We start from the raw sequence: 144,179 nt of genomic DNA, 5'->3' as shown, positions 1-144,179 counted from the left end.
CAAGAGACAAGAGAGCGGGTGAGTGTTAGTCTCGCGATACGGTGTGTGCGCTAGGACCGCGTTGTCGGCTAGAAGGATGGATGATGGTGGCCGATGATGGGCGATGGTGGATGATGGGCGATGGTGGATGATGGATGGTGGTGGCCACAGGATGGATGATGGTGGGCAATGATGGGCGATGGTGGATGATGGGCGATGATGGATGATGGATGGTGGTGGCCACAGGATGGATGATGGTGGCACGATGATGGGCGAGATTTGATGACGGAATGCGAGCCAAAGGAGGGAATCGCGCCCGTGGGCCAGTGACCGCCGCGTGCGGAGACGTCGTAGCGATGAGATCCCCGCGTTCACATTGAGTGAGTGCCACCGACTGTGGCATCGCGGAGCGGCGGAGCGACTGCGACGGTCCAGCGGTGGATAGGCGACGATGACGTTGACATGACGGGAACGCGACACCAAGCGGAAAACAAAACGTGCAAGAAATCTTAAGTGCTCTACCACTCTTTATTAACAATTTTCATAAAACCCACACACATAATATACGATTATACACACACATATATACATATAAAAATCAATGCATTGCATTTACGAGAGTTTTCTTTGTTGTAAAGAATTCTGTTTAAGCTAAAACCATTAAATATTGGTCTATACAATAGACAAACATATTCATTTCAGTGTTGGCATCAGGATTGGAAGCATGGAGTGGTACGTGTAATCCATGCACGACTCGTGAAATAATGCATTTACAAATCGAGGATGTTACATGCATTGTCATAGGACCCCAAATTTGCGTACAATGAAATAGTTACAATAATATCATTCGAAACATTCATTAGCATCTATACACTCACTACACAAAAAAAAAACTGCTTGTCACAAATGAACCCCAATACGTCGCTGGTCTCGTCAAGGAGCATGAAATCCGCCACGTGACACTCTGGTCACCCTCGCAAGAAGAGTGGCGTTTGGATCGCCGTCGAACAAAGGTGGCGATCACCGCGTCGCTGCCTCTGCGGCCGTCTGGAACGCTCTTCCATCCGATATTAGGAAGCCACTGGACCTTTGCACTTTTAAATCATCTCGATTGAAAACACATTTCGTTAGAACTGCTTTTTGCGTTTAGTTTGTTGTCCTTCCCCCGCACCTCTAATGATCGCGATTGGCTACGTACGGTGCGAAAGAAATGAAACACTACAGTATATACATTTTGGAAGAATATGAATAACAGAATAAGTAAGCAGACAATCTGTCTCCTGCGTCGAACCGGGAACTCCAACGTCGCCTGTAAGATCGGCGGTTCACCAGCATCGATTCAAGTTTCGCCCGACTCTGCTGATGAGTACACTGTGTGTTGAAACCGGTCCAGAGTCGTTTGCTTATCTTGAATCGATGCTGCTGAAGTTATTCACTCGCAGATTAGGTTGCGTAAGAAATACATTTTTACATTTTGTTTACGTGGTGGACACGAGCGATCTGTGAAGGAGACATATTGCACGCGTTGTTTATTTTTGGCGGCCACATTATACGTTGACCGTGCAAATAAGATAAAGGTGCAGCCCTGCAATTGCGTGCTTACACTACCGCTGGTGGAAGGGGCCTGCACTCGAATGAGCTTCAGAGAGCCCCTTCAAAGGACAATTCAGATCGACTGTGGTGGTACCCCGTGCATTCTCATGTGTGGACAGAGTTGGTGGTGGCAGGGGTGGGGGTGGGTATGTAATGGGGGGGTGGGTATGTAATGGAACCGGCGACACCTGGATTGCAAGTCCGGTGTGCCTCGCACAGCCTTAAATACAGAGCCGTGTGTCCATAGGGTACGGCGAATCGGGGCGACTGCCCCGGGCCCCGTGCTTTAGGGGGAGGGGGCCCAGCGCTTCAGATGTCATTCTTCCCGTTTAGTTTGAAGGCGATGGGCTGTCGGCACAGCGTGAGTTGTCCCGAGCCCCACACCCCCTATGGACGGCCCTGCTTATATATAGATATATATCACAACACAACTATAATGCAAACATAACACGAATTCGTTTCTTTTTCCCCAGACCTATGCACGAGTGCTGCCGTGGTGGTGAACAGCTTAGCCACGCAGCGCAGGTTTGGGATTCGTTGTTGATGTCAGCCCCAATAGCGAACTCAGATATAAATATATACTGCATATATACACACCAACAGGATACAAAACGGCACTGACGAACCGCTTACGATTTAAAACGCGCGCCGTCGGTGTTTGTTCCGAAGTAAAAGCTATGAAAAATAATCATTAAACAAGAGCACACATTGATCATTGATGAGTCCATTTTGGAATCGTTGCGTAATATTACAATCGGAAAGTGCAACTCGAAACAAACGCTCCTCCCTGATAACTGTCGGCCAGTTATCCACATTGACTTTCATATGCCGAATAGGTGATAACATAGTACTGGCAGGAACCTCCTGGTTACACCAGCCCACAGGGGATTATTGTGTCCGTCCGTCCATCGTGCATCCAAAAATGGGAGGGGTGGGGCTGGGTGGAGAGGGGAGGGTGGGGAGGGGAGGGTGGGGAGGGGCTGGGTGGGGAGGGTGGGGCTGGGTTTGGGGTGGGAGGGGTAGGGCTGGGTGGGGAGGGGCTGGTCAGCCCGTGGTGCCCTTATAAAACTCAACGTTTAACCTACTCACGCCGGCTTGTGCCCGCCCTCACAGTCGGACATATTTGCGGAATACACCACGCCGACGTTGACCCTGGCCATTGACTGAGCAACCCAACGTTCCTACCAGCTCCCTCCGCAGGAGGAATGTGTTTCCAATTTCATTCACTTATCTCCGGAGGGGCATGCGAATCTCATTTTTGAGGAACATTTCCTACCCGGGGGTCTAATAAAACTTTAAAAACATCTCGGGCCACACATTCACCCACGCGTCAGCGACTTCTGACACGGCCAGAGACCCTCAGTGTGACAGAAGTGACTGAGCGTGCCCACATTTACAAACAAAACCACAGGGCTGACAGGTTAAACAAACAAATATCCCCTCTCGTACCCGATCAGTGCTGCTAAAATGCTTGAAAGTGACCGATAAACATCGTCAAATCGCGTTCGGTATGTGACACCGGGTATAGGCCCCATATGGCCAGCCCGTAGGCCTCATGTTACCTGTGGACTGTAGGTCTTGCTTCCCGTCTTATAGACAGGTCCTGTTTTCAGTTGTCACGTTTCGAAACTGTGATTGGATGCAAATTTTTGTTTTTAGCGCAGACTCGAACAAAAAAAAACCGGAAAGCGAATGCTCTAAGTTCAGAGTGCCGGAGATCTGTTCACGTCCCTGCCGCCCTCTCAAATCCACTATCACCGGCCATGAACCAAAAACCACAGCTGGGCTATCGGATTCGCGAAGCAATCGATTGCTCTACCGATAATCCCATTCGATTGCTCGGCTCATCGTATAACACGAGAGATCGTGGGGGATGGATGGGGGGGGGGTGTACTGGGGGAAGATGTAATTTCTGTCAAAAGGTATTCAACCAGAACCGATATCATGATTCACGATTGTTTTTTTGTGGGGGGTTATATCGGCGTGTGGCTTACAATGCCGACTTGCGCTACGCACCATCCGAGATCACCGGTTGGCTGACAAAACGAAATTTGGAAACCATAAGAATCGTTTTTAACCCTTCTCTGGCAATAATAAAACACGAGTTGTGTTAAGATGCGTTGAGATGTTCAAACAACAAACAGATACCTTTGAGCGAGGCATCAAGTCTGCACGGACTGGTTTCGGCACTCAGTGTACTCATATTATAATTGCAATATATACCACACACCCCAATATATTGCAATTTTTGCTACAAGTACATGAAAGGTACCTGGTTGGTGTTTGAACACCTTGACACAACTGTTGTATTATTGCCAGAGCAGGGGGAAAAAAACCCGCTTCTTACTTTTTCATCATTCTGATACTGGCCAAAAAAAAGTGTCCCATAGCTAAAACTGAAAATCGAATTGGCGCATCTGCCCACGTGACGACTCCATTCGCTGCGGCCCGCGAACCTTTGTCGAGATGCTGCGTAGCGCCAATCGGTGTTTGGGGGGGGGGGTAGCCAGCCGGCGCGACGATTCAACCCCCCCGAAGCCAAGTGCGGCGATCGTGTTCGAGCCGACTTGACAGACCGGTGAGAGATCCCGGGGGCCACGCGAAGTCGCTGGCTCGACAGCGAGCGGGGGGTCAATCACCGCCATCCACGCACAGCATCTCGATCAGCTCCATGTCTCTGAAGGCACGGCGCAGGAGGACCTCGGGCTCCTGAGAGGAAAGGAAAACCAACAGTGAGGTGGGCCCCCCAGGTACGTTTGGACCTGGTGGAGAAATAAAACAAAGGCTTTGCCCTTTCACTGATGCTCACTCGATTACGATGATCACTCGACTCACGCATCTTTGCCAAGCTCATCCAACGACCCATTAATCATTCCCTCCCCTCATAAACCACCACCGTTCCTAAATGTTGACTTAAAACTTTCGTAACTGCAGGAATTCATATTCTTTGGTTATTTCCGTAAAGTCACGTAGATAGTAAAAATGATAATAAAGTTAATAAAATAAAATTATAAGAAAACTAAAATAAAAAACCACGACGTTTAGATCACAATACAAGCGCTCGTCTGAAGACGTTTCGATCACATCTAAACGTCGTGGTTTTTTATTTTATTTTTATTTGATCAACTTTATTATGATTCTTTTTTCTATCTACGTGACTTTACCGAAAGAACCAAAGAATATGAACACCACCGTTCTTGTTCCCTTTTCATATTTTCACTATATGTGGCTTTCACTAATTAACCCCTCCATTATATTCAATCCATTCAATCATCATTTTACTGTCATCGAGTTCGCTTTCACTGAATTTACGTATCACGGATTCGCCCCCATTGCCTCCTCTCATCTATTGTAGTCACCTCATCTCCACCCTTACATTCACATGCTGTGCCATTCTTAATTCTCCGTAAAGCGCCTTGATTAAGGGGCTTTGTAAATTACGGTAATGTAAGGTAAAGAGGAGCTAAGATATTCAAACCCCAAATCGCCTTTTTGTTTACTTTCACCAGGTAAGGCCCCACTGAGCTACGTAGCTCTTTTTCAGAAGCGACCTGGCCACAAATGATAGCTCAACGAAGTGGCTTATCATGTGGAAATGTACAGCAGCCAAATATTGCAAAGGCATGCTTCTAAATGTGGAGGGGAAAAACTGGACGAACGGGAGAAAAATCCATGCGACCACATAGAGATAGAGACACGCAGACTCCAAATATACAGCAGCAGCAGCAGAAGGCGTCAGGGTCGGGATCGAACCCCCGACCTCCTGTATACCGGGCGAGGCAGATAACATCTCGCCACCGCGGCGCACCTATCACTACAAGCCGTCGAGTCGGCATTAACCGCACACACTTTGTGGTAAAACGTGCAAATATATATGCTTTGATAATGTATGTATTGTCCTTTAAACTGAACGCCTGCACACCAGAGACAGCCTTTTTATGGGTTTGTCTCGCACGTGCTATATAGACCAAAGGACGCCACAAAAGTCAACAGTGCAAGCCAGGATGATGCAAGCGCTAGAGCATCACCTACATACGTACTGCACTGGCAAACAGGGTCCCGTCATATATGTTTGGACTTGAAACTCAACACATTCTTTATAGAGCAGCAGCTAAAGTTAACAACTTGAGAACACGAGTCAGAGCAGTGACAGCTGTACCTGGGAAACGCGGGGGGCGAGTCCATCGATAAATTTCAGCCGGGTTTCTTCACGTGGGCAGATAACCTGCACACCACATCCAGTATATGTGTAAGTATGTGTATCTCACTATGGATATCAGTCACACGTCAATCCCAGTCTTCCAACGAGAAATATTAATTGGGATAATGAGCACTGCACCGATAATAATTATCACTAACACCACTTTCCCCCACGTCCACACTCGCCTATTATTGGTTTTCCATCGCGGCGAATGTAGTGGCCTCTAGCGGCTTCGTTGGTAACGTCAATCTATTTACGTGCAACAACGAATTGAGAAATTGTGTAATCTCGAATGCCGCTGCTATTCCATGCACGTCACACAAGGTTAGAGGACCCACGGCTAATTATGCCTCTATAGGCAGTGCCGGATTATCCTTGTAGCACAAGTAGCTACACACGCTACGGGCCCCGCACTAAATGCTTTCAAGCTATCAATTCCGGTTCGCTGATTCTGCACTTGCTCTATTACTATAGTACTATACTGCCTTCCACTTCTATGAACGACTGGGTGTTTAAGGTTAGCGATTTGTCGTATTTTCTGGTTGTATAGCGAATGAAAGAATACAATTACTACTATGCAAGTAAAAAAAGTAGTGTTTTAATATTAATGTTTAAAAAAAAAGTTGGGTCCCTTTAGAACATATGCTACAGGCCTCGCACTAGCTTCATCCGCTGCTGTCTATAGAACTAGGACCCGTAACTGATGACCCTTGCCTGTGAACAACTGACAGTTCACCAGCACTTTATTCAATAACTCCGCCTCTGCTGATGAGACACTGCATGTCAAACCCAGTCCAGAGTAAGCTTGTACAACGCTGCTGAAATTATCCGCTCCCTAAAGAGGTCGTGGGGACCTATGGGCTCCGTACAAGAATAGCATCCAATTATATTTGCTTGTATGCGGAGGGACAGATAGAGACAAACGTACGTGAAGGAGACATCGTCTTCTTATCGAGATCGTTCTGCTTAAATATTCGCTCTTTCACGCGGTGGGAACCCAATGATCCCTGCCTGATGGAAGGCAGCCACTGCCGCTGTGTTGAGAAGCTACGGCTGAGACCTGTCGGGCTGACGGAAGTGGCACCTCCGAGCTGGTTAAACAAGTGGGACTGCTTCGCCTTCTTTATCCGAGCCTTGACCCGGTGTAGGGGTGCAGTCAAGGCTGTCCATAGAGAGGCGGGGCCCCGGGGCAAACCACACCACGTGGGCAACCCCCTCCCCCCACCCCCTCGCAGTATGACACCGTAACGTCAACGCGCGGGATGTCCCCCCCCCCCTTGCGGGTCCCCGGGCGGTCTCCCCGATTCGCCCGCACGCCCAAGGGACACCTCGGGGTTGCACTCCTGCGAGCGCGCCTACGTTGCCGCCTCCGCCAATGGGAGCTCGAGGGGGGCCCTCCACCTTAATGCGGAAGCTCATGTAGAGGGCCCCCCTATCGATGGGGTCTCTAGAGCAGCGGTTCCCAACACTACGGAACCCCCATCCCTCCCTCCCTGGTGGTCAGCAAGGCTGCACCTTACAGGTGGGTCCGCGGAATAAGAAGAAGATAAAACAAATAATAGCATCATCCTCACCAAGGAAATGTACAATCTTCTTGTTTCTTTCGGTAAAGTCACGTAGAAAGGAAATAATAAAAAAATAAAAATAAAACATAATAAAATACAATTCTACAATTCTCACGACGTTTCAGCCACAACGCAAGCAGCCGTCCTCAGGTGAAGAACAGGTCTGTCATACGCTGTCTTTCCGACAGACCTGTTCTTCACCTGAGGACGGCTGCTTGCGTTGTGGCCGAAACGTGGTGAGAATTGTATTTTATAATGTAAAATTTTTATTATTTAATTATTTCCCTTCTACGTGACTTTACCGAAAGAACCAAGAATATAAATCCCTGCAGTCACGAAAGCTTTAAATCGAAATGTACAATATCAAGTCACTACTTGGCAGCGTTTGGTGGTGGTGGTGGTGGTGGCCTGTGAAATGTTTGGTGGTTGAAGGAGTGGTTTCCACACACTCTTAAAGGTTGGTGACCACTGCCCAAGACCGGAGGATATTATTTGGCTTCTATCACGAGACCCTTTTTGCCAGTAATCAAAGTAAGGAAAAAATAAAAATAGGTTTTACCCTTTCTGGCAATAAAACAGGAGGTGTTAGGATGTTCAATCACCGAATGGATACCTTTTGAAGGAATCAAGTAATGCATTAGCCACACTAAGTACTTGTGGTGAACATGCAAACACATGCCCTAATAAATATAAGATGTCTCTGGTGTAGTCCAATCAGTTTAAAGACAATGCATACATTTTCAGAGCATGTTTTGTTTGCATGTTTTGCTGCAAGTAATTAAAGCAGTACTTGATTCTCTCAAAAGGTAGCTATTTGATGTTTGAACATCTTTCCACCACCTGTTTTATTGGAAGAAAAAGGTGAAACTTATTCCTATTTTTAAATCCTTTATATTAAGTTCGCGTGCTTGCGTGCTTGCGTGCTTGCTTGCTTGCTTAGGACCGTGCAAATCTTTCGGCCGTTTTTTAACCCACTTCCCGTGATCCAATCGAGCTGACATTTTCCACACAGACTCGTTGTGCCAGACAATTATTGTTCGTGAAAAAAAATTCCCAAAAATGTTAACTTTTTAGGCAAAATTTTTTTATTTTACATATATTCAAATAGAACGCATTCATGGCTTTGGCTGAACGTCAGAGTGTAAGAGCCCAGAGCGTAACCCCTCCACAGGCCGTGGCGGAGTAGCGCAGTTGGTAGCGCCCTCGCTTCCCATGCCAAAGGTCGCGGGATCGATCCCCGCGTCCTCCACAGGCGAATATATTTTTAAATCCTTTATATTAAGTTCGCCGCCACGCATATAAAGGATTTATAGTGAAAAACTTAGTTTTTACGGGTTTACTTGTTAAAGCCTTTATATTAAGTTCACTTTCTTGCTTGCGCGCTTACGACCGTGCAAATCTTTCGGTCGTTTTTTAACCCACTTCCCGTGATCCAATCGAGCTGACATTTTGCACACAGACTCGTTGTGCGTGACAATTTATTTTCGTGAAATTTTTTTTCCAAAATTTTCAACATTTTAGGAATTTTATTTTATATTTAATTACCAATTGCTTAATGATGGCAGGCAAAAATCTGACCCATAGGTGGCAGCCATCTCAAGCCAGAGGACGAGAGGACTCTAGCCGCCCGTTTCAAAGACCAATGTGGGCTGGGTTGTGGCCCATTGAACACGTACTGTAATTTATTTGCCACGCATATAAAGGATTTATAGTGAAAAACTTTGTTTTTACGGGTTAATTTTTTCACATTTGGCTTCAGTGTTTTTGGTGTACGTCTCGGGAGAGGCGCACGCACGCAGACTGGGAAGACCCGTGGTGACAGTGCGCTTTAGATTTTTCTACCTTCTTTGCATGTCGCATGTTGTTGAGTATTTCCTTGGATTTCTGCGAGAATTGCTTCTTCTTGAACACGCGGGCCTGTGCGTAAAAAGGTAAACAAACGCCAATAAAAAAAGATTAGTCTTTACCCTTTCCGGCAATGACAACATAAGGCGGCGTCGAGATGTTCACACACCAAATAGACCCCCCCCACCCCACTGCAAGGCAAAGCATCATCAGGTCTGCATTCACCAAACACACGATTGTGTGGCAAAACGTATATGCAGACAAACGCGCTTTGGTAACGTACGCGTTGTTCTTGAAACTGATTGACCTACAGCAGAGACGCAGCCTTCTTCAACGGCCTTGTCTCTTGCGAACACCCTGAGATCACCACCGAACGCCAAAAGGGCGAACAGCACGAAGTCAATGCAAATAGCAAACGCATGAAAAGCTCAAGTCTGAGCAGTCATATCTCTCAATCAGCTGATCCCCCTTGACAGGCTGCGATGTCACCGTGGATATCATGTTGATCAAGGACCACTGGCAAAAAAAAACCCTCCTGGGTGCAATATATTAGCCACTCGTCCTCACTATACATCTTGATTTATTGATTGCAGCGTTAATCTAGAAATGTGTCAGCCCTCTTTGGCAGGTGACTCCACGAGCCCATCGTGGCGTGATTGCATCGTGTTAAGACGGTCAACCGCATTGGTTTGCGCCACAAAGTTCGTTTGCTTTGTGTGGTTTTAACATCTTAACGCCTGTGTTTCCGTCACAAAGTCTAATACAGACGTATCATTGATTGCCTTGATGCTGGCGACAGAGTCGTCCCATGGATAGTGATGACCGCTGAAGCCCGGTAAGGGGCCGTCCATAAATGACGTCACGCGATTTTGGACGATTTTTTTACTCCCCCCCCCCAGGTGCGTGACGTCATTTATGGACGGCCCCTAAGGTGAACAAGCCCTGGGTTCGATTCACTGCCATGGTCGAGCGTCAGTAGCGAGCGATTTGTAAAACTGGTGCCATGGTCATCTCCTTCATCGATCCGCACTGACCAGTGTGGTGAAGTATGGCCAAACATTCCCCCATGAGTAGTGGGGGGGGGGGGGAAGATCCGGTACAGACATCATCACTCGCCACTGATGTTAGCCGTGGTTTGGGAATCGGACTCGATTCCCTAATGCAATGCAATGTTAAAGACGATATACCTGCGTTCCCATCCGACAGTTTATATAGTAACCCTTTAAAAACAAAAACAAAGATAAAGATCCCCCGTATAGCCTTTACAGACTTTTGCGGCAAGTGCCGTTATCGAGCACCCATGAAGGCAGGCACGGCACACGAGCGGGTGGGGTGGCCAGCACCACGCCCGGCCGCCTTTGTCTCCCCAGTGGCGATGTTTACTACACACCGCACCGGGTACTCGTTTGAGGCTGAGTCGACCTAGAGGAGGCCCAGCACCGACTCAGATACTCGTCACTGGCGTTGGTGGCCGTGAGCGGGAATCGAACTCGGAGCGCCGGGATTCGTTACGCAGCGCGAACCGCTCGCACCGCCGCGGACACTCGCACACACGGAGAGAGACAGAGACACACGGAGAGAGAGAGAGACACGGAGAGAGAGAGACACACACACACACGGAGAGAGAGAGACAGGGAGAGAGACACATACACACACACGGAGAGACACACACACACAGAGAGAGACACACACACACGGAGAGACACACACACACAGAGACACACACACACCGAGAGAGACACACACACACGGAGAGAGAGACACACACGGAGAGAGAGACACACACACGGAGAGAGACACACATAGAGAGAGAGACACACACACACACGGAGAGAGAGACACACACACGGAGAGAGAGAGACACACACACACGGAGAGAGAGACACACATAGAGAGAGAGACACACACACACACGGAGAGAGACACACACGGAGAGAGAGAACCGGAGAGAGACACACACACGGAGAGAGAGACACACACACGGAGAGAGAGACACACACACACACGGAGAGAGAGACACACACACACGGAGAGAGACACACACACACGGAGAGAGACACACACACACATAGAGAGAGAGACACACACACGGAGAGAGACAACACACACGGAGAGAGAGACACACACACACACAAAGATCAACCGCACGCTCCGCCTCCCCCTCCTCTAGCGACTGACTCAACACGCAAAGTGGATTTACGAGTTCACGCGCGGGTTGTGCGTGGGGCAGAACGTGTGGGGGGCGGGGGGTGCTGGTGGGGGGGGTGGTGGTGGAGGTGGGGGTGGAGGTGGCGGCGAGTCGAAACTTACGCAGGTGAGACGCTGCTTGGCGGGCAGCATGTAGTTGCCTATCAGACTGCGCTGAGTCGGAGTGACGAGGCGCTTCGCTTCTTTGTGCTTGAACGCGACGTTCAGGTAGAAGGTGAGGATCATCTTGCTCAGTGCGCAGCGTTCGTCGCTCTGCGAGACCGCCACAAAGATAAAGATGACGCGCGTGGTGAGGCTTTCACGGGGTGAGCAAGACGCGCACGCCACCGCGGTAGGTTCCGTCCTCGAAAATCCCCGGGGTTCGTGTCCCGATGGACACAAAAACCGGAGGCGCCCCAATTCCTGCTCGCTCGACTTTTCGCGAAATGCTGCTCGGCGGGCCCGCTTGGGGTTGTTTTTTTTTTGGGGGGGGGTGTAGATCATCGGCGTAAGGCACTACCACTAGAGTACAGTGCAAAAGATGCGGCTATCGATCTGCAAGTGATGTCTTGAACCGACGCAGCCCTGCCCGAGGCCGATTCGGCAGTAAATGAGGAGCTCCGGGGGGAGACAAAGGCGGACGGGGCGGGCATTGATCCGGCAACGCCACAATCTCGTACGTCGCCACGTCATTGGCGAGCGCTGACGACACTCGCACCAACACTCATTGCAGGCGACACGGCGGAGAGTTCGATTGAAGTGACCGAGTTGTATCGGAATTCCTTGTCCATGTGCCTCCGCCTACCTGTGCAGTGTCAGTCGATTGGCACTGGGGGGCCTGGTTCTGACCACCACCAAAAACCCCTCCGTTAACATCTCGCCGGGGTGGCTAGGAGATGTTAACTACCTCGCTTGGTATACAGGAGGTCGTGGGTTCGATCCCGACCCTGACGCCTGCTATATATTTGGAGTTTGCGGCGTCTCTCTCTCTCATCATCATCACGGTGGCTATGAGATGTTAACTACCTCGCTTGGTATACAGGAGGTCGTGGGTTCGATCCCGACACTGACGACGCCTGCTGTATATTTGGTGTTTGCGTGTCTCTCTCTCTCATCATCATCAGCGTGGCTAGGAGATGTTAACTACCTCGCCTGGTACACAGGAGGTCGTGGGTTCGATGCCGACGCTGACGCCTGCTGCTGCTGTATATTTGGGGTTTGCGTGTCTCTCTCTCGGGGTCCTGTGAATTCCCACACGATGCTAATTCACTTCGCTGAGCTGTCATTTGTGGCCAGCTTGCTTCTGAAAAAACAGCTACAATAGCTCTCAGTGAGCATTACCTGGTAAAATCAAAACAAATAGCGCCCAAGCGTTTAATAGTGTTTGCTTAGTGCAGACTCTAATCTATTCGCCGTAGAGCATGCCCCGGTAGGCTATAAATAAGTGTGACAAACGAAGGATGTTTTTTTTCGCAGAGGCGAGCAAGTTGTCCGCTTGCCGCGGCCTTTGTGACTTGGTCAACAACTCCACGTGCAGCCGTTGCGAGTGCAAAACGAGCACAGACAGACTCACAGACAGACACAGGCAGACAGACACAGGCAGACAGACACACAGACAGACACACAGACTCACAGACACACATACACACAGACACAGGCAGACAGACACACAGACAGACACACAGACAGACAAACAGACAGACACACAGACTCACAGATAGACACACAGACACGGGCAGACAGACACACAGATACAGACAGACAGACACACAGACAGACACACAGACAGACAGACACAGGCAGACAGACACAACAGACACACAGACATACACACAGACATACACACAGACAGACACACAGACAGACTCACAGACAGACACACAGACACAGGCAGACGGACAGAGAGGCACAATCCGGAGTACAATCGGCCGGCCCTTTGCATCGAAGCGTTGGAGCGAGGCCTATTGATGGCGATGTTGATGATCGTTGGGCTCTGCGTTTTATGTGTGTGCTGTCGAAACACGACCGAGCCGGGCCGCAGTGTTTATCGTCAGGCGACGCGTCCACTGGCGATTAGAAGAAAGAACAAACAGAAACGTGCTGCCTATCAGTTTGAGATGTGATCACGATGGCCGAGGCACCCATCCATGAACTTCTATCGCGAGCGACGGCGTCCAACGGGGGACGCGTTTTGACTCCAATAATCGATTATTGATTTTAAACGTGTTTTCTTGATTTTTTTTAAACGTGTTTTCTTCGAAAACTTTATTTATTTATTTTAAACGTGTTTTTATTTATTTATTTTTATTTAAATCTAGAGTCGAACCGTGGATTTCTACGTGCAAGGTACGACAGCAAGCAAGCTCGTAGGTAGACTCACCGACATTTTAAGGACATCATTCGTTGTCAGGTTGATAAAGCTGATGCTGTCTTCATCCGTGAGCTGCGGAGAGAAGAGCCGTTGTTGATTATGATGATGATGATCATCATCCGGAGTACAATCATCATCATCATGGCAGTGTCGTGATGGTGCTCGGATGATTTTAACGATATGACGACGACCATGTCCATGATGTTTGCACTCAGTTTGCACTCAGTCACATATTCACTTTAAGATGTTTTTTTGTTCATGTTTTTGTTTTTTGTTTGTTGCGGTTGCACCCGATTCAAGAGCCGAATGGCTCACAGGGCTATACCTAATAAATTAACTTGAACTTGATGTGATACGCATGTACGGGCGTCATCTCTTACCATCCTGTTATGCAACGGATGCACATATGAGAGTGTATGATTTGGATGATTATAAGAGTACTGTATGATGGACTGTTCGTGGCTAACGATAATGATGATGCACGTGCAGGACTGTAACAAAGATGATGTTTATAGTGGAGTTTCGCCACTGGATAATGATTCAGTTTAGTGAATGCATAACACGGACGGTGATTACATCATGATGATGGTTATATGATGATGGTTATCATCATCAAAATCTAAAAGTGACTTAAATCGGAATAACAAATATCGTCTGAGTATGTAACATCGCTTATTATGAATTAATGAGTGCATTCGCTGGTTAACGATGTCACCTGAATGATAATTAGACAGTAATGAGCATCATCATGCATCGCCTATGTGAGCGGTGTAATATTATTGATACAATTACAGTATTAATCAAGGTCTTCACGTTTCTTAGACGCGTGCGGTAACGCAGTGCTTCGCCTGGAGCGCGATTATGAAAAACTCTGCTGACGAATGTCAACACTCGGCCACGTGCGCTATTTTTACAACCGCGGGTACACACCTACAAAGACAAAGATCCCCCGTATAGCCTTAACAGACTGTTGGGGCAAGTGCCGTTAGCGAGCACCTTTGCAGGCCGGCACGGTGCACGAGGGGGTTAGGTGGCCAACACCACGCCCGGACCGCCTTTGTCTCCCCAGCGTTAAAGTTTGCACACCGCACCGGGTTACCCATTTGAGGCTGAGTTGACCCAGTGGAGGCCCAGGACTGGTTCAGATAATCGCCACCGCTGTCGGTGGCCGTGAACGGGAGTCTCTAATCGCTACACAACCGCTCCCCACTCGCACACTTACAAAGGTCGCCCGCCATATAGCCTTTTGGCAGCCTGTTATGGCAAAGTGATGTAAGCGAGCAAGCCACCCAATGAAGGCAGGCACGACCCACGAAGTGGGGTGGGTGAGTAGCCAACACGGACGCAGCAAAGCGCACGCGCGTTCAAAAAAAAAGGGAACGGTACGTACGTTTTCGCGGATCGCGATGAAAGTATCCCTCAACAGTTCCAGCTGCTGGCACATTTGTCTCGATCCTCCGCCCACCGATCTGGCGAATAGCGGCGACAGGTGAAGCAGGCAGAGCGACGAAAGCAGCGCCGTGCAAGGAGCGCGCATCTTTCCGGCGAGCTCGACAAATTGTCCGGCGTGGCCAACAGCTTGAAGGGTCGTTCCGGCCAACTCGGGCAAGCTTCAGGCGCGCGCTAGTTTTTTAACGTGACCTCCTCCAGCGAGCCCACGTGAGAAGGTTTTTTTTAAAAATATGTGTGCACATACACACGCGGTGTTTACTTTTTTTGCGTGTGTGTGTGTTAAAAACAAAAGCCAAAAAATCGCTGGTCAACAACAACAAAACAAAATAGACGCCGCACGGCTGAAGAAGCGATCGCGTCTTGGACGAAGGACGCGTCTTTGAGAGTTTCTTGAAAAGTGCGCCTACGTTTGGTTTCTCGTCTCTGGCGATGCGGCGTCCCCCAGTAATAACTTCATATATATAGAGAGGGCCGCTTCTGAAACCGAGAGTGACGTCACGGGTACCACGCTGGATTTCCCACACAGCGCTCGCCAGATGAAGACGGACTAGTCGGGCAGAGGAGGGGGTGGGGTGGGGGGTGACCCAGCCGCGGAGGCGTTGGCGATGTTTGTAAACAAAACATCGCGTCTTAAGGTAAAGATCACCCCCCCCCCCTGCCCGTCCGCGCCTGCCCCCGCTCGCATCGCCTCGTCACAGCTGTGGGGCGAAGTGCGCTGAGGCTGAACAGCAGCAGCAGCAGGACGGCATCGATGAAGGGGACAGGCGGCAAGGGTACAAGATGGGGAGAGCCAGCAACCACGCAAGCCCCCCCCCCCATCTCACCCCCCCCAATATGACCCCCCCCATCTCACCCCCCCATCGCACACCCCCCCATCTCACCCCCCCATCTCACCCCCCCCGTCTCACCCCCCCCATCTCACCCCCCATATGACCCCCCCCCATCCCAACCCCCCATCTCACCCCCCCCATCTCACCCCCCCCCCTATCTCACTCCCCTCCGTCTCACCCCCCCCCATCTCACCCCCCCATCTCACCCCCCCCCATCTCACCCCCTTTCCCATATCACCCCCCCCCCCCAAACTCACCCCCCCCCATTTCACCCCCCCATATCTCACCCCCCATATCACCCCTCCCCCCATCTCACCCCCGTGGCGATGTTTCTAGACCCTGCACCAGGTACTCGCTTGAGGCTGAGTCGACCTAGGGGAGGATTCCCAGGAAACCGGTTCAAGACGGTCGTCATTGGTAGCCTTCACAGACTGTAGGGGCAAGTGCTGTGAGCGAGCACCTATGAAGGCCGGCACGGCACATCAGGGGGTGGGTAGCCAGCACCACGCCCGGCCGCCTTTGTCTCCCCAGTGGCGATGTTTAAACACCGCATCAGGTACTCATTTGAGGCAGATTCGACCTAGGGGAGGCCCAGGACCGGTTTAGATAACACACACACAGCTACACACACAGGTACACACACAGGTACACACACACACAGGTACACACAGCTACACACACAGCTACACACACACAGCTACACACACAGGTACACACACAGGTACACACACACACACAGCCACACACAGAGCTACACACACAGGTAACACACACAGGTACACACACACAGTTACACACAGCTACACACAGCTACACACACAGGTACACACACACAGCTACACACACAGCCACATACGCACATAGCTACACACACAGCTACAAACACACACACAGCTACAAACACAGGTACACACACAGGTACACACACAGCTACACACACACAGTTACACACACACAGCTACACACACAGGTACACACACACAGCTACACACACACAGTTACACACACACACACACAGGTACACACAGCTACACACACAGCTACACACACACAGCTACACACACAGCTACACACACACAGCTACACACACAGGTACACACACAGGTACACACACACAGGCACGCTGTTTTCACACAGCGTGCCCGCATAGGAACACACACGCACACCGTTCACAACACGCGCACGCGTTCACGCGGATACAAACTCCCACAACAACAACACGCGCGTACAGACAAAGACAAAGACCCCCCGTATAGCCTTAACAGACTGTAGGAACAAGTGCTGTTAGCGAGCACCTATGAAGGCCGGAACGGTACACGAGGGGGTGGGTGGCCAGCACCACGCCCGGCCGCCTTTGTCTCCCCAGCGGCGATGTTTTACGCATCGCACCTGGTACTCATTTGAGGCTGAGTCGACCTCGGGGAGGCCCGGGGACCGGTGCACTTAATCGTCACTGGCGTTGGCCGTGAGCGAGAATCGAACTCGGGTTCACCGGGTTCATAGCGCAGCAGCGCGGCGCTAACCGCTGCGCCACCGCTCCCACGGCACTGCACACACTCGCTTGTATTCCCAGACGTAGGGGCTGACACGTTCGTTTGCTCAGTCCAATGTTGTTTGTTAGAGTTACGGCCGCAGTAAATCCACCGAGAGGTTAATTCACAGATAGTCAAATAGTTTTTGCATCGTATTTCATACGTATTGACCGCACAGCGTGGTGAAGTATGCTCAATCAACCTCCTCCACGACCCAGACTTACATCGTCCTATCCAGAGTTTCGTGTTTCTCTCCGCCGTGCTCGCGTGGATTTTGTCTCCGGGCGCTCCGGTGTCCCCCACCCCCCCCGCCCCCCCCACATTTAGAAAGATGCGTTTACATTGCTTTGCCTGCGCTAAATAACCGCCTGATGGTAAGCCGCTGCGTCGAGCTCTCTCTCGTGTGATCGCCAGCTCGCTGCTCGACATAATGGATAGTTTACAAACAGTTTAGTTTGAACAAAAACAATAACACTGCGTTGGGAGCGGTGACGCAGCGCTTAGGATCGGTCCTCTGCAGCGCTACAAACGAGCTGGGTTCGAGTCCACGCCACGGAGAATTTCACAACAGTGGCGAGCGATGTGCAAGCATCTGAACCGGTGTTGGATTCCCCCCCGCCCTCGAACCCATTCGCACGAACCAGCTCAGTGAAGAATGGCCAAAACAACCCCATTAACCCACCCGGCATTATTGTAGGTCCAACGTGGTTACGAAGTAAAGGGCTGAAATGTTCGTCCTGTCAACGTTGACACCGCTTAACTCAGTTGATTATACCCGGCTGTACGTACGCATATGTTGTAACAGAGACGTGATATTGTTATTATTATACATTAACACGTTATTTATTGTCCTTTTTTTATAATAGAATCCGCGCAATGGGCACAGACGGCCACACGATGCATCGACGTTGAGCTTCTTTCGCACCTAGCGTAGCCAACCGTGCGAATCGAGATTGCGGGGGGGGGGGGGGGACAACACACTGGACACAAAGAGCAGCTCTAAAGAAATGAGTTTTCTATCAAGACGATTTAATTGTGCGTAGCCTCGTCGACTTCCTAATGTCGGAAGGAGGAGCGTTCCAGACGGCCGCATGAGCGCGATGCGGCGACCGCCTCCGTTCGCTGACCAGCAAAAATCCGCCGCCGCTGTGATGGTGACCGGAGCTCGCGTGATGATGGCTCATGCTCCTTGACGAGATCGGCAAAGGTGGTCGCTGTGGTGCAATTGTGGCGAGCACTTTGCGTGTAACGAGTACGACCTCTCAACGCGTTCGTTATTCGGCGGCGGCGGCGGCATAACTTTATCGTATGCACACAAACCACACCGGCCGTTAAGGTAGATATAGAACTGATATCGGCTGCTAATCCCTTAGCCAATAGCATGATAAAGCCGCTCGGGTCACTGTAGTCTAGACTGTAGAAATGTGGATAAACTCGCCTCGCGTTGCGCAATCGTTCTTGTTTGGGTGCTCGCGATGGCTGTGCCTGCGAGAAATGCCGATACTTTGGGAAGCCTTCGTGGTCACTCCGGAGCTGGATCAAAGTTCACTTCACGACATCTCGGTTGCGGGGGTAAAACTCAAATAAATATATTTTATTTGAACAGGTAAGGCTCACACTCAGCTGTATAGCTCGTTTGCAGAAGCGACCTGGCCACAAATAATAGCCCACGAAGTGGCTTATCACTGTGGACATTTATCGCAGCCAAATATTCTAAACGAGTGTTTCTAAATGTGGAGGGGAAAACCGAAAGACCCGGAGAAAAATCTACGCGACCACGGAGAGAGAGAGACACACACAAATACTTCAAATACACAGGCGTCAGAGTCAGGATCGAATCCAAGACCTCCTGAATACCAGGCGAGGTAGTCAACATCTCGTCACCGCGGCGCACCTATCACTACAAGCCATCGAGTCTGCATTAACCGCACACACTTTGTGGTAAAACGTGCAAATATATATGCTTTGATAATGTATGTCTTGTCCTTTAAACTGAATGCCTGCACACCAGAGACAGCCTTTTTATGGATTTGTCTCACACGTGCTACAGTATATAGACCAAAGGACGCCACATCTCGCCACACTTAACCATATTTCACCGTGCCAGTCAGTGGTGCTGGGTGAAGCGGTCGAGGGTGGGATATGCGTGGAAATGGGCGTAGTTCAGTGATCGCTTGCCACTGACGTTAGCCGTGGCTGTGATTTGAACTCTGGAGGTCGCCTCTGTCCATCGTACGCCGATCACTGCACCACCGCTCCTCCCCGTGGTAAATGTGTCCGGGCCAATGCGCGGCGTGGGCTTTTTTGGGGGGATCAGCGCGGCAAACATCCATGGTTGTACTGCACTTCTATGCTCCTGCGTCTTCGTTCCCTGCCTTCACCAACCCGCGTTGATGAACGTGGTGAAGTAGGGTCAATTAACCCCCCCCCACGCCCCGCAAAGGTGGGCGGGGGCAGCCCTCATCCAACAGTGGATTGAGAGATGAGCCGTACTTTGTGCCGTGCTGTGCGTGTACATGCATATGCAGTGCTGTGTGTATGCGTGCTGCATGTTTTCGTGGTTGTTGTTCGAAGGTAATGGCCCCCTTTATAAGAATGCTGAATCTCCACCGCGAGCTCGAGGTCCGGCCACATCAGTAAGCTTTGCTCTACGACCTCCCCATCAACGGCCCTATACTGCGTTGTGTTCGTTGTGTTCATTTAATATCATTTCGGTTTTCAAATCTCCTTCCTTGCCGAGGAGTCATTATCTCAAATACCCATTTATTCTGGCACCTCGATGTCCACTGAGGCACGGAACAGGTAATACGCGATTATAGAATCGTACGATTTCCTGTCAAAGATGGAAGATGTCAATTATAGCGGCGGTGGCGAGATGTTGACTACCTCGCCTGGTAGACAGGAGGGCGTGGGTTCGATCCCGTTCCTGACGCCTGCTCTATATTTGGAGTCTGCGTGTCTCTCTCCCCATGGTCGCGTGGATTTTTGCTCCGTGTCCTCTGGGTTTGCCCTACACATTTAGAAACGTGCGTTTAGAGTATTTGGCTGCTATAAATTTTTACGCGATCAGCCACTTCGTTGAGCTATCATTTGTGGCCAAGTCGCTTCTAAAAAAGAGCTATATAGTTCAGTGGGCATTACCTGGTAAAATAAAACAAATAGTGTAGTTTTAGTTTTGGAAGAGTTTGGACCTGTCATAACCTTTGCTTTCAATCTCAGACGTGATTAATTGTTTTTATTGTCTACATTCGTGTTTTCCATGCACGGGACAATGATCTCATTGTAGACGGAATCAATAAGCGATACGAAACTAGAAGGGGGTAGTGGATGGCCAGTGGCCAAGGTTAGTGGTGGAGTGGCAGCCAAGGAATGGATCGCGTCGAAAGGGGAACCGTCAACCTTGGGAGATGGAGCGATGACGTCGGCTTTTGTGCACGTGGTTTGTCACATCGGAATGATCGCGAGAGATAGCGGCTACTTTGGGGAAAGCCTATCCTTCCAACAGTGGGTCGAATGTTGTTATTTATTTGCCCAGGAAAGCCTCGCTTGATTTCAATACTTTCATCTAGGGGGGTCATGTTGCTATGGTTTTTATCTCCTCCCCCCCACCCCAATTTAGTAAGTCGTGGGCAATTTTTGTCTTAACCTTTTTTATTTGGCCAAATGTGTGGACAGTGACGCTGGCCACACATGGCACTACTTTCTTTTTAAATAGTGCCATGTGTGACCTCTGGTGCTGACTCCCGCCGTGTCAGCCGGGACAGTCGACAACGCGAAGCTGTCGTAAAACTGGTGAACAAAACTGAACTTTGGTGCCTGAGATTACCGCAACGCGAACAGATCCTCACGCAACGCAGTTCCGACTGTGACGTGCCGCCGCCGTGTGGCACGTGGGGTCGCGCTACGCAACGTGCCAGGTCGAGACCCACCACCCACGTGCTTCTACAGCGGCCACAATAAACACTCCGAGCATGAAGAAAAAAAAACACGCATACGCATGGATTCTGTAAACGCTTTCCATCTACGCATCCTACGAAGTGTGTGTGTGTGTGTGTTTTACGGAAAGTTTTATCCTACCCACCGGCTGCGGACACACGGACCAGAATCGTGGACGTTGCACGAATGACGTGGAAGGTGTGCAAAGACAAACTCAAGCTAGACACATCGCGTTGCGTGTTAATACAATTAACACGGGTCAGGGAGGTCTTCATCCAGCAGCGGAGAGAGCATGACTCGTTGATGTGTAAGCGGTGCTCGGCGCAGCACGCATTGCATGATGAGAGTGGCTCGGGGCAGCGGGCTGGAGATTCTAAACGCACGCAGCTCATAGCTCAAGGCATTTACAGGAACTGATCCGTGTTTACTCTCCAACGAGGTCCCTGACATATTCGAATCGCCTCCTGCTCAGCACTCCGAGGTCACAAGGCTCCGTTCCTGGGGTGATCCAGCTGTTGCCAGAGCAGCTCCCAGACTGTGGAACGCTGTGCCTTTGCTAATAAGACAGTCAGAGTCGTTCGGTATATTTAAGTCCCGTCTTGAAATCTCGCCTCTCTTTAAAGTGCCATTTACCCCGCCGCCGCCGACGCCGTGTGCCTGCCGTGTGCCCTGCAGGTTCCGTTTATTTATTGGCTTTCCACGCACGGTGGTGGCGCATTAGTGGGACCTACGGATGAAATGTGGCACTTTACAAATCGTCAATTGTTTATTATTGTGATCATCAACGAGGGCCAACTCGCATGTTCACGATTGGTCAGGGTGGCGTTTGCATTGTAAAATGTTCGAAACCAGAAGTGATTGCGGAAGCGTTTGAACTGGTTTTGAAAACAAACGCCCCCCCCCACCTGACCCCCACCACCCCTCCCCACCTCACCCACCTCCCCCACCCCTCCTCACCTGACCCACCAGCCCCTCCCCCACCCCTCCTCACCTGAGCCACCAGCCCCTCCCCCACCCCTCCCCACCTTACCCACCACCTCCCTCCCACCCTCCCTACCCCTCCCCACCTCACTGAGAGCAGTGGCGGTTTGTGGCTCTGGGTCGAGGAGGACAAAAAAGTCCACCTCGGGTTTCCCAGTCTCGGGGGCGGGCGGGGGGTCACCACCACCACCACGTGCGCATTAATTGAGAAACTGGAATTTACTGGCGGTGGGTTCATCATCGGCGCTATCGCACAACGAGCTATAAACTCGCACAGAAACCAACGTAGTCATACAGAGTACCCGAGGACTTACATGTGAGACCCATACGACTCGCAAATATAATTATTGAGAAACTGAAATGCGCTGGTGGTAGCATCACCACCACCACCACCGCCGCCGCCACCACCACCACCACCACGTAGCCGTGAGGTCAATTCCCGCTCACGGTCAACACCAGTGACGATTTTATGAACCAGCCCCGGATCTCCCCTATGCCGACTCGGCCTCAAACAAGTTCCTGGTGCGGTGTGTAAACATCGCCACGAGGGAGACAAAGGCGGTCGGGCGTGGTGCTGGGCACCCACCCCCCTTCGTGTGCCGTGCAGGCCTTCATAGGTGGCTCGCTAACAGCGCTTGCTCCCAGTGCCGGATGAAGCTCGTGCGGGGCTTGTAGCATGAAGTTATAAAGGGGCCCTAAATAAAATTAAAAACACATAAATATTAAACGACAAATGTTTTACTTGCATAGTAAAGCAATTGTATTTTTTCATTTGCTATACAGCCAGATAATACGACAAATCGCTAACCTTAAACGTCCAGTCGTTCATAAAAGTTAAAGGCGGTATAGTACTATAGTAATAGAGCAAGTGCAGGATCACCGAACCGGACCGGAATTGATAGCTTGAAAGCATTTAGCGCAGGGGACCTTGAAAGTGCGGGGCCCGTAGCGTGTGTCGCTACTTGCGCTACGAGGATAATCCGGCACTGCTCGCTTTTGCAGCCTGCTCAGGCTACACGTGGGAATCTTTGTTATTGCCGCGCGTGTGAGCGCGCCTGCAGTGTTTCCGCAGTTGTGCAGCGGTCGTTTCACTTTGGCTGTAACGTCAACGTGTGCGTGGGGGAGGGGAATGACGAATTATTATTGCTTTGGTGACAGTTACCGCGTTGATTTGATGTCGTTTAGTCGTCGGGAACTCCCATCCGCGTGTCTGGTGAGAACTCCCAAGATCCGGCAGCCTGATCTTCTCACACTCGTGCATATTCTTTGGGTCTTTGGGTAAAGTCACGTAGATAGGTTCAAAGACTTTACCGAAAGACCCAACGAATATGGATTCCTGCAGTCACGAAAGTTTTAAGTCAACTCTTCGTGCATTTAGATCATTTAGGATGATTTTGCTGCGACGCATTTGCACATGATGGGGAACTTTGTTGAGCTGTCATTTGTGGCCAGGTCGCTTCTGAACAACAAGTTAATAACTCAGTGGGATTTGCCTGGTAAGATAAAAAAAAATAATTGTTTAGTTTCATTTGAATTTTTTTTAAAGCGATTTGTTTACATTTCCTATACTTTACACTCCACTCGTGTTTTGTGTTGTTTGTTGTTGTGACCTTATGATCCGGCCCGACTGGACATCTGTGAAAAAGAGCTTTATAGCTCATCGGATTCCTCCTGCATGAATACATATTCTCATCGACTTTGATTAATCATTAAACGATAATTAATAAATCAAACCACGCGTTCTCATTCGTGGTAAATATACTACAATTGTACAGCTTTTGTGTCAATTCACTGCTGGACAAAGGCCTCCCCACGCTGCGTTGGTCATAGGGGGGGGGGGTTGTTTGACCATACTTCACCACGCTAGTCAGCGTGGGTTGGCTGTAAACGGATGATCCAATGCGAGGATCAGATTCATCCCTCCTCGCCAAGGGGTGACAGGGAATCAGACTCGGTGCACCGGGTTCGGATCGCAACTCGATTGCCGCTCAAGACCAATGACTGACACATTATGTCAACCGGTTTTGGGCTTCCACCTAGGTTGACTCAGCCTCAAACGATTCCTGTACCTGCTGCGGTGTGGTAAAAGCACGACTGGGGAGACAAAGGCGGCCGGGTGTGGTGTTGGCTACCCACCCTAACGTGTGCCGTTCCGGCCTTAATAGGTGCTCACTAAAAGCACTTCCCCCAATGGTTATAGGCTATACGGGAGATCTTTGTCTTTATATGTGTATGCATGCAGCGTTATTTTTTGGTTAATTAATACCTCACTACATGTCTACGCGTACAACTGAGCATGGGTCTAAAATCCCAACATGCCAAGCGGCCCGCAGCGATCAGCACTACGTGTATGTACGTATGTTGAACTTCTTTCGCACCGTACGTAGCATTCCGTGCCAATCGGAGGTGCGTTGTGATAGGTAAGCGTTTCAACGTGTCTGGAATTGAGCAAAGTTGTGATCGCAATTATTGTGAGAATTTGGGAAAATAAACGATGGGATGAAATTCCAAAGGGGAGAAGCAGTGCAAGGGATAAAGTAGAAAGTGGAATCTCTTTTATTTAAAGTGTGCGAGCTGAATACGAGTTCAACCCCGATGAAGCTTGGATAGATGAATGGAGTTCAAACGAACTCGCAAAACAAACCACCTTGTTGTGAAAGACCCAACGCAGAAGAATCTCGGGTTTGATCTTCCACGAAGCTCATGGTCCAGCCTACATCACACACGCACTGCACAAACCATGGAAGATGTGGATATCTGATCTGATGCACGAATGAAAATAAAAAACACCTCTCCAGGAGCAGCGTGTGACGGTGGTCATCCAGAACAGAGCGTACAACGTAAAACGACGCAATTCCCGATGCACAAATACGAAGGGGACATCAACAGCGATGCACTCCACTGCTCCTGACGCGGTTGTCTGGCGTGACCACGTGGTTGTGAAATTGTCGTTGTTGTTCTGCATCCTCTACATCAGCCGTACGAAAGTCGACGAAGAAGAAGAAGACGACCTGATGTGTGGTGGATTAGAGGTTGGGTGAGTGTCTGGCAGACCGAGTCCTCAAGACGGCTGGAGGAATCGGCGAGTGAAGTTCATTGGAACGGTGACCGCGGTCGTAGCGATGGAAGAGTGATAAGAAAGGCGACTGGAAGCCGGCGAGCGAGTGGGCTGGAGAGCGTTGATAAGTGACGGGATCGAGACGAGAGTAAAGCACAAAACGCAGGCCTTTTAAAATTCCCACTCACTGCTTCCGTGTATTTATTTTTGCCCGGTCTTCGTCCGAAACCCTACCCGTGAAAACCCCAAGAGGGCCACGTCTATCACAATATCAACAACAACAACGACGAAAGGCAACAATAACTATCTCCCAACACAATCTCGGTCGGTTAAAAATGAAATAAAATAAAAACCAAACCTGCGGGTTTTTTCGTGACGGCTGTTTAGCGGTTGATAGCGCTTGCCAGCAGGGTAATATGACACGTGAAAGCACATTTTTTAAAAAAATAAAAATAATAATACTGGGATGTATGTTCCAATTGGCTTAAGGTCTGGGGGAGGGGAGGGGGTGCCTTTTCCCCGATGCCAGGTAAAAAAATCACGATTACGTACACTGTTTACATAAAAACAAGTGAAAAGTTTTCGTGGTATTTCTGCCTTAAGGTATCACGTTGCGTCTCCCTCTCCACGTGTGATGAGCGTCACGGCTCTGAGAGGCCCAGCAGTCCGCCCACTACGGAGGAGGCGTCAGCGAGTGGTCCACCTGAAGCTTTTGCAGTCCCTGCATCTCACCTGCGTCTGTGTCTGTCCCACCCAAAAGAGCAATTTTTGTTTGCGCGATTTTGTGATGAATGCTCATCTGATGATCGATCACTCAATGATTGGATGCAGGGGCGTTACGGTGGCGAGATGTTAACTACCTCGCCTGGTGTGCTGGAGAACGTGGGTTTGATGCCGACCCTGACGCCTGTTGTATATTTGGAGTTTGCGTGTCTCTCTACCCGGGTCCTCCGGTTTTTCCCTCCACAATTAGAATCAACGTCACGCGTTTAGAGTATTTGGCTGCTATACATTACCACGTGCTAGATTTGAAGCTTTCGTGACTGCAAGGATTCACACTCTTAGGTTTTTTCAGTGAAGTCAAATGATCGAGTTCAAATCGGAGTAACCTTATTCTCTCCGAGATTAGTGATAGGCAAGCTTTAAATAAAATCTGTTTAGAATTCGGTGAGGACACAGCAGCAGATGTGAGTGTGAAAGCGATGGGTATTACCTTGTTATCGCGGCATCTCTTGAGGAAGGCCAGCGTCTCGAGAAGCTGTGACTTCGAAAAAACCTAAGAGTACATTACCACGTGATAAGCCACTTCGTTGAGCTATCATTTGTGGCCAGGTCGCTTCTGAAAACGAGCTGTATAGCTCAGTGGGCCTGACGTGGTAAAATACAAAGTTTAGTTTAGTTTAACTATGAAAGAGATACGAACATACTTCATTAATATCGCCCTATATTAGAAAAAAAAAAAAACAGGTTCTGCGTTGGCCTATTGCGAGCGCATGAGATTATCAAACAGGGAGGAAATAACGGTGCAACGCATCTCATCTGTTAAATATCTGCAGGTTATAGGATTGTCATCGATCGATCTTGGCTGCAGACATTGGTAGGTCACAAATAATAATAAAGATAAGAGAGTAGTTTCACTGTGTTATTATGCATACTGTGACGACAAATAAATAACTTAAGTCGTGTAGGCAGTTTGAGCAGCTTTGGATAAGACTCATGATCCTGCCCATACCCGAGCGTGGAGTGCAGCATTCGCTTGTTCAGCTCTTGTGAGCATTCGTCCTCGCCGCTGCGCGTGGGTACGACGTGACCACAGAATGATCCGAGCCAGGCGGGTCGCGGAGTTTAGGTGCGCGGTGGGACGGAGTCGCCAGAAATAAATTCGTTAATTACGATTTTGACTTCCGTTTATGCGGGACCCCGGGGTCCCGCCATCAGGTTAATAAAGGATTTAACAGACTGTTGGGTCAAGTGCGGTTAGCGAGCACCTATGAAGGCCGACACGGCACACAAGGTGGTGGGTGGCCAGCACCTTACCCGGCTGCCTTTGTCTCCCGAGTAGCGATGTTTACACATTGCACGAGGTTACTCATTTGATGCTGAGTAGACCCAGGACCGATTTTATACACACACACTCACTCCACAGAAAGGTGCGGAAGAACACACAAACTCCACTCACTCACACACAGTGGTGAGAACACACAAACTCCACTGACTCACACACAGTGGTGAGAACACACAAACTCCACTCACTCACACACAGTGGTGAGAACACACAAACTACACTCACTCACACACAGTGGTGAGAACACACAAACTACACTCACACACAGTGGTGAGAACACACAAACTCCACTCACTCACACACAGTGGTGAGAACACACAAACTCCACTCACTCACACACAGTGGTGAGAACACACAAACTCCACTCACTCACACACAGTGGTGAGAACACACAAACTCCACTCACTCACACACAGTGGTGAGAACACACAAACTACACTCACTCACACACAGTGGTGAGAACACACAAACTCCACTCACTCACACACAGTGGTGAGAACACACAAACTCCACTCACTCACACACAGTGGTGAGAACACACAAACTCCACTCACTCACACACAGTGGTGAGAACACACAAACTCCACTCACTCACTCACACACAGTGGTTAGAACACACAAACTACACTCACTCACACCCAGTGGTGAGTACACACAAACTCCACTCACACACACACAGTGGTGAGAACACACAAACTCTAGCCATGCTTCGCTTCTTTGGGGCAGGTGTGCTACCAACCCCGCGCCCACCACCACCCTCCTGCCCTTTGCTGATTTGTTTTCTCACTTCTGCTGCTGCTGCTGCCTCTGTCAGCTGAAAGTAAATCCTGCGCGCTCAGGTGCTGGACCGCACGGACGGTGCTCGCGTGCGCGTGTCGAGTCTTCTCAATCTTTGCGCGCCGAGGGCGAGTGGGAAGGGTGCAACGTGCGTGTGTCGTGGGGGGGGGGTGTTTGTGGCTGTTGTTAAAGAGCAAACACAAAGAAGTTAAATCGTGCCGTGGGTTTCACCTTCCGAAAGTGAGGGTTCCCTCTCCCCCTCCCGCCCAAAACGCAGGTAAACCCAACTATCATCTACAGGGCGCTTGAAAAAGATGTTTGCAACAATGGCACAATCAATGTGCTGCTTTCGGGCTCTTGGAGACCACCTGGAGAAGATTCCAGGCACGCGTTGACGATGATGGCGAACGAGTGGAGACTCTTTGACCTTTTGAAGCTATTAACGTTCAAGTTCAAGTTCATTTGTTATGTGTAGCCCTGTGAGCCATTCGGCTCTTGAATCGGGTGCAACCGCAATAAAAAAAACATAAACAAGAAAACAACTTAAAGTGAATATGTGACTAAGTGCAAACAGAAAATCCAAGAAAAGACAGCAAAATTTTGCAGAAAAAGCACCGTACACCAACACTGTGTGCAAAAATCCCAGTGGGATGCAAGTCAAACAACAACAACCACAAGACAACTTAGATTAAGGCCATCGTACATTTGTTATCACGTTATAGTGCATTATTATTATTATGCGTTATTTTCTCTATTAAAACGATCGTCCCACGTAAGTGTTAACATTGTTTTGAAGCACCCCGTACGACGATGATGTGAAACTGACACGATTTGCGAACTCTTTGCAAGATGCGCCACCTGCAACGCGCCTAAAACAAAGCGGGTGACGAGCGCGTCCCGTCGGCACGTGGGCGAAACGTCGTCTTGTCGTTCTGCGAAAATAAAACAAAACCACGACGTTGGGACCCAATGGAGCTCTGCTCCGTACGATTGAATCGAAACCTCCTCGAGGTGGTGGCGTTGCTGCCCATCGCCAGGTCACTGCTGACCAGCTGACGATCGTAACATCACCCCCCACAATGACCTCGAGCCATCTAAGGGAACATCTTCGCCGGTTGGAAATATTTAGGCTGGCCTGCCTACGAGCCATCCTGGGTTTAACCAGGCTGGATTGTGTGAGGAGCTCACAAATCCTTGAAAGATCTGGACAAAGTCCCATCGGTGAGCTCCTCCGGCAGGCGAGGCTGCGTTGGCTGGGTCATGTAGTCCGCATGCCCAGCCACCGCATGCATAAACAGCTTTTGTTCGGCCGGATAGAGGGTGCTAAACGGGCTTAACAGTCAATACCATGTCTCTAACGTACCCATGTTCTGTAATCTCGACTTGATGCGTTCCATCTTAGCTGTCAAAAAACTAAGCAAAGATGCGGCCCCGAAATTGCTTGCTCACGGCACTGCTGGTGATTTGTACGTTTTGATCCTGACCCATGGATCGATAGTTCAATTTAAATGTGCAATTTAAATGTGCAATTTGTGTTGAGGGACCGCGTGTTGTCTTGGCGTGGTCTGCGACTGTTTTGTTGTTGTTCTTGTTGTTGTTTTGCTGCCTTGCCCAAGCTTGCATTTCGTGTTAAAAAATCCTTATGAATGTATGCACGTATGTAAATGTATTCATATACTTTATTTATTTTAAATGTTTCGATTTAAAGCTTTCGTGACTGCAGGGATTCATCTTCTTGGTTCTTTCGGTAAAGTCACGTAGAATGGAAATAATAAAATAATAAAAATAAAACATAATAAAATCATTCTCACGACGTTTCGGCCACAACGCAAGCAGCCGTCCCTCAGGTGGAGAACAGGTCTGTCGAGGAGACAGAGTCTGAATGACAAGCCCCAGGCTTGGAGCGACTATTTAAGCTGGGATGGAGGGGGCGAAGAGCGCCTTGACTTTCTTACCTTTTCTCTACGTTGCACTCTTATAGGTTTTGTTGTTGTAGTTGTTGTTGTAGTTGTTGTTGTGGTTGTAACTTGCTAACGCGCCCCGACCCGGGCATCTGTGAATAAAGAGCTTCATAGCTTATCAGGATTCTCCCTCCGATTCTGATTCTGGATTCCAGGAGCTTCCTTCACACGTGGCACCGGAGAAGAATCCACGTGCGGCCCTTTAAGTGACTGGCTTCGTCGCGTCATTTATTGAGGACCATCACCATCTCGTGAAAAGTCACGGCTCGTGACAGTTCTACGAGTCAGGGCTGTTGTGAGTGAACTCTGTAAATGTGGTGTTCTAATGAAGAAATAGCTCGTCACGACGTTATTGGCCTTGCCGTGACAGTGATACAACTGCCGTATCTACCAACGGTAGGCATTCAGAAACAATACTAAACAAAACAATAAAGCACTCAAATGCTGTCCCCATGACCCTCAAGTCCACACTACACAAGCCCGTTCACACTGCCAAAAGCCTAGAGCGTGTACAGGCCGTGAGCTGCTGTATTTGCACGGTGCCACCTCGCGTCGTGACCTCGTCTCTTTACAGCCACGGGCGACTTTTCCCCCGCCCTGAATGGGTCTCAAACGGCGCGGCTACATTGCCAGAAGCTCATCGCAACGAACGAAGGGAAATCTCTCACTCGGAGGACGCCTTCACAGCAGCCCCGAGACCTCCCCGAGGCACAAATCAGACTGCGGTGTTGCAGCCGTTCTAATACGAACCAAGGCCGTAATTATAATATATATTGGGAGGGGCACATCCCCCCTCCCAATATTAAAATATGATGTAAATAAAAACAACAATTTGATAAACCTTGGTCACAATATCTGGACTTGTCTTCATATAAATCAATGCATAGATTTATGTTTATATGATTGTGGTTATGGTTGTACTTTATGAATCCCTAATCTCAAACATTACATACAATGAAACAAGAAATGGTAAAAAAGTAAAGAGAACAATGTAATATAATACCCTATTAGACATTATTGAAAAAACTAATGAAACACAACAAAACAATTCGTAGAAAATTATTTTCATTTGAAAAATAATTTCTCATCTCCAGCTGCTCGGTGGGGCGGCGCCCCAACCGCGCCTGGTCTCGTATTCACCACGTGGTGATCTTTTTAAATGTATTTTATTCACCACGTGGTGATCTTTAAATATTGAGAGGGTTCTGGTTTTTTTTCAACCGAATTCCAAAAAAATGGCTTTTTGATTTGAAGTTTTCGTGACTGCAGGAATCCATACTCTTTGGTTCTTTCGGTAAAGTCACGTAGGTATAATTTATTTTATAAAAAATATTTATTTTATAAAATACATTTTTATTTTATTTTATAAAAATATTTTTTATTTTATTTTCTACCTACGTGACTTTACTGAAAGAACCAAAGAGTATGGCTCTGTTTGTCATTTCGGTTGCCCACCCCCCTGGGCAAGAGGGAGCCCCGAGAGAGAGAGAGAGACAGACAGAGACCCTGGGGATGGCCGTGGAACCGATTGTGCAATGTCTCCTCCTCGACTTGGGGGAACAGCTTAACGGAGTTCACGGGCAAGGTCCGCCAGCCAGCGCGAGTCGCCATGTCTACCGGTGCATTGGCACGACACTGAGTGTGTAGAGAGAGAGAGAGCGGTGGGGTGGGGGAGTGAAAGCCGCACCAACTCATTGTTGCTATCAAGGAGTTTGCTGACTCGATCTCACGCCTTCCACCGCGTTCAACTACAAACGAACCCCGCCACCTCGTGGCCACTGAGTCGCGGTGCAGTGGAATGTTCTGCCTCCTGCCACAAGGTTACCTCCGATGGGATTTTATTTTTAATTTACGGTTGCTGGGAAAAAGATTGCCACCCCCCCCCCCCCCGTATAGCCTTAGCAAACTGTTGGGGCAAGTGGTGTTAGCGAGTAGCACATATGAAGGCCAGCACGGCACACGAGGAGGCGGGGTGGACAGCATCCACGCCCGACCGCCTTTGTCTCCCTTGAGGAAAAATGAACGAGTGGAGCAGTGCGTTGGGAAGAAGCGGGATGAGAAGCGTTGTGACCTAAGGTGTAGTGAGTGGGTGAATGGTGAGTGAGTAGGTTGGGTGAGTGGGTGAGTAGGTTGGATGAGTGAGTGAGTGAGTGGGTGAGTGAGTGAGTGAGTGGGCGAGTGTGTTGTTGTGACCTGCGGTGTGGTGAGTGGGTGAATGGTGAGTGAGTAGGTTGGGTGAGTGAGTGAGTGAGTAGGTTGGGTGAATGGTGAGTGAGTAGGTTGGGTGAGTGAGTGAGTGGGTCAGTGAGTGAGTGGGCGAGTGTGTTGTTGTGACCTGCGGTGTAGTGAGTGGGTGAATGGTGAGTGAGTAGGTTGGGTGAATGGTGAGTGAGTAGGTTGGGTGAGTGCGTGAGTGGGTCAGTGAGTCAGTGAGCGAGTGTGTTGTTGTGACCTGCGGCGTGGTGGATGAGACGAAGCCGGTCAGTGTCTGGTGAACCGAGTGCTCATGGGAGGTTCATAAAAATAATAATTGATGTTCACGGATAAAAGTAACCAATGGGATGTAGCGATAGAAGACTGAGTGATAAGGAGATGACTGACAGCATCGACCAATCCATATTCATCATTTTTACGATAAATACGTCGAATCGAACACGAGCCCTTTCGTCAACCCACTGTTGGAACGAGGGGCTTCCCACACCCGTGCTGTGCGTGGAGATGTTTGTTGTTGACCATACTTCACCGCGCTGGTCGGAGCGGGATTTTGCTCTGTACGCGGCTGCGCTCCGTTGACAGCGTCGACTGTGACCAAAATACCACGCGAAATGCGCCACCCCCCCTCCCCCCCATCTCGTCAGGTCTCGAAAGAAGCTAAGCAGAGTTGAGGCGGGATAGTCCATGGATGGGTGACCACCATGCATTCCACGGCAGGCGTCATGCGTTAGCTGCGAAGCGAACTTTTGTAGATGATCCGAAACAAATGTTCTTGGAACACACATAGCAATCACAATAATATATCTACACACACACATATTTCTGTGCCAGTTGAGAATTTCCCGGGCTGTCAACGCTATGTTGTGTTATCTACAAGATGGGGTTTTCACTTTCAACGGCATCTGTCGACTCATCACAACGCACACGTGTGTGATTTTAGTCAACAACGTCTGCTGCATCTGCCGGTCATCTCAGTCGGTCAACCCGTGGCACCTGGGGTCTGTCCCGTGCCATCCTGGACGGGTTGTGCTTTTTCTGTAGGATTTTATTGTTTACGTATGTGATGTTCAGATTTGTGTACAATGAATTTTAGGTGTATCTAGTAATTTAATTGTTTGTTGCGGTTGAACCCAAATCACGAGCCGAATGGCTCACAGGGTAAATCCTAATAAATTAAACTGAAACTGATCCTACCAGCAACGAGCCTTCGACAATTCACGTCGTCTCAAAGTGCACCGAGCCTGGCACAAGAGATGTGGGGACGTCACCGTCATTTGCGAATGGCAGCTACACGGCCAGGCATTGTTGTTGTAGCCTACATGCGAGCCGGGGTGCTAGGGACAAGCAAACCCAGCAAAAGCTTAAAGTCTCAAGCAACCGAAAGAGCCCAGAATGAACGATAAGCTGCCATTAAAAGCCAATTAATGTTTTCTCTCATAGCACTGCATCCATATTTTTGCGTACATTTTATCTGTATCTCTCCGCATCTGTATCTCTTCTGTCATCCACCGAGGCTATTTATAAATTAAAAGAGGGGGGGGGGCAGAAAATAACATCTGCTTAGTGCCTCCAATGGACTAGCACACCACACCAGGTAACCAGTTGAGGCTTAGTCGACCTAGGGGAGGCCCAGGACCGGTTCAGATAATCGTCACCGGCTTTGGCCGCGAGCGGGAATCGAACTTGGGTCGCCGCTCCCTCGGCACCAACATACACACACCATAATCGAGGTTTTTTTCGGATTAGATCGTGTAAATATATAAATGTGTCGTTTAACCCGCCACCCCCCGCCACATCCAACTAGTAATGGTTGTCACGTAAACAGAACGTGCCAATTCGTCACTAGTACAGCACTAACCGGTGTGTTGGAGAGTAAACCCACGTTTTGTTTACGTGACAACCCAGACTAAGTGGTTGTGTCGGGTGGTGGCGGGTTTAACGACACATTTATATTTACACAATCTAACCCGAAAACAACCTCTATCATGGATAATACTGGTCGCGATAGCCTACAACTACTAGGATGACGACGTGTTAAACTAACACACACACATACAAACACCGGCGTGTTCCTGGTTTCGTACAAATCTCGCAAAGCCGAACAAAACAAACCAAACCCACCGAATCTTCTGCTGCACTCCACCCGAGCCTCGTGTCGAGAAGGGATCTACGTTCGCACTTCGTAACACAGTCACGCAGCAACAACGGAGCTTTCACGATAGGTGAAAGCGAACCCACGATAGAAATCACTGCTTCGTGTAACCTTTACTTCGCTCTAGAGCAGAGTTTCCCCCAGCCCCAGTCCTTGTCACCCACCCCCCCCCACCACCACCATCACCACCTTACGTGTTTCTACATCTCCTAGCCACCGTGTGTGCCACGGTGGCTAGGAGATGTTGACTACCTCGCCTGGTAGACAAGGAGGTCGTGGTTTCGATCCCGACCCTGACGCCTCTATATTTGTAGTTTGCGTGTCTTTCTCTCTCTCTCCACGTGGCCGCGTGGTTTTATTTCTCTGGGTCCTCTGGTTTTTTCCCCTCCGCATTTATAATGAACGTGCGTTTAGAGTATTTGGCTGCTGCTATAAATTTCCACGTGATAAGCCACTTCGTTGGGCTATCATTTGTGGCCAAGTCGCTTCTGAAAAATAGCTATGGAGATCAATGGGCCTTAGGGGCTGTCCATAAATGACGTCACGCGATTTTGGACGATTTTTGACCCTCCCCCCCTTCGTCACACGGCGTCACAAAGAGTCAAACTCCCCTCAAATATGACGTCACAAAGCTCTGCCCCCCCCCCCCCCAAAATAAAGCATGCTTCAAATCGCTTTAAACTATTGTCATTGTAGGGCGTATTTAATGTGGCGCTGCACTCTGATGTTGTAGGAGAAAACATTTATTCAAAAGTCTATTTAATTAAGTAGAACGTGTTGTCCATATTGCGCATTTTGATGTGACGTCACATTTCTCAAACCCCCCCCTTGTCACACATCGTCACAAATGTCTGACCCCCTCCCCCCCCCCCAGGTGCGTGACGTCATTTATGGATGGCCCCTTACCTGGTAAAATAAAAAAACGTTTAATTCAGTTGAACTCATTGACGACTCCCCATTCAAATACAAATTAACTCGTTCCACGCTGCACGCCGCCCGGTGATTGTTAACGCGTCCCACGTGACGCACTGTGCAATTATTAACTCATTCTGCACTCTTTGGTTCTTTCGGTAAAGTCACGTAGGTAGAGAAATAATAGATCACGACGTTTCGATCGCAACACAAGCAATCGTCATCAGGTGGGACAACCACAGCAAGAAAAAAACTGCTGTGGTTGTCCCACATGATGACGATTGTTTGTGTTGCGATCGAAACCTCGTGATCTATTATTTTTCTACCTCTACGTGACTTTACCGAAAAAAACAAAGAGTATGGATTCCCGCAGTCACGAAAGCTTCAAATGAAGATGGAACTCTTTCTGCGTTAATAGAGTCCATTCCAATTAAGATTCAGCTTTCAGCGTGCGCGCGTGTGTGTGTGCACGTGATGCCTTGCAATAGGTGTCTATTTAGTGTTTTAACATCTATTCTTTGTTCATCAAATGTCCCACGTGTTTCTGCGATCGAAACTTCGTGATCTATTCTTTTTCTACCTCTACGTGACTTTACCGAAAGAACCAAAGAGTATGGATTCCTGCAGTCACGAAATCTTCAAATGAAGATGAAACTTTTTCTGCGTTAATAGATTCCATTCCAATTAAGATTCAGCTTTCAGTGTGCGCGCGTGTGTGTGTGTGTGCACGTGATGCCTTGCAATAGGTGTCTATTTGGTGTTTTAACATCTATTCTTTGTTCATCAAATGTCCCACGTGTTTCTGTGGAGCGGCAGCGAAGTATGCCGTGCAAGAAGTTTTCTTAGCATTGAGATCAACCTGAAATATTTAGTACTCATAGCAGAGATTTTTCTTAATCAAGCAAGATAAAATGCACGTGATTATTGGTGCAGTGATCAGCGACTGAGACAGTCAATTAGTTACAATTGAGAACAAGTAAAGCATTAATCATGATTATTATATCATTATTATTAAATAAGTAGACGATAAGCCGGGATCTCAGTGCTCCGAGATCGAGAATTGGAAGATGTCGAATGAGGGCTGCTGCTGAGTAAACCCTCCGCAAGCTTGTCCTTCCACCACTCCGATTAGGAATCTAACTCGGTTGATGTGTACTCAGGAGGCAGCCGCAATCGCTCCGATACAAAACACGCGGCATTGGAATTGATGAAACATCACAATGCAGAGCCCTCCTGGAAGATTATTGAGCCTCGGTGATGCTTGTCTGAATGTATGTTGTTGGGTTAGATATTTAGATTGCGTAACACACCGGTGTGCTGACGTAGTAACGAACTGGGACGTTTTGTTCACAGTGACACACCTTACTGATTGACTGTGTTGGGTCGTGGCGGGTTTAAGCGACGCACATATTTTCGCGATATAACCCCCAAAAATACCACTTTATTACGGATAATATTGGTCGCGAAAGCCTACGCGTTAAACTAATCGTTGGCATTATTATTATTATTGGTGAACAGCCTCGATGGCCGGCCGGCGTGGTGAAGTATGGTTAGTTGACCCCACGTCCCGTCAATGACAAAATGGCTAAACATTATTCCATTTAAAATCTGGGTAGTGAACAAGATATATAATTTTTAAAGATGTGTACACGTGTATCAGACTCTATATATTCTCAAAGATTAAGACATATATAAAGAAATGATATTTAAATGGTAGCCAAACAACTAATAAAAACGATAGGATAGTTCTGGACACAATATTAGTGGGGTTACACAATCAATACGGCATGCAAGGAAGGCAAGTGACAGAATGGCAGCCAGAGGGAGACATATTTTTTTATAACGGCAGCCTCCAAACGCCAATAAGTGGCGGTGGCGTCACCAGGGCGTTTGTGCCAGGCTAGATGCACTCCCAAGGCCACGTGAATAATGTGGAAGGCTCACTGGCAGGAGGTCACGTGACAGACCCAGGTACCATGGGTTGACTGCTGTGCCAGGCTAAGTGCAGCAGGAGATCTCGGGACAGACCCAGGTGCCATGGGTTGACTGCTGTGCCAGGCTAGGTGCAGCAGGAGGTCACGGGACAGACCCAGGTACCATGGGTTGACTGCTGTGCCAGGCTAAGTGCAGCAGGAGGTCACGGGACAGACCCAGGTGCCATGGGTTTATTGCTGTGCCTGGTCAGGTGCAGGAGGAGGTCACGGGACAGACCCAGCAGGTGCCATGGGTTGACTGCTGTGCTAGGCTAGGTGCAGCAGGAGGTCACGGGACAGACCCAGGTGCCATGGGTTTATTGCTGTGCCAGGTCAGGTGCAGAAGGAGGTCACGGGACAGACTCAGGTGCCATGAGTTTACTGCTGTGCCAGGTCAGGTCCAGGAGGAGGTCACGGGACAGACCCAGGTGCCATGGGTTGACTGCTGTGCTAGGCTAGGTGCAGCAGGAGGTCACGGGACAGATTCAGCAGGTGCCATGGGTTGACTGCTGTGCCAAGCTATGTGCAGGAGGAGGTCACGGGACAGACCCAGGTGCCATGGGTTTATTGCTGTGCCAGGTCATGTGCAGGAGGAGGTCACGTGACAGACGCAGGTGCCATGGGTTGACCAACTGCGATGACGAGAAGATGCACCACCTGTGCCCTTTACTGTGCTGAAGGAGAGAATGCGATCACGACTCCCACCACTTGGATGTGGAGCGATACAATCAGCTCGTGTGCAGGAGTGAGATGGATAGCAGCAGCACTGGACAGAGTGAGAAATAGCGACGACTTTGGGCGACGTTCATCCATCAGTGGGCAGATCACGGCTGATTCACGATTCGAACGAACAGTTAAATGGTGACTCGATACATCCGGTACAGTATGTGACACGATAAATAAGCAATGTCTCATTCATGTGTCAGAATCAGAATATTTATTTAGACTGGAGGAATCCGATGAACTATGAAACTTTTTTTTATTTTACAGATGTCCCCTCTCTCCACGTGAGAGACATCGTATAGACTGTTCAGACAAATAAAACAAATACGTAGGTGACCCGTCTCTCCACTTAAAAAAACCTACATATTCCACAACCCCCATCAGCCGCATGGCCCTCTGAGAGTGCGGAATTTCAGCAGCATTGATTCAAGACAAGCAAACTCTGAGCCGGTTTCGACACACAGTGTCTCATCAGCAGTGCCAAGCGCGTCCTTTGAAATCAACAACGTTGGTGAAATGCCGATCTTAGAGGCAAGGAGTGGGACCCGGTATTTATGCCACGCGTTCCGAATATATGAAGCCCTTTCTGCACCCAGCATTACTACCCCAAAAACAAAGATCCCCCGTATAGCCTTGTAACAGACTGTTGGGGCAAGTGCTGTTAGCCATATAAAGACAAAGATCCCCCTATAGCCTGTAACGGACTGTTGGGGTAAGTGCTGTTAGCCATACAAAGACAAAAACATTCACACACTGCACCAGGTACTCATTTGAGGCTGAGTCGATCTAGGGGAGGCCCAAGACCGGTTCAAATAATCGCCACTGGTGTTGGCCGTGAGTGGGAATCGAACTCGATTCGCCGGGTCCACAGCGCGACGCGCTAACCGCTACACTACCGCTCCCCCAGCATTAACCCCCAGAGTACGATGGCAACAGCAGCAGCATCATCATCAGCATCATCATCGATTTAAAGCTTTCGTGACTGCAGGGATTCATCTTCTTGGTTCTTTCGGTAAAGTCACGTAGAAGGGAAGTAATAAAATAATATGTTTTATTTTTATTATTTTATTACTTCCCTTCTACGTGACTTTACCGAAAGAACCAAGAAGAAGCATCATCATCATCATCAGCAGCATCATCATCAGCATCATCATCAGCAGCAGAGGAAGAAGCCTCGAGCAAAGAATCAGCCCGGAGCGGTATCCGTGCCGCTCGCTCTCATCCTTTTGATCTCGTGCTCCGCGCTGAGAATGCGGCTCAGTTGACGATACGACTCAATTGATGATGTGACTCAGTTGAAGATGCGACTCAATTGATGATGCGACTTGGGGGGGGGGTAATGGGGAGGGGGTAATGGGGAGGGGTTAATGGGGGAGGGGGTAATGGGGGAGGGGGTAATGGGGGAGGGGGTAATGGGGGAGGGGTAATGGGGGAGGGGGTAATGGGGGAGGGGGTAATGGGGGAGGGGGTAATGGGGGGAGTCTGAACACCGCCCCCCACCCACTCGTCGCTCACCAGGCTTCTGTCACGATCACGTGGGTGGGAGGGTCGCGTCCATTGTTTATTTGGCCAAGAGAGAGAGAGAGAGCGGAGAGCAGAGCGAGCGGAGAGAGTGGGAGGGCACGCACAGAGACACAGAGAGAGAGAGAGAGGAGGAGCGGAGCGGAAAGGACGACGGAGGCGCGAGAGAAGAGAGAGAGATTAAAAATCAAATAAATAACCAGCGCGACCGTTGCCCGTACCGATCATCCATCCATCCCGTCCGCCTGCCCGCCAGACGCCGCTCTACGGCCATGCTCGGCATCATCAACAAGCTGCTGGACTGGTTCAAGTCGCTCTTCTGGAAGGAAGAGATGGAGCTCACGCTCGTGGGCCTCCAATATTCGGGCAAAACGACGTTCGTGAACGTGATCGCGGTGAGTAGCGTCGCCGTCCGCGCCGCGCTGGGTGATAACCCCCGAGGGCTTTTCGGAATATTTCGGCCGAAGGAGGAGGACGAGATGGGGCTTTTAGGATGGGGTGGGGTGGATGGATGGATGGTTTGAGACGGGGTTTGTGTGTGGTTCACGGCGCGCTGTTGATGGTGCTGGGCTGCTGCTGGTGGTAGTGGTGGTGGTGCGCCTCCCCGTAGGGTCGACTCGTTCTCAAAATCGGGTAGCCGGTGTGTGAACATCCCCACTCGGGGAGACAAAGGCGGCCGGGCGTGGTTGCTGGCCACCCACCCCACCCACAGTGGCGGCCTTCGCAGCTGCTCGCTAACGCCACTTGCCCCTTCACAGCCTGTCGGAGGCGATACGGGTGGTGGATCCTTGTCTTTTGGTGAGGGTACCAGGAGATGGTGGTGGGAGACGTGGGCTGTGGGTGTTGTGAGGTCGGGCGGGCAGGGAGGGAGGGAGCGAGCGAGTGACGACGCCGCCCGCTATTCGCGCTCGCGGCCGGCAGGGCGACGCAGGCGACACGGGGGGGTCGGAGCGGGCGTGGAGGGCGGCGCGATGAGATCGTAACAACAACAACAGCAGCAGCACCAACAAAAGGGCCATCTCTAAATCCCCTTATTACGATGCTAATTCGCATCTCGTCCGCCCTTTAACCACCACGAGAGTAACAGTCGGCGACTCGTCAGAGATATCGTGGCCAAGTCCACCCACGATGGGAGGGGTTGGGGGTTTAACAACCATCGCGATTTTCGGTGCCCGTCGTGCCGTTGCCGAGGCTCCGTTATTAAAGCGACGACGAGGCCTGCGATGATCACGAACCAAACGATGGATGAGAGAGTGTGTTTGCGCGCCAAGTTCCTGCTTTGTTTTTCTGAGCTCTGCGAACGAAATTCCGAATGAACGGGTCGCTGTCCGCGGTGCTGAATCCAAATGTCGATTCAATGCCTCGTGAGCGGCCAGCTATCCGTGCTGTGTCCATCGTACAGAGCTCTACGATTATTTATTCAATTCAAGGCCTGACAAACGTGTCCCCGCTGTCAGCGGGGCTGAATCCCAATGTCGATTCAATGCCTCGTGAGCGGCCAGCTATCCGTGCTGTGTCCATCGTACAGAGCTCTACGATTATTTATTCAATACAGGGCCTGACAAACGTGTCCCCGCTGTCAGCGGGGCTGAATCCCAATGTCGATTCAATGCCCGGTGAGCAGAGGTCGCTGTCCTTGGCTGCGAGTGAATTGTAAATGTAATGCCAGACACACGGGTCGCTGTTCCTCGTGTTTTGTATACGATGTTGATGCAATGCCTGATGAGAACTCATCGCTCTTACTGAAATACATTAATTCAGTATCCGATGGACGGGTCCCTCCCTGTTGCTGGTGTTGAACTCCGCGTTAATTGAATACTCCCATGAACTGGTCGCTGTCTATTGAATCACGTGTTAATTAAATACGAGCTGAACGAGTCACTTCCCACGGTACCAAAATCCATGTTAATTCAATACCTGAATAATTGGTCTCTCTTCGTGGTTATAAATTAAATTCTAGGTTATATACATTTAATCCAATGCGATTTTGCACGTGGTGCTACATTTTGTACTCGTCATTAACCTCACTTCTTACATTTTTGGTCGCAGAGTGCTGCTCAAATCTCCATCCAGCTCAAATATCTGACCCACTTCGGCAATTTGTTTTCAATCACGGATTTGAGCTATGGCTATGCTTGGCCTTGCATTACTGTCACCCATTTTGGCGAGCCTACGCAGGGCCTCGAGCAGTTGTTGAGGCTGAGTGATTGGTGAGTTGAACAAAGAGAATATTTAAGGAGTGAACTTAAGCTAAGGGCTTAAATTTGGCATATTAGCCAGGCGTGGCTTTCATGCTGATCCACGCCTGCATGGCAGCGACGTGGTGTGATGGCTGAAAAGAGAACGGCACTTGAGAACGAGTTGATGTTACGTGTATTTTGTTTTGTTTATATTTCAGTCCGGCCAGTACAGCGAAGACATGATTCCCACGGTTGGCTTCAACATGCGGAAAATTACCAAGGGCAATGTGACCATTAAGGTAATTCATGCTCTCCGAATAGACGTGCGTAAAACACTCATGCAAACGTGAGAGAATTTACGAAGTTATTGACCTTGATGATTTTTGTGTAAACTAGATAAGGGGCCATTGACACCGAGATTCTCTTTCGATGAAGACCTATGATACGAAAGAAATACAGTGAACATTTATTAAACACGCAGTCAACATATCTGACGCCATAAACCCGAGTTCATTATGGCCATTAAATAATTAATCTTTAAACCCAAATATGGATAATAAAAATTAACAATGCATTTGCAACTAAATAAAACTACAGTAATTGCCAATGATCGATATTGTGGGGGGAAATATAAAAATATAACAATTTCCAAGAAGCAACATTTTAACTGTGAAACTGGGTATAGCTTAAAAGTAGCATTCGTAGTATCCTTTATTAACAAGGAGGTTACATTAACCCATTGAAATGCATGAAACATTGCTGCCTTTTTTGCAAGGGTGAGCCGGGTTTACATCAAGTCATTTTTGTCCACTATAAAAAAAAATTCATTAAATTCAACGCATCTAAACTAAACGGCGCAATCATTTGGTAGAAATTCGAATGAGGCAAGGTAATGACATTGAATGGCATTTTAATTATTAAAAAATGATACATGCAATACAATGCAATTCGTCGACAGGAAAATGACGCAATTAGAAGCAACATATTCAAAATGTTATTCCGTGTTCATTCCCTAACGGAAGACTGACTCAGAAGGAGTCATTTTTGAAGACTCACTGTGAAGACATTTTCTTTACACATTAGAACGACGCAGTGCCAGTTTGGGTGCAGAGAACATCACAGGATAAACACATCCCATTGTAGTGTTCACTCTTGACACGTCACGCGGTAGTGTTTTAGGGATATCCTAAAATCCAGGGGATTAACTGTGTAGTTTTAAATCCAGATTGACTGACAATTCCAATACAGCGTCAATCATTGATCTTTACCAGCCAGGTATACTCTATAACACAGTTAGTTTTTTGGGTTACATCGCATAAATATATAAATGTGTCGTTAAACCCGCCACCACCCGACACAGACAATCAGTAAGGTTGCACTCTCTAGGTATACTCTATTCTCCAGATTATACAATGCACTTTTTCTCCCTGTATCTGAAAGCAAAAGTTTGCGGGTGACTCAAATGGTCCACATGGATGGGTTCACAAACCCACATTTTATATTGACGTGTCCCAGTCATCTCGCTAGTCCCAAGGGTGCAGGAGTCTCGTGTTTTAGGTCCAATTCTCTGAACCGATTCTGGTCCTTTTTTTTGCTGCAGAAAATCAGGCTGATCCGATTCCTAACCGAACTGAAATGTGACCACATCCGTATAACTGTATTGACATTTGAAAACTCAGTTCAACACGTAGGCTTTCGCGACCAATATAATCCACAATACAGGTTTTTTTTGGGTTAGATCACGTAAATATATATATGTGTCGTTAAACCCGCCACTACCCGACACAGCCGTCTAGTAAGGTTTGTCACGTAAACAGAACGTGGTCAATTCTATACTAATATAGCACACCGGTGTGTTGGAGGGCCAAGCCGCCAACATTTACAATCCGAGTACGACGTTTCTCCAGTAATTACAACTAGCTTCATCAGGCGACAGCCAGATTTGTGGAGAAGTCCACCTGTTTTATTCCTTACAACTAATTTCTTTACAAATGCTTCTTGTGTTTTAGTTTGTGGTCCTTTCCCCCGCACCTCCAATTAGCACAGTCGGCTACGTGCGGTGCGAAAGAAGTTCAATGTACGTACATTGGCACGAATTTGGAGCATCTTATAATCCCAAGAATACGGTAACATCATGGGATCTCCTTTGCCAGTACCAAAATATACTAATAGGGGTTTACCCCTTTTTTCTGGCAACAAAACTGACACCTTTTGCAAGGAATCATAATTACATTAAACACAATACTTGCAGTCAAATGCAAACAAAAAACAATACTCTGATAATTTATGCATTGTCTTTGAAACTGATTGGTCCACACCAGAGACAGCTTTCTTTAGAGCCTAGTCTCATATGGTGTTCAACCAGCTTTCTTTAGAGCCTAGTCTCATATGGTGTTCGACCAGATGACGCCATATGAGACTAGGCTCTAAAGAAAGCTCTCTCTGGTGTGGACCAATCAGTTTCAAAGACAATGCATAAATTATCAGAGTATTTTTTTTGTTTGCATTTGACTGCAAGTATTGTGTTTAATGTAAGTATGATTCCTTGCAAAAGGTGTCAGTTTTGTTGCTAGAAAAAAGGGGAAAACCCCTATTAGTATAATACGGTAACAATTGCGCGTGCAGCCTGGGTAGGGTAGGCGTGAGTGTTCTTCTCTCACAGACTTCCTGCAAGTAGACTTCACGCCAGCAGGGAGAGCTGCTGTAGAGTGGTTGGGAGTTTTGCCGGCTTCAGCGGGGGCACGCCAGTGGCACCATAGAAAGAACACGGTTTTTGCGACAGCACACTCAACACGATCATGACGGCTGATACGGTGCACATTTTTTAGGAAGATTTCAGATAAAATGAGCAGATAATTTTTGGTTTTAGCACACCTGTTTCACGATGTACATTTACATCCATTTTTGTCAATCCACTGTTGGATTAGGGCCTTCTCGTGCTGTATAGGTAGTTGGGTTTGTTGATCATACTTCACAATGCTGGTTAGTACAGGTGGGTGACGTTGGGGAGCGTAGCTATAGCAGCATAGACGTATGCTGCTATAGTACAACAATACATTTTTTGCTGCACTTTTTTGCTGATGCCCAATGCGTAGGCCCACAGCATGGTGGTCACCCATCCAAACGTTATGCAGGCTCAACCCTGCTTAGCCTCCGATATCTGACGAGATCGCACGCAATCCCGGTGATCGAACCGAATGGCCTCTCTCCGTAGCATTGACGCCACAGACCGCCGCTGCAACCTGACTCTGCACGCAGCTTGGCGCATCAACGTTTGTGCACAATTTTTGTCTGTTCATTTCCAATGTGCACGCATCGCAGCATAAAGGTGGATCGCCGGTAAATCTGCGTCAGGGTTGCGTCTGGTTTTATTTTTTCCGCCCGTTGAGCGCTCGTTGCCCGCGCTCCATGTCTGGTTTCTCGCCCCCCCCCCACCTCCCCTCCCCCGTCCGTGTTCGCCGCCGCCGCCGCCGGCCTCCAGCTGTGGGACATTGGAGGGCAGCCGCGCTTCCGCAGCATGTGGGAGCGCTACTGCCGCGGCGTGAATGCCATCGTGTGAGTACGGCGTGGCGCGGCTTTCGGGGCTGTGCGGTGATGACAATCGTTACTCGCGCGTGCGCGGAGCGGTGATCGCTTGGCAGAAAACTGCTCGACTATGACCAGGGCCTCCCAGCGCCTTCCTTCCAGGGCCTCCTAGGGCCTCCCAGAGTGTTCCCGGAGGCCCCGGGGCAAATTGGGGAGGGGGGTCCCCTTCTTTCCCCATGCACAGGCCCATTGTGGGGCGACCTCTGTTGTGTGAAGCCCACCCCCCTGGGCAAATTGCCCCTCTACCCATCCTACCCCACCCCCCACCCCCCTACCCACCCCCCTACCCACCCACTCTGGGCAGCCCTGATTGTGATTATTGCAAAGATGCTTCCATCATGCCCTGCTCATCACGCGACATCGCCACGCTGCATGCGCACGACCTTGTGGTAGACCACCGGACCCAAAGGTCATGACTGTGGCAGGTCGAGACGCGTGCACACACCGGTTGTTACGATTCATCAGTGGAGGGAATGCCATCGTAGCGTTAGGCGCTGGCTTTGGCCTCGGGGGCTATATTTGGACAATAATACCATGATAACGGTAGGGACAAATTGGCGCTGCCTATAGGTGACAAGATAACAGTTCCAACACTTGCACTGTGGCAGAGGCTGCTGCAACAGAGGCTGTGGGTCCCTGCAGAGCTCGGTTTTGGCCGCGTTGGCTCAACGTGGTGGGTTCTGACCCACACGGTTGTTAGTTGAGGGAGCACGGTTGGGTCTAATTGAGCCCGGTTACGTGGTATGGATTAAGACCACGGTCCAGACCTAAACCGTTCTGATCAGATCCGTGTTGCGGTGGACGCAATCCTGATGGGTGCTTTGATCCAAACCTGATCGATTGGGATTGGATTCTACTTATTGCATGTTAAATGTCTTACGGGAAGATGATTTCATTAATTGCAGTCGTGAGCGTTTTGGCTTGTGGGTAGGAAAGCAGTGCACCCAGGGAGATCCCATTAATATGTTGGTTTGACTTAAATGGTCCACACAGAGAGGTTCACAAACCCACCTTTTATATCGACGAGTGCTGTGCACCTCGCTAGCCCCAAGGGTTTGGGGGTCTCGTGTTTTAGATCCACTTCTCTAAACCGATTCTGGTCTTTTTTTTGCTGCAGAAAAGCAGATCCGATATCCTAACCGAACTGAAGTGTTACCCCCTGGTAATTGGGCGTGCGACAACGCGTCGATTGAAACTACGTTCTTATTCTCGTGACGACTGCGTTGAATCGCACGCGTTTGGAAATGCTCATTTTCCCCGGTGTGCAGATTACATGCTGATGTCACGTTGGGGCGAGTGGAAGGGACGAGAGGGTAGTGTGAACCACCCCTGACAAAATGGGGCAGGCGAGACGGCCGTGGGAGACCAACAAATATAATAATTGATGACTTAATCAAATCGTGATCGTGAATCGGGACACTTTATTGAATTGCGTTGAACGAGTGGGTGACATGTGGCGACACGCCTCGTACACTGACCTTTAGCCTGGGCTCTGCGAGCAGTTGCAGCGGGGATTAGGTGTCAGGAAGTGAGGTTCCGTGGCCTGTTGCTGCCTTCGCAGGCTGCTGGTCTCAGTGGCACAACCGGCTATGTCACTGGAAAACAGTGCAGGCTCGTGGAAACAAAAGGACGTTTTAAAACACCGCACTCACCGATGCCACAATTGGGGTCACAATTTGTATTTTTGTTACTATGTCACTTGTGTTGCTTACAGGTTTTCTCACTCCATGCGAACTTCACGTCAAATTGGAACGCCGCATGCGTGGGTCCACGCTTGCATGCTTTTTGGCGTGAACATCGTTTTTAGAGTTTGGCCTGGTCGATTCATATCGCGGCCGTCAGGTTTAGTCTCAAATAGTGCTGATGTGGAAGAACACCCATCTTAATCGTCACCAGGCATGATCCATCCACTGCTGGATGAAGGCCTTTCCAAGCCGTCGCCATCTCTCGCTGCCTCTTGGTGGCAACATACGATGCAGCTCACGGCCACGATCCGGTGTTGTCGTGCCGTGTCCACCCTAGACGCCCCCCTCTGGCGCGTTCGCTCATTTGGCTGGTCCCGACCACCGGCCACCGTCATCCCTCCTGCCCGAGCCCACTTACAAGCCCAGCCGTTTGGCAAGCCATACTCGCTCTTCTCATAACCGTTCCGTGGTGGAACAGTTAGAAAGCGGTCCGGAGGTTCGACGGGTCAGTTCCATCTCCCGGCGCGGACGTTGAAACAACAACAACAACGACAACAACGGTGCAAGTTTCTCAAAGCTGCGCCTGCCGCTGACCTCTGTCCACCCAGCAGTATCGCTGGGTGGCGACCACGTTCAGCCGACGGATCAGGTCGTGTGCGGCGGGGTAAATCTTGGCTACTCCCGCCTCTTCGAAGAAGTCCGACCACCACTCTCTAGTTGGTTCCAGTTGATGACCCTCCTGCCAGGCAGTGGCGTGAGCAGGCAATCGCAGGGCCGCACCTTTGCCTTTACACTCGCGCGCATCAACAGGGCGCGGAAGTAACAGTCAAGGCACCGGGAGATTGTGCGTCTCACCGATTTGTGAAGTGGCTACGACGCACTCGTTTGGGGGGTTGTCGCTCGCTATCGCTTCGGCGAGGCCCCCGAGGTTGATCGTTGCACCCGAGCGGATCTGTCCACCTGCGCCCACGGTTATTTAATGTGCCGCGAAATCATTGACGCGGGGAGAAGAGAAAAAAAGACGCGCGCAGCCACCCGACCGACCTTTGGATTTCTCTTTTGTTTGCTCGGCAAACGCCGTGGGTATTTCCAGCCTTGGCCTATGGACCGGTAGGTAGATAGATCGTAGCGAAACTCCCTCGCTTCTGTTGCATCGGTGGCAAGTTGATAGGTGAACCGGTGGTTTTGGGCAACTCCCTTCACCGAACCCGGTACGGTGAAGTATGTTCAAACAGCTCCCACGACCAACGAGGGTTTGTGCAGGCCTTAATCCAGCAGTAGATTAAGGAAGGTACGCTATTAGAACATAACTCGTATCGTATCTGAAAGTTGGAAAAGGCAAATGTCACCAGAACTCCTGAGTCTCCACGTAACATATCCTTCAGTCCATCGGCCCGTTGGCTTTCCAGACCAATGTTATTTTATGCAAGCGAACGCTGGACTCTTTTCGACCTTGTGGGTCTCATCAGCGTGGTCAGGTTTGACAAATGAATGCTGCTGTCGTACCAGATGTCATTGGCAATGGCAGATGGTATTGACGCACAAAGCAACACTGTACGAGTACTGGGAAAAAACATGATGATATGATGCCATAGAGCATCATGGGTAGAGTGAGTGGCCCGCAATTGCATGGTTGTGTCAGTTGGGGGCATGATACAACCCATCATCCCTCCTTGGTCCAACCGCACCTGGCCAAACGTGCGGTTGGACTCTATCTGTGTATGCGTATCATGTGGAGACAGAGTCGAGAGTCCAACCCGCATGCAACACTTGCTCCCCCCCCCCCCACTCCTCCCGACCTCGAGATTAATAAAGTCCGGCCGCAGGGATACGGACACAGTGGTGGGGTAGCGTGCAGCCCGAGGTCGCCCCCGTTAATCATTCACGTCGTGGCTTGGCGATTGCGCGTGGCGGGCGGCGATCTGCCCGACCAAACCGTCCGCGCTGCGGCTCTCTCCGTGACGCTTCGCTCCGACGCTGCCCACATCTCACCCGTGTTTCTCTCGCCCACTGATTTGTGATTTACTGAAAGTTTTTACTTTTTTTTCGCTCCCCAGGGCACACGCGGGCAGCGATTTAAACAATGGGATAGTTGTCTTTAAATTGACCCCCCCCCCCCCCAGTGTGTTAACCATTACACCGTGGATTCTGCCACAGTGGTGTAATGGCTGGCACACCACAGTTGCAATCCAGAGGTCACCGGTTCAATCCCATGTCCTGGCTTGGCAGTTGAATAAAAAAAAAAAGGTGGCGCAAATTTCTCAAAATCCGACCCCACCCCCACCGCACCCCCTGCCTGCCGCCTCAATATTTATAGCAAAAGATGTTTGTCGGTTATCTAGATGTGTAGTCATCCACACATATAAACACTCATCCAGTGGCTGATAACATCTTTGCGCGCAGAGGCCGCCTGGCTGTCTTCCTCGCTCGCCCTGTGGCTCCTCGCCTCCCAGAGTCGTTCGCTCTCTCGCTCCGAGAACGTGCGGCAAACCGCGTGGCGCAAGTTTGAAGTTGGTGTAATTATTTGATCGCCATGACCATCGTCAACTATTCCTGAGGGTCCTGCGTTTGAATGTTGGGCCATTTCCACGACGGGGTGTTTGGCCTAGGAGAAGAAGGCAGAGCACCCGCGGGGAACACTTGAAGGTCCGCACAGATGCTTCCATGAATCCACTCGCTGCACTGCCATCCCCGGGTCACCTCGTAGCCCAAGCCCTCATCATCGGCTGCCTCCAGTATTACCCGTGTCACGATTCATCGAGCCATTGATGTCGAAGGTGCTTCGTACGGTCGCGAAACAAGCGTAGAAGCGCGCGTGTAAAGTGTCGCTCGCTTTTAATTCGTCCGTGTCGAATGCAGTTGAGTCATGTGGCCACTGCAGCCACCAGAGCGGCTTCGTCCACCGCAGTGGTGATGAAGTTGATTCGTTAACAAGAGTCGAGACATCTACTCAATCACGAGGGGGTGGGGAGGGCGGGCGAGGAAAAAGGGACGGATTCGGTGTGTACCTTCCAGCCAGGCTCCGCCTGCTTGGCTTTCAGGGTCCGACGGGTGGTACCTGCGTGATGGCGCTTATCGCGTGAATTATTCAAACTTGGTAACTCTGTACAGTGATGCCACAGTCACGGTGCCCGCGCTCGCGTCTGCGTGCGTGGCACTGCACGCTGGACGGACGGGCGTGTGGGGATAATGACCCTGGTGGAGCGATGATGGTGATGGAGTGACGACGATGTTGGTGGTGGTAGTGATTGAGCGATGGTGGTGATGGAGTGATGGTTGTGATGATGGTGGTGGAATGATGGTGGTGACGACGACGACGATGACGTTGGTGGAGGTGATGGAGTGGTGACGATGATGACGACGATGGTGGAGGCGGTGACGGGGACTGTGTCTCTCGTTCCCGTAGGTACATGGTGGACGCTGCTGACCACGACAAGCTGGAAGCGTCGCGGAACGAGCTGCACAACCTCCTGGAGAAGCCCCAGCTCCAGGGAATCCCGGTAAGCGTCTCCGTCACGCTGCGATCACACTCGGTCACACCACGGTGACATCACACCGCTGTCACACGGCCGTCACGTGCCACCAACACCTTTTGGTGACGTCACACGGGTGGTGACGTCACACGGGTGGTGACGTCACACGGGTGGTGACGTCACACGGGTGGTGACGTCACACGGGTGGTGACGTCACACGGGTGGTGACGTCACACCGCTGTCACACGGCCGTCAGACCGCGGTCACGTCAAGCCGTGGCGATGCTACGCCGCTGTGACATCACCGTCGCATCACTATGATGTCAGATGCCGTCACACTGCAGTGACATCACATCCTGTCACACCTCGATGACGTCACATCTCCGTCACATCACGATGATGTCGGACGCAGTCACACGGCCGTCACACCACCGTCACGGTGCAATGATAGATTTTTTCTTTCTGCCCTGCCCTCTCCTGCTGTACTAAATAAATCAAATTTAGTTTGGTGTAACCTTTAAATATTCCATATATATTAAAAAAATCACCATCAGTCATGCTCAATCCACTGCTCAATGAAGACCCTGCCATGCCACCGTCACCTGCCACTATCTTGTGATGTAATCATCCACCGAGCACCTCATCTAATTTATATTTATAGAGCGCCTTCACTCAAGCGCCTGACACCGCTTACAAGAGGGTGACAGAATGGAACGGTGTGGATGGCAGGTTGCATACAGCGACAGAGGGTGAATTAATCGCTCCGTCTCCCTGGTGGATGCGCGTTCGGACGTGTTCCATTCCATGGCTGCCACTCCGTCCTTATTTTGGTTGTCGACCATTAGCCATCGTCCCTCCTTTACAGGGACTGGCCCGTCTTTACGCACAAAGGAAATCCCTGAGATCTTCGGCTCGCCTTCTTCTCAGTACTCTGAGGTCAAGGCTCTGTTTCTGGCGTGATCCGGCTTTTGCAAGTGTGGCTCCCAAGCTTAGGGAATGCTTTGCCTTGCCCAAGAAGGCAATCACAGTCAATAGATATATTTAAGTTGGTCTTGAAAACTCACCTTTAAATTGATCTTTATCCCCCGTATTGTTCTGGCCGTTTATCCTGCAGGTTCTGTTTATTTCTTGGCTTTCAATATACGGTGGTGGTGCATTGCTGGGATCTAGGGGTGAAATGAGCCATTTTACAAATGTAAATTATTATTATTAGCGATGCGCCCTGGTCAAACCCACATTCTTGTCTCAACAGTTTGAATTATGTCATAAACCCGCGAATGCATCTCTCTCAACGTAACAGTCGTAATGATATTCTTGGTTCTTTCGGTAAAGTCACGTAGAAGGGAAATAATAGAATAAAAAAAATAAAACATAATAAAATACAATTCTCATGACGTTTCGGCCACAACACAAGCAGCAGTCCTCAGGTGAAGAACAAAGCTGCCGGAAAGACAGCGTCCCAATGAACACCGCTAAGCTTGGCAGCGTATTTTTAAGCTGGGTGGGAGGAGCAGAGTGCCTTGACAAAGGAGTTTACTCATTATTTTATTTTATTATGTTTTATTTTTATTATTTTATTATTTCCCTTCACGAAAGCTTTAAATCGAAGTCGTAATGATGACCACGTAATGATTAATACTTAGCAACGAACGAAATATATGCGTAGATTTCAATTTTCACATCCTCTACGTACGTGCGAAGAGCAATGTTGCGTACGTTTGGATTGCAGAGGCTAGGGGAGGAGGAGTGCGAGGGACGGTGAGCACAATTTCGATTTAAAGCTTTCGTGACTGCAGGGATTCATCTTCTTGGTTCTTTCGGTAAAGTCACGTAGAAGGGAAGTAATAAAATAATAAAAATAAAACATAATAAAACAATTCTCACGACGTTTCGGCCACAACGCAAGCAGCCGTCCTCAGGTGAAAACCAGGTCCGTCGAGGCGACAGAGTCTGAATGAAACATCACACGAGCTTGGAGCATATATATAAGCTGGGCGCATTGACAAAGGAATTTGCATATCAAATATCAAAAGGAATTTATTTCCCATAAATATGCTAAATTCCTTTTGATATGCAAATTCCTTTGTCAATGCGCCCAGCTTATATATATGCTCCAAGCTCGTGTGATGTTTCATTCAGACTCTGTCGCCTCGACGGACCTGGTTTTCACCTGAGGACGGCTGCTTGCGTTGTGGCCGAAACGTCGTGAGAATTGTTTTATTATGTTTTATTTTTATTATTTTATTACTTCCCTTCTACGTGACTTTACCGAAAGAACCAAGAAGGTGAGCACAATGTTCAGATGGCGGAGGGAGAAATTGCAGCTCGCTCGCTCGCTCGCTCATTCGCTCGCGCATCCTTGCTCTTGGCTTCCCAGAACCCTGGGCAAGCGTCTAAAAATACCAGCTCTTACAAAATGGCTTTTCCCTTGATGTGCGCTGTTAGTCCTTGGAATATAAAAAAACAACCCTCCATGCCGCAACCGCACACTTTCCCCGAGCTACTTGCTAGGAGCGCGGTGGCTCGCACAAGCCTCCAATCTCGTGGTTCTGGCCCAAAGATCTTACCGTTGGAGAAATGAATTAATTGATTTGGTAGTTTCCGTTGATGTTAGACGTAGGGACTACTCCCCCCGCCCCCTTACCGTATCCACTCGGCCTGCACTCGCCGGCGTGGTGACCTGTCGGCAAACATTTTCCGTGAGCGACACGCACGGGGCAGGCGTTCATCCAGCAGTGGGATTGTTAAAGGGCTGGCTGTAAATGATGTAAAAATTATATATTATTTCTCAATGGGAGTAGTAAAAAAAAAACCCATTCATATTTTTTTCCAGGTTTTAGGCAGGTAAGGAGGCATCGGATTAAAATAAATTCTAATTGCTAAATTATACTTGCATCCAATCGTGGTCCGAACGATGGATGCTTTACGATTCACGATGCAAAGTTCCCACAGTTTCACCCCCCCCTCCTCCACCTTTAGGCTAACGGTGAGAATGATGAGAGAGATTAAGACAGACGGCACAGATGCGACAGCACAGCCGGTACAAAAAGTGACAAAACGCCACAAAGGGCAGATGAGACACGAGAGCAATGCATGTATCATTGTGCAGCAGTGGGGCGCCGCGGTGGCTATGAGATGTTAACTACCTCGCCTGGTACGCAGGAAGTCGTGGGTTTGATCTCGACCTTGAGTCTGCGTGTCTCTCCCCGTGGTCGTGTGGACTTTTTCCGGGTCCTCCGCTTTATCCGAGGGAATATGGCCGCTATACATTTCCACGCGATAAGCCACTTCGTTGAGCTATCATTTGTGGCCAGGTCGCTTCTTAAAAGGAGCTACGTAGCTCAGTGGGGCCTTGCCTGGTAAAAAATAATAATAGTTTTTTTGTTTTAATTCATCAAATGAGACCACAAAGCCGGTGGTCACAACGTTTGTATCATCCTAATAATAATAATAATACACATGGAGTGCCATTGTGAGGGTCACTGTTTACAAACGAGGCCCACGAACAGGCAGCAAAAAACAAATGCAAACGGCTCGAGCAATGCACCGCTTTTCCAGCGCATGTGTTTTGCCCTCGGGAGGTATTCAATCGGCGCACAATTAAATAGTTTCCGAAGGAAGCGCGACAGGGTCAGGAAGCAGCGTGTCCGCAGGTCGCGATGGGACAGCGGGGCTTGGCCAGTGGCTCTGCGTGGCGGGGCCGGAATGCCGAGAAGGGACCTCTCAAGCCCCCGGTGTTTTGCCTCCAAATTTTGGGCAATGTATTCTGTACGTGTGCATGTTGGACTTCTTTCGTGTCCGCACGTAGCCAGCCGTGCTAATCGGAGGTGCGTTGATAGATGAGTCTCGTTTTCTCTAGGGTGGGTGCCTAATCCTTACCCTTCCCTCATTAAGAGACGGAGCTAGTGCATAAAAACCCTGTCCACCATAGTTGTAAAGCATTGAAAAAATTCCATTCTTAAAAAATATTTAAGAATAGGATTTTTTCGAATCCTATTTAAGTTGAAATTCTTTCGCAACTTACGTAGCCAACCGTACTAACCGTTAGGTGTCGGCTATCCTACAAATCTCGTCGATACCGACATCAACACCGCACACTCGGCGTCGTCGGCTCCCGTAGCTTCCAGCGCCGGTGAGCGTCACCCCGGGCCGACGTTCGACGCGATGGGGGAGAGAGACAAACTCCAAATATACAGCAGCAGCAGGCGTCAGGGTTGGGATTGAACCCACGACCTCCTGTACACCAGGTGAGGTCGTTAACATCTCGCCACCTCGCTACACCGCGCTCGAATGCCACGTTGGGAGATGCTCGCCGCACCTTCCACAAACGCCAGATGAAAGAATTGCCGAACTGCCACGGTGGTGAAGTCAAAACCATGAAACGCATCGGCGACGAAGACACCGTCTGTGCAAAGCATCCCGGGCGCGGCGCCTGCTGCTGCCTCCTCCCCGGATCGGTTGAACAAAAACTAGGCGGCTTTCTCCCTCCTGCCGTACGAAAGAAGAAGAAGGAGATCGTGACAAAATCATCGACTTCATCGTAGGGACGCGAGAGGACGGGGGGTGGGGGGGGTTGGTGAATCGATTGGAGGGAGCCTGCGAGGTATGGATTTTTGACAGCTCTCCTCGTTCTTAAAATGCACTCTGAAGGCTCGGACGAATCTTTGCCGTTGCGCATTTGCATTCCTTGACGTGCGCGCGAGCTCGGCGCTAAATCCGATGCCGCTAAGTAGCTGCCTGGCTGCGCGCCACTAACGGGTGCATTATTTATTTCCCCGAAGGTGGGGTTGGGCCGGCGGGCAACATCTGTGTGTTGTCGGTACAGTAATGCGCGATGGGGGCCCAAGGCCCTTGCACAACTCCTCGAGGAAAAAAGTAAAACTTATTACGTATTCGTGAAGATTCGTACGTAACAATAATAATAATGGCGCCATCTGTTCAGCCCAGCCCACGCGGTTATTGCTAGACTCTCTCTTTTTTTAGGAGAGTCCGGCTCGATTGTGATTATCGGGACCGGTGCCACGAAGAACCCCGGAGAAAGCCCACGACGCATACGAGGAGGTTGCCACTCAGCACCGCCATCTCCTGGCCCACACCTCGCTGCCCCCACGCCTACAACACCTGACGAGCCCATCCAAGTAGCAACCAGGCTCAATCCCAGCTTAGCTCTTCCGAGATCCTATGCGATCGGGCGGATGGAGGGTGATTTTGGCCCGTTCCTGCCCTCGCATCCACCAACGTAGGACGGGGAGGAGGAAGGATCGGTGATGGGTGCGGGGGCGGTTGTCTTGAAGAGAAACCCGCAGCTAACATTTCACTGCTGCGTGTGTTCCTGATGGCTTATCGCAGCAGTGTTCATTCACGCCCCGTGTGGGGGCTCTGCTGTTAAACAGGGAACCCCCCCTCCCCCCGTCTCCCCCAGCGGGTGTCTCACGCGCACCCGGCGAGCCCCTTGTGTGGTTTGTCCATCACCTGGAGAAATTAATCGGGCCGGGTCACATCGATTCCTCGGCTCGCGACATGCACGTCGAATTGCAAGTGTGAGAATCGATGTTTTTGTTGTTGTATAAACGTGCATCCATGTTGTTTGAAATAATAACACTTTCATTGTATGTAATGTCATTCGTGAGAGTAGAATTCCATAATGGCTGTACATGAATTATATACGAGGATCAAATCTCGTATAAAGCCTCTTCCAAGTAATTGAAAACCCTACGACCAAGCAAAATCTAAAATGAATAAACCGACAGTGAAATGGCACCAAAACAAAAAGCACGAACAAACGAAGCGATCGCACCCTCCGGTTAGCACGGTTGGCTACGTACGGTGCGAACGACGTTCACCATACTTGCCTTTGAGCCTTCGTCAACGGTGAATTCCATAACGCCTCCCCGACCACAATCCCACCAACTTCCCAACCGAGCCAGGCAACCGTCACGTGAAGGGGCCGTGGTGGAGGGCCAACAAGCGACGACTAATTTGTATCCATCTGTCCAGTCGATATATATATATATATAAATTGGGTTCTTGGCATCCTTGCGGCCACGAGAGGCGCCATGTCCCCATCCGCTTTCAATGTTTGGCAGAAGAAATTGATTCTTCAACCGGGACATTTATTCCAGTTGCTAGGGTGGGGAAGGGGTCGTTAAGAATTCTTAATCCGTTTTAGTTTAAGCCGGAGAGCCTCCCTGTCATCTCCCGATCACTTGTTTTTGTTACCGCTGCCAGCACTACTCACTCTTGCTGTTCCCCTGAACTCGTCGATAATGAGTCCTCGACGCGCGTTGATGTTGCGTTCAAGCAAACGGAGCGGTTCATCTCGATCTCCCTGCGTTTCAACCAGCACCACACTACAGGTCACAACACCAACACCACACTCGCCCTAAGCGTTTAGCAGTGCGGCTATTTTGTTTTGTTTTGAGCGCCATCATCTGTTTTGGCTGCAATCGTATCGCTGCTTTGCCCCCCCCCCCCCCCGCGCACCTCCCGGCACCGCATCCACTTACTTCTAGCCCCGCCCACTTCCCCCCCCCCCCTGCCCAGTCTCACGTCCCAGTCCCGAGTGCACACGCGCAACGCTCCCCCTCCCCTTATCCCCCCCCACCGCCCTCTCTGACTTATATAAACTCCTTAACTCCGGCAACTTTGCCACTTGAGTAAACACAATTCTTGCTGTGGTTGTCACACTTGATGCAATCGAAACGTCGTGATTTAATTGATTTATTTATATTTTTTCACCTACGTGACTTTACCGAAAGAACCAAAGAGTATAATTCCCATCCAACGCGCGCATTTGGTTCGTGTGGGAGGAAAACCGTCATGCCTGTACGTAGCCCGCCGTGCGGGGCTCGGTGGTAACGCTCCAAGCGCCGCACAAAGACGATTGACGAATCTACTGGTGCCGTGTCTCCCAGCCATCACGCGGCCGAGTGTTCCCAGGCAATCTTCTTCCCGACCGAGCGTTGACCGCCGAGCGGGTGATGATGCGCTTGTGCCGTGCCGTGCCCTGCCCTGCAGGTATTGGTGCTGGGTAACAAGAGAGACCTCGCCAATGCCCTGGACGAGAAGGAGCTCATTGAGAAAATGTGAGTGGGCAGCATGACCTCTGACCCCCCCCCACCCCCCCGCGCACACACACACACACCACTTGGCACCGCTTGGTGAGCGAATCGCTGCGCTCGTACGGTGGGAGTGGGGGGGGGGGGCGCGGCGAGTGGGTGTAACTGGTAAACGTGCAATGTCGGGCCAACGTTCGACCGATGGTTCCAACCGCGTGCCGCCGGTTTTGGACAACAACAAAATCGAGAATTTCCCTGCCACGACGCTCACCCCCCCCCCCCCCCCCCTGCCCCGTCTCTCACCGTCCCCTTCCGTGTCCGCCTCAGGAATCTGTCGGCCATTCAGGACCGGGAAATCTGCTGCTACTCCATCTCCTGCAAAGAGAAGGACAACATCGGTGAGTCGTGTCGCCGGGAAGGTTTGACGTGGGCCGACGGACGAGGTCCCTCCTCGGCCGATTTGCGTCGCTGCCCAGGGACCGAGGTCCCTTGTCACGAGAGCAATGAAGCGTTCGTCTTTGCAAGGCCCACGGGCCCCTGGCAGCCCCTGGTGGCCTTTAGTGCGCCCCGCCCCCCCCCCACCCCCGACAATACACAAAGAGTGAAAACGCTACCCCGTCATCGTGCTGTTAAACCCACAATTGTTTCAAATTTGTGGTGGCCCTCGCACTGGTGATGTCTTATCGGCGAAAGTGCCCCACCCCCCCCCCCCCCCCCCTGAAAACTGCGTGAAGAAAACGGCTCTAAAAGGACGCGGTGGCCGGGTGGTTCAGAAGTCGCAAGGCCACCGCCTGGCATCGAACTCGGCGGTGCCGGCTCAGCGATTTGACCTCTGGCATCTGAGTGACTCGGCCACCCCTTGTGGGAGGGGGTGGGGGGGAGCGAGGGGGAGCGGGGGGGGAGCGGGGGAGGGGGCGGCGTTTGGCTGCTCTTCAGGATTTGGGACGGTTCCGTTCGTCAGAGCTGAGCCGATGAGTCGCTGTGATTTCGGCTGCCGTGCGGCGGTAACGTGAGCACCCCCCCCCCCCCCCCCGAGATGTCCGCTGCCATGCGGCTGTCTGCGCTGCCGCCGGCTCCCGTTGCCACATTGGTTATCGCGCTAATTGGAGTGGGGCGCGTGAAATATACATGTGACCTACAACTGAGTCAACTTTTTTCCGGTGAGGAGGGGGCGGGCGAACGAGTGGACTGGATGGCTCGGGTTGGTAAATATTTACACGGCTGCTTTGGAGACTGGATTGTGATCCCACCGAGAGTTATTTTTCGTCGGATTTCGAGGTTTGAAAAGATGACGATGACTGCCGTCGCCAGTCGAGTTGCAGAGATGATGTGAGGATACTCCGATGGAGGGTCCATTATAATCCTACCGCCCGTTTGCCAAAATAATATTTCACGAAATAACAAAAGGCCGATGATTAAAGTGGTAAATAAATTGCTGTTACCTTCTAAATGAGTGTTCTGCTAAATATTTTACTGGGAGGAGGATGGGGGGCAAGGGTACGGGTGGGGGGAGTGTTGAGGGGGGGGGGGCGTCCCATTTAATTTCATTTAATTCCTTACACCAGGGCCCGTGCCAACCCCGCTGTGCCCCTGCATGGAAAACTCGAGTCTTTTGTGCGTCTTCTGGGAAGAGCGCCCACTCCTCCGCCAGCGCTCGTCCGCCACCCACGCTTCCCCCAGTTTGGACCGAGAGTCGTGTTTGTGACGAGAACGATCGCGTCGCGCTGGGCCCGTCGAGGCGGCGTGACTCCCGGGGCCCAGTGAGTGTGGGAGCGGTGGTGCTACGGTTAGCGCGCTGCGCTACGAACCCGGCGACCCGAGTTCGATTCCTGCTCACGGTCAACACCAGTGACGATTATCTGAGCCAGACCGCTAGGTCGATTAAGCCTCAAACGAGTACCTGGTGCGGTGTGTAAACATCACCACGGGCGTGGTTGCTGGCCACCCCACTCCCCTCGTGTGCCGTGTCGGCCTTCATAGGTGCTGCTCGCTCACAGCACTTGCCCCAACATTCTGTTAAAGGCTATACGGGTGATTTTTGTCTTTGTGGTTCACATAGCCAGTATTTCATTCCAGCAGGAACGGTCTCAGGTTCAGGTATTTAAGACTGATCTCAGGTTTAGGAATGGACCCCGTGTTCGTGCTGTATTCTTCTTCCTCATCTCTGCGCTTAGAGCTCAGATGCCCCAGTGTCGAGATTGGGCGCAATGCCTTTTTTGTTGTTGATGGGCGCTCAAGCACACGCCCTGCAACGATCCCCACCCACGGCGCTCTTCGATCCGGCAGTCAGCGGCGGCCTCTCGTTTTTTTTCCTACTACCTTCCTTCTCTCTCAGTACGTAGTTAAAATGTAATCAAGGCAGCAACTCTGTGTAGCTGCCCCCCTCCTGCCATATGGATTTTCACTTTCCCTGCGTGTGCTCTTCCGCGCGTCGCGCCGGGTCCGCCGTCCGCCTGCCCGCGCGCTCAGTTGTTGCAAACATGTGAAGGATCAGCCCCGCAATCGCTCGCTCACGCCGCTGCTGTTGGTGGAAGGGCCTCCACTCAAGGGAGCTCGAGAGAATCCCGACAGATGTAAAGCAGCGGTTCTCAACCCACGGGTCCCGCCGCCCAAAAGCCTCTCAGGAGAAATTCCGATCTTGAATTGCGACCAATGCATTGAGTGGCCCGGGGCAATTGTTGCAAGCCCACTAACTGGGTTCTCAAACCTGCTTAGCTTCTGAGATCCGGTGAGATTGTGAAAATACTGGACATCTGTGAAAATGAGCTTCATAGCCCATCGGATTCCTCCAGACATTCTGATACAGAAATAATCGTGATTTTGGTTGGGGGCAGGGCTGGGGTTGTGGATGGGTGGGGTAGGTGGAGGGTGGGGAGGGAGAAGGGGGGTTGTTTAGGCGGGTGGTGGTGGTGGCGGCGAGATCGTTACGCGAGGGGTTACAGCGGGGCGCTGTTGGCGGTGCACGTAACGCGAGCGTGAACGATGGCCGCCCTGAGACTTCTCCGACGTCTCTGTAACGTAGCGGGCGCCCTTTGTCTTGCCGGAGGAGCTGCGTTGGAAGGGCGCGGGGGGAACGCTTAAGAGGTCGGACGTTGAATGGACACATCGGATGGATGGCCGTGATAAGAATTTAAATCGGACGCTAGAGAGCCCGAGAGCATTTCGCTGCACCGGCGGGCACGTGCGGCCATTTTCGTTGTCATCGTTGTCGACCCGCTGCTGGATGAGAGACTCCACCATGCCGTGGGGGCGCGGTGGCTTTGACCGTACTTCACCACGTTGGTCGGTGCGGGCTGGTGAAAGGCGGGGAGCACAGGAGTACAGCAAGCACAACGATCGTTTTTGAGCCTAGTCTAAAAACAGTGTTAGACCAGAGGACGCCAAAAGGGGAAAACCTATTCTCATATGAAGTGCTAGTTTAGAAATGAACTTACCTTAAATTATGACGATACTATGCATCATCACTTTATCTCATCAGTTAATTTCTCTCTCTCGATGAAGTCGTGTAGAGTCCCAGATGCGATGCGCGGGTATCGCCGCCATTCGCGGGTGGCAAATACCGATGGCAACATTGTAGCACTCATCTACGCGATGTCAATTACGTTACGTGTCGTACAGAGCCCAGAACGGACGAGGCGGCCAAACACGCCGCACCGTGGCCAAGTGCCACGGTAACGCACCGCCGGTGAGCACGGTCACCTACGAACGGTGCGAAACAAGGTCAACATTCATTCGGTCCAAAATTACGATGGCTTATAATTATTTTCCCAGGGAAAGGCACGCTGAGTCGACAGACTAATTCTTAAGGAGAGTCCTGCTACGTGGGAATGTTCGGCCAACACCAGTAACGTTGTACGTTGTTCGCTTTTGGAAGGAAACCAGAGGATGCTGTGGAAACCCATGCAGAGCAGCGGGGGGGGGGGGGGGGGGGGGGGGGTGGACACACAAACTCCACACGGGGAAACACACGAACCAGGTGTCGAACCCAGGCCCTTCTCGCTGCGACGCACAAAGCGCTACCTAAATGCTCAGTCGGAGGCAATTGCGTAACAGCTCGTTGCAAAATTTATAGCGCTTGCGAATTTCACGCCCCCCCCCCTCACCCCCAGCACCGCGGGACATTTTGCCCATTTTGCCGTCAAAAGCGATCCTCCCCTCGGCAGACTGCGGCGGCGAGATCGACCGCTGTGCCGGACGAGCCAGGGGCTCCGGGGCGGTGGGGGGGGGCGGCAGAAAGCGATTGCTCCCGTCACGTCGTGAAAGGGCCCCGTTGTGTGCGCGGCACGCGGCGGGATGGGGGGCGATTGCGTGCCTGCCGTCGATGTTGTGATCACCCGTCGCAGGGACGCTTTGATGAGCCAGGCTGACTTGACGAGAGATTAGGCCGGCCTGGATGTTGCCCACAGTGCTGCTGATGGTGATGATGGTGATGATGGCGATGATGATGATGGTGATGATGGTGGGGAGTGGAAGTGTAGCAGTCAGCGCAACGCGCTACAAACCTGACTACTCGACTTCGATTCCCGCTCGCGGCCAATACCACTGACGATTATCTGAACCATTCTTGGGCCCTGCCCTAGGTCGACTTTGCCTCAAATGAGTACCTGGTGCGGTGTGTAAACATCGCCACTGGGGAGACAAAGGCGGCCGGGTGTGGTGGTGGCCACTCACCCCTTTGTATGCCGTGTCAGCCTTCATAGGTGCTCGCTAACAGCACTTTCCGCAACAGTCTGTTACAGGCTACACGGGGGATCTTCGTCTTTGGCGACGGCGCGTTGTAGCGTGCGCGTGAGCTCTTGTTATCAGCTCGTTCTCAAATCGGCACGGGGCCACCCCACCCCGTACCTGCATCGAGCGTTCTTCGAGGCAATGATTGGCCAATTCCACTGACGTTACAACGCAACGCGTCCACAGCGTCTAAATACGACCGCATCTCGACACGACGCTGTAGAGAAACAAACGGGAACATTCATGGAGATGCAGGAGGAAGGTAGGCAGTCGGTCATGGGGTCGGGGAGAAATGGGAAGTAGTTTAACGCGTAGGCTTTCGCGACCAATATTATTGGTAGTAAAGGTTTTTGGGTTAGATCGCTGTAAGTGTAAATGTATAAATGTTATGGATTTACTCTCCAACACACAGATTGGCTGAAGTCGTAACTAATTGGCACGTTTACGTGACAAACCTTACTGGCTGTGTCGGGTGGTGGAGGGTTACAACATATTTATACTTACGCAATCTAACCCAAAAACTTTTATTACGAAAAAGGAAGTAGTTTACATTTTAAAAACGAATTTGTATTTTACCAAGCAAGGCCCACTGCACTACCTAGCTCTTTTTCAGAAGCGACCTGGCCACACATGATAGTTCAACGAAGTAGCTTATTGGAAATTAATAGCAGCCAAATACTCTAAACGCGTGTTTATAAATGTGGAGTGAAAAACTAGAGGACCTGGAGAAAATTCCACGCTACCACAGGGAGAGAGAGACATACAATTTCCAAATCAACAGACGTTGAGGTCGGGGTCGAACCCACGACCTCTTGCATAACAGGCGAGGCAGTTAACATCTCGCCACCATGACGCTCTCTCGCCACCAAATATGCAGTTGATCCTGGACTTGAACAGGCACAGGGAATCGATAGCACGGATGGCTGTGTGAAAGAGGCTAGAGACTTTGGTGGTGGGTGCAGCAGACACATCGGACAGCATCGGTACTTGGGGTGGCTCGGTGGTGCGGGCGATGCACGGGGGGAGGGGGTGGGGGCGATACACAATGTCCGCACCTCCGAATAACACGGTAGGCTACGTACGGTGCGAGAGGATGTACGTACGTGTGTCACAGACACGGTCTGGAGTATCGGCCCGTCCTTCCACACTCTTGCTAAGTTTTTATCTTCACACTGCCTGGCATTCCGAGTCGTGCCCGTCGTTACTCACGGAGCCCACTCTTGGGATTTTACAGGTTTGGCGGAAACTTTTCCTTCGCGTGAACACGCGAGCGGTGGCATAGGAAGAGGGTGCGGGGGGAGGTGGTGCTGTTGCTACGTTTTAAGCTGCTGCTGCTGCTTAAAACGTAGCATTCCTCGTCAAATTGTTTCGCTTTTATTACATTTTCGGTATTCAACGTTGCATGTTTACGAAGTCTCTTTTTACCCCCCACCCCTCTTCGCCCTCTCCCCACCTCCCTGGGGTCACCCATGACAAAAAGTAAGTTTTAGCTCAACGGGCCCAAGCGTGGGCGAGCGAAAAATAATTAAACTTTCAACTAAAATGGGACACGCAAACGCGCGGAGCAGCATTAAACATTCACGAGGCAATGCCACAGCTGCAGGCCCCCATGCAGAATTGTCCCCAACTGCTGTTGATTCACTCAATTTTAATAAGCTCCTGTTCATGCGTGTGCGGGGATTGTTCTCTACCCGGTGCCATGGTTTTTTTCCACTCGATTCTTCTCACCTCCTTTGGAGGGGTGGGGGGGGGGGGGATTGGCGGGGGCGGGGTGCCCGATGACTTTCATACGAGAGTTGAAGCGACGCGATTGAAGTGTGCGCGAAAAGTTGCGCCGCTGTTGGGGAAGTGCGCGATAGAAAACCGGCCACATCGACCATAGCGTTGGTCAAAACATGGCAAGAAGAAGAAGATGATGTGGACCGAGGTACAATGATTGCCTGGCGGCCTTTTGATTGGTGGAGACACACTGCCGGTTTAGTTGTGTTCTCCTACGTTAACATCAACTGCCCCGCCCATGCTGCTGACACACTAGGGCTACGCCCATCTCTAAACCTTTAAAAACAGTTTGCCTTTAGAGGCTAACCCCCCGTTTCCTGATGACGACTGCTTGTGTTGTGATCGAAACGTCGTGGTTTTTTTATTTTATTTTTATTATTTGCATTTACTTAATTTTCTATCAACGTGACTTTAACGCTAATATTTGCTCGCCACCGAGGCGCGCGCTCCCCTCCCCTCGTCGTCGTGACGTCATTGCTCGTGACGTCACAAGCTACGTGCCGTGCGACGTAATGTTACCATCGCTAATTCGACACTGCCGAGGACAAACACCGAGTAGCACGCGTGGGCATGATCTTTCTCCCTCGTCTCTCCCCCCCCTCTCTCCCGTTGGCATCGTCCACGTCGTCAGATATCACCCTGCAGTGGCTGATCCAGCACTCTCGGAGCCGAAGGAGCTAAGCCGGCTCGGACTGGCTCTGATTCAGCACCCCGCAACCACGTCGACCACCGCCTCCACCGCCTCCACCGCCACGCCAACCGCCGCCACCACCGCCACGTACAACACCTCGCTCGCCGTGACGCACGCACGCACGCACGCGCACGCATGCACACGCGTGTGTGCTCTCTTACAAACACTCAAATGGACTCGCATGTACGCACTCGCATAAATACACACGCTCGCACGTACACATGAACACACGCAGTCGCACACAAACACATGCGCTCGTACGCACAAAGGCACGCAGCACGCGTACGATCATTGCACTCGCACGAATTTACGCGCACACACACTCGCACATTAACGCACGCGCTCCCTCGCACATAGGCGCGCACATGCACACTCGCATGCACCCACACACACCACACCCTTACGCCCAGCTGTCGAATTGGAGACATAAACTTTTGGGGCCCCTATCGCTTGTCAAATCACTGACTTTTAAACTCGTCGCATGTGTGGGGTAACAGGTCAATGCCCACACTTTACCCCACCATGCACACCTCGTGCAAAAAGGGGCACAGCCGATTATGAATGCGCATACCTCCACAGTCTCGGAGAATCAACTGGTCGGCATGTGGATACCGAATAGGGGGCTCTTAATTCGTCCACAGAATATTCTAGCACGACCGCCCACATTTATATGGCGATGCACATTGTGTTGAAATTCTTTTTTTGTCCTCTATCATCTTCCCATGATCGCGGCCAGCCGGCTCTTGCAACTGCTTTGCAGTCAGGGTTCGGTTGGGACGCCGAGCAACCAGGGCACCTGCCCAGTAACCTACTCCTTGAGTTGGGCCAACTTGAATCTATTCGTGGAGTTGGGCCAACTTGAATCTATTCGTGGAGTTGGGCCAACTTGAATCTATTCGTGGAGTTGGGCCAACTTGAACATACTCCTTGATTTGGGCCAACTTGAAGCTACTCCTTGAGCTGGGCCAACCTGAACCTACTCCTTGAGTTAGGCCATCTTGGACCTACTCCATGATTTGGGCCATCTTGAGCCTATTCCTTGATTTGGGCCAACTTGGACCTACTCCATGATTTGGGTTAACTTGAATCTATTCGTGGAGTTGGGCCAACTTGGACCTATTTGTGGAGTTGGGCCGTGATTCAGATGGTAGCGGTGGCGTAGCTGCAGAGAAACTTCAATGGGGCCCACTGACCAGGAGTGGCCAGGTGCACCGGTCCAAAGAGTGGGGGACATCGGACAGGAGGTAGGGCCCCACTTTACTCCTTGCAGCAGGACCCATGCTGTGTGACCACACGATGCTGCTACCTACATTGTCGTCTTCTTTCATACGGCTGATGTAGATGCAGAGCAAAACAGCTCCAATTTCACATTGAGGTGGCCAAGCCAGACAACCGCGTCAGTAGCAGCGGAGTGGATCGCTGTTGATGTCTCCGTCGTATTTGTGGATCGGGCATTGCGTCGTTATACGTTGTGCAGACTGTTCTGGATGACCACAGTCGCACAATGGAGATTTTTTTAAAGTTTCCATTTGTGCGCATCAACTGCTGCCATGGTTTTCAGCGGATGTGGTTCAGGCTGGACCATAAAAGCACATGGTCCATCCTAAACTATGCTCCTAACTTACGCAGACATCCGCATGCAGACTCGTCCACTCGAACGTAGACTCTTAGACTTACACGGAGACCCATAGTCTCGCGTGGATGTACATAGAGACACACGGACCGCCGCCGTACACTTACCTTGGAGACGCTACATCAGTCGAGTAGCTGTCGAGTGTGCAGGCCATGCAAATGTAACCGGGGATCTGTCGGGGATAGGAGGGGGTAGTGGGCTATTTAATTCCATGCCAACCGCACGACACCACTGGATGGGAATGAATTGCGTTGGGACCCAGTGGCGTGCGTGTGGTGGCCCAAGTCTGTGGCCGGCATGAGCAGCGGCAGAATATTTACCCTGTAGTCGCCAGATTTGTCAACACCTTTACAAAAAAAAGACAATGACGCTCTCCAAATGACAACGACAACAACAAATCAAGTCGAACAGCAACAACAATAAAATCGAAGCGTTAAAAGTGTTCTCGTTGCATTTTACAAGGTGGGTAGGGAAATGGGTTAACGGTGATGGGACGTGAATTATAACTCGGCGGGAGGGTATTTTTTGCAGTGACGGTGGTTAAGTTTTAATCGAACTTTTTAATGGTTTTTAGCCGTTTTGTTATCGTTGGTGTGGCCATCGTTTCGCTAAGTGCTGTCGTCATCTCGGATTGTGACATTTCTTGTTTTTTAAAGAAAAAAATAACGGATCACTTCTTTTATTTGTTTGTCTTTAGGGCCGTTTTACGCGAAGGTAATTTTTTTCCGTCGCACACTCCTCTGTGCTGTAGTCGAACGGTGGTGTAAAGGTGCCGCCCTGCAATTGCTTTGCTCAACGCCGTGACCGGTGGAAGGGCCTCTGCAATCGAGGGGGGGAGCTCTAGAGAGCCCCCCCACCCCCCCCCTCTAGAGAGTATGTTAGCTGACCCTTCAAGACGTCTTTGGAAGAGGTGGGAATTACTCACACTTTAACCCCCCACCGTACGCGACCTGCCAGTCCACTGTGGTGGTACCCATTTCTACTGCTGGGTGGACATATGTGGGGCGGCCTGGGGGGGGGGGGGTGGTTTATTAACTTGCCCGTATCAACAGCCGCGCCCCGGCAGGCAGAGGTCGCAATCGGGTACCCGTACCCTACCTGATATCCGGCTACCCGTACCCGGTCGGGTAGGGTACGGGAACGGGTACCCGTTTGCGACCTCTGCCGGCAGGTCAATTCGCCAACCTCTGGATTGCAGGTCCAGTGTATTAATAATAATAAACATTTATTTGTAAGGCGCCTTCCACTAATGTCTCAAGGCTTATTGTAAGAATAAGGTTAAGGAAAGGCCAAGAGAGAAGGAGAGTTACATAGAATTAACAGTACTTAAGAAAAATGTGTTTTTAGACGCGACTTTAGAGTATCCACATTGTCGGTTGAACGAATTTCCAACGGTAGGGAATTCCGCAACCAAGGCGCAGACACAGCAAATGCCCGCTCACCCCAGCAACACAGCCGGGTTTGCGGTGCGCTCAGAAGGGCAGAGTGCAGATCTCAACGACCTTGAGGGGGTGCACGGATGGGTTAGCTCGTGAGTATATGGTGGTGCCAGCCCATGCAAGGCTTTAAGAACCAGTAGAAGGCTCTTAAATTCTACTCTCTTCAAGACCGGTAGCTAGTGTAATGATAAGAGAACCGGAGAAATGTGGTCACGTAATGGGGTTCGGGTGAGCACCCTAACTGAACAATTTGTAGTCTACCAAGGACCTTTATTTGAAACACCAACCAGCGAGGCATTGCAGTAATCGATTCGCGAGAGGAAAACCTCTCAGAATCAACCGCGTAAAAAAATACAAATGCACAACCCCCTTTGTAAATCCACTGCTAGATGAAAGCCCCCCTTGATGCGGCGGTGTTCGTGGGGGGTTGTGTGAGGGCCGTGCAACACCATGCCCGTCAATATGGGTTGGCGAAGAAAGGGCCCAGGAATGGTTCGGATATCTCAAATATTTCAGATATTTTGAGCGTAAGAATTTCTTTGTATTGATGAATCGCTTAATCGCTACTATCCTACTACTCGATACTACTGTTGTTCGTCTGTGAATCACAACCCCATCCCCCTGAAAGCATGACATGCAATCAGCTGGCACACACGGTCTATTTAATTTAAATTATCTTTTATTACCGTTAGTGTTATTGCAGTTTTTTTTTATGATTGTAAATGTCTAGAGTGAAATATGAGGGGACCATCTGAACATAAACGATTAAAAGCTGTAAATGCAAAACTGTCGTTAATGCCTCCTTATGCCGTTTTAAACTTTTTGCATGTACGCCTTTCTGAGACCTCTTTCCCCCTCTCCCTGTGTTGCCGTATTCTCTGGATTATAAGTTGCTCCGGAAAGTAAGACGCAACCCAAAACCTGTCCACGGTGTCTAAAGTTACTCAAAATCTGGTCGCACAATCATGCGCCTATAACAAAACAATTAAGCAGAAGATGCGTCCTCTTCACACTCATGCCGTCTCTCTACATTAAAAACTAATTTATTCCTCACGCAATCCATAAGCCGCCGCCGCCGCCGCCTTCTGCGTGCGTAATCTCATCAGCGTTGTTTTAAAGACGAGCCGAAATCCGGAGCGGTTTCGGCACGCGGTGTCTCTTGGGCAGAGGTCAGGCTTGCTTGAATCGATTCCGGTGAACTGCTGCGACCTCACAGGTGACACCGCCTCACTTGACGGAGAGTTCTCATCGCCATCCATACCCGCCCAACGTTTTTCTTAAAAAAAAATACCGGAGGGGTGAAAAAACAAATTGCGTCCGATATAATCTGCAGAATACGGCACAAAGGCCCCCCCGACTGCCTTCCCCCGAACGTGTCCTGTCCGTCATACAACTTTGTGGATAAACTGCTGTGCTAAAACGATAACCCTTTGCGGTGTGCTGTTTACATCACGGAAGCTGCGCGCCCGAGTTTTCTCCCTCTTACGTTCGCCGCCCGTTACTGCGACGTCGGAGCTGCCAAAAAAACCCCAAGAGGAGGAGGCGACTGGCGTACCGCTACGCGAGATGCCAATTATCTCGCTCGCTCGTTCGCCACGTCAGTCGTTTTCTCGTTGCCACGACGTTCTTTTTTTGTTTGTATCGATTTGTTTATCTAAAATGTTTCATGGTTTCCCCCCCTCACCCCCCCCCCCATCGTTTTTATTTTTGTTTGTTTGTTTCGTTATCGCTGGAACGTGAAAAATAAAAAAGGCTTTTGACACCGAGATGCCCTTCCCGCCCAGGTGTGTGCGTGAAATCTCCCGGCTCTCACCGCTCGCTCGTTCGCTCGCTGGCTCTCACCGCTCGCTCGCTCGCTCGATGCTGAAGCACAACTGAACGTTGGACTCGATCGATCCGTAAGCGTTTTGGAATCCTGCTGAAGACCGGACCATGCGACGTGTACATATTCGTGCCCGCGTATGCACAGCATGTAACAGATGCTATAAATACTCTTTGGTTCTTTCGGTAAAGTCACGTACGTATAAAATAAAATAAATCACGACTTTTCTGGCGCAACACAAGGGTCCGTCATCAGGTGGGAAAGCATGGTCTGCTGCTGAGGCAGACTGTTTTTAAAAGGTTTGAGATGGGTGTAGCCCAAGGGTCATAAAGAAGTGGCTGGGGTTAGTGATGTTAATGTGATAAATTGGCATGTAACTGTAAGATACTTTCCCACCTGATGACGGACGCTTGTGTTGCGCCCGAAACATCGTGAGTTATTTTATTTTCTACCTCCGTGACTTTACCGAAAGAACCAAAGAGTATGGATTCCTGCAGTCACGAAAGCTTCAAATCAAGATGCTATGAATGTTCAAATTTGGGAATAATGGAGTTCTGTGAATAAATGTATACACACACAGGATGTGCACAAGATGGCTGGAGCTGGTGTAGGCCAATCAGTGCATCTATCATCAGAGCAAGTTTGCATGTTCACCTCTCAATTAATTTCGGATTCTTGGTCGAGGTTTAGTAAAACCAACGGATTTGAGGTGACCCCACAGGAAGAAGAGATAAATATTAATAATGATAATAGATTAAATATTAACTTAAAGAATACATCAATTCAAATGTTGTAATGCCCGCGAAGATAAATCACGTAACCCTGTGTGTCCTAACTTTTGGGCCACCCTGTATATATTTGGTCAGGTCACAAATGAGACGATGGGATAAGAGGAGAGAGGGTCACGAACGTTCGAGAGACATTGGAATAAAGACACGCGGAGCAGAGAGAGAGATGAGGGTCGTAGAGTAACAGAGAGGAAGATAAACGTCCATAATAAAGATTGTTTGGGTTTAGATCTCGTAAATATAAACGTGTCGTTAACCCGCCACCAACCGACACATTCAATTGGTAAACAAAACTTGCCAATTAGTTACTATTTCATCCCGCCAGTGTGGTGGAGAGTTAAACCCACAACTTATTAAAAGAGGACGACGTTTCGCTGGTAATTACATCCAGCATCATCTGGCGATGTTGCCAGAATTCCCTGCGTCGGGTGTTGGCGGGTTAACGACACATTTATACTTTCGCGATCCAACCCAACAAACGCCCCCCACCCCCCCCTTTATTATGAATAACATTGGCCGCGAAAGCTTACGTGTCAAACTGGACATAAACGTCAGTGACCACGTTCACCTCGATTCACGCCATGCGTGAAACAAGGCCACCGGTAAGCGAGTAAGACGTTAAGCCAGATTTGCCACGAAATCTGAATCGGGTGGCATGTGCAAGTCCACCTACTTGCCCGGCTAATCACTTGATATCAAGGCAGGCAACTCAGGTACTGTACCATTATTGGAGGAAATCCCGACTTTGCTTGGCAGATGGATCTGCTGGGTGCACGTGGTTTGCACTGGGCGGCCTAAAACCTTGGTTTCGCATCACCTCGCGCGGGTCAGAATCAGAATATTTAATTACGCTGGAGGAATCCGATGAGCTATAAAGCTTTTTCCCCCAACAGATGTCCAGTAAGGGATGGGTAAGAACGTTACACAACAAACATCAAAAGAGTTTTTGCAATCCGAAGTCAGAGGTGCATAATGGAGGATCGTCCTGACCAAGAAAGACTTTGAGACTCGGAGAGTATCGGCTTAATAATGGGCATGGTCATTTTCACATATGAAGTTTTCAAATGTTCTTAGCATGTCGGTTTTACGTCTCATGGCGTCATGGTCAACGGTTAAGTTCCACCACGTGCTGCTGGACGGGCGAAAGGGGGCTGATGGAGCTCTGGTGGGTGACGGGGAGTGCGTGTGTGACTCGCGTGTATGTTCTGTACACGGTCCAGACTTGGTGATATAATCACATCCTGGTCATTCACACCGTCTATGCTTTGTATAAACAACCGCGGCGCCTGTGCCAGGCTAGGTGCACTTTGAGGCCACGTGAAGTGTCAAAGGCCTGCTGGCAGGAGGTCACAGAACAGACCAAGCATGTGCCATGAGGTTGACTGGCTGAGATGACCGGCAGATGCACCAACTGTGCTCCCCACTGTGCCAACTCTCTGCGTTTTACGCGCCCGCCGCTCCGCTCGTTGTTGTGAGCGTTGCTCCTCCGCCCTCCGTTGTTGCGGGGGGGGGGGGGGGGACTGCCTCCAACTGCCCAGTAGCAAGCAGCATCCTTCACGAGCCTCATCTACAGAGGCCGATCCTGACACCGCTGGCAGCAGTCATTGGTAAGTCGAATCAGCTCTGCATCCTTCTGTACCGCATCGGTCGCCATCTCTTCTCCAGCCCGTGTTTTTGACAAATGTGTTGAGCTTTCCTGTGCTCTTTGTGCAGCACTGCCAACGGGGTATCACCGAATAACCTGTGCCGATCCATCGTAAGCAAACGCGGCAATACAAAACGTAATTGCTGTTTACCCACCTAGCATGGGAGTGGAGGTGTAAGGATATCGTTTGTTTGTTACCGCTTCTTAAAAGTGTGCAAACCGGTTCACATGCAAATGTTTCCCGTCACGTGGATACACCGAGTCTCCGACCCTCGACGAGTGAGGAGCAACGGGTTATTGAAACGTGAACGTGCGTTCAACACGTTCCATTGATTTGTTTCGCCAGAGCGGTTAATCAACACATCCCAGGATAATCCTCCCACAGATAATCAAGAATGAATGGTAACAATTATGAACGATATCAAAATAATCATCATCACATACCTGTCAACCCATACGGTTTACCCGTATTCTTGTACAGGGAAATTGAATGTTCAGGTCCATACGGCGTACATCCGTTCCAAAAAAACTAAACAAAACATTGTCTATTTGTGCTTCTCTCTTGTGATGGGACTTTGTAGGATGAACGTTGAGCTTTATAAGGGCACGGGGTGACCAAAACGGTCTGAATTGGTCTATGATAAGGTAGGGCACTGATAAAGGGTTGACAGGTATGTCGTCATCATCATCATCTCCACGTGCTCGGATGAGCAAGTGGGTTGTTCCCCTTCTTCGTTCGCTGGTTCCGAGTCAGCGGCGTCCAACTCCACGCTCCTAGGGCGAGGTGTCCAGTCCCGTGCCTGGCAGTTAAGAATGCGCGAGCGAATCACCGGAACGATCTCTCGCACGCGTTCAGGTATCTCCACGGTGCAAAAGAGACACAATGAAGTACCGTCGAATTTCAAACAAACGCGTCAACGTTTAAAACGAGCCCACGCGAATACGCAACACACGACACGCGCACAACGCACACATGGAGACGAACCATGCGGACACAAACCCCGAGCGTGCGTGCTTACCACTCGCTCACCGGAGGCATGCACGACCAACTACGAGGATAATAACAACAGTGTCTACGGATAGAATGCCGATACGTTGGTAACGCGTTCCTGTGGACGGGCTGTACGTGACGTGGATTGTGTGCGTCGTCGCGATTCTGACCCGCGCAGTGAACGTTTCGTGTGAACTCTGCTACTCCCGTGCGCGATTGCGATTTTGTGTCAAATTTTCGCCACTAGAGTGCAGGCACACCACGTGATCAACGACGGCGAAGGCCCCCCCCCCTTGCACATCTGCACATTGGAAGAGCGGTTTTTATTATGATTTATTTTTCTAAGGATAGAACGTGAAAATTGTCAACATGCAAATTACAAGAAAACATTCCAAGCGATGCACAATCATGTTTGAGATCGAATATGGAGTTGTAGCATCATGGATTCAATGTATAATGGAATGTGTTAACAGTGGTGTAAAAGCACACATTTGAAAAAAATACCATTAACACTGCCTTGCAAAAGGAACAAAATATGTACAGTATATTATACATCGTAGGCTTACGTTTCCAACTATATATTTTCGTTTTTGCGACAAGACAATGCTACTAATGAACACGAGAAAAACGATTAGTGCAAAAGAAAAACAAGATAAAGCATTTATTGAACAATAATTTGTTCATGTGCTCAATAATGTGCATCTGTACGACCTCTTGAGATGCATTTGTAGTTAAGCACTAGAAACTGAAAATAATATGTAATTTTATATTCATAGAGCGCCTGAGCTCAAGGCGCTTTACACTGTTTAATCACGGTAACATAAACAATGGTTTAGATGACAAGGGGCGTGCAAGGGACGAGGAATAAGTGACCGTAACAGAGGGCCCAGTGGGGTCATGAAAGGGCTACATGAGAGGGACGGGACGGAGTGGAGGGGAGGGAAGAGGACATCATTACGATAAACTATTGTTTTTATTTTACCAGGTAAGACCAACTGAGCTGTGCTATCTATTTTTTTAGAAGCGACCTGGCCACAAATGGTAGCTCACGTGGAAATGTATATCAGCCAAAATACTCTAAACGCGTGTTTCTAATGTGGAGGGAAAACCCGAAAGATTCGGAGATAACTCCACGCGACTACGGGGAGAACATGCAAACTCCAAATATACAGGCACCAGGGGCAGGATAGAACCCACGACCTCCAGTATACCAGGCGAGGGAGTTAACATCTCGCCACCGCGGCACCCCTGAATGCACCTGATACCGTCAAATCTTGGAAGCAAGCCAAGCGTGTTTAATCCTGGTTGGTACTTGTATGCGAATAACTAGGTGTTGTTACTCATAGGCCTGAGAGGTGACCAAGTGATCGCAAGTAGAGCAATTGACTCTTGCATCTATCTGTGCGGAGCATGGTATGCCCACGTGTGCGTGTTTCTTTCCAGGTACTCTTGTTTGTGTCCACATCAAGCCAAACACTCACTAAAGGAATTAGCCAAATGCCCCTTTGCGGAACACTCGTGAAACATGCGTTTTGAGACTCATAGAGGCTTTCCCGGGTTAAGGGCATTATTAATAGGATTATATTTCAGAGCGGTGGCACAGTGGCGAGCCGACTGTTCGTTTGAGCCCACAGAAATGAGTTTGAATCCTGCCCACGGCTAACATCAGTGGGCGAGTGATAGGTATATCTGAACCAATCCTGGGCCCCACTTCCACCAGTCCGCATCCGCGTGATGAATGATGGTCAAACGATCATCACGACCACAACACGGTGCGGTGGGGGAGGCCTTCATCCAGCAATGGATTGACAAGAGGACTGTACGTAATTCCGACTGTATTAAATTTTGATTTAAAGCTTTCGTGACTGCAAGGATTCATCTTCTTGGTTCTTTCGGTAAAGTCACATAGAAGGGAAGTAATAAAGTAATAAAAATAAAACATAATAAAATTAATTTTATTATGTTTTATTTTTATTATGTTTAATTTTTATTATTTTATTACTTCCCTTCTACGTGACTTTACCGAAAGAACCAAGAAGATCCGACTGTATTGTTACCCTCATTACTCACCGAACAGATCGGCTGCTTGGCTGCGTTTCTTTCTTATCTTTTCTCGCAGCATTGCACGTCGCAGTTGGAAAATAACGGGAGCCAAACATTGCGGCGCGGGGCTTTTGGCCGTTTCACGAGGGGCCGGTGCGTTATAAACATCACAAAGCAGCCCTCGAGGGGGTTTGCATTGTACTGCCGCGTGTGCAACGCGCCGCGTCAGTATTGTGATGATGGGTGCATGGGATTGTTCAGCCGACCGGATGTGCGCGGTGTGCATGTGTGTGAAACATGCCGTGGGGAGGGGGGGGGGTGAGCGGTATTGTCGCGGTTAGCGCGTTCACCTTCAGTAGTGAACCGGTCCCTGGGTCTCCCCCTAGGTCGACTCAGCCTCAATTGATTAGCTAGTGCGATGTGTAAAAAATTAACCCGTAAAAACAAAGTTTTTCACTATATATACGCGTGGCATCGGTTTTATTTTATTATGCATTTCTGTTTTTCTTGAGTAAGAGTTTCATTTTTATCACATTGGTATTTTAAATTAAATATGAAAAAAAAAAATTCCTAAAAAAATTTTTTCCCCTAAAACATTTTTTTTTCACGAAAATAAATTGTCACGCACAACGAGTCTGTGTGCAAAATGTCAGCTCGATTGGATGACGGGAAGTGGGTTAAAAAAAACGACCGAAAGATTTGCACGGTCGTAAGCGCGCAAGCAAGCAAGCAAGTGAACTTAATATAAAGGATTTAAAAAAAACATTGCCACTGGGGAGACAAAGTCGGCCGGGTGTGGTGGCTGGCCACCCACACCCCTCGTGCGTCGTCGTTCCGGCCTTCGTAGGTGCTCGCTAACACAGCACTTGGCTCCACGGCAGTCGTGAGGCGACACTGGGGGATGTTTGTGTTTGAAGCGTGCAACACACAGACAGCGACTGGAGAGACGAAGGCGGTGGGGGAGTGCTTCTGAGCACGCAGCCGCTTCGTGCGCTGCACCAACCAATTACATAGAACGTTTACGCAATGAAAACACCGGTTACTGCATGCCACGATTCTCTATCGGATACATCGTTCCACGTGCAGCAAATGCACTGCGCGTGTGATGAGAGTCACGTGGGTGCTGTGCAGGTGAGACATGATTGCAGGTGGTGAAATGAAATTATACAGCAATTAGAGATATTGTTTACGCATGCGTTTACGTCTACACAGTACTAATTATTCACTTTGGAACATCTGAGTAATATCAACAGCGAGTATAATATACCCCTACACGTGAAACTATTTCCCACGCAAGTTCACTCTTGCACTGAATGGGCTCCATTGTTAAGGTGGAGTGCTCTTGCCAATACCATTGATGGCATTTGTTTAACAGGTCTGACACTATTGATGAGGCTGTGAGAACCAAAACCGGCCCAGCGTTTGCCTGGTTGTAGCGGTTAGCGCGCTGCGCCGCGAACCCAGTGACATGAGTTCGATTCCTGCTCACAGCCAACACCAGTAACGATTATCTGAATTGGTCCTGGGCCTCCCACGAGGTCGACTCAGCTTCAAATGAGCACCTGGTGCGGTGTGTAAACAAGAGTCTGTTCAGTCTATACGGGGGAATCTTTGTCTTTTGTAAATACGCTAATGAGCACGAATTCAGTTACTCGGCATTCAGTACGTCACATCTGGGGCATGTCTATCACTCATCAGGCATGCGTGATGTGTAACGACTCAATTGAAAATTTTAATGAACTCGAAAATAATTACTCCCATGGGTTGTGAGGAATTACATTTTTAAAAACCCCGACTATACGCTACAAGTCATTCTCGACCTGGAGCCCGGCGTTTCTCAACCCCAGTCCTTGCAGTCCCTCCAAACGGTCTACGTTTTCGTGACCACCAATCTCAACCGAATGCTACTGAAGCCACTGCACGCGGCATTGCAACTGATGGTTTGGTAATCATGGAAAGCTGGACTGGAACAGAGCTCGAAATCAGCCGGAGCTGTCCAGGGCTGAGCCCCAGAAAATATTTCTCCCCCCCCACACCCCACCATTGTTAGAGGGAGGACGAGGGGGGAGGATGAGGGGGGAGGGCGGGGGGGGTGGGGGATTGGGTGCTCTCTGAAAATATTCCATGAGAAATGAATCCCTGACCATAAACAATTCACGTGACTGATCTGAAGCTAGAAATGCCAACGTTAAATTGTAAACAAGTAACAACAAAATGTACATATGTATAACCGACACGTATAAAATCGGCACGCTCTCACGGCAGATGCACAATCGCGCAGTGCGTGATGACTAGGCCTCGGCAAGGTAAGGTAAAAGTGTAAAAGCAACGAGCCTACCTTTACCCTACCTTTTACCTTACCACAATACAATCACTCTACCCTACCTTTTACCCTTTGGCAGATAAGGTAAACGGTAAAAAGCAACGAGCCTACCTTTTACCCTACCCTTTACCCTTATCCCTTGGCATGTCGACACCTTTACCTTTACCGTTTTACCCGGTAAAAAGGGTACAATTACATTACCTTGCCGAAGCCTAGTGATGACGTTAGGGGTGGGAGCGTGGCCCGGGAGAGGATTCATCGCTGTTTCCCTTCGACTGCTTCATCGAGTTTCAGGATCAGTGACTGCAATTTGCAGCCGTACGAAAACTCGCATTTCCACCGTCGTCATTGACAAACGATGCCGGGTAAGTGTTAAAGTAACTGGGTGGGTGCGATGGGTTTTTTGTGGACAAAGTGTCTTGCTTCAGAGCAGGCGGACAGCGGGCCGTGACTACCCAGTAAACACGTGCCAGTGTTGGCGCAACGTTCGTGCAACGTTCAACGTTCGCGTGGGGATAAAGCTCGTTGTACAGGTGGCCCAGATGTCTTGTGACCCCTCCTCCAATTAATCGACCCCTTAAAAATGTGTTGCCTTTGCGTATTTATTACTGTATTAAAATAAACCTTACTTTAAAAAATATTAAGTTTCGCAGAATTAAATGGGGGGGGGGGGGGGGTCACAAGACATCCTGTACTGTGGAGTGGCGATGGGAATGCAGCGATGTCACAGTTTGAGCGCGAGTGTGCTACGAATCCGCTGACTGAAGATCAATGCTGGGCCACAAATAACATCAGTTGCGAGTGATATTTGAACTTGTGGGTCCACCCCCCCCAATTAACAACAACAAACTAGGTTGGTGAAGTATGGTCAAACGACCCTCATGACTTCTCAACTCCAAGGCATGGGTGGGAGGCCTTTGTCCAGCAGTGGATTGACAAAGGGCTATTCAAAAATAGTGGGGTTGTGATATTTTAGAATAAAAAAATGAAAACACGATCAGTCAGCATATTCTTATCACAACAGCTGCAAATGCCAGCCACACACAGAGGCTCACCCGACCTCACAAACACGAGTTGGTATCCCGGTCCGGATATTTGTATGGCTCGTAGAACTCATCGCATGAACAATTACAGTTGATGTGGTGACACGTGTCGGAGGATTATTCCCTCGTTTTATTTCATTTCGCAATACCAGTACCCTTTCAGGATTTGAATGTCACAGTTGAGGAAGTTATTCACGCAATGGCTGCAGAGCGAGTCACCACAACGTGAAGGAGTGTCCTCCGGAACTCATCCGTCCATTGGTGTTGTCATATCCAGGTTCCAACACTTCTTCTGAGTCCTCGTTGGCGAGATGTTAACTCCCTCGCCTGATATACTGGAGGTCGTGGGTTCAATCTCGACCCTGACACCTGCTGCTGTATATTTTGAGTTTGCGGTGTCTCTCTCCCCGCGGCGGTGTGTATTTTTCTCTGGGTCCTTTATATTTCCCTCCGCATCTAGATTTTACCTGCGTTCACAGTGTGTTTGGCTGCTGTAAATGTGCACGTGATAAGCCACTTCGTTGAGCTGTCATTTGTGGCCACGTCGCTTCTGAAAAAGAGCTATGTGGCCCAAGTGGGGCCTTACCTGGTAAAATAAAAAATAATTGTTCATAGAATCCTTTAACCGCACCCCGAGCTTCGGAGCGAACGCTACCTCGCGTGTTTCCCATGCAGTTTGATGTTCTTTTGCTGTGTTTTTTTCACATTTCCCAGCGCATGGTCCACTCCAACAACAAACACACACTGCTCGGCTTTGAGGGTCGTATGCCTCATTATTTACAGAGCTCACTGCAGGGATTTTTACAGAGTTGGCGACTATTTTCGGTGAAGGAGGGAAGGTGGGGGCGTTGGAGGGAAGGTGGGGGCGTTGGGGGGGGTGGGAAGTGGTTACCATATGGAAGGGGTAACGAGCTTACCCTTTGGATACAACCTTTGCTTTCAAAATGTGTTCCAGGATAGAAAGGTTTAAAAACTCAGCCGGCAGACTACTGCTGCAGGCTGCCAGCCCAGTTTTAAAGTATGGACTTCTTAACTGCATGGCATGGGTGGGAGGCCTTTGTCCAGCAGCGGATTGACAAAGGGCTTTACGAAATTAGCGGCGATGGGTTGTGAGATTTTTCTGAAAAAAACAAAAAGACCCAAATCAACGATGGGCACCATTCTTCGCACGGCAGCTGGAGATGCCAGCCACACACAGAGGCTCACCCCGGACCTGACAGACACGAGTTGGTCTCCCAGCCCGGCACATTTGTATGGCTCGCAGAACCCATGAACAATTATGGTCAAGCGCTGGGGTTGGCAAGGCGCGCGCGATATTTTCAGTGCTTCTCAAACGCTTTTTCATTGCGCGTCACACCGAGTTACGCTGCGCCGTTGCCGAGGGCTACGGCGTGAGTTGGGGTGGGGGGGTGGTGATGGTTTCTTGAGGTTCTTTCCTACAATTTCGATTTCTTCCTCGTGTGTCGTGGCACACCGCTTGTCGAGCACTGCGCGATATTTTCAGTTTCACAATGCGTCGACGCTGCTGCAACCTACGCGATAAAAACTAAAATCAATTGCGTGCTCCGTACCCTCCCCCCCCCCCCCAGCCTGAAAATGTAGAAATCGTTTACATCGTCCCTAAACATTTAATATATATTTTATTAAATAAAATTTACACTCCCCCACTTAGCACACCGAGTTTTGCTCGGCGTACCGCAACCTCAGGAGCACATTGGACAGCACGTCCTGGTAGAGGCTGAGCAGCACCCAGCCGGGCAGGTACATGAGCGTGATGAGGCCCATGAAGTTGAGCGGGTAGTGCGAGTAATCCCAGGAGCAGGCGCCGATCTGGCGCAGCGCCAGCCCCCAGGTGAACTCCCACGTGTAGATGCACGCGATGTAGACGGGCAGCCGCCTGAGCGTGCCCCAGCCGCGCCGGCCCGCCAGGTGCAGGTACAGGCGCTCCACCACGAAGCTGCAGCTGCCGTACATGGCGAACGACCAGAGCGACGTGTGCCCGTGCAGCGTCCAGTCGGACTTCTCGAAGAGGTTGAAGAACGCCGTGAAGAACACCTCGTCCACCAGGCCTTGCACGCCGAAGAAGAGGAGGTGGAAGGCGGGCGGGATGGAGAGGCGCGCGCTGCGCTGGAGCGACGCGGGCAGGGCGACGTCGCGGGCGTAGCGCAGCCGCAGGAAGTCGTCGAGGAAGACGAAGGTGTAGTAGAGGGCGACGAGGAGGTTGAAGGGCACGGACGAGGCGGCGGCTCGCTCGCCGTCTTGCGCGACGCGGCCCAGCAGCGCGGTGCGCGTCGACAGGCGGCTCGCGACGAACACGAGCGAGAGGAGCACCAGCTTGCACCAGATGGGGCTCGCCGGGAAGAGGCGCTTCTGCAGCACGTACGCCTTCTCGAGCGCCAGCGCGACGAGCGCGTGCGACAGCGCAAAGTACGGCGACGAGAAGCCGAAGAGGCGCCAGTCGCCCGTGCGGCGGAAGGACAGCGCCGCCGACAGCAGCACGTCGAGCGCGATGCCGTGGATCGCGTACAGGTACAGGCGGAACCACAGCGACAGGCGCTCGCCGCCGCCGGCCGTCGGCGGGTCGCGCGGCGCCGGGGACCGCTGCTCCGCTAGGGTCGTCGGCGGCATCGTCGGCGGCGCAGAGCCGTTGTGGCTGACGGCTTCCGTCGGTGTCGACGGGCTGGTGCGGCTGCTTCCGCCGCTGCTGATAATGCTGCTGCTGCTACTGCTGGTGCAGCGAGACCCCCCGGTCGGGTGAGCCGAGCCCTGATGCGGGGACTTGCGGGGGCCCAGGCGCCGCGTGATCGGCATGTTGGCGGTGGTGGTCGTGGTGGTGGCGGTGGGGTTGTGGCGTGGGATCTAAAGTTGGGCCGGTTTTGTCTGCGGATTATGACATCACGCGGTCTCACTGTGCTGGCCACCCTGCGGACACCTGGGGAGAAGCGACAGCGACGTTAATTGCGGCAATTTCCTAGTTAATCAAATCCTGACCGATATTTCACCACGTCGGTCACCACGGGATTTGTGATAGTGGGGAGAATAGACATGGGAGCAGAGAAGTACAGTACAACAGTGGATGTGTAATACCCGTCCACGTAGCCCCGTGTTCTATAACATCTTTCAGGCATGGCAGTTTCCATCCAAACACGATCTATGCTCAATCCTGTTCAGCTCACAGTTTATTTGGTCAAAGGCCATAATGATATGAATAATGGATTTACTGTACGAAGCGGGTAGGTTGATAGGTGTCTGCTACAGGGTGGTTGAGATGTCTTGTGACCCGCAATTAATTGACCACGAACATTTTGTTTCCTTTGCACATGCATTTCTGTATAAGTAAATAAATCTCACTTTCAAAATATTACATTTTAGAGAATGAAATGGGGGTCACACGATATCTGGACCAGCCTGGACATCGGAGCCATTCAGTCGGCAGCTTGTAAATCGTGGACTCAAGAGTTTCCCTCTGCCTAGCTGCTAGCACCTGGCAGCACGAACATTGTAGCTTTGTCCTCTGTCACTGGTAGGAACCTCCTGGTTACACCAGCCCACAGGGGATTATTGTGTCCGTCCGTCGTGCAGGGAGGGGCTGGGTGAGGAGGGGCTGGCTGGGTGGGGAGAGTGGGGAGGGGCTGGGTGGGGAGGGTGGGGATGGGTGGGGGGTGGGGCTGGGTGGGGAGGGGAGGGGCTGGTCACCCCGTGGTGCCCTTATAAAACTCAACGTTTAACATACTCACGCCGGCTTGTGCCCGCCCTCACAGTCGGGCATATTTGCGGAATACACCACGCCGCCGTTGACCCTGGCCATTGACCGAGCAACCCAACGTTCCTACCAGCTCCCTTCAGGTAAGGCCCACTGAGCGATGTAGCTATTTTTACGAAGCGATCTGGCGATCAGAAATTATAGCCCAATCACGTGGAAAATTTATCGCAGCCAAATGCTGTAAACGCACGTTGATTATAAATGTGGAGGGGGGGGGGGGAAACGGAGGATCCAGAGAAAAATCTACGCGACCAAGGGGAGAGAGACATGCAAATTCCAAATGTACAGTAAGCGTCATGGTCAGGATCGAACCCACGATCTCCTGCACACCAGGCGAGGGAGTTAACATCTCGCGGTGTTGATGACGCTGCTCAGCATCGCGTTGCTTTTTCTTTTTGCGTTTGATTTACCTGACCTTGTTTTTAACTCGTGTTCCCTTCAAATGTCATTTTCTCTTTTTTTTACCTCTCTCATGCAATACCCTTCTCGGCAAAAACCAACATCGCAATACAGAGATGTTAATGCCATTTGCGGGGTAAACGACGAGGCTTCAGTAGCACCGAAAATCATCTTCAGGACTTCGCTGTAATCCAGGGCGGTTCATACATTTCGCAAAGCGTGCAGATCACATTTGGGCAGGTTGCATAAGACACGTGAAGTGATAATTGCACTCTCTGTGTGCGCCACATTCCCCCGTGTCGTTGCGTAGGAACCCGTGCTCCCTCGAGGTGTCTTACATAAGCCGGCAATCGATCTCAAAGGGTCGGCGTTGCGTAGTTCGTGTGTGCTAATATGAGTGATTTAGTGCAGAGATGGGACAATTTGATCGACCAAGTAAATTAATTACGCAACTTATTTTTCGCTACTTCTGCCGTTTTTTTAATATCCCTGCCAAACTGGTGAGGCGTGCCCAGCCCGTGAGGGCATTACAGTGCACGAAAATATATACAGGCGATGTAAAACGATGTTGTATAAATTTCTCCGAAAAAAATTAAAACACGCGAAATTTTCCGCCAAAATCTTACGTTTCAATAACACGAAACGCCACGCTAGCAGACAGACACATTGCAGCATCAACAGACTTTTTGGGGCAAGTGTTGTTTGCAAGCGCACGTGAATAACGCCGGATCGAATCGACGCCCGAGTTTCACCAACTTTAGATCTTAAGTTTCCGTGACTGCAATGATCCATACTCTTGAGTTCTTTCGGTAAAGTCACGTAGGTATAAAAGAAAATTAATTTATTTTTATATTTTATTTTTTTAAATTTTATTTTATACCTACGTGACTTTACCGAAAGAACTATAGAGTATTCACCAACTTTGTTTTCTTTAAACCTGATGGGAACGCAGCGATTCACCGCCTTTGTATCTCTACCTCTCTCTGATACTCCTGCTGTTAGGGAGTCACTCATGCTGCCAGCTATGGCTGCAAAGTTTGGTCGTACATGTTATGTGTATATCGTTTATTGTTACATTTCAATCACAGTTCCTATGATCACTGTTACATTGCTTTTTATAGATTTATTTTGGTGATTTCGAAAACGTATGGTTTGGCCATATTTGTTTGTTGAAGTACAGAGTTAGCCTGATAAATTTAATCAAAATTGTCTTATGGTTGTCATTGTTTGACTTGCATCCCACTGGGATTTTTGCACACAGCGTTGATATACGGTGTTTTATTCTGGAAGACTTTGCTGTTTTTTCCTGGATTTTCTTGTTACGTGTAGTCACTTTAAGATGTTTCTTGTTCATGTTTTTGTTTGTTGCGGTTGCACCCGAGTCAAGAGCCGCATGGCTCACAGGGCTACACCTAATGAATGAAACTGAAAAAACCTGTCGTGCTGATGTTTAGACACCGCGCCAGGCTCTCATTTGAGGGCTGTGTTGACACACGCGGACAATACTGTAACTCGATTGTTCGACTAATTGGGAATCGATCTGAAAACGTAGTTCGGTGGCGTATCAACGACAGTCGCAGTCTGTATCGAACCAGATTAGATAATCTTTGCTTGTGGGAGAAGTGGAGATGTGGCAGCCGATATATTTATGTAGAACCTCTTTCGCGCCGTACGTAGCCAACCGTGCTAATCTAGAGACAAAACGCAGTTCTAAACAAATTAGTTTTCAATCTACGTTTGAAAGTGCATAGCTCCAGTGGCTTCCAAATATCGGAAGAGCGGTCCAGACGGCCCCAGAAGCGCATCTGAAAAGCGCGTGATGCGGTGACCGTCTTTGTTCGATGGGACTGCCAAAATCCGCTGCTGTTGCGAGCATGATCACGTGATGGCGGTTTACGCTCCTTGACGAGATCGGCAAGGTGATTGTGGCTCAGTTTAGGCAAACACTTTGATTATAATACAGATGAAGAGACGTCATAGCTCACAATAGAGGACACACGCAGGTCAAAGACTGGCTGTTGATAAACTAAACTATGTTTTATTTTAGCAGGTAAGGCCCACTGAGCTCTATAGCTATTTTTCAGAAGCGACCTGGCCACAGATGATAGCTCAACGAAGTGGCTTATCACGTGGAAATATATAGCGGCCAAATACTCTAAACGCGTGTTTCAAACTGCGGAGGGAAAACCCAGAGGACCCGGAGAAACATCCACACGCGACCACGGGGAGAGAGAGAGAGACGCAAACTCCAAATATAGAGGCATGGTCAAGGTCGGCATCGAACCCACGACCTCCTGTATACCAGGCGAGCTAGTTAACATCTGATTATTTACTACCATAACGAGCCAAGAATGTCTGTGTCCCGACGCGTGACGTCACTCCACGTCGGCCAGCCCCCCTCATTAATAATCATGAGCGGGTGACGTCACTCCACATGTAACACCTCCCCCCTCATTAATAATCATGAGTGGGTGACGTCACTCCACATGTAGCACCTCCCCCCTCATTAATAATCATGAGCGGGTGACGTCACTCCACATGTAGCACCTCCCCCCTCATTAATAATCATGAGCGGGTGACGTCACTCCACATGTAGCACCTCCCCCCTCATTAATAATCATGAGCAGGTGACGTCACTCCACATGGGGGGGGGGGGCGAGGCGCCTCCTCCCCCCTCCTCGGCGTCAACTTACAACCCTCACTACAAAGGCAGAACCCTCACGTCACGCGATCTCCGTAACGCTGTTGAGACATCAAAGTAAAAAGGACGTCATGATGAACAAGGGATTATACCTTTAAATAATAAAATAGGTCTGTGTCACCGCGCCCTTACAAATTGCACACGAATTGATGCAATGAATATATCACGTCGCGGTCTGCTCTTCGCTTGCAAGTTTCAGATTTACTGCAATACACCCGTCCTTGGACGGGCAAATAAAGGATCGTGATGATGATAATCTTGTAATAGGTTTTTATCCTTTCAACTGGTACAAAACTGACACCTTTATACAAGGGATCATGTTTGCAATAACCACAACACAAGCAGTCAAAATGCAAACAAAAAGAAACAACGCTGATAATGATATGCACTGTCCTTGACGTTGATTGGTCCACACCCGGACAGCTTTTCTTAGAGCCTAGTCTCCATTGGTGTTGGACCAGATGACGCCAAAAGGCGTACAACTCAAAGACCATCAGAGTATGGCGAATGTACCGCAGAGCAACGACTCGAATCATCATCATCTCTCTGAACATGATGACGACGACGAAACAAGCTCACGATATCACAGCTCTCGCAGTAACACGAGCCCAGCCCGAACACGCACACCGAATATCACGCGATGAAACCCACACGGGGGGCCGCGACTGCGCGCACACCGTGTGGCAAAGGGGCCGTCCATAAATGACGTCACGCACCTGGGGGGGGGGTCAGACATTTGTGACGATGTGTGACGAGGGGGGGGGGGGGTTGAGAAATGTGACGTCGCATCAAAATGCGCAACTTTAAATAAATATAGACAACACGTTCTACTTAATTAAATAGAATAATGTTTTCTCCTACAACATCAGAGTGCAGCGCCACATTTAATACGCACTTCAATGACAAGAGTTTAAAGCGATTTTAAGCATGTTTTATTTTTTTGTGGGGGGGGGGCAGAGCTTTGTGACGTCATATTTGAGGGTGGGGGTCTGACTTTTTGTGACGCCGTGTGACGAAGGGGGGGGGGGGGGGTCAAAAATCGTCCTAAATCGGGTGACGTCATTTATGGACGGCCCCAAAGGCAGACGACCCATTTTGTCTCTCTCTCTCTCTCTCCGTGCGAGATTTGTATTCGGCTGGCTCGTCCGTGCGTTGCGCGGTGCCTGTGCTGGAATAGCCGTGTGTGCCAGGCCCCCCCCCCCCGCCGCCGCGTAATCTTAACATGTGCGGTGCGTGACCGCGCTACGGACCTGCCTGTTGGTCGGCGATTTTGCGCGATTCTATTTTAAGGAGCCAATTTTAAAATGTGCAAGACGGTGTCTGAGTGTGCGCGCGCGTGTGTGTGTGTGGTGCTCGCTAGCGGGGAGCGGTGGTGGAGCGGTTAGCGCGCTGCGCTGCGAATCGGGCGACCCGAGTTCGATTCACGCTCACGGTCAAAATCGGTGACGATTATCTGAACCGGTTCCTGGGCCTCCCCTACGTCGACTCAGCCTTAAATGAGTACCTGGTGCGTTGTGTAAACATCGCCACTAGGGAGACAAAGGCGGCCGGGCGTGGTGCTGGCCACCCACCCCCACGTGTGCCGTGTCGGCCTTTTATACGTGCTTGCTAACAGCACTTGCCCCTACAGTCTGTAACGGCTACACGGGGGACCTTTGTCTTTGTTTAGTGCTCGCTAACAGCAATTGCCCCTATAGTCTGTTAATGCTGTACGGGGATCTTTGTTGTGGTGGTGTGTGTTAACGTCGCCACTGGGGAGACAAAGGCGGCCGGGCGTGGTGCTGGCCACCCACCCCCTCGTGTGCCGTGCCGGCCTTCATAGGTGCTCGCTAACAGCACTTGCCCCAACAGTCTGTGAAGGCAATAAGGAGGATCTTTGTCTTTGTGGTGCTGGTGATCTGTTTCTATTTATCTCCGTGCATTTGTGTACGCGCCTGCTTGTTTATACATTGCGTGTTGTCTTCGTGTTTGCTCGCCTACTGTATGTGTACAGAGACTGACAAAACAACACCCTAACCCTCCCCTTTCACACCCGGTGTTTGCCAGTCGGTGACACTGGTGGTGGTGCTGTGGTGCTGTGGTGGTGGTGGCGGTGGTGCTGTGGTGGTGGTGGTGCTGTGCTGTGGTGGTGGTGCTGTGGTGGTGGTGCTGTGGTGGTGGTGCTGTGGTGGTGATGGTGACACTGTGGTGGTGGTGGCGCTGTGGTGGTGGCACTGTGGTGGTGGTGGCGCTGTGGTGGCGCTGCGGTGGTGTACTGTGGTGGTGGTGGTGGCGCTGTAGTGGTAGGGCGATGTGGTGGTGGCGCTGTGGTGGTGGCACTGTGGTGGTGGTGGCGCTGTGGTGGTTCTGTGGTAGTGTACTGTGGTGGCACTGGTGGTGGTGGTGCTGTGGTGGCACTGTGGTGGTGTGCTGCAAGCAATGCCGCTGCAGGGACGGCCGATATGAATCAGCTGTCACCCTCAGGGCGTTTTCAGCAAACCACCACCAGTGGCCACGGGGGGCTCTGGGCAGGATCGAGGGAGCTGGGAGCTCAGGGGGATGTGGAAATCGGTCAAGTGGGGACCCACCAATATTCGATTTTTATATCGCGGCTCCTCTTGCCTAAGTTTGGTGTACTTCCCCCGCACACTTCTGATTCGCACGGTGGCTACGTAGGGTACGAAAGAAGTTCAACATACAAACATCGCGGTGAACGCACACAATCGCATCATTACGCTCATGGCTTCGAAAATTTCATGCAGCCACTACAGCTCCGTAGTTACCCCTTTGCAATATCACCTTACCGCTCTACATTTGATTACAAAAAAATTAAACGTGCAAATGAAAAGACAAAACAATTAAACCGCGTTTTAGATAAGTTCGTGTTATTTTACACCGTTGCTGAAAACGCATCTCATGCTGGTTGTCAAGGAGGCCCCAACTCGTAGCTTTGGCCACTAGGGTGGGCGGGGGGGGGGCAAGGCACCCCCTGCCTGCCCCCCACGCTCGTTACGCTGCTGTCCTGCCATGAATCTACCAGGACACGACCTGTTATAGACCAAACTAAGCTTGTGCCAGAGGCCCCGGGGGAACAGAGGCCTATGGATAAACCCCATCTCCTCGATAAACCCCATTTGATGGAACCAGGAGACTGAACCCCTCCCCCCCTGCACCCCCGTTCAGGATTCCTCCAGAAACTGCAGAAAACCACTGCAGTTGGCCACGTGGAATGTTGAAACGCTAACTGCAGAGGAGAGTTCTAGATTTGAAGCTTTCGTGACTGCAAGGATTCATACTCTTAGGTTTTTTCGGTAAAGTCACGTTGGTAAAAATACAAGGTTATTTATTGTATTATTATTTATTTCTACCTACGTGACTTTACCGAAAAAACCTAAGAGTATGCAGAGGAGAGGCTGCAATTCCTCTGTCGAGAGCTGGACCGGTACCGCCTGCACCACTGTGGTGCAATCGGAGATCCGATGGGCTGATGTCTGGCTCCAGTCACATCGAGGGGTGGATAGTCCTCCACTCGGGGCAGGAAACTGGCAGACAACAGAGAGTGGCTCTTCCACTTTAACAAAAGAATGAAGACGGCATGGGAACATGTGGGTGAGATGTGTGAAGTTGTGAGTCTCAGGCTGCTGTGGGCTCACCTCTCCATCAACTTGAGGAATGGTGGTGGTGGTGGTTTGAGCCTCCACCGAAAAGGAAGTTGATTTTATTTATTGATTCAGGAAAGCCACACTGAGTCCTAGGATTGTTTTTCAGAAGGTTCCTGCGTTGTGTTTTTATTTTAAGATGTTTAAAGCCAATTAACGATGAGTGTGTGTATAGTGGAGGGATGCAGGCAAGGCTGATAAGTCCGATGCCTTCTATGACATGCAGTCCTAGGTGCTGGCTAGAGTGGCTCCTCGAGATAGTTATCCTGTTGTGTGACTTTAATGCTCGAGTGGGTCATGACGCAGCCACCTGGACTTTAGTGATTTGAGGGGATCGGTGAGATCAGCTGAATAACAACGGTAGGACACTGTTATACTTGTAACCACCAACACGCTGTTCTGACATCAGCGCATCACACAATATCATGGATGCACGCCGGGTCCAAGCAAGAACGCTTGCTGGAGTATATAGTTTTGGAACGTTGAAAGCGAGCCCATGTCCTCCACATCAGAAGCTATCGTGGAGGCAATCTGTCAATTTGACCATTGCTTTGCCATCTGTAATAATCGCCTGCCACACTTCCTCTGTGGTGGTGGGCATCCACCTACGACCATTTTAAAAACCCACAATAGCCTGGTCTCGGCTAGCTGATGAAACCTGCAAGCAAGAATTTATATTCATAATCAACGTTTTTGGGGTTAGATCGCGTTATTTATAAATGTGTCGTAACCCTCCACCACCCGACACGGCCAATCAGTAAAAAAGTGTCACGTTGACAAAAGACAAATAGTTCACTGCTTTAGCCCACCGGTGTGTTGATGTTGCTGGATGCAATTACCAGCGAAACGTCGTACTCAAATTGCAAATGTTGTGGTTTCACGCTTCAACATACCGGTGGGCTAAAGCAGTGAACTATTTGTCTTTTGTCAACGTGACACTTTTTTACTGATTGGCCGTGTCGGGTGGTGGAGAGTTACGACACATTTATAAATAACGCGATCTAAACCCAAAAACGTTGATTATGAATAATATTGGTCGCGAAAGCCTACGTGTTAAGCATTTATATATCATCCCTTTAGGCTGGAGTTGGCATCTCATACTTCCCTCCTTCTGATGCCAAAGGGGAATGGGTGAGGTTTAGAACTGTGGCTGATGCAGTTGCTGTGGTCACGTTCAGTACGCAGTCCAGACCTCGCTCTAAAATCCTGGCTAATGGAGGTGTTCCGGCTAGCTGAGAAAAAAAAGGTAACAGGCCCACTCCCACTGTCCACAACATCCCACGTCTGAGAATGAGGGCGTCTATGACAGCATTCGCGAGGAGGTTCAGAGAGCCGGGCGAGGCTACGTTGGTTCATGTAGCCCGCATGCCCCGCCACTGCGTGTCTAAGCAGCCTCTATTTGGTCAGAGGGAGCTAAACGGGTCCGGCATGATTTCGATTTAAAGCTTTCGTGACTGCAGGGATTCATCTTCTTGGTTCTTTCGGTAAAGTCACGTAGAAGGGAAATAATAAGAAGACTCTGTCTTCTCGACAGACCTGTTCTTCACCTGAGGACGGCTGCTTGCGTTGTGGCCGAAACGTCGTGAGGATTATTTTATTATGTTTTATTTTTATTATTTTATTATTTCCATTCTACGTGACTTTACCGAAAGAACCAAGAAGATGAATCCCGGCATGGGCGAGAGAAGAGTTTGGCTGATGTGGTACAGGTGGATGTAAAGTTTATTCGACCTGCCGATGAGCGATGCCAGTGATGTCAAGACCGGTCTCTGGATTCGGCTCGTAGTGAAGAACGCTACCGGTCAGTTGTAGCGGGCAGCTGCCTCCTAAATGCCCCTACAAATGCCCAGTCGCGTCCTTCGCGAGTTGGAGGCAGTCGTCCTCCAACAATGACGCTCGCAACAACGAGCGGAGCGCCGGGCGGCTAAAACTCAGCAAGTCGGCCCAGTCAGGAGCACAGGTCCCGCACGCGTCGGTAATAATCACGGGCGGTAAACCCATGCCACCCGAGTTTGTCCCGTGACCTGTCAGCGAGCCTTCGGTAACTTCACGTGGCCTCAAAGTGCACCTCGCCTCGCATGACCGCGCGTGTTGTGTGTGTGTCTGTATTTGTCTACGCACGGATGGGGAGCGGCAGTGCAGTGGCTGGCACGCTGCGCTACGAACCCGACGACTCCGGGTTTGATTTCCACGCGGCGGCGTCCAACACCGGTGACGATTTACCTAAACCGGTCCAGGGCCTCCCCTAGGTCGACTCAGCCGCAAGTGAGAACCTTGTGCGGCGTTGTAAACAACGCCACTGGGGAGACAAAGGCGGTCGGGTAGGGTGCTGGCCACCCAGCCCCTCGTGTGCCGTGCCCGCCTTCATAGGTGCTTGCTAACAGCACTTGCCCCTATAGTCTAAGGCTACACGGGAGATCTTTGTCTTTGTTGTGTCATCGGGAGCAGTGGCACGACGATAAACGGACCGCGCTGTGAACCAGAACCGGTTCTGGTCCTCCACTAGGGTCGCCTCAGCCTTAAATCAATAACCCAGCGTGTGCTGTGTTAAACATCGGCGACACGAAATCCGGGCGAGAGAATAACCACCACCACCACCAGCAGCCTCGTGCGCCACGTGCCGGATTTTAATAGGCGTTCATTAACACTCCTTGCTCCAGCAGTCTGCCCGAGGCTACACGGGGGGGGGGGGGTATCTTTGTGGATGCGTGCAGTAGGGTAGGAGGGGGGGGGAGATTCGACGGTAGCGGAATTACACGGCACCGCACGCATTCGACGTGGAACAAGATGAATGGTAGCGATTGCAATCGTTTGCACGCAATTCCACGCCGTTGTAATTCCGTTACCGCGGATGATTTCCGTGCCGTGTGTGTGTGTAGTTGCGTGTGTAGTTGTGTGTGTGGTTGTGAGTGTGTAGTTGTGTATGTGGTTGTGTGTATATGGTTGTGTGTGTGTAGTTGTGTATGTGGTTGTGTGTATGTGGTTGTGTGTGTGTAGTTGTGTGTGTGTGGTTGTGAGTGTGTGGTTGTGTGTGTGTGTAGTTGTGTGTAGTGTGTGTGGGGGGGGGGGGGGGTAACGGTTCGCACACTGCGCTACGAACCCGCCTAGTCTTGGTTCGATTCCCGGCCACGGCTATCACTGCGATGTTAAAACGTCTGTGTATGAATGTGACCGTAATATAGGTTTTTTATGGGGGGGTTAGATCGCGTAAATATAATGTGTCGTTAAACCCGCCACCACCCGACACAGCCAACTAGTAAAAGGGGTTATCACGTAAACAGAACGTGTCAATTCGTCACTAGTACAGCACACCGGTGTGTTGGAGAGCAAATCCACAACATTTACAATCTGAGTACAACGTTTCGACAGTAATTACAACTAGCACCATCAGGCGGACAAGCCATCTGGCTGGATTTGCTCTCCAACACACCGGTGTTGATGTACTGGTATTGGTCGCGAAATCATACGTATTAAACCGAATGTGACCGTATCCATGCGTATACACGCGTGTGTATGTATGTGGTCAGTGTGTCTTTGTTCTGCGTGTACGTATGGGGAGCGGTGGTGCAGCGGTTATCGCGCGGCGATCCCCTAGGTCGACTCGGCCTCAAACGAGCACCTGACAGCGGTGTGTAAACATCGCCACTAGGGAGACAAAGGCGGCCGGGCGTGGTACTGGCCACCCACCCCCTCGTGCGCCGTGCCGGCCTTCATAGGTGCTGCTCGCTAACAGCACTTGCCCCAACAGTCTGTTCAGGCTACACGGGGGATCTTTGTGTGTATACAAATACGCATCTGTGTGTGTCGTCACGTCGGCGTCTGTGACCTATACACGTGCACGTACGTGCACGCGCGTATGCACGACAGATGTAGTCCAGCAGATGTTCTGTTTGCACGTACGTAAATGCGTGCCACAAGGGACGTATGCCAAAGTGTCTTGTGCCAACGCACGTGTACACACACGCGCACGGGTCTGTACGTGCAAGCGAGAGCAATTCACACGCGCGCACGCACACACACGCGTGTATCTACACATATATGTGTGTGCACGTGTGTCATTGTGCGGTACGTACGCGCTCACTTCGATAGCCGGCGTCTACGCCACGTTCCGCTTCGCCCCCCCCTCTCTCTTCTTGCCCGCCGATGCAGCACTCACTTCGCTCGGTGCATGCGGGGCCGCCGCAGGGCGGTGCAGGGCGCCGAGATGAGATCCCGGAGAGGAGCTTCAGGCACCAGTTTAACGCAAAACTCCCCACCACCAGCACCACCCCCCCCACCACCACCACCCCCCCCACCACCACCCCCCCACCACCACCACCCCACTCCGCTAAATCGACAACAGCGCGCGCGGGGGATACACAATGCGGCCGGCAGATGTTTTACTCCATCTCTGCGTATTTCTGTGTCCCGACTAAAGTCAACGATCCGATCGGTGTGCTGAGCGTTGCTGTGTGTGTGTGTGACGGAACGATGGGTGTTCGCTCACAGCGCTTGGTATCCAACAGCGCGCGTGTGTGCGTGCGCGCGTGCGTGAGATCGTGGAGCAATGCGAGCGCTATTCTCTCTCTTTCTCTACGGCGACTCCAGCCGTCTCGAGCTCCGTGACGGTTCAGCCGGTGACGCCGGGCGCTACGATGATGAGTGGGGAGGGAGGAGGAGTGGGAGGGGATGAGAGGCGGACTCTGTGTGGTGATGGTGGGGGCTGTGGGGTGAGAGAGAGAGAGGGAGGGTGGTGTTCTCCCGGTGCCAAAGAGAAAGAGAGGGTGATATCGTCATAATTGCGCACGCGGATTTTGTTTTTCATTTGCAACATCCCACCTGCTCTACGGACCCTCTCCCCTTCACCCCCCCACACCATTCATCCGTCAGAGGCTTCCCCAATCCACCCCCCCCCACACACACAATAACCCCCCCCCCCAACACAGAACCCGCTCGCTCACCCCTTCGAATCTCGGCTCCCGGTCAGACCGAGGCGATAACGCTGGCGTGCAAAGACAGTGCACGCTTCTGCATTCGAAGATCATTCATTCGCACGTCTCTGTGCAGCATGTGGTGTATGCGAGTGCTGTACTGTATATTCATTGCGTGGGGGGGGGAGCGGTGGGGGGGTGGTTAGCGCGCTGCACTACGAACCCGGACAGCCGAGTTCGATTCCCGCTCACAGCCAACACCAGTGACGATTATATGAACTGGTCCTAGGCCTACCCTAGGTCGACTCAGCCTCAAATGAGTACCTGGTACGGTGTGTAAACATCGCCACTCGGGAGACAAAGACGGCCGGGCGTGGTGCTGGCCACCCACCCCTTCGTGCGTCGTGGCCGGGCTTCACAAATGCTCGCTAACAGCACTTGCCCCGACATGTTTTGGCTATACCGGGGATATTTGCATTTGTTATCTTTGTGAACCGGTCATGGGACCTGGGCACCCCCTAAAAACTATCTAAAACATATCAGCAGGGAGACACAAGGCAGCCGAGCGCGGCGTTAGCCACATGCCACGTCCGTTCCAGCCATATGACGATATCGCTAAGTGCACTTGCACCAACATCTGTTCAATGGGTAGAGGTTGGAAGGGGGGGATTTAAGGTTTCGCACAGCACATGAACAGCAGGCAGGAGTCATTGTCTTGCTTCACTGGGGTCCCAAGGCTCCTTATCAAGGGAGTCCGACTGTATACCAGTTGTTGTTTTGAGTAATTGTTGTGCTCGTGTGAAATGGAAGAGGACACGTGGGATAGAAAAAACACTCCAATAATTGTCGTGTCGCGATCGATTATGGGTGTTCAAGATAACAAAAGGCAAGAGTTTTCAGCCCACACTCGGCGAATGAGACTCAAGAAAGTCGAAACCGGCCCAGCGTTTGCTGCTGAACCTAACGATGCTGGAAATCACAAAACAACGAGAGCATAGAAGTACAGTGCAACAATGTCGTTTTTTTTCCCGCAGCGCCCCACCGCGTAGTTGTGAGGCAGCGTTAACGGGGAGTGGGGCTGACAGACATCGCAGACAACCCACAGAGAGTCAGACGCAACCCTACCCACCCAGTGCTTGTGCCTGTGTAGTATTGATAGGGGTCGCGACCTCCACGTCCAACCTGAGCGGCGAGTCCTGAAAACAAACGCTTATATAAAGAGTGGAAAGAATCATTCCACGTACCGGACCCCACCCACAATGGTTCTGACACCCCCCTCCATCACCCCGGTTATTTAACAATTTCCAAAGTTCTGCGGTCCTCTACGTATGAAGATGTTTTCAGCCAACCAGTGAGTTTTTATACATGTGGAAAGGAAACTGGAGCATCCGGAGAAAAGTCATGCATACGAGGGGACAACACTCTATCTCATACAGAAGCGAAAGATATTAGTCGGCATGTTGCGATACTGCCTTCTCCTGGTGAGCCAGAGTCGGGAGTTTAGCAACATTTGTGCGGTGATCCACAAACCCTCGCCTCCACAGCGCTGCATTACAGGCGAGCGCCACCGCCGCCTGGCTACTCGATCAAGAAACATTTCACCTGGATGATCCGTCCAGATGGAATATCTCGTTTCCGATAGATGTCCTAGGGGTCAGTGTGGTGGGCTAAATGTGGTCTGCTTTGTGAGCGACCTGGTTGGGCCTTGCTTTCAAATGTGACCTCTTGTGACCTCCCTCACCTCCAATCAATGCAGAAGCAGAAGAGATGTTTAATGCTGCCCTCATTGTTCTTGCTATTTGGCGACAAGTGCGCAAAGAAGCGTGCGGAGGTCGCAATGCTTGGAATTTCACTGAGAGGCACTGCGTCGCGCGCTTTCAGATGCGCTTCTGCGGCCGTCTGGAACGCTCTTCCTTCGGATATTAGGAAGACACTGGAGATGTGCACTTTTAAATAATCTACTTTAAAAACTTTTTTTTTTTAAATGTTTTTTGTACTTAGTTTGTTGTCCTTTCCCCGCACCTCCGAATAGCACGGTTGGCTGCGTACGGTGCGAAAGAAGTTCAACATACAAGAGGAACGCAGGCACGGGAGGACATCGTAAGGATTTTAAGGGATAACAAGTGGACTCTGGCAGGAAATGCCGCAAGAAGGATAGTGGTTCGCGGTCGAGGCTGGCATTGCCAAAGTAACGACTAACTCCATTGGAACCTCATTTGCCAGTAGCAAAATATGATAATTGGAGTTGTGCGCCTTTTGGCGTCATCTGGTCCAACACCATGTGAGACTAGGCTCTAAGGAAAGCTGTCTCGGGTGTGGACCAATCAATTTCAAGGACAGTGCATACATTATCAGAGTTGTGTTTTTTTTGCATTCCGACCGCAGGTATTGTGGTCTATGCAAACATGACTCCTTGTAAAAAAAGGTGTCAGTTTTGTTGCCAGATAAAAGGGTAAAAAAACCTATTATTATAACGACTAACTGACAATCAACTCAGAACTACTCGAGAATCCATTTGAAACCCCAGCGAGTTGAAACGCAGAATGATCCCGAGTAATCTCAGCTCTGCGATCCGACTGCCACTGCCATTATGATGTACCCCACTCCAAGCCACCGATCGGGTCAACCACGCGCAAGTACCGTGTCCTTCACACAATGGGGTGTTCTCACTATTTTGTGTCTTGTCGGGGAACCGCACGAAAGGTCACCCAATGCAATGACTAAAACACGGCCCCAGGACCTTCGCTGCCTCTCTCAGCGTCGCCCTCTGCTGGTAGAAGCACGGGAATTATTGCCGTCTTCCCGGAGGTGCTCAGCATGGTGTGTCGGAGCAACAACGCGGTGGTCGTCTGGACGTGCGGATTCGCGCGTTGCGTCATTGCTGAACAGCAGGCGGACTAAGCTAGTTGCGGGGCCTGTAGCGCATGTTATAAAGGGGCCCTAAATAAATAAAAAAATCCACCTAAATATTAAAACACACACATTTTAACTTGCATAGTAAAGTAATTTTATTTTTTCATTTTGCTATACAGCCAGATAATACGACAAATCGCGAACCTTAAACACCCAGCCGTTCATAAAAATTGAAGGCAGTATAGTACTATAGTAATCGAGAAAGTGCAGAATCACTGAAAGTATCCGAGTAGCAAGAGTAGCATGTACTACTCTTGCTACTCGGATAATCCGGCACTCCAGGGACGTGTGCGTGTGCGACAAAGGGGATTTGTGACCCCAGACAGCGAGCCAGCTCAGTTTGTAGCTGAGAAGGGAAATGGCGTGGGCTGCCTGGTGAGTGTGTATGTGTGAGTGTATATGTGTGTGTGTGAGTGTATATGTGTGTGTCTGTGAGTGTCCGTGTGTCTGAGTGGTATGTGTGTGTGTGTGAGTGTCTGTGTGTGTGAGTGTCTATGTGTGTGTGTGTGAGTGTCTCTGTGTGTGTCTATGTGTGTGTGTGTGTCTGTGTGAGTGCCTGTGTGTGAGTGTCTGTGTATGGAGCGGTGGTGCAACGGTTGGCGCGCTGCGCTACGAACTTGGCGACTCGAGTTCGATTCCCGCTCACGGTCCAACACCGGTGGCGATTATCTGAACCGGTCCTGGGCCTCCCCTAGGTCGACACAGCCTCAAATAAGAATCTGATGCGGCGTGTAAACATCGCACCTCGGGAGACAAAGGCGGCCGGGTGTGGTGCTGGCCACCCACCCCCTCGTGTGCCGTGCCAGCCTTAATAGGTGCTCTCCAACAGCACTTGCCCCCACAGTCTGTTAAGGCTACAGGGGGGATCTTTGTCTTGTTGTACGCTGTAATACCACACAGCATTGTAATTCGCGTGGGCTAGCGAATGTGGATTTGTCAAGTAATGTATCCCTTGCTCAAATGAGCAGAGGCAGTGCTCATTTATTGTTTAAAAGCCCTCAGCAGGTGGTGGAAATTCCACATTGCTATGACGTGAGCGAGTATTAGGATACTGTGCAGGACAAGCACTCGCTGGTTTCCACTGAGAATGTCGCTGTGCTGACGTTACCGACCCCGTCGAGATGATGAGCCGAGACAATGTCTATGATTTGACGATGATGTGGTTGGTGCGTGCATACATTTGCTCTAAAGCCATGCACATAGCGTCACTAATCAATCGCCACTCGTGTAAAATCGAGTGATGCTCTATGGAGGGCTACAAAGACGAATTGGAGGTAAATACTACATTTAACACAAAAATATTGATGATGTTTAATTTTACTTTGGGCCCCAACCACCTTAAAATTACTACCGTGAGGTAGCAGTGTTTTAAATGATTGGTCTTAAATGCGTCATCAGTAAACCAGGCAATTTGCCTACAAAATTGGACCTTTTTGCCAGTATCAAAGTATAAAAAAACAAGAATAGATGTTACCCTTTCTGGCAATAAAACAGGAGGTGTTACGATATTCGAAACACCAAATAGAAACATGTTTCAAGGAATCAAGTCACTGCATTGACCACACTGAGTACTTGCGGTGGACATGCAAACACAACATGCTCTGATAATATAACATAGATGTAGCTATATTCCTGGTTCTTTCGGTAAAGTCGCGTAGAAGGGAAATAATAAAATAATATAAATATAAAGCAATACAAATTCTCACGACGTTTCGACTACAACACAAGCAAATCATCATCAGGTGTGAAATCCACAGTAAGAAATGTTTTTTTTCTTGCTGTGGATTTCACACCTGATGATGATTGCTTGTGTTGGAGTCGAAACGTCGTGAGAATTTGTATTGTTTTATATTTTTATTATTTCATAATTTCCCTTCTACGTGACTTTACCGAAAGAACCAAAATATGAATCTCTGCAGTCACGAAAGCTTTAAATATAAAAAATAGATGTAGCTGCTAACCCAGAGCTACAAATGCTCTGATTGTGGTATTGTCTTTATGCTGTTCGCCTTTTGGGGTTCTCTGGTGTGACACCGGTGGTGAGACTAAGCTTTAAATAAGTCTGCCTCTGATGTAGGCTAATCAGTTTAAACAACAATGTCATCTATTACAATCAGAGCATGTTGTGTTTGCATGTTCACCATGAAGTACTGTGTGTGTGTGTGGTTAATGCAGTAACCCGATTCCTCCTTGCAAGATGTTTCTATTTGGTGTTCGAATATCTTAACACCTGCTGTTATATTTCCAGAAAGGGTAAAACCTATTCTTTTGTTATTATTTTACACGCTTTTATTTAACTCACTCTGTTGTTGTCGTATCCCCAAGTCTTGTAACTCAATTTTTACCCACTTCCCAATGTGGTATCGACTGCAAACTTGGTATACGTATGTCATACTGATGCCAATACTATATTCTAAAACATTTTACACGCTTTTATTTAACTCACTCTGTCTGTTGTGGTATCCTCAAATCTTGTAACTCAATTTAAACCGTCTTCCCAATGTCGTATCGACTGCAAACTTGGTACAGCTATGTCATACTGATGACAATACTATATGCTATCATTAAAAATCAAAAGTATATATTTTTAAACAATCTTTTTTACGGCTCTAATTGCCCACGCTCAACTCACGTTGGCTGTAAATCACCACAGTCCCTAACGTCACGGCAAGCCTCGGGGAGCCACGCCCAGGGGCGGGGCATGTGGAAGGAGGGGAGGGGCGATGGGGGAAGGGGTCAGGGGGAGGGGCAGCTCGGATAGTACATTTCATTAAAGCGTGTTTCTAAACAAAATATTTATAAATATTTCATTTATTATTTTACTCATAATATGCCTCCCCCCAACACTCCTCCCTCGTAGCGTTTGACGCTTAAGTCGGCAGAAAGTGGAAGAAGTCACCCCTCCACCTCCCCCGTGAGTGATTACGAGCACAATACAAAGAGTGGCACATTAAATATTCAGTGGTGCTGCGTTGGCAGTGGTGCACAAATGGAATTAACAAGGAAACGGAACGCGTTCGTCAATAACACTGCGACTTTACAGGTAAGGTAAAACATATATAATAATTGACGTTTCGGGCAATGACCTCCTTCATAGCACACAGGCCAGAGAGATGGGTTTCTAAGAGTTGGAGACTCACTCGTTTACACCATGGGGCCTGATGAGAATTACATTTTAAAACATATGTTCTGATTACCAGTTTTTTTTTAATTAGCAAAAATATTATTTTGCCGAAAACTGTAGTAGCAGTGGAAATTGATCAACAGAGTCTGTGCTTTCATTTCAGCCGGATCAGTCCGGAACGCCGTGGTGTGTGCCAAACGAATACATTTTTATTCGTTTCACCTCGCCTTACAGTTGCCCCCATTATACCGCAGCGAGGGCGTGCACGAGGAATACAGTCAAGGGTACAACGCTTTAGGACTGTGATTGTGACTAAAGCGATCCTTCGTTGTAGTCTCGTGGTAGTGCCTTACGCTGATGTTTCCTATTCCTAAGCCAGCCGAGCAGCGTTTCAGAAAATATCAAGCGAGAAACTAAGCCGTGCTTACAGTGCTGGCATGCAAAAAAAAACCACAACGCCTAAATGACTTCAGTGTGTTCTAAAAAAAGGTTTTACAGGATAGTTAAATAAATAATCGACCGGCATCCAGTAATGATATGCTAATCCTTCATCCGTATTTTCTCCACATTTGCCCATTGGTGCATGGAGTGAGAGGCAGTCGTGCCGGGGTTGCCAGGGCAGGCAGGGCACGTGGCTGTGCCTGGCAGTGGGGTCAGGTTGCGGGCAACAGAGGGTTGCTGCGAGGCAGCCAGTGAGAATGAATGGGAGAGTGTGAGAGTGATTCAGAGAGAGAGAGAGTGTGAGTGAGAGTCAGAGAGAGTGAGATTCAGAGAGAGAGTGAGATTCAGAGAGAGAGTGAGATTCAGAGAGAGAGTGAGATTCAGAGAGAGTGAGATTCAGAGAGAGTGAGATTCAGAGTGAGAGTGTGAGTGAGATTCAGAGAGAGAGGTGGTGGTGGTGGTGTGGGGGGTGGTGGTGGTGTGGGTGGTGGTGGTTTGGTGGAGGGTGGTGGTTTGGTGGAGGGTGGTGGTGGTGTGGGGTGGTGGTGGTGTGTGGGCGGTGGTGGTGTGGGGGTGGTGGTGTGGGGGCGGTGGTGGTGTGGGGGGTGGTGGTGTGGGGGGTGGTGGTGGTGTGGGGTGGTGGTGGTGTGGGTGGTGGTGGTGTGGTGGTGGTGGTGGTGGTGTGGGTGGTGGTGGTGGTGGTGTGGGTGGTGGTGGTGTGGGGGGTGGTGGTGTGGGGGGTGGTGGTGGTGTGGGGGGTGGTGGTGGTGTGGAGGGTGGTGGTGGTGTGGAGGGTGGTGGTGGTGCGAGGGCTGGTGGTGGTGTGGGGGGTGGTGGTAGTGTGAGAGGGGAGGTGTTGGTGGTGTGGGGGGTGGTGGTGGAGTAGGTGGTGGTTGTGGTGGTGATCTTGTGTGCGTGTTACTTCCCCGCTCGTTCACGAGGGAGCGCTCTTGAGCCGCGGTTGCGTCTGGAACTCGACAGCCACTTGCCAAGAGTTTGTTTGCAAGATCACCACACGCGCTGTGTGGTTAATGTAGACTTTGATTCTTTGCTTAAGGTTCCTGTTTGGTGTTTGAATATCTTAACACCTCCAGTTTTATTACCACGAAGGTGTAAAAACTATTGTTATTTTTCCACGCTTACCAATAGTGTCGTAACCAATTAAAAAAAAACTGTTCACGGGGAAATATTTGTGAACATTTCATTCCTATCAGGCCCATGGTATAAACAAGTCCAGCATCCAACTCGTATCCACTCTTTCTGGCCTCTCTCTCTCTATCTATTTGTGCAAAGAGTGGGAAGGGCCATTGCCCAACCACCTCATCGATTACAACATTTACCTTTCAAGGCCACAGTGTCAATTGACGAAGCGTTAAATTTCGATTTAAAGCTTTCGTGACTGCAGGGATTCATCTTCTTGGTTCTTTCGGTAAAGTCACGTAGAATGGAAATAATAAAATAATAAAATTTAAACATAATAAAAGAATTCTCCGTCGAGAAGACAGAGACTGTTCTTCACCTGAGGACGGCTGCTTGTGTTGTGGCCGAAACGTCGTGAGAATTATTTTATTATGTTTTATTTTTATTATTTTATTATTTCCATTCTACGTGACTTTACCGAAAGAACCAAGAAGTTGACGAAGCGTGTTTCAGTGGTTCATGTTGGATTGGCCAGTGCGTCACCGGCCAACGCAATAGCGTAACGAGCGTGGGACACGCCACTCACCCACCCATCCCACGGTGGGCAAAGCCACCACTTGGGGCCCCCTTGACAATCGCCATGAGATATGTTTTCAACGGGTGGAAGAGAACGGACACTTATTTAAAACGCGACTTCAAATTTTTTTGTATGTGCAAATACCTAATGATGCGATTGGGCAAGAGGTGCCTCAAGGTGTGACCGTGCGAGACGAATCAAATATTAGGGGGCCCCAACTGGACCGATTGACGCACCCTCTGAGCTGAAAACGTGGCCACGACGCCAGGAAGAGTCACCAACTATTATTCATTCAGCCGCGTCTGTTCAGTGAATGGTCACAAACAGGCTTTCATATCTTACTCGCCATTGTGTGAAAAGCTTTGCTGACTTGGCGTATAGAGGGATTAGCGCTACCAGTACTAGCGGTGGAACAAGGGTACCCTTATCCATAATATTGTAATCCTATTAAACAAAAACTGTACCCTAAAATTACGAGGGCAACACAAGTGTGGTGAGTAAAACAGTTGAGCGAGATCGATGTGGCGTGGCCAACATACAACAAAAATCGAATGATTAATTTGATATCGTGCACGTTCATGCAAATTCCATCTCGTGCTCGCTGAGTAGGCAACCACAGACAGGAACCGGATGGCTGCCAGCCACTGAGCCGACAATAACAAATGCTCTGCAGCTCTCTCTATAGGGTTTAAGATGTTTTCAGCCCATGAGTGAGTGTTTATTATACATGTGGCAGGAGACGGGAGCACCCAAGAGAGAAAACTCACGCGTGCGAGGGAGAAACGCTCTATCCCGTGCAAAAGGTACAAACTTTATCAAAGCCACTCTTATCTTTTTCGATTTAAAGCTTTCGTGACTGCAGGGATTCATCTTCTTGGTTCTGTCGGTAAGTCACGTAGAATAGAAATAATAAAATAATAAAAATAAAACATAATAAAATAATTCTCACGACGTTTCGGCCACAACGCAATCAGCCGTCCTCAGGTGAAGAACTCTGTCGTCTCGACAGACCTGTTCATCACCTGAGGACGACTGCTTGCGTTGTGGCCGAAACGTCGTCAGAATTATTTATTTGGTTTATTTTTATTATTTTATTATTTCTATTCTACGTGACTTTACCGAAAGAACCAAGAAGACCACTCTTTTCTGTACTGCATTCTACTGGCAAGCCAAGGTATTGCAACCTCGATTCCCACGGCGTTCTGCACTGTTCCCGCCATGAAATTAAACACCGGACACGTGCGTATTTAAAATACGAGTGATAACAATAGCATTCGTAGTTATGTCAATTATTTAGCCTGGAAAGCATCATTGAGTCCCAAGACTGTTTATTTTTCATGAGAGTCCTGCATTGGGGCGTTTGATCGAGTCTACAGCGATGTTGAGCGTGCCGATTATTTAGCCAGGTTTTTTTAATGAGTTCTGCCGGCTATGATGACACGTGGTTCATAATTTTTACTGTTAAAAAAGAATGAAAATAATCATTTACAGCTGTCGGGCGCATTTCATCAGTAGATCCCACGGGTCGTGTGATTTGAAAGCAGGTTCCCTTATAAAACTCAACGTTTAACCTACTCACGCCGGCTTGTGCCCGCCCTCACAGTCGGGCCATATTTGCGGAATACACCACGCCGCCGTTGACCCTGCAGGCCATTGAACGAGCAACCCAACGTTCCTACGAGCTCCCTCCGCAGGAATGTGTTTTTATTTACCAGGTACGGCCCACCTTAGCTTTGTAGCTCTTTGTCAGAAGCCACCTGGCCACAAATTATAGCTCAACGACGTGGCTTATCATCACGTGGAAATGTACAGCAGCCAAATACTCTAAACGCATGTTTCTAAACGTGAAGGGGAAAACCGGAGGACTTGGAGAAAAATCCGAGCGACCATGGGGAGAAGAGACACCGCAACCTCCAAATATACAGCAGCAGGAGTCAGGGTTGGGATAGAACCCACGGACCTCCTGTAGCCCAGGCGAGGTAGTTAACATCTCCTAGCCACCGTGATGATGATGAGAGAGAGACGTAAACTCCAAATATACAGCAGGCGGGATCGAACTCACGACCTCCTGCAGCCCAGGCGAGATGGTTAACATATCCTAGTCACCGTGGTGATGATGATGAGAGAGAGACGCAGGCGTCAGGGTCGGAATCGAACCCACGACCTCCTGTATACTAGGTGAGGTAGTTAACATCCCGCCATCAAGGCGCCCGCAAAGATGGGACGTGTCCTAGACTAGAGGATGGAAACCATGCGATGAAATCAGCGCGTGTGCATTCGTTTGGCGGAGTTGCGATATCGCAAAATTACGAGCGATCTCGGCGGCTTGGGGTAGGTAGACCTTCATCCAGCAGTGGATTGGCCATGGCTTGATGGTTGTGATGATGACGATGATGATTTACTGTAGGAAAATAACTCAACGAGTCTCAAGACCCCCCCCCTCCCCCTTTTTAAAAGGGTTCTACCGCATTGGGATGTATAGCCGCTTGGTTTCATGTGGCAGGAAACCAGAGTTCCCTGGGAAAAAAGAAAGCCTCGCCACGCAATTTGCCGCTGATGATTGCACAGTTTTACACTGCGAGACAGAAAAGAGGAACATGTGACTAGACATAAAATAGCCTTTGCAGACTGTTGGGAAAAGTGCTGTTAGCGAGCACCTATGAAGGCTGGCACGGCACACGAGGGGGTGGATGGCCAACACCGCAATTGTCACCCTAGTAGCCATGTTTGCACCCCGCACCAGGTATTCATTTGATGCTGAGTCGACCTAGGGGAGGCCCAGAACCGATTCAGGTAATCGCCACTGGTATTGGCCGTGAGCAGGAATCGAACTTGGGTAGCCGGTTTCGTGGCGCAGCGCGCTAACCGCTACACCACCACTCCCCACGCACGCACGCACACGACCAACTACCTATGCATATTCAAAGAAAATAACATGTTACGTAACATTTATATAACATACGTTATTTTCTTTGAACCTATCTACGCGACTTTACCGAAGGAACCAAAGAATATGAATTCCTGCAGTCACGAAAGCTTTAAGTCAAGATGTGAAAACACATGTTACATAACGTGTTATTTTCTTTGAATCTACCTACGCGGCCTTACCGAACGACCCAACCAATATGAATGCCTGCAGTCACGAAAGCTTTAAGTCAAGATTGAACTACCTTTGCAGTTGAGCGACTTTGTATCTTCATCGCAGGTGGAAGTCAGCAGCACAGAGGGGGGTTCCAGCACCAGAGGTAGCCCGTGGAGACTTCACGAACGCCGTGAACAGTTGAAGACGCGGCGGCGGTGGCTGACAGACACCGTCGCTTGGCACACGTGTGCTTGTCACGAGTGTCGCCGGATACCGGCGAAAATTGGCAGCAGTCCGGGATAGTTGTGATGCAACCTATGCCTTATGTATCACGTGATTTTTTAAATATAAATAGTATAGACATTTCAACATCACGCGTGAAGCCATCCTTTGACAAGCCACCGAGCTTGCGAGAGTTCCTGGATTCCAGGAGTGGCCGATAGTGTTAAGGGGAACGCATGGCGTGTTGACGCGGAGAATGATGATGGCTCGATTCGTAACCCACAACCCGAAACGCCGCAAAATCCCACGAAATATAATTTAAAAAAAATACACAAACACACGCGCGCACAGACCGAAACACGCAATCCATCCTGTTTGTACAGTCGCGTGCTGTGCGTGTGCGAAATTCTGTTTATAATGCGCGTGTTTATATGTCCCCCGCAACAGTCTGTTCAAGACTATCCGGGCAATCTTTGTCTGTGTTTACGTGTCGACTCAGCTTGAAATGAGTAACCTGGCGCGTTGTGTAAACATCGCAACTGGGGAGGCAAAGGCGGTCGAGAGTGGTGCTGGCCACCCACCCCCTTGTGTGCCGTGCCCAGACTTCATAGGTGCTCGCTAACAGCACTTGCCCCCACAGTCGGTTGAAGGCTGTATGGGGGACATTTGTATTTGTGCGTACGTGTGCTCGCTGAAAGGAGGTCACGGGACAGACCCAGGTGCGATGAGTTGACTGACTGAGAAAACTGACCAATGCACCACATGTCCCTTCCGACACTTCAGATGGCCACAAGGTGCACCTAGCCTGGCACAAGCGCCGTGGTGACGTCAGTTATGTTACGAGTCCCCGCATGTACGCGTGACAAAGGGATGATGCAGGGGTTTAGCACTGCACTGCGAACCCGGCAACCCGAGTGTTCCTACCCGACCAAATCGCAAGTGGCTAATACATAAACCGATCCTCTTATATGTTGAGTACCTGGTGCGGTGTGTAACCATCAGGCGATGGAGAGACAAAGGCGATCCGGGCGTGGTGCTTGGCCATCCCAACCCCGTCTTGCGCCGTGCCGGCTCACCAACAGCACTTGCCCCGGCAAACTGTGCAGGCTACACGGGGGAACTTTGTATACTGTACTGTGTTTTATGAAAAAAGTAATATGGGTGGGATTGGTATGCGTGTGGGGCGTGGTAGTGTAGTGGCGAGCGCACGCCGCTACGAACCCGGTCGACCCGAGTTCGATTCCCGCTCACGGGCCACCCACTGGTGACGATTATCTGAATCGCTCCTAGGCCCTCCCCTAGGTAGACTCAGCCTCAAATGAGTATTTGGTGTTGTGTGTAAAAATGATCGCCGCTGGGGAGACAAAGGCGGCCGGGCGTGGTGCTGGACACTCACCTGCTCGAGTGCTGTGCCGGCCTTCATAGGTGCTCGCTAACAGCACTTGCCCCTAAAAGTCTGTTTAGGCTACACGGGGGATCTTTGTCTTTGTTGGCGTCAGGCCGTTGCGGCAGAGAAGGCTTCGTTTTATTATTTAAATTAATAAGACGTAAAGATTAATTAATTTCGCTGTACTCTGAGCCCCAAAGTTTCTGAAGCTTACCCCGTACAATGACAATTTTTTAAACATACACGGTCAGCAAAATGTATTCAAATGATGCTATCGACGGCGCATCAGGGGACAAAGTACAGATTGGGATCTGTCTCGGAGAGCATTGAGAGAACGTCCCGCGGAAGTGGCTACCACAGAACTACCTCTTGAGATGCATTCGCGTGACTTTGCCACCTTCCCTGCCTTAGTGAAAGTCAACATGAATGATGTACTGTATGTGCTACGAAGATGGACCATTGCTCGAAACGTTGCCCATTATATGAATATATGTTTTTAAGGCAATGCTATTGTAATCGTGCTTGCGCACCACTGTCAAACCAGAAGCATCACCTGTTACAGAGAGTTTGTCGAATGATAATGAAACATCTCTACTCTATTTTTGTTTGCTGGAATATAGCCAAAATGATTTTGAGAAGTGAAATTGTGTTTTTTGTGTGCAGTCATTGTTGACCGGGGTAAGACCATCAACTCTCACTGCACTTTTGAGAGTCCTGGATAATCATAGGTGGCTGAAACTTGGATTTAACCCCAGCAGCTGACCTGCCACCTCGCATAATATTAACACTACACCGAGGTATTGTTAGTCGTTTTGGTAAATTTTTACACAACCTTCAGTTGATGTCTGATAACAAAAAAAAGTTCCGTTTTTTTTAATCAAAGAAACTATCTTCTCTGAGTCTTGGGTGTTTTGCTTCATGTCGGAGGCGAAACTGTAATACCCCCGAGAAAATCCACCATGCTTACGAGAGAGGATAACACTTAAATATTCACGCAGATGGTTCAAATTAACTTACCGTACAGGACTGCCATCTGGCAATCTGGCAATGCCCATCGAGGCTGACAGTTTCACAAAACGTCCTGCGCGATCCACCGATCATCGCCTACATTGACAGCGGGTATTGGTTCAGCCCTGCTATCATTTGCTCACGCCGCTGCTGACTGCCAGCAGGGCCTCCGCGAGAGGGAGGCGCAGAAAGCCACCACCCTTGAGAGCGTCGTGTGCTTCATTGCAAGGCCCATGGGCCCCTGGCAGCCCCCGGTGGCCTTAAGTGTGGCCCCTGGCGTGCGGTCCTCCACAATGCACAGCTGTGAAAATACCCCCCCATCATCATCATCGTGCTGTCAATTACCCAATGGTTTCTAATGTGTGGCGGCCCTCACACTGATGATGTCTTATCCGCGAAAGTGCCCCACCCCACTCCTCTGAAAATTAGTGAAGAACACTTCTTTAAGAGGCAATTTGGCCTACTCTTCCACGCTCGCTGCCCAGACGTCTTGGGAGAGGTTGGGAGTTCCCACACTTTACCCCATCACACGTGACTTATAGATCGACTCACTTGTGGTGAGCCCCATGTACACTTCTGTGTGGGGCAGACGCAGGGAAAGGGACGGGGAGGGTGGGGCGGGAGGGGTTGGAAATTTAAGAATCTTGCCCGATTGTTTCAACTGCCACACCGGGACATCGAATCGAACCGGTGACCTTTTAATATTGGGGAGTCCAGCGTGCTTCGCCATTACAGCGGAGCATCAGCATCCCATTATCCAACCCCCTTTACCGCAAGCTCGAGTAAATGGCCTTAAACACAAACAGCTGCGTACCACAAAATAGAGAGTGGGGCAGCAGCATTCCCGCAGCGACACGCACAGGAGGGGGGAGGAAGGAGTGTTGCACGGATGTTGACAAGGGGAATTGGTGCAAAATATCCTCCGACACCCCCTGTATAAAACAAATAATGGAATATTCCACCGCTAAATGCCAACATATGCGTGGACTCGTTCAAGCGGTTATCCTATTCCCACGGATTATAAGACGCTCTGGGAAGAAAGTTTTAAAACGCACCCCAAAGCGTTGTGCCCTGTGCCAATAATGTTATACAAATCTGATCTCACACACACACAAGACCGACTTAGAACACGCACCCGCATCGATTAAAATACAGGGGGAGGTGGGGTAGGCTGCGTCACCAGCCGTGGAAATAATATTTACATGGTTACAGAATTCACTGTTGATGGAGGCTCGGATGTATGTATGTTGAACTTGCTTCGCACCGTAGGAGACCCTAAAGGAGACCGCGGCTCTGGTTTAGGCCAATCAGTTTCAAGGACAATGTGAAGATCGTCTTTGTTTGTTATCATCAAAGCAAATTTTTGTTTGCATATTTGTATCACATCATGATATGGGACATGCGACATCTTCGCGGCATCTTATGCTGTGTGCTCTGAACAAGGGCTATTGCCTGAAACGTCACGTTTTATTTTAATTTTATGGCTACAGTGTTGTTATTGACAAACGAGTCAAGTTGTTGTTGTTAATTGTGTTTGTGCACCACTGCCGTTGCAGCAGCGGCACCACCACCAAATAACTAGTTTCATTCAGTGCAGTATCTTCATTTGAATCCAGTAATTCAAGGTGGATGTGCCAAGAGCCCTAGGCCGGTCAGGCTGAGATCCTGGGTTCCGAGCCAGGCAGTCGCCTGTAATCACACTTCACTAGGTGAGAGGCTAAGAGACCAGCATGATGAAGCTTAGTCTCATTTCATCAATTTTTTTCGAGCGGTTAAGTTGCAGCGAGTCGATGATCTCACCAAAATCGCTGCACACAACCCCCCCCCCCCCCCGCCACAGAATTTCGCTTTCTGCAATTCAAGTTGGCTACATTGCAGCTCTGTGAATAAACAAAATCGGGGTTAGATTATGACACAGCACACAATTACTCAGTGGCAGAGCGGGTGAGAAAGTGTTTCTCCGGTCTGTGTGTGTGGACCAGAGATATACTTTAATCCGTTTAAGGAATGCATCTCACAGATAGCTCTGTGATATCCCGTTCTGCGGGCCGCTCTCTGACACGACGGGTGACATCCACTGCTGTGTAAGACATATAACACGGATGCGTTGTCTCGCTACGTTGCGCCAATAACACAATCGGAAGGGGGGGGGGGGAAGTGATATCTATATGAAACAATTGGTGAAAAAACTAAAGTAAGATTATAATGAAATAATAATATTACTGTTCAAAATTCCTCAGTGCAAATGCGCCGCCTGCTGCCCTCTGACTCTTTGGCAGCCTCTTCCGCGTCCCCCTGCCAACTCTTTTGTGCGGCGGTTTTCTTCTGAACATTTTTTTCCTCGTGCGTGTCCGTCTTCAATTCTCCTCTCCCTCTTGAGCCGCAATTCTCTCGCTCGTCCCTCTGAATGAGGGCCGGCGAAAAGTGGCCAACGATGCCTCGTCTCCTCCTTGAAGCTCTTTTGCCTTTTGGTTTTATTGTGCTTTTGGGGGCCTTAGCGATCGTTTATGTTGGCACTGCGTGGACTTTTTGGGGTGGTCGTAGCGTAATGGTTACAGACTAAACTTTCAAACAAACTTCTTCTTGGTTCTTTCGGTAAAGTCACGTAGAAAGGAAATAATAAAATAATGAAAATAAAACATAATAAAATACAATTCTCACGACGTTTCGGCCACAACGCAAGCAGCCGTCCTCAGGTGAAGAACAGGTCTGTCGGAAAGACAGCGTCTGACTTTACCGAAAGAACCAAGAAGATGAATCTCTGCAGTCACGAAAGCTTAAAATCGAAATAACAAACAAACTTTTTTGTTTTATTTTTACCAGGTAAGGTCTACTGAGCTATATCGATATCTTTCAGAAGCAAAGTGGTTATCACAAATGATAGATAAACGAAGTGGCTTATCGAGTGTAAAGTTACGGCAGACAAATGCTCTAAACGCATCTTGCTAAATGTGGATGGGAGAACCGGAGGACCTGGATAAGAATCCACACGGCGACGGAGAGAACATGGCGATCTGAACCGGTGATGGGCCTCCTCCTTGGTCGACTCAGCCTCAAATGAGTACCTGGTGCAGTGTGCAAAAACGTCGAAATTAGGGGGGAAGACAAAGGCGGCCGGGCGTGGTGCTGGCCACCCACCCCCTCGTGTGCCACAGTGCCGGCCTTCATAGGTGCTCGCCAACAGCACTTGCCCAAGGAGTCTGTTCAGGCTATACGTGGGGGATCTTTGTATTACTTTCAATTTTAGTTTTTTTTATTCATAACGAGGTTTGGCAGATGCCCTGGATGCAAGGGCTCTTGTAATCCGATGAGCGAGGTGCAATGGAATGTGCGCCACATCTAAACCGACTATTTACTATTTACATACACGGCGTAGAGGGAGTGCTCTGGCCAGTAACAGCTGGCTCCTTGAAGGTCCCGATACAACAGCGTGCTCATTTGAACAAATGCGATGTGTGGCTAAAGCCCTTTGTCAATTTCACTGCTGGATGAAGTCCTTCCCCACGCGCTGTGTCTGCCATGGGGATTTTTTGACCATACTTCACCACGCTGGTTAGTGCGAGTTATTGAAGTGGGGGGGGGAAGTGGGGAAAGGCTGTTAACAGGCAACACTCGCCACTGACGTTAGCCGTGCTCAGCAATCGAACTCTGTTCGCCGGACTGAGCTCGTAGCAGTGAGAAATATTGAAGCTTCGCTAACCGACGCGCGGCTGAGCATGGTCAAGTATCCTTCACGACCCCTGCACGGGCTTGCGTTGGGGAGGCCATAATCCAGCGGCGGATTGGCCAAACGGTTCTCTACATCTTCTTGGTTCTTTCGGTAAAGTCACGTAGAAGGAAAATAATAAAATAATAAAAATAAAACATAATAAAATAATTCTCACGACGTTTCGGCTACAACGCAAGCAGCCGTCCTCAGGTGAGAATTATTTCATTATGTTTAATTTTATTATTTTATTATTTTCCTTCTACGTGACATTACTGAAAGAACCAAGAAGATGAATCCCTGCAGTCACGAAAGCTTTAAATCGAGGTTCTCTACATGTGTAACGACTCCGGGAGCCCACTGCCTTTTGATGGTTCTTTATTGAAGAGACGTTCACTTGACAGCGAAGACCCCGATTCCAGCAGCAGCCCCGAGCCTCTCCTCTCGAACCCTTTTATTCTCAGCTTGGCCATCCCTTGACCCTTGACCCACCTCTCGAACCCTCTCGCTGGCTCTCGATCCTTAATCCGCACCTGTCCCCCTTCTGTCACTTGGCCACAGCCCCTATTCTCGATCCTTCTCGTAGACCTTAGATCGTTCCCCTGTCTGTCCCTTAACACGTAATTAGCCCCTGTGGCCCCCTAGTCTCTTCCCATGCTAATTCCCCTGTCATTAACCCATGTGGCCCCCTAGTCTCTTCCCATGCTAATTCCCCTGTCATTTTTATTAATTTTAATTTCATTTTTTACCTACGTGACTTTACCGAAAGAACTGAGAGTATGAATCCTTGCAGTCACGAAAGCTTCAAATCTAGAATTAATCCCCTGTCATTACCCCCTGTGACCGCTAGTCCCCTGTACTGTCTTTACACATGTACACCCACACGTACATGTGTTGTACGTGACGGGTTCACGTGCAAGTCACAGGAGACCGCTACATTCACCACAATAAGGAGATACTTTAAGAAGAAGAAAACACAGTTGGGGGTGAGAAGAGAAAAGGAAAGCCCTACTTTCTACACTGCATCTTTCACAGCCATCGTGCGTCCACGCCGCTGCTGGTTGCATCGTATACTAAACTAAAGCAGTTACTAAACGGTTTCATTTTTATTTACCAGGTAAGGCCCACTGAACTATATAGCTCTTTTTAGAAAGTGATCAGACCACGATTGAAAGCTCAACGAAGTGGCTTACCATCACGTGGAAATCTATAGCAGCCGAATACCCTCGACGCACGTCGATTCTAACCACGTGGAGGGAAAACACCGCAAGGATTCGCAGCAAAATCCACGCAACCACGGGGAGAGAGAGAGAGAGACCCCACAAGCTCCAAAATATACAGCAGGCGTCAGGGTCGGGATCGAACCCACGACTGCCCGCATGCCAGGCGAGGTAGTTAACATCTCCCAGCCACCCGCAGCGTTTATAAAACGGCCACGGGATGGACGTCGGCCGGACGTGGGACGCGTGGCCGGCGAGCGCTCCCGGCACAAATATGCGTGTTCGCAGCGAGCGCGTTCTTTGGTGAATGCGAGGCACACAGCAGTAGGGGGGGGGGGGGGGGGGGCTCACAAGGGGCTTAGTGTTGAGCTCAGATAGAGAGAGAGGGAGCCAGCCGAATTGGCCCCGGCCACCGCCAATTCTCAGATACAGAGCACGTTCCGTGGTGATGCTGGTGGTGGCAGGAGAGATGGGGGACACCCGCTGTGAATGCCACATTCACGGGGGGGGGGGGGGGGGGGGGTCGTGCCGACCAGTGCGTGCGTTGATCTTCTACTGCGTGCGGACAGCGTTTGGGGGGAAGGGGGGGGGGGAGAAATGAGGGCCTTTGTTTCTGGCCACAGAGGCACGCGGCATTTACAAAAAGAATGCCTCTTTGTGGCTTATGTAACCGCAATTTTTTTGTTTGTGATTCTTGTGGACGATGTCGTGCGCGCGGCTTGAAGACACCGGTAATGTCGCTGACCCGGGCATTTTTGTTGTTGTTGTCGTAGTAATAATACATTGTGATGTCGATCGTTACCGTCAATTAACGTGATTGTCGCGGGCTGGTGCGTGACCGTAATTGCGCCGACAGAGGGGTTGGTGGGTCACGTTGATGTCGCGAGGTTTTGCAAGCCCAGCGAGGCAGGCACAAAGGTGGGAGTTCGTGGGTTCGCTGAAACCCATCTGTTGCGGATACTTTTGAGTGCTCCTCGTATGCCTGGTGGACCTGTTTTTATCCCCCCCCCCCCCCCTATGTGTAACTACGAAGCTAAAACATCAAAAACAAACCTCTCATGAGCCCTCCTCTCACGGGTGTGGTCGGCTTGTTGACCGGAACGTTGTCCGACGTTTCGCAGCACGCGTTGCTGCATTGGAGCTTTTCACTTGGAGCACAAACTGTCGGAGCAGAGCGCCGATAGACGCCGCTCAACCTGCACACGCGCCGGATAGCGATGCAGCACAAGCGCCAAACCCCACGCTGCAGATTCTTGGGTTTTTTCGGTAAAGTCACGTAGGTAAAACATTAAAATTAATCAAAGTAAAATAAAATAAATAAATATTTACTCATTTACTTGATACAGCAAGCGTGCTGTGATTTTTATTTTATTTTAATTTTACTTTTATTAATTTTAATTTTTTACCTACGTGACTTTACCGAAAAAACCCAAGAATATGAATCCTTGCAGTCATGAAAGCTTCAAATATAGACCCACGCTGCAGCCCTGTGATATCGTAGCAGTCGTAGTAGTCCACTCGATGCGACATGCTCTGGAGAGAGAGCACTGAGACTCAGTGAGTTGTTTCGGACAAACACATTCCTGCGGACGGAGCTGGTAGGAACGTTGGGTTGCTCGGTCAATGGCCAGGGTCAACGGCGGCGTGGTGTATTCCGCAAATATGGCCGACTGTGAGGGCGGGCACAAGCCGGCGTGAGTAGGTTAAACGTTGAGTTTTATAAGGGAACCACGGGGTGAGCAGCCCCTCCCCACCCAGCCCCACCCCTCCGACCCCTCACCCAGCCCCACCCTCCCCACCCAGCCCAGCCCCACTCTCCACACCCAGCCCCTCCCCACCCAGCCCCTCCCAACCCAGCTCCTCCCCACCCTCCCCTCTCCACCCAGCCCCTCCCCACCCAGCCCCTCCCCACCCTCCCCACCCAGCCCTTCCCCACCTTCCCCTTCCCACCCAGCCCTTCCTCCCCACCCAGCCCCTCCGTGCACGACGGACGGACGGACACAATAATCCCCTGTGGGCTGGTGGAACCAGTGGTTTCCTACCAGTAATACGTTCCATCAATTATACTATCGTCATGGAATAGGGCAACAAATGACAGGCGTCCAAAGAAATACATTTAATAAACAGGAGTAAGATAAACATCTAGTAAAAATTCAAAATTGTATCCTTAGCAAAAGACATTTAGAAATCGTCACTAAAAAGCACATTAGTCATCATGCCACTATCCGTGTTTTAAAATACAAAAAACACACACGTGAACTCTTGTTATCGGCACTTTCACAAAAATACAACTTTTTACAAACTTTAAAAATATCTGCTGCACTTCGTGTTGATTCTGAGTGATATATCAAACATATTAATCAATCTATCGTATACAGAGTAGTTCACGGAAGAAAACAAAGTCTTTAAAAAATCGCCCGGTTAAAGTAGTGATGGCGATGTTGGTAGCTCATGGGTCGAAAAACATTGTCCCAGTAAAGATGCAAATAACCGTATCGCTTAAAAAGAATCCGGTCACATCGGAAAAAATATATAAAAATGTTGTATCATCAAGAGCAAGGCCCGTCCATAGGGGTGGGTGGCGGGGGCTCGGGGAAAACCACTGTGTGGGCCTCCCCGACGCCTTAAAACTAACCCAGAAGTATTACATCTGACGCGGGGCCCCCCAAAGCGCGGGGCCTAGGGCGGTCGCCCCAGATTCACCGTGTACCCTCGGAACGGCTCTGATATTCAGGACCAGTGGTGTCCAACATTTGTGTACCCCGCAGATTTTTCGCTGTCAATTTAACGCGTAGGCTTTCGCGAGCAATGTTATCCATAATAAAGTTTTTTTTCTGGGGGGGTTAGATCACGTAAAAAAATATAAATGTGTCGTAAACCCACCTTCACCCGACACAGCCAATTAGTAGTGTTTGTCACGTGAACAAAGCATGCCAATTCGTTACTGCTTCAGCACACCTGGTGTGTTGGAGAGTAAACCCACAACGTTTACTGCTTGTTGTAATCACCAGCGAAATTAAGTTAACTCAAATTGTAAACGTCGTGTGTTTACTCTCCAACACACCGGTGTGCTGAAGCAGTAACTGATTAGTACGTTTTGTTCACGTGACAAAACGTACTAATTGGCTGTGTCGGGTGGAGGTGGGTTTACGACACATTGATATATTCACGCTGTGAGCCCTCAACAACATTTTCGCGGAACACCGTTCGCATCGATACATTTTTTTTGTTTTTTCAGAATTAAAACGACTCTAAATCATCGTTTGTGTAAAACAGTTTCACGGACCACTTCCCACGACCTTACGAACCGTACAGCATCGGCCCGCGGAGCACAGGTATTTGAACCACTGATCCCAGACCGAATGATCTCTGCTTGTCCGCCTGGATGAACTCAATATTACACACCGATACCAATACCAATATCCATCCGCAGACACTGATACAATAAAAGAAATCCGCCCAACGCATTCATGTCACGTTACAACGTGCGGTATAGTCAAAATTTTTTTTTAGCAACCATTCACAAATACGAGAACTACGGCCTAAAGGGTTAACCGCTCACGACACGGGGACGACATCGATGCCGGCTACAAACGAGACACGGAGAAAGAACCACGCCAGGGGGCACGACGAAAGGGCGCGGCCGCTTCGCTCACATCGTCAATGACAAAACATCAGCGGTGTCGTTACGTGGAGTTCATGCGCGCGAGCGTCAGGCGAATTCTTTGTCCGGCGGTGGAGGGGGTGGGGAGGACTGAATGACCCTGAAAATCCCATCTTCCTGGCAAATACGACGGGGGCACTTAGGAAACTGTTGTTTGACGAGGGAGCGGGTCGCCTCTTCCGTCGGAAAAGGCCGTCGATTGTTTAGTTCCCGGGCTAATGCTCAAATGTTCGAGAGCTGTCCCGGTCTAAGTGGAATGTTTAGCGACGGCCGTCGGATGGTACGGAGGATGAACCCCTGCCTGTCAAATCGACCGGCGCTCGTGGCTGGGTGTCACCGGCAGTGATTGAGGTTTCTTGTGTGTTTGTTTTTGAACTTGAGCTACAGAGAAGACACTTCTCGGATGGCGTTTTTTTTCGGGTCGTTACCGCGTTATTCGTTCTGCGTGATGCCCGACGTTTCGCGCCGCGACCTGGGACCTTCTGCGGGAACTGAAGCGAAGCTCCCAGCGCGTGGATCGAAGCGTCGGACGATCGTGCCGAACGACACGTGTGTGTGTGTGGAGCAGCATGTGTGTAGTTACGTGTGTGTGTGTGGACCAGCATGTGTGTGAGTGGGGAGCGGTAGTGTAGCGATGAGCACGCTGCGCTACGAACCCGGCCGCCCGAGTTCGATTCCAGCTCGCGGCCAACACCGGTGACGATTATCTGAACTCGTCGTGGGCCTCCCTTAGGTCGGCTCAGCCTCAAATGAGTAACCTGGGCGTGGTGTCGGCCACCCACCCCCTCGTGTGCCGCGCTGGCCTTCATAGGTGCTTGCTAACAACACTTGCCCCTACAGTCTGTTAAGGCTATACGGGGGATCTTTGTCTTTGTATCAAGAAATGATTTTTGTTTAGCGCTCGCCAGTTCACCGCAAAGGGGATCGTGCTCATGAAACGCTATTAGCAAAACACAACGATAATGATAATAATGGTGATTATAGTAATCACTCGCAGCGTCCTCGCAAAACAAGTGAACCGTCTGAATTGAATGTATGTTGAACTTCTTTTGCGCCGTACGTTGCCAACCGTGCTATGACCCCCCCCCCCCCCCACGGCGGTGATCAGAGCTGCAAGTGAGAAATCGGGCAGCCTCCCTACTCACTCGTTGCGTACCCCGTGTGTTGGCCGTTTTCGATGGAGACTGATACATGGGTACGGTACGTATGGCTATTCCTGTCACTTGTATGTATGTTGAACGTCTTCTAATTGTACTTTGAACAGTTCAGGGGTAATCTACCCCAGGCCAACGCGCACTGCAGGATATGTATTTACCTTTAATGTTGATTTACGTTTGTGCGGTATTTAGCCATTTCTCCTGCAACTTGGGTTGTCTTTGCTCCGACTTTTCACATCCCTCATTGCTGCACTTTGTGTTATTGCTCACGAGTTCTCACCTGGTGGTGTTGGTGATCCAGGTCACTCTTGCAAATGGGACTCATCCTTTAACGGTTAATAAAAACACACGCTTGGGGTGACTTGGTTGGAACACGGTGTTCTCTTGTCATCCGTATTGAGCCTGCGCTTGTTGTTGTTTGTAGCCAGACATTTCCGCCGTAGAAATCCAATACTACAGGGAGGCCGGCCTCTTCAACCTCAGTCGCTCAACGTTCTCAGCAACTCAACGTCGCGTAAACCACGCGCAGTCGTGACTGGGCAACTCTGTGCCACGTGAACAGACTTTGTGTTCTTATTTCATAACCGTGTATTTCTCGGCCTGTGAATTCGGGGGGGGGGGGTAGTTAGGAGTGGGTATTTAATTCGTCAGCACTGCTTCGTCAGGGGTTGTATCGTTCAAATGTGCCGTACCAAGGCCAGTGTCGTGGCTTTTTAGTGTCTCAGTGTTTTCACATTTCACCTGCCCAACCCGTGCTGTGCCTGCCACATTTTGTAGAGCCACGTGTAAGCAAAAAAAAAGAAAATACCCCGATCCGCTCGCCACAAAATATTCCACGAACACCCACCGCCGAAACCAGCGCCTTCTTGACTTGCCGTGACGACCAAATTAGCAAATCGAAATTGAAAAGCTGCAAAGTGCACAAAGAAGCACGGAAGACGTGCACGCCGAGGATTGCGCCGAAGAGCACAGACAGCAAGTGGAGCGTGAGGATTAGCGACAGCGAATTGGCTGTTGTTTAAAGTGGCCTTTGGCCAGAGCCACTGCGAGTGTCAGTGGACGACGGTTGATGAAGGAGGGAAACGCGCCCCCAAGAGAACCACTGCGACGGCGAGCAGCGGGAGTTTGTGAGTTGAGGTCCTACTCGGGGTTGGAGGGGGTGGCGGGGGTTGCGAGGTGGATCGTGACCGTCGCACGATCGCGAGTTGACGTTCAACGGCGTGAGGAAGGAAGCCTCCGATCTCAGCAGTCGATAGACCACGTGTGGTTGGTGGTGGTGTGGACCTGGTGTGGTTGGTGGTTGGTGGTGGTGACCTGGCGTGGTTGGTGGTGGTGACCTGGTGTGGTTGGTGGTGGTGGTAACTTGGTGTGGTTGGTGGTGGTGGTGGTGACCTGGTGTGGTTGGTGGTGGTGGTGACCTGGTGTGGTTGGTGGTGGTCACCTGACGTGGTTGGTGGTGGTGACCTGCTGTGTGTTCCGGAGGCTGTGAAATATGGCAATCGTGTTTGGCAGCCGTTTTTCTTTTTCTTTCAAACTTGCGCACAAATGCACGGATATTTATAACAAACGAATAATTGGCGGCGACTGCAAGTCGGAGGCTGCATGCTCAGTTAATTTAAATGGAAATTCTAGGCTGGAACCGTTTAATAAGTGGCAGCCGTGCGTCCGTCTTGATGAAAGGTGTAGTAATTACTTACTGACACTGTCATTCGCACATCGCGATTCATTTGTAAGCTTGACTCTTATCGTGGCATTGTTGGATTATATAAATCCAGCACTCTGCTGAATATGAATCATACGGTAGTGGGAGTGTTTTATTTTTAAGTGTAATCATTTTTGTTAAAGTACTGTATTGGCTTTTGGGAAACGTGAAAATAAAAAAATATTTGCCACCGATATTCATTTAGCGCTGGGTCGTTGGTTGCATGGCAGGGTCGCGAGAGGGTGTTGGCAACCAAGGGGGGCATGCTTTCATCCAGCAGTGGATCGACCGTGGTTGATGATTGTTCGATGATGATGATGATGATGATACCGATTAACCCCTCGCCAAAGCGACTTTGCGAATCGCTGTATTTCAAAGGTTGCGATGCGATTCAAGATTCGATTATTTTACGCTTTCACCGCGGTGAATGTTCAGCCGCTCGTGGCCGTGGGGTTCGAAGTGATCCGGTTACACGAGAAATGAGAAATTTCGGATCTCGCTCCCGTGATTCGATGCGTCTACCGTGGGCTCGACATCCGTCGTAGCCTTACGTCCCATCGGCGACGAAGAGGATTTAGTAAGAACATCGACGCATCGATGCCATGGTTACAAATGCAGTGCTGCAGTTCAGCCGCAACCGTCATGAGCTCTGAATCCGTGAACTGTTTCGCCTTATTGTGCGAGCCCTCATTGTTAAGAGCCCCCCATTCCACCCCCCCCCCCGTTTCACACGATTGTAGGGATCGACACATGGAGCATTGACGAGGATGATCCCCTCAGGTTCTGCCAGAGCGGCCAACTTTCCCGGAATATTTCGAGCGAGAACTCAGAAGCCGTCCATAAATGACGTCACGCGATTTTGTACGATTTTGACCCCCCCCCTCGTCACACGGCATCACAAAAAGTCAGACCCCCCCTCAAATATGACGTCACAAAGCTCTGCCCCCCCCTCCCCCCCAAAACCATAAAACATGCTTCAAATCGCTTTAAACTATTGTCATTGTAGTGCGTATTTAATGTGGCGCTGCACGCTGATGTTGTAGGAGTGTTGTTATAACAATTAGTGTTGTTATAACAATTCAATATTTATTAAAAGTTGCGCATTTTGATGTGACGTCACATTTCTCAAACCCCCCCCTCCCTCGTCACACATCGTCACAAATGTCTGACCCCCCTCCCCCCCCAGGTGCGTGACGTCATTTATGGACGGCCCCTTAAGCCGCCCGCCCCTGATTGTACCCCCTCGTGTTTCTGCCTCGACCCGACCTCAGTGGGCATCTCGTCCACATGGGGACGCTCGACACAGCCATTCAGAGACCTCGTCCCGGTACGTGTGGCACCGCCGTGGGAGGGATGTTGACTACCTCGCCCGGTATGCGGGAGGTTCGTGGGTTCGATCTCGATGATTACCCCTGCTGCTGTATATTTGGAGTTTGTGTTGTCTCTCGCCCTGTGGTCGCGTGGAATTTGCTCCAGGTCCTCCGTTTTTTTCCCCTGCACGTTTAGAATCAACATCACGGGGGCTTAGAGTATCTGGCTGCTATAAATGTCCACGTGAGGGGGCCACTTTGTGGAGCGGTCATTTGTGAGAGCCCTGGTCGCTTCTGAAAAAGAGCTACAAAGCTCAGTTGGGGCCTTACCTAGCAAAACAAAAAAAACGAGTTCAGTTTAGTTGAGACTCAATCTGAAACGAGTATCTGTCTCAACATCAGGGGAGAGGAGCGTGCACGGGTAATACTGGCCACACCACCATACGCCTTCGTATGGCGTTTGCTGAGAGCACTCGTGCCTAGCATTTGCGCACAGCTAAAGTGATAACGTTTTTTTTTCAACAAAACAAATCAACGCGGTCCGTTACAACAAGGCCTCTCTCGGCATCCGTGCCACACCCACGTCTGGCCAACGTGGAAGAGTAGGCCAAAGACCACTCCTCGAGGTGCTCTCTGGAGCTCCATCTAGTGGAGGTCCCGTGCACCAGCGGTGGGTGTGAGGAATTGCACGGTTGCCCCTTGAGCTGTGAGAGAGAGAGTGCTGTATGGCACACGAGCACACAAGGGGCAGATGGGACGTCTTGGCAGCGGTCAGTCTGTGGGGGACTGGAATGAGGGATCGTGCCCCCCCCCACCTCCCTACCCCCCTTTAAATGGGAGTCACTCGTCCTCGGGGTGGATGCAGCGACGCTCGGAGTTCAACGCTAAGTGGTCGTTAATGCCACCGTATCCTGCCATCACTTCCTTCCTTCGTGCCAGATGCCACAGCAGCTACGCCATTGCAAACTGCACCTTCAAGGTCGGCTCGAGCAACAACTACAACAATCTCCCGCTTTATGGAGTTTTACATTGAGAGTGTGAGTATGTGACTGTGCGTGTGACCACCACTACCGCTACCACCACCACCCCCAATAATTGGGTAGTTCCACCCCCTTCACACCCCCCCCCCAACCCCCCCCCACACACATACCTTCTTTACTATGTCCTAGAATCACTGGTGTCTAGGCTGTGTGTTACGTGAACCAATTGCGCAGGCACTGCAGACAGGCTCAGTGGGCGTAGGAGCGTGGTTGGCATGGGTCCTGGTGCAAGGAATGAAATGTGGTCGACCCCCGTCGTGTACAATACCCCCCCCCCCCAATCCCTCCTCCCCCTCACCCCACTGATCTTCATAGCCCACCAACAAGGGTGCAGTTGCACGGCCTGCACACCCGACGATCTCCGGGCGACTCAAGCGGTGGAGAAGGTGGTGAGCTCGCGTTGCACGGTGCTGAACGTGAACAGCTCCATCTCCCCGGCGGGCCGCTCGTTCTCGTTCTCGTCGCTCGCCGCCGTCACCACGCACGGGGAGAGCGCCACGACCGCGCCGCCGCCGCCGCCGCCGGGCGGAGCCGGCGACGAGGGCATCTCGGCGGAACTCTCGCCGCCCCCCGTCTCCGGGCAGGGGCAGCAGCAGCAGCAGCAGGCGCGGGCCGCTCTCGCCAGCTCGCGGCAAAGGCCGAGCAGCAGCACGGGGCCCAGGCACGACTTGGAGAAGAGCAGGTACTGGGCGACGGTGTGCAGGACGTCGAGCGCCGGCGACTCGCCGCCCCCGACGCCGGCGTATTCCCACACCATGCTGCACACGATCTCGGGCACCAGGCAGCAGGCGTAGGCGGTAGCCAGGGCCACGACGGCGCAGTTCATCTGCCGCTCGAGGCGCAGCTGCTGCCGGGTGCTTCCGCGCGTCAGAGACGTGGCGGGGCCCGCTTCGCCCGGCGGAGGTTTGTTGTGAGCGGCGGCGCTGCGCGTGGGGGACGAGGGGAGGGAAGGAAGAATCGAGTCACGAGGAATGGTGATTTTTGTTTGCGCGTGTTTAGTTTGTTGTCCTTCCCCCGCACCTCCCGATTGGCACGGTTGGCCACGTACGGTGCGAAAGAAGTTAAACGTGCGTGCATGCATGTCACAAGAAGTGCGCCGCGAACTATTTTTTTTTTTTATTTGACCAGGTAAGAACCACTGAGCTATTTCGCTCTTTTTCAGAAGCGACCTGGCTATCACCAATGACAGCGCAGCGAAGTGGCTTATCACGTGGAAATTTACAGCTGGCAAATACTCTAGGCATCACTACTAGGGAGGCAAAGGCATGGTTATGGCCACCCACCCTCTTGTGTGCCACTGCACCACCAACACCACCCACATGCATAGGCTCGTCGTACAAGCAACTCCCAACACAGAGGGCCCATCTCAGATAGAACAAAAAAAAAACCCTCCTAGCCCTTAAACTCCTTAAGAGCTTACTCAATAAGCTGCAATCCTCGCCAGCCGGCGCCCGTGATATTTGACACAGTTTGTCTTGTCCTGCACAGCTTTCTTTGGCAGCCGATGGGCTCTCTTGTGGCCCTTGTTCAGGAGGCTCTGTAGAATGTTTGCCATCCCTCGCTAGCGGCGGAAGAGACAACGCAGCCTTGATTAATTTTCCACTGGCTCACTCGATCACCGCTTCTAACCGAGAGTCGTAACCAAGGACGTTTTTTTTCTTCTTCTCCTCTCAATCGATATGTTGATGGAACTCTATCTACTTGGGCCGGCTTGGAGGCGTACAAATTATTTGGCGTAAGGCACTACCACTAGACGGCAATTCTAAGTCTGTGTACCCTATATTCCTATAATCCTATGCGTGCATAGGTGTATAATATAATAATTTTAATTTATAAAGCGCCCTTAAACAATCGTTATCAGGGCGCTGAGAACGATTGTATACAATTTATATATAAATTAGATCCTAGGAGTCAACATAGTTGGATATCAAATCTCGACATCAATTTGCAATCTGTTGCAATTCCCAAAAATGTCATACGAAAGAAGAAGAAGAAGACCGTTGTTGTCATTGTCATGAGGACAGAGGCGACTTCATACGTGCCGTGGACAAAATCAATAATGCTCGGAAAAAAGCGTTCCTGACTGTGTCGACTGTAATTAAGCAACTGGTCATTACACATTTGTCATTTCCGCCCAGGTACTGGGCGCCGCGGTGGCTAGGAGATGTTAACTACCTCGCCTGGTATACAGGAGGTCGTGGGTTCCATCCCGACCCTGACGCGTGCTGCTGTATATTTGGAGTCTGCGTGTCTCTCTCCCTGTGGTCGTGTGGATTTTTCTCCCGAATCCCCCGCTTTTTCCCTCCACGTTTAGAAACGTGCGTTTAGAGTATTTGGCTGCTTGACATTTGCACGTAATAAGCCACTTCGTTAAGCTATTATTTGTGGCCAGGTCGCTTCTGAAAAACGGCTGCATAGCTCAGGTGGCCTTACCTGGTAAAATTATAAATATATATATCGATTAGTTTACTGTACATTAAAATCAGATAATTAATTTCAGCCGGGTCTGTTTGGGTCGGTGACCTGCGAATTATTTCCCCTGTCCGGCAGCACACCAAGTCCAGTATCCCTCTCGCTATGGCTGTGGATTTACCAATTCGGTGACATCCAGTCCAGGGCTATCAGCGACCCACAATATCCTCTGCATATTCTACTCGGTGTTGTTAAACTGACCCAGAATGTATTCGATGATAGCTGAAGCCCTCCCTCCCTGTATGTTTTACTCACCCCTTGAGAGCTGCGTCGATTCCGTGGCAGTTGTGCTCAGACTGTCAAGAAACCCATGAATATTGAGCGCTTTGTGGACCGTACAGCATTCTCGCATCTATGATGAAGGGCGCCTTGTCAAATGGAAATCGAGTATAATTGTGGTCTAGTCATTGAGATGTTATTCCGCTGACGGGTATAACACACGCAGCAACGAGACGATACGTGCCGCTCTTTACTGTTAACGCAATGGATGAGTGCGTACATTTTATTTTGACGCGTGATTTACATTTGTTGGATTTTAACTATCAACTCTTTTTATTTCAAATCTAAATAATGTTTTACCATGTCATTCTATTTCGGAATGTAATCGCGACGGTAACCTTCGCGGTTCGATAAATTTTCGCCATACAGGGGCGCCATCACATCGATTAGAATAATCGATAATTATTTTTTCTTTGGAACGTTGTGTAATTGTAGCGGCCTCTCGTGGCTGGTGATGGGGGGACGGGGGCGTCACGCGAACCCAATGGCGTAGTTGCTACATTATCGACTCTGGGGGGGGGGGGGGGGCAATCGGAAATGTTTTCAACAACACCGTTGTTGAAAACATTTCTCACGGTGATTGTCAAGGGGGCCCCAACTCGAAGCTTTGGCCACCAGTATGGGCCAAGGCACCCCCTGGCTGCCCCACGCCAGGTACGCTACTGCGTGAACCCGTAGCATAATTTAATTAACAGATCGATAATACCATTGGAACCTCCTTTGCCAGTAGCAAAATATGATAATTGGTTTTTTACCCTTTTATCTGGCAACAAAACTGACACCTTTTTTTTATTTACAAGGAGTCATGTTTGCATTGACCACAATACCTGCGGTCGAAATGCAAACAAAAAACACAACTCTGACAATGTATGCACTGTCCTTGAAATTGATTGGTGCACACCGGAGACAGCTTTTCTTAGAGCCTAGTCTCACATGGTGTTGGACCAGATGACGCCAAAAGGCGCACAACTCAAAGACAATGCACCATCAGAGTATGAGAATTCGGGGTGAGCATTTACACCATTGGAACCTCCTTTTCCAGTAGCAAAATATGATAATTGTTTTTTTACCCTTTTATCTGGCAACAAAACTGACACCTTTTTTTACAAGGAGTCATGTTTGAATTGATCACAATACTGGGGTGGGTGATGTTAATCACTGTATGATGATGATGGTGGTGGTGTTCTAGAAGGGTAAAGGGTAGGCCCGGTAAGTCCTCCCTTCCCATGGAATGGCCTTGCTGCCTTGGCCAGGTCTCAATCCAAAGAGAGATTTGTTTTTTTACATTCAAAGGGCCTTTACCTGAAATCAACTCAGGCACTTGTTGTACAGAGTGGGGTCCATTGCCCAGGTATTGAACAAAACGCATGCAACCCAAAATATTTCATATTCCAGGGCAAACTTTGTTTTCGTTCAAATCTAGGTCTGTGAAGGTTTATACCCGGAGTGTTTGAATGGCACTGAGTCTAAGCATTTGCTAACTTTTAAAAAGCAAATGCGGATATTTGTGTGAATATTTCTTTTGATTGCCCTCGGCTACAGACAGTTGTGTCTGGATATTTCGAAGAACGGTACCTACAGTCGCGCCCTGAGAACTATTGTTTAAGGGTGCTTTGTACATTTAAATTATTATTACTACTACTACAGTATACAGAGTAACACCCTTTTGCCAATCCACTGTTGGCTAAAGGCCTCCCAACTCCAACCATACTTCCCCACGCTGCTCAGTGCGGGTTGGCATAAGACATAAACGCGGGTGCACAGGCGCACAGGACAATGATGGTGGACATTTTTCTGAACTGCTCTCTGCTGTGCAAGACTAAATTATGGAAGACTTAATTTGTTCGTAAACTCTTACAGTGAGTGTGACGCTAAAGCCGAGAGAAGGGATGGCTAAGCCTACTAACTGGGCAAGGGGCGGGGTGTCGTTGCTAGTTACGACATATGCACGTGTGCTCGATTCACCGGGCTCTTTCCACGCTTCTTAATTTCATTTACTCCATAACAACAGATGGGCCGCTGTTGATTTCGAGAAGCTGTTGTTGGCGGTCGACCCCATGGGGGCAATCAGAGCGACGGAGTCCGAGAGCGCTGTCATCCAGACGGATTGAAAGCTTCCCAGCTGTTGATCCCAGGGTCGGGGGCTGAGGCGTCGTTAAAATCCCCTGCTCTTAAATAATCGGAGCACACGGAGGTGCCGCGGAGATCGAGCGGGAATTCAGAGCGATCACGGTCGTGAAGGAATCGCGATTACCGGCCCCAACGAGCATTGCGGTGTTGGTGATCGCCGCCTGTCGATAACCGACTCTGAGTAAAGTGGTTGCTGCTATTCCACATTCCTATGGCGAGGGAGAGTCTATCCATAGTACAGTCACTGTTGACCTTGTCACGATGTATTTTGTCCACACACAACCATCTCGTCTTATTTTGTCGCCAATGAGAAACAACGGTGAGTCCATGAATTGTTGTATAAACCTGTTCATATGATTATACGAATATAGGCAATGTACAGTATAATAATGGAGGGTTTTCACGCATAGGTGAGCTTTGTGCTCTAAGTGGTAGTGCCTTACGCCAATAATTTCTACTCCGAGCTAGCCTTTGCAGCATCCCTGGAAAAATATCCTGCGATAAATTAAGCCCCGTCGTGTAAGACTGAAATCTGCGTTTCTGTGATTGTGCTATGAAGTACTGTAAGGCCATTGCCCGAAACGTCGTCCATTGTTTATCATTTTCCTTTGAAGGTCACACATTGTTATTGATTAAACGGTTGAGTCGTTGCTGTGTGAAATAGCGCTCGAGTGATGTGTTTACATTTTTCTTTGCGTCTGTTAGAGTCGAGTGCGCATCCATTTCAATTGCAGCCCTGTTCCCGTTAACCAAATAATAAACACACCCAACATTTAAAAAAGGAAGAATTTTCCAGAGTTTAGTTGAAATAAGGTTAAACAAAAATTAGACTCTCTGCTTGTTTCATGGCGTACGGATATTTCTGAAAGAATGCGGATTTTCTTTTTACCGCGTAAAAAGGCTGAGCACCATATGGTGTTTAGTGGAAACATGGGTCAACATGTGAGTGGGTTGGTGCATCTGCCAGTCATCTCAGTCAGTCAACCTATGGGAACCTGGGGTCTGTCCCCTTGAACTCCTGCCAGCGGGCTTTCGACACTTCACGTGGCCTCAAAGTGCACCTGGCCTGGCACAGTCGCCGTGGCGACGTCACCGCTGCTTAGTGGCGAACGGCGGTTGTTTTGTTGTTGTTGTGGGTGTGTTGTGGGTGATTTCAACTCACGACCGATATAACGGCGACGAATATTTGAACCGGTCATTGGTCTCCCCCTAGGTCGACTCAGTCTTAAAATGAGTACCCAGCAATGGGAAGACAAAGGCGACAAGGCATGGTGCTGGCCACCCACTCCCCCGTGCGCCGTGCCCGCCTTAAGTGCTCGCCAACAGCACTTGCCCCAACAGTCTGTTAAAGGCTCTATGGGGGATCATTGCCTTTGTGCGTTGATGTGGATTCTACGTGTCTTATCAGTGCGTGCAATTGTATACGTGTGTGTATGCGCGTGCGTGCGTGCATGCATACGTGTGCCTTGCTGGCCTTAAGTGCTCGCCAACAGCACTTGCCCCAACAGATCCGAGTGACTGCGCGCGTGGACGATTGAGCTCGGTGTGAATTCAAAGAAGCTCACGGCGCACGCTCGGCATCTCTCTACAGAACATCACAACGCCATCAGCTGCTTCCAATCTCAACCCCGTCCCGAGACTCCCCCCCACCCTTCCTCCAACCCCCTCCCCACCAACACAAAAGCGAGCCCCTGGGGGAGATGGGGGAGGGAAAGGGGTCCTAAAAAACCGGAGAACATCATCCCAACCGAGAGCACCCCCCCCCCCCCACCACCGTAAACCCGCGTGTGCGTCAAGCAACGAAACCCCGAGTTCAATACCCGGCTCCCTTCATCCGGCGCGCGGTCAGGACGGAGCAGGTGACGGTGAAGGCGATGGGCAGGCAGAAGTAGCAGCCGAAGAACCACCACGGGCGCGCGGCGCGGTACGTGGCCGAGAGCATGTACAGGAAGTCCGGCAGCTCGTGCGGAACTCGCATCTCGCAGCGGTCGTACGGCAGCGAGGAGCCGGTGGGAGCACCTCCGGCCACCGCCACCCCCTGCTGCTGGGTGTTCTGGTGGCCCTGGTAGTGGTGGTGGTGGTTGTTGTTGTTGTTGCTGTTCACGCCGTCCTTGCCCGCCAGGCCGTGGATGAGCAGCTCGGGTGTGGAGAGCACGAGGGCGCCCAGCCACACCACGGCGAGTTTGCCTCCACGCGAGATGCAGCCCTCCGTCTGCTCGTAGTGCAGGCGCACATTGGTGGCGGCGTGGAAGCGGTCGAGGCAGAGGGCGGCGAGCGTGAACGTGGTGATGCCCAGGCTGGCCACCTGTTTGCGTGGGTATATGGGGTGGGTATGGGTGAAGGTGGGTGGGTGAGCAGGTGGAGGACGCTACTGGTCAATTGGGGGCACCTCCGAATATCACGGTTGGCTACGTACGGCGCAAAAAATAAGTTCAACGTACATGCATACAAGAACGGAGGCGCAGAGGGAGCGACGCTCACAACAACGAGCGGAGCGCCGGGCGGATAAAATTACGTCTGGGTGGGGGGGGGGTACAGATGGTGCATCAGCCAGTCATCTCAGTCGATCAACCCCATTGCATCTGGCTCTGTCCCGTGACCTCCTGCCAGCAGCGAGCCTTCAACACTCCACGTGATCGCCTCAAAGTGCATCCGGCCTGGCACAGGGCCGTCGCTTCGTGGCGAATGGCGAATATTGGTTGGTATTGGTATTGTGGGTGTGTGGGGTGCGGTTTGAGATGATTGGCATGGCAGCTTTACGCACGTGGGAAGCGTTTTCCCATCATCAGGCGCGTGCAGCGTCCAGTAACGGGCGTTATTTGATATTTGAAAGGAGGTTGTTTAGTTTGTGTACTCGCAAAGACAAATGCGTTGTGGGTGGGTCGCGAGGATTGAAGGACGGGGGAATCCAATCTCAATCATTTGCAGTTTGCAGCTCTGACAATCCACTGCCCCCCCTCCGCCCATGCCCTGTCGGTCATGGGGGGAGGTGGGGGGGGGGGGTTATTTCACCATACTTCACCGCGCTGGTCAGTACGGTGTTGGTGAAGGGGATGCCCCGGACCCGGTTCAGATTTAATTCACCACTGATTGTTAGCCGTGGCCGGTCTGTGTGTATGTGTGTATACATCGACCTGGGTTTGATTCTCGCTCATGGCCAACACCAGTGACGATTATCCTGGGCCTCCCCTAGGTCAATTCAGCCTGAAATGAGTACCTGGTAGGGTGTGTAAACATCGCCACTAGGGAGACAAAGGCGGCCGGGCGTGGTGCTGGCCACCCACCCCTTCCGTGTGCCGTGCCGTCCTTAATAGGTGCTCGCTAACAGTTTGTGAAGGCTATAGGGGTATCTTTGTCTTCTGTATATATATGGGCAAGTCCTGTTAGTCTGTAATGAATTCCGGCTGTACTGTGGGATCTTCCTATGTGGGGAGGGAGGAATGCAATTCAAAGGTAACAGAATCACACGATCAATTGCAGGCAAATTAGACGCGGCCTTTAATGCGTGGGCAGCCACCGCTGGGTAAGACCACCCTGAAACATCAAAAACATCCCGAATGATGCTCACGTTGAATATTGTGACGATTTCGGTTCCGCGACCCACGTTGTGATTCCGTTACCGTTGTAATTCTTTGATTCCTATCATTCATATTACGCTTGTTTACCCAGGAAAGCTCGCCGAGTCTCATGCCCCTTTTTCAGGAGGGCCCGTGCCAAGCTTTTCGCAGCCGTGGGGCGATTCCAATCGCGTCATTTGCGGTGTCATTTATTTTTGCTTCTCTCCAAAATTGGGCAAGTCGGAACCCACGATCATGTGTGTGCGTGTACTTGTATTGTGCACGCACACACATGGCACAGACATCACGCCAGACTGTTGGTGCACAAGTGCTGTTAGCGAACAGCAATGAAGGCTGACGTGGAACACGAGGGCGTGGGTGGCCAGCAACCACGCCCGGACACAAACAAACAACAACAACAACAACCGCCGTTCGCCACTAAGTGGCGGTGACGGCGCTCGTGCCAGGCTATGCGCACGTTAAGGCCACGTGAAGTGTCGAACGCCCGCCGGCAGGATGTCACGGGACTGACTCAGATGCCATGGGTTGACTGAGATGACTGGCCGATGCACAATCTGTGCCGCCTACTTTGCCAGCATAACACACACACACACGTGCAAGTAGTCCCTATCTATATATTGAATACACGCATGTTTATTGCGGGGAAGCCTTCATCCAGCAGTAGATTAACAAAGAGATTAATCATGTTTACTAACTACTAATAAAGGTGCGGGTCGTCCATCGGGAATTGCGGGGCTTACGGATCAATAATTGTAATCGCTTTAAGTATAGCCGGCAACCCTAGATCCGGTTTCGGCTCCCTTGGTCTCATCAGTAGCGCATAGTCCTGGTATCACAGGCGTGGGCCACGGCGCCTACAGCATTCATGCATTTCGATTTAAAGCTTTCGTGACTGCAGGGATTCATCTTCTTGGTTCTTTCGGTAAAGTCACGTAGAAGGGAAGTAATAAAATAATAAAAATAAAACATAATAAAATAATTCTCACGACGTTTCGGCCACAACACAAGCAGCCGTCCTCAGGTGAAGACCAGGTCTGTCGGGGAGACAGCGTCTCAATGAAACACCACCACGCTTGGAGCGTATATTATTATATTATTAAATGAAACACCACCACGCTTGGAGCGTATATTAATATTATAATAATATACGCTCCAAGCGTGGTGGTGTTTCATTGAGACGCTGTCTCCCCGACAGACCTGGTCTTCACCTGAGGACGGCTGCTTGTGTTGTGGCCGAAACGTCGTGAGAATTATTTTATTATGTTTTATTTTTATTATTTTATTACTTCCCTTCTACGTGACTTTACCGAAAGAACCAAGAAGAAGAGCATTCATGCACCTACAGATCTCGTGTGTCCATCTGCGCGCGTGCGCGTGTCTCAGTTCCGTCAATCACATCGCTTGCTTGAATCATTTAGGTCGTAACACAATCGAGTAAAGATCCATTCTGACCGGAATGATCAAGGGACCTGTGTGCTGTTGACGATGAGCTATGCACAACCACGTTTGATCTATGCCAACAAAACCAAAATTTCGTTGAGCGTGCGTGCTTGCCTCCACATAGAGGCACTGCACGGGATATTACCCAGCACCTACCTAACGCTGCACTTTGCCCGAACCCGCCTGTGTAGGCTCTCGGGGGGATCTTCGCTTTTTTTTGTCTTTCCGCACGAACAGTATTTAAGCACAATACAGTTTATGTGCACGACGAATTCTGCCCCGGTGTGATCGGTTAGCGCACTCGAATCAGCACGTTTGGCTACGCGCAGTGCGAAAGAAGTTCAACACAATACATACATCTTCTTGGTTCTTTCGGTAAAGTCACGTAGAAGGGAAGTAATAAAATGATAAAAATAAAACATAATGAAATAATATAATAATATATTTTCATTATTTTATTACTTCCCTTCTACGTGACTTTACCGAAAGAACCAAGAAGATGAATCCCTACAGTCACGAAAGCTTTAAATCGAAACAATACATACAATTACAACCCAGAGGTCGCCGGTTCGATTCAATCTCCCGGTGCGCTATTTTAAACAATGGAGGAAGTCTATGCAATCTCTCCGCGTCTGTCCACGCTATATATAAACACACACACATGAATGGGTCCACCACAGTACTGTCGCTCGGTAGGTCACGTGTGATTGGGGTGAAGCGTGGGCAACTCCCACCTCTTCCACGCGTGGAAGAATCAATGAGTAGAGCAAAACAAATCCCCCTTCGACAGCAGTGATGTGAGCGACCACATTGCAGGCTTGCGCCTTTACCCCCCTTTCGTTGTCGCGCGTGCATTCGTGCACACGCGTTCAGGTGAGTCGCGAGCCTCACCTCGAGGTACGGCACCAGCTTGCACGTGAAGTCGCCCAGCACCCAGCGCTTGGACAGCTCGTGAACGGCCGTGAGCGGCAGGCACACGAAGATGACCAGGAAATCCCAGAAGGCCATGTTGGCCAGCAGCGAGTTGGAGACGTTCTTCATGTAGCGGTTGTTGCACACCACGCAGATGACGGTGAGGTTGCTGGCGAGGCCCACGGCGAAGAGGAACAGCGAGAACGCGAGGATCGCGTAGGCGCCGTACGTCTCGCTCGTCACCGGCTTGAATGGATTCCTCGCCCGCGGGATTCTCTCCACGCGCCCGCTTGCGCTCTTCGACTTCGGGGTGATGACCTTTGGCGAGTGGTCACTCGCTTCTGTGATGTTATCCGACGATGATGATGATGAAGAGGACGACTGTCCGGGTGACGAGAGGTCAACCTCGGTGTCCACCTCCGTCCCGTTATCAGCGAGCGCCGGACGTGGCGAGTGCGGGATTGAGGTTGCGTCCGTCTGCTCCGCCTGGGCGTTCACGTCTTCCGCCGCCGTTGTGGCTGCTGCTGCTGATGGTGGTGGTGGTGACGGTGGTGCTGCTGGTGGTGTTGGTGAGCGAGCATTCTCGGCGTTGACCGTCTTCCCCGCCGCCTGTCGTTTGCGTCGAACCTCGAAAGCCCTCGCCGGGACAAACGGAGGCACGGCCGACGGCAGATTCCTGAACGTGCCACCACCGCCACCACCACCTCCTCTTCTTCCTCCATCCTCGTCAAAGGTGCTCGCCTCCTCCCCTCGTGTCGCTTCTCTTCCTCTAACAACACCACCACCGTCGTCGTCGTTGCCGCCACCACCACCATGACCAACAACAACAACATCATCTTCATCAACGTCGCTGCCATAAAGAGCGTGGGCTTCGAGCAGCGACTCTTTGTGTGCTGGAGGCCGCGCGTCGTCTCGCAGAGGGGCCGCGCCTTCTCCCAGCGCCGTCGGGAAAGCGGCGAGCGCTCCTGCAGCAACCCCCAGCACGGCCCAGATCATCATCATCGTGGTCGTCGTCGTCGTCGTAATCATCATCGCCGCCGCGGTGCGACCCTGCAAGCGCCAGGGTAAGGCGACTCGGAGCCCGCTCCGATCATCGCAGGAGATGTTGATGTCAACACGCCGCTGCTGCTGCTACCGCTGCTGCCGCTACAGGCTGATGCCGTGGAGCGGTTATTTATTTACCGCGCGTCGTCTGTTTCAACGAAATAAAATAATGCGTGATGTTGTTTTGTGAATATGTTCTCCCTTTTTTGTTGGTTTCGTGCAGTCCTCCCGCCCGGTCGTTTCGTGCAACGGTGGCGTCGTGAGCGCGCTCACGGAGTGCGCGTCGGAGAATCGTTGAGTCCGCGTCCTTTTGAAGAAGAGAGGCGTGCGCTTGCCTGCTCGATACCCCCCCTATCCTCCCCCCCCCTATCCTCCCCACCTCCCCACCTCCCCCTATCCCTCGTCCCCCTTCTCTCTGTGTCTCCTCCTTTGCCTAGACAATTACAAAGATCCCCCGTGTAGCCTTCACAGGCTGTTGGTGCAAGTGCTGTTAGCGAGCAGCACCTTTGGAGGCCCGGACGGTACACGAGGGGGGGGGGGGGTGGCCAGAACCACGCCCGACCGCCTTTGTCTCCCCAGTAGCGATGTTTACTACACACCGCACCGGGTACGCATTTGAGGCTGAGTCAACCGAGGGGAGGATAATCGTCACCGGTGTTGGCCGTGAGCGGGAATCGAACCCGGGTGGTCGGGTTTCGTGGCGCAGTGCTCTGGCCACTACGCCACCGCTCCCCGACGCGCACACAATGGCGAACCCAGTCCACGCACAGATGTCTCTACGCTTACTCCCCCATCAGGGCTTGCGGGAGATTGTGGTGGCGGTGGTGGTGATCGTGATGGTGGGGGTTGATGGAGGGCGTCAGGGGAGGAGGAGGAGAGGGTGTAAGGGGTGGTGGTGGGGGGGTAATGGGGAGGAAGGGAGGATGAGGAGGAGGAGGGATGAGTGTGCTGGGGTAGGGTTGGGAGCAGGAGGAGGTGGATTGAATATGGGGGAAATGTTGGGGGAGGGGGGGGGGTGTAAGCGCGTGTTGTTGGAAGCAGCCAATGAACACGCGATGGTGAAATCACGGTCGCTTGAGCCGTGCATGGTAGGATCTGCGTTTGGTGGTGATGGTCCTGCGCTTGAAGAGAGCTGACAGCCGACTTATTGCTCCGCCCGGGAAAGAGTCTACCTGTCCGTCCGTGTGTTCATCTGAAAGCACCACCACCACACGGTAGCAGATCACCAGGCACCGATGCTAAACTCACCACCACGACGCAGAAGCAGCAACAGCAGCAGCTCACCAGCCCAAATGTCCAACGTTCACGCCCGCGTCTCGTTCCTCCCACATGGATACCGTGTCAACCCATACGGTTTAGGGGCCGTCCATAAATGACGTCACGCACCTAGGGGGGGGGGTGTCAGACATTTGTGACGATGTGTGACGAGGGGGGGGGGTGAGAAATGTGACGTCACATCAAAATGTGCAACTTTAAATAAATATAGACAACACGTTCTACTTAATTAAATAGACGTTTGAATAAATGTTTTCTCCTACAACATCAGAGTGCAGCGCCACATTAAATACGCACTACAATGACACTAGTTTAAAGCGATTTGAAGCATGTTTTTTTGAGGGGGGGGGGGGGGGCAGAGCTTTGTGACGTCATATTTGAGGGGGGGGGGTCAAAATACGTTGCAGTCATTTTTTATTTTTGATAAAGTTCTAGATTGGCAAAGGGCTGCATATTGTACATCATTATTATTATTGTTGTATTTAATAATGTTAATAATTGCCAAAGCTTGTATACATCGTGTAAGTAATGGGTTTAGGTGACGTATATATAAGTTCACCACAGTGTTAAATAAGGAAGAAAATGCATGCACACGAATGGATTTTGCAACGGTAAGTACAGGTTTTTGATTGGCCTTAACACATACGCACATACATAATATTTTATACCTACGTGATTTTACCGAAAGAACCAAAGAGTATGGATTCCTGTAGTCACGAAAGCTTCAAATCTAGATTCAAATCAAGATTGGCCTTACGTTGCATTGTTGAATGACGTCACATGGTACATGGCGTGTGACGTCATTGCCTTGGCAGAAAAGGCTTAAGCCATTATCGCCGTGGGCTTTATTTTTTATCGCCATATTTTGGGTAACCCTTGACTCAATGTGCCCGGGTTTCTGCAGGGCAGAAACGCCACAATAGCAACGCGGCTTTTCGCGTGTCTCTGGCCTCAGAGACACGCAGACGGACCGACAGAGTTCATGCATTCACGATTTCAACCGCAATGGGAACAGGCGTCAATTATTGAATCGAAACACATTCTCACAATCGCGAACAATTATAATTTCGCCAAGAGAGGCGAATTCTCACGCGCCATTTGCAGAGTATACACAGCAAGGCTGCATATCAAACATATACAGAAGGCAAATTCATCTGTACCTTCCAAAGGCAAAGATGCCCCGGATAGCCCTTGACAAACTTTTGGGGCAAGTACTGTTAACGAGCACGGACGAAGACCGTTACGGCGCACGAGGGATGAGGTGTACAATCCCCACGTCCGGCCGCCTTTGTCTCCCCAGTGCTGATGTTTACACACCACACCAGGTACTCATTTGAGGCTGCGTCGACCTAGATGAGGCCCAAGACCGGTTTTAGATATTCGTCACCGATGTTTGCCGCGAGCGTGAATCCGAACTCGATTCGCCTGGGTTCACAGCGCAGCGCGCTAACCGCTGCACCGCCGCTCCCCGCTCACTCACGCAATCCACTTCACACATCCACCCACACATCCACCCACACACAAAGGCATTCTTCGCAGTGGCGGTGACGCTTCTGTTGCTTCCCCGCGCCGTCAAGCAGAGAGCCACGAACACGCACACACAGAGACTCGAATCGCATCGTGTGCCCTGAACAAGATGTTGCGTAATTGCTCTATAAATAGAGCCACCCTCCCTAAACGTTACACGCGCACAAGGACCAATCGATATCTACGGTGCAGCGCGCATTCGACTGTCGTGGCGAGTGCCGTGAGCGAGCACACATGAAGTCAGATGTTCGAGGGCGGTTGATGCTGACAGAACCACGCCCGCACGCCAGCCCGCCCGCCTTTGTCTGCCCGTTGTTGACGGTTCACAACACCGAAACAGACACTCATTATCACGTCGGTAAAGCCCAAGGAGGATCCACAGCCCAAGACCGTCAACTTAAGGTTGAGTCGACCTACGTGAAGACCATAACAGGGTCAGATGCCACTTGCAGTGCGTCACGAACTCGGCCTGTGTTCGGAGCGCCACTGTGGCGAGATGTTAACTACCTCTCCTGGTATGCAGGATGTCGTGGGTTCGATCCAGACCCTGACACCTGCTGTACATTTTAAGTTTGCGTGTCTCTCTCCCCGTGGTCGCGTGGATTTTTCTCCGGGTCCTCCGGTTTTCCCCTCCACATTGGGGAACATGCGTTTAGATGACTTGGCTGATAAGCCACTTCGTTGAGCTATCATTTGTGGCCAGGTCGCTTCTAGAAAAGGGATATTATAGCTCAGTAGGCCTTACCTTCTATAATAAAAAATAGTTTCGTTTAGGATTCCTGGTCATGCGCGACAATTCGATTCTACACCTTTCCTGGGTCTTGACAAGGTGGAGTCGGCCTCAAATGCGTTCATGGGCCCACTGTCAAAATGTTTTGACATTTGTTATCTCGTAATTCACATTTGCTGCCCTCACGAAGCCGACAAGTGCGCACGGAAGCGCGGAGAGAGATGGGCGCTTGGAATTTCACCGAGAGACGGCGAGTGGAACACGCGGATTAGAGGACGCACCGCAGGTCGGAGGCATTGAACGTGAAGACAAAATAAGCCGGTTTAGGCAGCAGACGTCGCGAGAAGAGACGTTGGCCACACGCTACACGCACCTGATGATTGCTATACACGTCCTTACGTGACGTTTAGCAATCATCAGGCTAGTGCAGCGCGCAACGACCTAATTTGTATTTGGCCTCTCATTTGGCCTTTCTGTGTGCTGTGAAGAATGGCCATTACCCAAAACCCCTAAATGTCACATAGTATACACTATGCTATTTGTTTTAAGGCAGGAGTTGTTCACGAACATATTTCGTTTTTGTTGTTGTAAGTTTTATGGGAACGGCGAGGAATGGCAAACACGAACGTGTGAGTTGGGAAAACTCCGTCGTTCCGAGTTGTTCCGAGTCTGTAGTCATGTAACCATCGGCAGTCATCTATCACGCGAACTCCGATCATCCTCGCAGCACCAGCTTTTGGTTCGCCATCGAATAAAGACGGTCACCGCATCGCCAGATTTCAGATGCGCTTCTGCGGCCGTCTGAAACGCTCTTCCTTCCGATTTTAGGAAGCCACTGGAGCAATGCACTTTTAAATCATCCAGTTTGAAAACTCGTTTCTTTAAAACTCTTGTTTGTGTGTTAGTTTGTTGTCCTTCCCCCGCACTTCTGATTCGCACGGTTGGCTACGTGCGATGCGAAACATGTTCATTCCAACCTTTGGTGAAGGCTGAGTTAGCGCATTGTCTGATCCAGGCTGGTCTGGCAATTACGGCACTTTATTCTTGTTAACAACAATATAAATGAGTGGCACTAATGAGAGAGAACGAGCACTCCTAATGAAGTTACGCCAAGCCTCTTTAATTATTCTCTATGATGCCATTCAATAGCGGAGGTGACCTGGGAACTCTTTCCGCACCACCCTTCCCCCACGGCTCACGTCCTAACCAGACTCGAGGGGGCTGATGGGTGGCCGGTGAGTCGGTGCCTTGTGAAAGCGGCCCTGTCCCAGCAAATTGCGGTAATGACGATAACCATGGTGGTGATTATGAACTTATAATGATGCTCCTGTGTTGGTGTTGTGCTGCTGTTCAGCTCTCAGATGTGTTTGCGTGGTTGTTACCGCGTGTTTACTCGGCACGATATCCGACGTTTTGGCTCCACGTGCTGGCCAGACAGACGATTGATTATGATGATGAATTTCTGACGGTGCATTGGAATATTATTACATATGATGAATTATGATAATGAAAAATTATGACAAGCATGATGGTTTATTTAATAATGATGATCATTCTTTATTTGATTGATAAATTATGATTGATGGATGATAATGATGACGCATTATTGATGATAACGATGACTAATGACAGTTGATTGGATGATGACGAATGGTAATTGAATGAGCTGAATGATTGGTGATTTAATGATGATGACGACGATGATGATGATACATCGTTGACAATTTGTATGCAGTAACGGAGACAATCATTGATGATCGATTAACGATATTGGACGGATGATGAATTATCGATCGATGAATGATCACGTACTAATGATCATTGATGTTTGGTGACGAACACTTTATTTCTCCGTGATTACGACTAACCACCACGCCACCGCTCATTATAATCACAATTATACTGTGAGTCTCACACACACACACACAGCACACTCGCGATGGAGTAGTCGCACGACAAAGCCACGTAAATTGCTTGCCTATTTAAAATTCCGTTGAGCACATAATACACACACATATATCTAATCGCTTTATGAGCGAATCACTGAGCTATTTATGGCCGCGAGAAGGAGAGGGGCGTGATAACACGAAGTCATGAGCCGGTTTCAATGGCACAGCTGCCATGCCCACGACACAAACGGACAAAACCAATTTCTGCTGCTCTCTTGTAAGTCACGAGGCATTGCAGATTCCCGTGGGCTCACACGACTGAGCACTCTATGTGGTAACATCGCCTTGTGACAGACCACCGACGTAAAACGTGTCCTGCTGCTGCTGCCGCCCCTGAGTAAAATAGCACGGCTGCAATGTTTACTCTTGGTGCAGGTCGGTCGCGATGTGTGCCCAACATGCACGCAGCATGCAGGCAGCATTGTGGTGATATCACGCGATAGCAAAGATTAATTTCTCACTCGATTATTATTATTCTTTTTATTCCGAAACGCTGCTTACTGCCAGGCTGCCTTGGTGTAGGGATGATTGGCGTAAGGCACTACCACTGGAATTGAAGGTACATTTATTCATGACAATCCCATATTATTGTTCCGTATACTATATTCGTAAAATTATGTAAGGACCGCAAAAGTAAACATTAGGATAGAAATAAGGCGAGATCGACGTGGCGTGCAATACTCATTCGCGTTGCAGCGTTACGGATTATTCCGACTGAATTTAAGCATTGCATGGCACGCAAGGCATGCATTGTCTGAGATCACAATCGTGCCTTTTGCTGCCTATAAATCACCTTTTTTGCATGCACAATACTGAATAATTTGCATTATTACGATCGCTTCTGCGAGAGTAATTCTCGATCTCCCAGACGCCGTTCAGTATGTACTCAGACGAGACGCTGTTCCCGCCTCATTACGCACAGAACGAGATTCGGAGCTGTAACCAACCAACCTCACCCTCACCCACACCTTTATACCCCGCTCAGCCTCTCCAAGGCAATTTGTTCCCCTCGTTAGAGCGCGTTCGCCAAATACCGTGGCTCGCCTATCAGCCGCGGAAGTTCATTTTACACCGACACCAAATTAAATCTGCACACCACTCTCTGTGTCTGACAGGCATGTGTGTACGATGTGTGGGGAGCGGTAGTGTAGCGGTTAAAGCGCTGCCCTACGAACCTGGCGACCCGGGTTCGATTTCTGCTCACGGCCAACACCAGTGACGATTATCTGAACCGGTCCTGGGCCTCCCCTAGGTCGACTCAGCCTCAAATGAGTACCTGGTGCGGTGCGTTAAAACACCGCCACTAGGGAGACAAAGGCGGCCGGGCGTGGTGACTGGCCCACCCACCCCCTCGTGCGCCGTTCTGGTCTTCATAGGTGCTCGCTTACAGCACTTGCCCCAACAGTCTATTAAGGCTATAAGGGGGATCTTTGTCTTTGGGGAGCGGTAGTGGAGCCGTTAGCACGCTGCACTACGAACCACGACCCGAATTCGATTCTCGCTCACCACTACCAGTGGCGATTATCTGAACCAGTCCCGGGCCTCTCTTGGGTCGACTCAGCCCTAAATGAGTACCTGGTGTGGTGTGTTAACCATCACCACGGGAGAGACAAAGGCGGCCGGGCCTGGGGCTGTCCACCCACCCCCTCGTGTGCCGTGCAGTCCTTTTTAATAGGCGCAACACACATGCGATATCTGATGACTATGAATAATCCACATCGTATTGTCATCTGTGTCGCGTGGGGAGGCATCAGAGAGGTGTCGGGTTGCAGGTGCCTTCGCGACCCCCTCCCCGCCGACGCCCCCCGGTGAGGCCACGCGTGATTTGTGGCCTCCGTGGTTTTCGCTTTGTGTCAGCGCCCACAGCGCCCTCGATTAAAAGCCGCATGCTTGGCGACGTGGCGACGACATCGTCAGCTCAGGCGGCGGTGCTGCCCCAGTATTTGAATTCGTCTCGCGCCGTCGCACCGCGAGGCTGATGCGTGACGCGGCTCCTCTTGCGCGCGCATCGCGGTCTCGAACGTTCGACGCTGTTGTAGGGGGGAGCTGCGTTTCGAGTGACCTTTTTGTTCTCTTACTCCAAATTGTAAATGTTTGTGGATGTACCCTCCAACACACCGGTGGGCTGAGGTAGTAAGTAATTGACGCGTGTTGTTTACGTGACAAACCTGGCTGGCTGGGTTACGACACATGTATACTTACGCGATCTAACCCAAAGACCTTTATCATTAATTATTTTACACTGTTGTTGAAAGCAAAATCCCATGGTGGTTGTCAAGGGGGCCCCAACTCGTAGCTTTGGCCACCAGGCGGGAGGGGGGGGTCGAGGCACCCCCTGCCCACACGCTTGTGACGCGACTGCCGCAGCTGCAGGCGGCCAGAGGCTCGGGAATTGGTGCCATGAACACGAGGACCTTCACCAACAACAGAAGGACCACCACCATCCACCCCAACCACCACCACCGTCAACTCAACCACCATCCAAACGGTTGAGGCAAGGTGCTGTTCGCGAGCACCTATGAGGGCACCACGCCCGGCCGCCTTTGTCTCCCGAGTGGCGATGTTTACTGCACACCGCACCGGGTACTCATTTGAGGCTGAGCCGTGAGCGGGACCACCACCTTGACCGCCGCACGCGATCGATGGACAGCGAGGGGCGTTAAAGCTACAAAACGTGCGGACGTGGCCGGGACAGACCCCGGCGATTTGAGAAAATCTCTCCCGGTACCTCTCACCCATAACCCATCCACCCACCACCCATCCATAATTCACCCATCCACCCACCCATCCATCCACTCATCCACCCATGCATCCACCCATCCATCCATCCACCCACCACCCACCCACCACCCATCCACCCACCACCCATCCACCCACCACCCATCCACCCATCCATCCACCCATCCATCCATCCACCCATCCATCCATCCACCCACCACCCATCCACCCACCACCCATCCACCCACCCACCCATCCACCCATGCACCCATCCATCCACCCATCCATCCATCCACCCACCACCCATCCACCCACCACCCATCCACCCACCCACCCATCCACCCATGCACCCATCCATCCACCCATCCATCCATCCACCCACCACCCATCCACCCATGCACCCACCACCCATCCATCCACCCATGCACCCACCACCCATCCACCCACCACCCATCCACCCACCCATCCACACATCCATCTACCCATCCACCCATGCACCCATCCACCCACCACCCATCCACACACCACCCATCCACCCACCACCCATCCACCCATCACCCACCCACCCATCCACCCATCCATCCACCCATGCACCCACCACCCATCCACCCATCCACCCACCACCCATCCATCCACCACATATCCGCCCACCACCCGGAGCTGCGTGATGGCAGTCGACGGGGCCAAGTTCGGACCGAGCGATGAGGCCTCTCCCCCCGCCCCCCACCACTCCTGTCACGGCGTCGTCGAGCGCCTCGTCCATGAGTGCACCCGGCACTATTGATTGAACTTAATAACCGGGGTTAGCTTCATTTATCATACGGGACACTGTTCTATGAAAGAGCCATTCATTAGACGGAGCGTCCACGCGTGAGCTGTATGAGTGGAGGGTCGCGCGTATAAGAATAAGGCGCCGTGGACGGGGTTAATTGTCCGCGGACACAACAGACAAAGATCCCCCGCATAGCCTTAACAGACTGAAGGGCAAGTGCTGTTAGCGAGCAGCTATGAATGCCGGCACAGCACACGAGGAGGTGGGTGGTCAACACCACGCCCGGCCGCCTTTGTCTCCCTAGCGGCGATGTTTACACATCGTACCAGGAACTCATTTGAGGCTGAGTAGACCTAGGGGTGGCCCAGCACCGGTTCAGATAATTGTCACCGGTGTTGGACGTGAGCGGGAATCGAACTCGGGTGGCCGGGGTTTGTAGCGCAGCGCCGCTAACCGCTACATTACAGCTCCCCGCGGACACGCGCACTCACGCACGCACACACGTACACATACACGCGGTGATGGATCCGCAAGAACTTCAGCTGCGGCCCCCATGCATAATGCATAGGCGAGACGCAGCAGCAGCAGCACGCAGCGGCAGCAGCGCTTTCGCCTGTGTTCATCGAAACAAGCGGGTAGCCGACAGTAAGTGAACCTCCACCCATGTACGTTTAAACAAGCTGGCAAGATAGTCGCTTAGTGAGCCTCCACTGATGTACGTTTGAACAAGCTGGCACGACAGTCGGTTAACTGAGCCTCCACTGATGTACGTTTAAACAAGCTGGCACGATAGTCGGATAACTGAGCCTCCATCCACGTAGAAAAATCGCGCTGCTACTCAGCATATTTAAAAAAATAAACAAACACTTTTCAGTTCATTGCCGGATAAAGGCTTCGCGACGCTGTCGGTCATGGGAGTTGTTTGACCATACTTCACCGCGCTGGTCAGCACTTTATTTTGAATAGGATGGTGACGAAGATGGCAGACAGGGTTGAGATATAACATTGGTGACATATTAGGCAATGACCTCCATACATAGTAGAGACATTTAAATTTGCCCGAAATGCCTCCGATATATAATATTTTCCTTTTAGGGCAATATTATTCGCGGCGTTGAGTTTTCCCCCTTGCGCCAGTGGACCACTACCAACCCAGCAGCTTTAGCCTCCTTCAGAGAGTTCATCGCATGGCAGTCAAACACATTTTTTTCTGAGCTGGAATACGGCCAAAATTGAGAGTTTCAGACGTGCAATTGTGTGCCTTTTTTGTGCAGTCATTGGTGACCATCATCAACTCACCACACTTGAGAAAGTTTTTTTTGCGTGCGTATCTTATCATACGTAGACGGACATCACCACAGGCAGACAAGACGGTAATTCGCACAAAACATGCGCGGAGAATTTTCAAGGACGTCGCCTGTCCTCTTCGTTGGCAATTGAACCAGACGAGTAGATTCGCAGTCAGTGCAGCCTCCGAGCCATTGGGCCACGGGTTGGACTCCCGAATAAGGCGTGA

At 50.3% G+C, this 144,179-nt stretch overlaps 3 protein-coding genes and 1 long non-coding RNA gene across 7 annotated transcripts; 1 reads left to right on the top strand and 3 right to left on the bottom strand.

Moving 5' to 3' along the window:
- The first annotated feature begins 39,889 nt into the window (after window positions 1–39,889).
- Window positions 39,890–69,838, top strand: LOC133349425 (ADP-ribosylation factor-like protein 8B-A). The gene is made up of 7 exons (XM_061562845.1): window positions 39,890–40,223; window positions 42,227–42,307; window positions 45,490–45,563; window positions 50,685–50,778; window positions 57,768–57,835; window positions 58,136–58,206; window positions 64,947–69,838. The coding sequence occupies exons 1-7, from the start codon at window positions 40,101–40,103 to the stop codon at window positions 64,994–64,996; spliced, it is 561 nt and encodes a 186-aa protein (XP_061418829.1). The 5' UTR covers window positions 39,890–40,100; the 3' UTR covers window positions 64,997–69,838.
- Window positions 58,118–71,473, bottom strand: LOC133349426 (uncharacterized). Its single transcript, XR_009755947.1, has 3 exons — window positions 71,411–71,473; window positions 69,892–69,993; window positions 58,118–58,183 (listed from the first exon to the last, which is right to left on the bottom strand). It is a non-coding gene; the product is annotated as an uncharacterized LOC133349426 (long non-coding RNA).
- Window positions 71,474–75,343: 3,870 nt separating this feature from the next.
- Window positions 75,344–105,634, bottom strand: TMEM229A (transmembrane protein 229A). 4 transcript variants are annotated; one of them, XM_061562842.1, is made up of 2 exons: window positions 105,510–105,634; window positions 75,344–81,665 (listed from the first exon to the last, which is right to left on the bottom strand). In XM_061562842.1, exon 2 carries the CDS (start codon window positions 81,542–81,544, stop codon window positions 80,402–80,404), a length of 1,143 nt encoding a protein of 380 aa, XP_061418826.1. In that variant the 5' UTR covers window positions 81,545–81,665; window positions 105,510–105,634; the 3' UTR covers window positions 75,344–80,401. The 4 variants fall into 4 exon arrangements, with proteins under 4 accessions (XP_061418826.1, XP_061418827.1, XP_061418825.1 ...); XM_061562843.1 differs by lacking the exon at window positions 105,510–105,634 and adding an exon at window positions 93,391–93,486; XM_061562841.1 differs by lacking the exon at window positions 105,510–105,634 and adding an exon at window positions 93,308–93,480.
- A 15,045-nt stretch (window positions 105,635–120,679) lies between these two features.
- Window positions 120,680–134,011, bottom strand: GPR37 (G protein-coupled receptor 37). The gene is made up of 3 exons (XM_061562840.1): window positions 132,628–134,011; window positions 128,539–129,023; window positions 120,680–122,760 (listed from the first exon to the last, which is right to left on the bottom strand). Exons 1-3 carry the CDS (start codon window positions 133,678–133,680, stop codon window positions 122,208–122,210), a joined length of 2,091 nt encoding a protein of 696 aa, XP_061418824.1. The 5' UTR covers window positions 133,681–134,011; the 3' UTR covers window positions 120,680–122,207.
- Between the last annotated feature and the right edge of the window lie 10,168 nt (window positions 134,012–144,179).

Source organism: Lethenteron reissneri, chromosome 30 (assembly GCF_015708825.2).
Source record: "Lethenteron reissneri isolate LAM-NWPU_2019-01 chromosome 30, ASM1570882v1, whole genome shotgun sequence".
Taxonomy (NCBI): domain Eukaryota; kingdom Metazoa; phylum Chordata; class Hyperoartia; order Petromyzontiformes; family Petromyzontidae; genus Lethenteron; species Lethenteron reissneri.
This window is presented reverse-complemented; position numbering and strand designations above follow the sequence as displayed.

Excerpts from the sequence above, each read along its gene's own strand:
- LOC133349425 (XM_061562845.1), top strand. The coding sequence starts at position 40,101 with ATGCTCGGCATCATCAACAAGCTGCTGGACTGGTTCAAGTCGCTCTTC. Across the intron at positions 57,836-58,135 it reads AAGGAGCTCATTGAGAAAAT|GAATCTGTCGGCCATTCAGG; the intron begins GTGAGTGGGCAG and ends TGTCCGCCTCAG. Across the intron at positions 58,207-64,946 it reads CAAAGAGAAGGACAACATCG|ATATCACCCTGCAGTGGCTG; the intron begins GTGAGTCGTGTC and ends CCACGTCGTCAG.
- TMEM229A (XM_061562842.1), bottom strand. The coding sequence starts at position 81,544 with ATGCCGATCACGCGGCGCCTGGGCCCCCGCAAGTCCCCGCATCAGGGC.
- GPR37 (XM_061562840.1), bottom strand. The coding sequence starts at position 133,680 with ATGATGATTACGACGACGACGACGACCACGATGATGATGATCTGGGCC. Across the intron at positions 129,024-132,627 it reads AGCTGGTGCCGTACCTCGAG|GTGGCCAGCCTGGGCATCAC; the intron begins GTGAGGCTCGCG and ends CCACGCAAACAG. Across the intron at positions 122,761-128,538 it reads CGCCGGATGAAGGGAGCCGG|CGCCGCCGCTCACAACAAAC; the intron begins GTATTGAACTCG and ends CCCCACGCGCAG.